Source organism: Xiphophorus hellerii, chromosome 23 (assembly GCF_003331165.1).
Source record: "Xiphophorus hellerii strain 12219 chromosome 23, Xiphophorus_hellerii-4.1, whole genome shotgun sequence".
Taxonomy (NCBI): domain Eukaryota; kingdom Metazoa; phylum Chordata; class Actinopteri; order Cyprinodontiformes; family Poeciliidae; genus Xiphophorus; species Xiphophorus hellerii.
In genome coordinates this window covers 29659437-29793105 of record NC_045694.1, presented here as the reverse complement: position 1 = coordinate 29793105, position 133669 = coordinate 29659437, and the positions used below count along the sequence as shown (strand labels likewise).

General features: G+C 39.5%; 118 non-coding genes across 118 annotated transcripts; 98 read left to right on the top strand and 20 right to left on the bottom strand.

Annotated features, from left to right (window-relative positions):
* Positions 1-37081: 37081 nt before the first annotated feature.
* On the top strand, positions 37082-37153 carry trnap-ugg (transfer RNA proline (anticodon UGG)). The gene has a single exon. It is a non-coding gene; the product is annotated as a tRNA-Pro (tRNA).
* A 737-nt stretch (positions 37154-37890) lies between these two features.
* trnap-agg (transfer RNA proline (anticodon AGG)) lies at positions 37891-37962 on the bottom strand. The gene has a single exon. It is a non-coding gene; the product is annotated as a tRNA-Pro (tRNA).
* A 102-nt stretch (positions 37963-38064) lies between these two features.
* Positions 38065-38136, top strand: trnap-ugg (transfer RNA proline (anticodon UGG)). The gene has a single exon. It is a non-coding gene; the product is annotated as a tRNA-Pro (tRNA).
* A 381-nt stretch (positions 38137-38517) lies between these two features.
* On the top strand, positions 38518-38589 carry trnap-ugg (transfer RNA proline (anticodon UGG)). The gene has a single exon. It is a non-coding gene; the product is annotated as a tRNA-Pro (tRNA).
* Positions 38590-38874: 285 nt separating this feature from the next.
* Positions 38875-38946, bottom strand: trnap-agg (transfer RNA proline (anticodon AGG)). The gene has a single exon. It is a non-coding gene; the product is annotated as a tRNA-Pro (tRNA).
* A 102-nt stretch (positions 38947-39048) lies between these two features.
* trnap-ugg (transfer RNA proline (anticodon UGG)) lies at positions 39049-39120 on the top strand. Its single transcript has one exon. It is a non-coding gene; the product is annotated as a tRNA-Pro (tRNA).
* An 865-nt stretch (positions 39121-39985) lies between these two features.
* On the top strand, positions 39986-40057 carry trnap-cgg (transfer RNA proline (anticodon CGG)). Its single transcript has one exon. It is a non-coding gene; the product is annotated as a tRNA-Pro (tRNA).
* A 406-nt stretch (positions 40058-40463) lies between these two features.
* trnap-cgg (transfer RNA proline (anticodon CGG)) lies at positions 40464-40535 on the top strand. The gene has a single exon. It is a non-coding gene; the product is annotated as a tRNA-Pro (tRNA).
* Positions 40536-40820: 285 nt separating this feature from the next.
* On the bottom strand, positions 40821-40892 carry trnap-agg (transfer RNA proline (anticodon AGG)). The gene has a single exon. It is a non-coding gene; the product is annotated as a tRNA-Pro (tRNA).
* A 102-nt stretch (positions 40893-40994) lies between these two features.
* Positions 40995-41066, top strand: trnap-ugg (transfer RNA proline (anticodon UGG)). Its single transcript has one exon. It is a non-coding gene; the product is annotated as a tRNA-Pro (tRNA).
* Positions 41067-41472: 406 nt separating this feature from the next.
* On the top strand, positions 41473-41544 carry trnap-cgg (transfer RNA proline (anticodon CGG)). Its single transcript has one exon. It is a non-coding gene; the product is annotated as a tRNA-Pro (tRNA).
* A 285-nt stretch (positions 41545-41829) lies between these two features.
* On the bottom strand, positions 41830-41901 carry trnap-agg (transfer RNA proline (anticodon AGG)). Its single transcript has one exon. It is a non-coding gene; the product is annotated as a tRNA-Pro (tRNA).
* A 102-nt stretch (positions 41902-42003) lies between these two features.
* Positions 42004-42075, top strand: trnap-ugg (transfer RNA proline (anticodon UGG)). The gene has a single exon. It is a non-coding gene; the product is annotated as a tRNA-Pro (tRNA).
* Positions 42076-42481: 406 nt separating this feature from the next.
* Positions 42482-42553, top strand: trnap-cgg (transfer RNA proline (anticodon CGG)). Its single transcript has one exon. It is a non-coding gene; the product is annotated as a tRNA-Pro (tRNA).
* Positions 42554-42838: 285 nt separating this feature from the next.
* trnap-agg (transfer RNA proline (anticodon AGG)) lies at positions 42839-42910 on the bottom strand. Its single transcript has one exon. It is a non-coding gene; the product is annotated as a tRNA-Pro (tRNA).
* A 102-nt stretch (positions 42911-43012) lies between these two features.
* Positions 43013-43084, top strand: trnap-ugg (transfer RNA proline (anticodon UGG)). Its single transcript has one exon. It is a non-coding gene; the product is annotated as a tRNA-Pro (tRNA).
* Positions 43085-43490: 406 nt separating this feature from the next.
* On the top strand, positions 43491-43562 carry trnap-cgg (transfer RNA proline (anticodon CGG)). The gene has a single exon. It is a non-coding gene; the product is annotated as a tRNA-Pro (tRNA).
* Positions 43563-43846: 284 nt separating this feature from the next.
* On the bottom strand, positions 43847-43918 carry trnap-agg (transfer RNA proline (anticodon AGG)). The gene has a single exon. It is a non-coding gene; the product is annotated as a tRNA-Pro (tRNA).
* Positions 43919-44020: 102 nt separating this feature from the next.
* On the top strand, positions 44021-44092 carry trnap-ugg (transfer RNA proline (anticodon UGG)). The gene has a single exon. It is a non-coding gene; the product is annotated as a tRNA-Pro (tRNA).
* A 381-nt stretch (positions 44093-44473) lies between these two features.
* trnap-ugg (transfer RNA proline (anticodon UGG)) lies at positions 44474-44545 on the top strand. Its single transcript has one exon. It is a non-coding gene; the product is annotated as a tRNA-Pro (tRNA).
* A 284-nt stretch (positions 44546-44829) lies between these two features.
* trnap-agg (transfer RNA proline (anticodon AGG)) lies at positions 44830-44901 on the bottom strand. Its single transcript has one exon. It is a non-coding gene; the product is annotated as a tRNA-Pro (tRNA).
* Positions 44902-45003: 102 nt separating this feature from the next.
* trnap-ugg (transfer RNA proline (anticodon UGG)) lies at positions 45004-45075 on the top strand. The gene has a single exon. It is a non-coding gene; the product is annotated as a tRNA-Pro (tRNA).
* Positions 45076-45934: 859 nt separating this feature from the next.
* trnap-cgg (transfer RNA proline (anticodon CGG)) lies at positions 45935-46006 on the top strand. The gene has a single exon. It is a non-coding gene; the product is annotated as a tRNA-Pro (tRNA).
* Positions 46007-46412: 406 nt separating this feature from the next.
* Positions 46413-46484, top strand: trnap-cgg (transfer RNA proline (anticodon CGG)). The gene has a single exon. It is a non-coding gene; the product is annotated as a tRNA-Pro (tRNA).
* A 285-nt stretch (positions 46485-46769) lies between these two features.
* On the bottom strand, positions 46770-46841 carry trnap-agg (transfer RNA proline (anticodon AGG)). Its single transcript has one exon. It is a non-coding gene; the product is annotated as a tRNA-Pro (tRNA).
* A 102-nt stretch (positions 46842-46943) lies between these two features.
* Positions 46944-47015, top strand: trnap-ugg (transfer RNA proline (anticodon UGG)). Its single transcript has one exon. It is a non-coding gene; the product is annotated as a tRNA-Pro (tRNA).
* Positions 47016-47421: 406 nt separating this feature from the next.
* Positions 47422-47493, top strand: trnap-cgg (transfer RNA proline (anticodon CGG)). The gene has a single exon. It is a non-coding gene; the product is annotated as a tRNA-Pro (tRNA).
* Positions 47494-47778: 285 nt separating this feature from the next.
* On the bottom strand, positions 47779-47850 carry trnap-agg (transfer RNA proline (anticodon AGG)). The gene has a single exon. It is a non-coding gene; the product is annotated as a tRNA-Pro (tRNA).
* Positions 47851-47952: 102 nt separating this feature from the next.
* On the top strand, positions 47953-48024 carry trnap-ugg (transfer RNA proline (anticodon UGG)). Its single transcript has one exon. It is a non-coding gene; the product is annotated as a tRNA-Pro (tRNA).
* A 406-nt stretch (positions 48025-48430) lies between these two features.
* trnap-cgg (transfer RNA proline (anticodon CGG)) lies at positions 48431-48502 on the top strand. The gene has a single exon. It is a non-coding gene; the product is annotated as a tRNA-Pro (tRNA).
* A 285-nt stretch (positions 48503-48787) lies between these two features.
* On the bottom strand, positions 48788-48859 carry trnap-agg (transfer RNA proline (anticodon AGG)). Its single transcript has one exon. It is a non-coding gene; the product is annotated as a tRNA-Pro (tRNA).
* A 102-nt stretch (positions 48860-48961) lies between these two features.
* Positions 48962-49033, top strand: trnap-ugg (transfer RNA proline (anticodon UGG)). Its single transcript has one exon. It is a non-coding gene; the product is annotated as a tRNA-Pro (tRNA).
* Positions 49034-49439: 406 nt separating this feature from the next.
* On the top strand, positions 49440-49511 carry trnap-cgg (transfer RNA proline (anticodon CGG)). The gene has a single exon. It is a non-coding gene; the product is annotated as a tRNA-Pro (tRNA).
* Positions 49512-49796: 285 nt separating this feature from the next.
* Positions 49797-49868, bottom strand: trnap-agg (transfer RNA proline (anticodon AGG)). Its single transcript has one exon. It is a non-coding gene; the product is annotated as a tRNA-Pro (tRNA).
* Positions 49869-49970: 102 nt separating this feature from the next.
* trnap-ugg (transfer RNA proline (anticodon UGG)) lies at positions 49971-50042 on the top strand. The gene has a single exon. It is a non-coding gene; the product is annotated as a tRNA-Pro (tRNA).
* A 406-nt stretch (positions 50043-50448) lies between these two features.
* Positions 50449-50520, top strand: trnap-cgg (transfer RNA proline (anticodon CGG)). The gene has a single exon. It is a non-coding gene; the product is annotated as a tRNA-Pro (tRNA).
* Positions 50521-50926: 406 nt separating this feature from the next.
* Positions 50927-50998, top strand: trnap-cgg (transfer RNA proline (anticodon CGG)). The gene has a single exon. It is a non-coding gene; the product is annotated as a tRNA-Pro (tRNA).
* Positions 50999-51283: 285 nt separating this feature from the next.
* On the bottom strand, positions 51284-51355 carry trnap-agg (transfer RNA proline (anticodon AGG)). The gene has a single exon. It is a non-coding gene; the product is annotated as a tRNA-Pro (tRNA).
* A 102-nt stretch (positions 51356-51457) lies between these two features.
* Positions 51458-51529, top strand: trnap-ugg (transfer RNA proline (anticodon UGG)). The gene has a single exon. It is a non-coding gene; the product is annotated as a tRNA-Pro (tRNA).
* A 406-nt stretch (positions 51530-51935) lies between these two features.
* trnap-cgg (transfer RNA proline (anticodon CGG)) lies at positions 51936-52007 on the top strand. The gene has a single exon. It is a non-coding gene; the product is annotated as a tRNA-Pro (tRNA).
* Positions 52008-52285: 278 nt separating this feature from the next.
* Positions 52286-52357, bottom strand: trnap-agg (transfer RNA proline (anticodon AGG)). Its single transcript has one exon. It is a non-coding gene; the product is annotated as a tRNA-Pro (tRNA).
* Positions 52358-52459: 102 nt separating this feature from the next.
* On the top strand, positions 52460-52531 carry trnap-ugg (transfer RNA proline (anticodon UGG)). Its single transcript has one exon. It is a non-coding gene; the product is annotated as a tRNA-Pro (tRNA).
* Positions 52532-52937: 406 nt separating this feature from the next.
* Positions 52938-53009, top strand: trnap-cgg (transfer RNA proline (anticodon CGG)). Its single transcript has one exon. It is a non-coding gene; the product is annotated as a tRNA-Pro (tRNA).
* A 282-nt stretch (positions 53010-53291) lies between these two features.
* Positions 53292-53363, bottom strand: trnap-agg (transfer RNA proline (anticodon AGG)). The gene has a single exon. It is a non-coding gene; the product is annotated as a tRNA-Pro (tRNA).
* A 102-nt stretch (positions 53364-53465) lies between these two features.
* On the top strand, positions 53466-53537 carry trnap-ugg (transfer RNA proline (anticodon UGG)). Its single transcript has one exon. It is a non-coding gene; the product is annotated as a tRNA-Pro (tRNA).
* A 406-nt stretch (positions 53538-53943) lies between these two features.
* On the top strand, positions 53944-54015 carry trnap-cgg (transfer RNA proline (anticodon CGG)). Its single transcript has one exon. It is a non-coding gene; the product is annotated as a tRNA-Pro (tRNA).
* A 278-nt stretch (positions 54016-54293) lies between these two features.
* Positions 54294-54365, bottom strand: trnap-agg (transfer RNA proline (anticodon AGG)). Its single transcript has one exon. It is a non-coding gene; the product is annotated as a tRNA-Pro (tRNA).
* A 102-nt stretch (positions 54366-54467) lies between these two features.
* On the top strand, positions 54468-54539 carry trnap-ugg (transfer RNA proline (anticodon UGG)). Its single transcript has one exon. It is a non-coding gene; the product is annotated as a tRNA-Pro (tRNA).
* A 737-nt stretch (positions 54540-55276) lies between these two features.
* On the bottom strand, positions 55277-55348 carry trnap-agg (transfer RNA proline (anticodon AGG)). The gene has a single exon. It is a non-coding gene; the product is annotated as a tRNA-Pro (tRNA).
* A 102-nt stretch (positions 55349-55450) lies between these two features.
* Positions 55451-55522, top strand: trnap-ugg (transfer RNA proline (anticodon UGG)). Its single transcript has one exon. It is a non-coding gene; the product is annotated as a tRNA-Pro (tRNA).
* A 381-nt stretch (positions 55523-55903) lies between these two features.
* trnap-cgg (transfer RNA proline (anticodon CGG)) lies at positions 55904-55975 on the top strand. Its single transcript has one exon. It is a non-coding gene; the product is annotated as a tRNA-Pro (tRNA).
* Positions 55976-56259: 284 nt separating this feature from the next.
* On the bottom strand, positions 56260-56331 carry trnap-agg (transfer RNA proline (anticodon AGG)). Its single transcript has one exon. It is a non-coding gene; the product is annotated as a tRNA-Pro (tRNA).
* Positions 56332-56433: 102 nt separating this feature from the next.
* On the top strand, positions 56434-56505 carry trnap-ugg (transfer RNA proline (anticodon UGG)). The gene has a single exon. It is a non-coding gene; the product is annotated as a tRNA-Pro (tRNA).
* Positions 56506-56886: 381 nt separating this feature from the next.
* Positions 56887-56958, top strand: trnap-cgg (transfer RNA proline (anticodon CGG)). Its single transcript has one exon. It is a non-coding gene; the product is annotated as a tRNA-Pro (tRNA).
* Positions 56959-57242: 284 nt separating this feature from the next.
* Positions 57243-57314, bottom strand: trnap-agg (transfer RNA proline (anticodon AGG)). The gene has a single exon. It is a non-coding gene; the product is annotated as a tRNA-Pro (tRNA).
* A 102-nt stretch (positions 57315-57416) lies between these two features.
* Positions 57417-57488, top strand: trnap-ugg (transfer RNA proline (anticodon UGG)). Its single transcript has one exon. It is a non-coding gene; the product is annotated as a tRNA-Pro (tRNA).
* Positions 57489-57894: 406 nt separating this feature from the next.
* trnap-cgg (transfer RNA proline (anticodon CGG)) lies at positions 57895-57966 on the top strand. Its single transcript has one exon. It is a non-coding gene; the product is annotated as a tRNA-Pro (tRNA).
* A 286-nt stretch (positions 57967-58252) lies between these two features.
* On the bottom strand, positions 58253-58324 carry trnap-agg (transfer RNA proline (anticodon AGG)). Its single transcript has one exon. It is a non-coding gene; the product is annotated as a tRNA-Pro (tRNA).
* A 102-nt stretch (positions 58325-58426) lies between these two features.
* On the top strand, positions 58427-58498 carry trnap-ugg (transfer RNA proline (anticodon UGG)). Its single transcript has one exon. It is a non-coding gene; the product is annotated as a tRNA-Pro (tRNA).
* Positions 58499-58879: 381 nt separating this feature from the next.
* trnap-cgg (transfer RNA proline (anticodon CGG)) lies at positions 58880-58951 on the top strand. The gene has a single exon. It is a non-coding gene; the product is annotated as a tRNA-Pro (tRNA).
* A 286-nt stretch (positions 58952-59237) lies between these two features.
* trnap-agg (transfer RNA proline (anticodon AGG)) lies at positions 59238-59309 on the bottom strand. Its single transcript has one exon. It is a non-coding gene; the product is annotated as a tRNA-Pro (tRNA).
* Positions 59310-59411: 102 nt separating this feature from the next.
* On the top strand, positions 59412-59483 carry trnap-cgg (transfer RNA proline (anticodon CGG)). The gene has a single exon. It is a non-coding gene; the product is annotated as a tRNA-Pro (tRNA).
* A 452-nt stretch (positions 59484-59935) lies between these two features.
* On the top strand, positions 59936-60007 carry trnap-ugg (transfer RNA proline (anticodon UGG)). The gene has a single exon. It is a non-coding gene; the product is annotated as a tRNA-Pro (tRNA).
* A 32421-nt stretch (positions 60008-92428) lies between these two features.
* Positions 92429-92501, top strand: trnav-uac (transfer RNA valine (anticodon UAC)). Its single transcript has one exon. It is a non-coding gene; the product is annotated as a tRNA-Val (tRNA).
* A 264-nt stretch (positions 92502-92765) lies between these two features.
* On the top strand, positions 92766-92838 carry trnav-cac (transfer RNA valine (anticodon CAC)). The gene has a single exon. It is a non-coding gene; the product is annotated as a tRNA-Val (tRNA).
* Positions 92839-92968: 130 nt separating this feature from the next.
* trnav-uac (transfer RNA valine (anticodon UAC)) lies at positions 92969-93041 on the top strand. Its single transcript has one exon. It is a non-coding gene; the product is annotated as a tRNA-Val (tRNA).
* A 178-nt stretch (positions 93042-93219) lies between these two features.
* On the top strand, positions 93220-93292 carry trnav-aac (transfer RNA valine (anticodon AAC)). The gene has a single exon. It is a non-coding gene; the product is annotated as a tRNA-Val (tRNA).
* Positions 93293-93839: 547 nt separating this feature from the next.
* trnav-uac (transfer RNA valine (anticodon UAC)) lies at positions 93840-93912 on the top strand. The gene has a single exon. It is a non-coding gene; the product is annotated as a tRNA-Val (tRNA).
* A 185-nt stretch (positions 93913-94097) lies between these two features.
* On the top strand, positions 94098-94170 carry trnav-cac (transfer RNA valine (anticodon CAC)). The gene has a single exon. It is a non-coding gene; the product is annotated as a tRNA-Val (tRNA).
* Positions 94171-94304: 134 nt separating this feature from the next.
* trnaq-cug (transfer RNA glutamine (anticodon CUG)) lies at positions 94305-94376 on the top strand. Its single transcript has one exon. It is a non-coding gene; the product is annotated as a tRNA-Gln (tRNA).
* Positions 94377-94856: 480 nt separating this feature from the next.
* trnav-uac (transfer RNA valine (anticodon UAC)) lies at positions 94857-94929 on the top strand. Its single transcript has one exon. It is a non-coding gene; the product is annotated as a tRNA-Val (tRNA).
* A 185-nt stretch (positions 94930-95114) lies between these two features.
* Positions 95115-95187, top strand: trnav-aac (transfer RNA valine (anticodon AAC)). Its single transcript has one exon. It is a non-coding gene; the product is annotated as a tRNA-Val (tRNA).
* A 547-nt stretch (positions 95188-95734) lies between these two features.
* trnav-uac (transfer RNA valine (anticodon UAC)) lies at positions 95735-95807 on the top strand. The gene has a single exon. It is a non-coding gene; the product is annotated as a tRNA-Val (tRNA).
* Positions 95808-95992: 185 nt separating this feature from the next.
* On the top strand, positions 95993-96065 carry trnav-aac (transfer RNA valine (anticodon AAC)). Its single transcript has one exon. It is a non-coding gene; the product is annotated as a tRNA-Val (tRNA).
* Positions 96066-96612: 547 nt separating this feature from the next.
* Positions 96613-96685, top strand: trnav-cac (transfer RNA valine (anticodon CAC)). The gene has a single exon. It is a non-coding gene; the product is annotated as a tRNA-Val (tRNA).
* A 134-nt stretch (positions 96686-96819) lies between these two features.
* trnaq-cug (transfer RNA glutamine (anticodon CUG)) lies at positions 96820-96891 on the top strand. The gene has a single exon. It is a non-coding gene; the product is annotated as a tRNA-Gln (tRNA).
* Positions 96892-97371: 480 nt separating this feature from the next.
* trnav-uac (transfer RNA valine (anticodon UAC)) lies at positions 97372-97444 on the top strand. Its single transcript has one exon. It is a non-coding gene; the product is annotated as a tRNA-Val (tRNA).
* A 185-nt stretch (positions 97445-97629) lies between these two features.
* On the top strand, positions 97630-97702 carry trnav-aac (transfer RNA valine (anticodon AAC)). Its single transcript has one exon. It is a non-coding gene; the product is annotated as a tRNA-Val (tRNA).
* A 547-nt stretch (positions 97703-98249) lies between these two features.
* On the top strand, positions 98250-98322 carry trnav-cac (transfer RNA valine (anticodon CAC)). Its single transcript has one exon. It is a non-coding gene; the product is annotated as a tRNA-Val (tRNA).
* A 134-nt stretch (positions 98323-98456) lies between these two features.
* trnaq-cug (transfer RNA glutamine (anticodon CUG)) lies at positions 98457-98528 on the top strand. The gene has a single exon. It is a non-coding gene; the product is annotated as a tRNA-Gln (tRNA).
* Positions 98529-99008: 480 nt separating this feature from the next.
* Positions 99009-99081, top strand: trnav-uac (transfer RNA valine (anticodon UAC)). The gene has a single exon. It is a non-coding gene; the product is annotated as a tRNA-Val (tRNA).
* A 185-nt stretch (positions 99082-99266) lies between these two features.
* trnav-aac (transfer RNA valine (anticodon AAC)) lies at positions 99267-99339 on the top strand. The gene has a single exon. It is a non-coding gene; the product is annotated as a tRNA-Val (tRNA).
* Positions 99340-99886: 547 nt separating this feature from the next.
* Positions 99887-99959, top strand: trnav-cac (transfer RNA valine (anticodon CAC)). The gene has a single exon. It is a non-coding gene; the product is annotated as a tRNA-Val (tRNA).
* A 134-nt stretch (positions 99960-100093) lies between these two features.
* Positions 100094-100165, top strand: trnaq-cug (transfer RNA glutamine (anticodon CUG)). The gene has a single exon. It is a non-coding gene; the product is annotated as a tRNA-Gln (tRNA).
* A 480-nt stretch (positions 100166-100645) lies between these two features.
* trnav-uac (transfer RNA valine (anticodon UAC)) lies at positions 100646-100718 on the top strand. Its single transcript has one exon. It is a non-coding gene; the product is annotated as a tRNA-Val (tRNA).
* A 185-nt stretch (positions 100719-100903) lies between these two features.
* Positions 100904-100976, top strand: trnav-aac (transfer RNA valine (anticodon AAC)). Its single transcript has one exon. It is a non-coding gene; the product is annotated as a tRNA-Val (tRNA).
* Positions 100977-101113: 137 nt separating this feature from the next.
* Positions 101114-101185, top strand: trnaq-cug (transfer RNA glutamine (anticodon CUG)). Its single transcript has one exon. It is a non-coding gene; the product is annotated as a tRNA-Gln (tRNA).
* Positions 101186-101665: 480 nt separating this feature from the next.
* On the top strand, positions 101666-101738 carry trnav-uac (transfer RNA valine (anticodon UAC)). The gene has a single exon. It is a non-coding gene; the product is annotated as a tRNA-Val (tRNA).
* Positions 101739-101923: 185 nt separating this feature from the next.
* Positions 101924-101996, top strand: trnav-aac (transfer RNA valine (anticodon AAC)). The gene has a single exon. It is a non-coding gene; the product is annotated as a tRNA-Val (tRNA).
* Positions 101997-102543: 547 nt separating this feature from the next.
* trnav-cac (transfer RNA valine (anticodon CAC)) lies at positions 102544-102616 on the top strand. Its single transcript has one exon. It is a non-coding gene; the product is annotated as a tRNA-Val (tRNA).
* Positions 102617-102750: 134 nt separating this feature from the next.
* Positions 102751-102822, top strand: trnaq-cug (transfer RNA glutamine (anticodon CUG)). Its single transcript has one exon. It is a non-coding gene; the product is annotated as a tRNA-Gln (tRNA).
* Positions 102823-103302: 480 nt separating this feature from the next.
* On the top strand, positions 103303-103375 carry trnav-uac (transfer RNA valine (anticodon UAC)). Its single transcript has one exon. It is a non-coding gene; the product is annotated as a tRNA-Val (tRNA).
* Positions 103376-103560: 185 nt separating this feature from the next.
* Positions 103561-103633, top strand: trnav-aac (transfer RNA valine (anticodon AAC)). Its single transcript has one exon. It is a non-coding gene; the product is annotated as a tRNA-Val (tRNA).
* A 137-nt stretch (positions 103634-103770) lies between these two features.
* Positions 103771-103842, top strand: trnaq-cug (transfer RNA glutamine (anticodon CUG)). The gene has a single exon. It is a non-coding gene; the product is annotated as a tRNA-Gln (tRNA).
* A 480-nt stretch (positions 103843-104322) lies between these two features.
* trnav-uac (transfer RNA valine (anticodon UAC)) lies at positions 104323-104395 on the top strand. The gene has a single exon. It is a non-coding gene; the product is annotated as a tRNA-Val (tRNA).
* A 185-nt stretch (positions 104396-104580) lies between these two features.
* Positions 104581-104653, top strand: trnav-aac (transfer RNA valine (anticodon AAC)). The gene has a single exon. It is a non-coding gene; the product is annotated as a tRNA-Val (tRNA).
* A 547-nt stretch (positions 104654-105200) lies between these two features.
* Positions 105201-105273, top strand: trnav-cac (transfer RNA valine (anticodon CAC)). Its single transcript has one exon. It is a non-coding gene; the product is annotated as a tRNA-Val (tRNA).
* Positions 105274-105407: 134 nt separating this feature from the next.
* Positions 105408-105479, top strand: trnaq-cug (transfer RNA glutamine (anticodon CUG)). Its single transcript has one exon. It is a non-coding gene; the product is annotated as a tRNA-Gln (tRNA).
* Positions 105480-105959: 480 nt separating this feature from the next.
* On the top strand, positions 105960-106032 carry trnav-uac (transfer RNA valine (anticodon UAC)). Its single transcript has one exon. It is a non-coding gene; the product is annotated as a tRNA-Val (tRNA).
* Positions 106033-106217: 185 nt separating this feature from the next.
* trnav-aac (transfer RNA valine (anticodon AAC)) lies at positions 106218-106290 on the top strand. The gene has a single exon. It is a non-coding gene; the product is annotated as a tRNA-Val (tRNA).
* A 547-nt stretch (positions 106291-106837) lies between these two features.
* Positions 106838-106910, top strand: trnav-cac (transfer RNA valine (anticodon CAC)). The gene has a single exon. It is a non-coding gene; the product is annotated as a tRNA-Val (tRNA).
* A 134-nt stretch (positions 106911-107044) lies between these two features.
* trnaq-cug (transfer RNA glutamine (anticodon CUG)) lies at positions 107045-107116 on the top strand. Its single transcript has one exon. It is a non-coding gene; the product is annotated as a tRNA-Gln (tRNA).
* A 480-nt stretch (positions 107117-107596) lies between these two features.
* trnav-uac (transfer RNA valine (anticodon UAC)) lies at positions 107597-107669 on the top strand. The gene has a single exon. It is a non-coding gene; the product is annotated as a tRNA-Val (tRNA).
* A 185-nt stretch (positions 107670-107854) lies between these two features.
* trnav-aac (transfer RNA valine (anticodon AAC)) lies at positions 107855-107927 on the top strand. Its single transcript has one exon. It is a non-coding gene; the product is annotated as a tRNA-Val (tRNA).
* A 547-nt stretch (positions 107928-108474) lies between these two features.
* trnav-cac (transfer RNA valine (anticodon CAC)) lies at positions 108475-108547 on the top strand. Its single transcript has one exon. It is a non-coding gene; the product is annotated as a tRNA-Val (tRNA).
* A 134-nt stretch (positions 108548-108681) lies between these two features.
* On the top strand, positions 108682-108753 carry trnaq-cug (transfer RNA glutamine (anticodon CUG)). Its single transcript has one exon. It is a non-coding gene; the product is annotated as a tRNA-Gln (tRNA).
* A 480-nt stretch (positions 108754-109233) lies between these two features.
* On the top strand, positions 109234-109306 carry trnav-uac (transfer RNA valine (anticodon UAC)). Its single transcript has one exon. It is a non-coding gene; the product is annotated as a tRNA-Val (tRNA).
* Positions 109307-109491: 185 nt separating this feature from the next.
* trnav-aac (transfer RNA valine (anticodon AAC)) lies at positions 109492-109564 on the top strand. Its single transcript has one exon. It is a non-coding gene; the product is annotated as a tRNA-Val (tRNA).
* A 137-nt stretch (positions 109565-109701) lies between these two features.
* Positions 109702-109773, top strand: trnaq-cug (transfer RNA glutamine (anticodon CUG)). Its single transcript has one exon. It is a non-coding gene; the product is annotated as a tRNA-Gln (tRNA).
* Positions 109774-110253: 480 nt separating this feature from the next.
* trnav-uac (transfer RNA valine (anticodon UAC)) lies at positions 110254-110326 on the top strand. Its single transcript has one exon. It is a non-coding gene; the product is annotated as a tRNA-Val (tRNA).
* Positions 110327-110511: 185 nt separating this feature from the next.
* On the top strand, positions 110512-110584 carry trnav-aac (transfer RNA valine (anticodon AAC)). Its single transcript has one exon. It is a non-coding gene; the product is annotated as a tRNA-Val (tRNA).
* Positions 110585-111131: 547 nt separating this feature from the next.
* trnav-cac (transfer RNA valine (anticodon CAC)) lies at positions 111132-111204 on the top strand. Its single transcript has one exon. It is a non-coding gene; the product is annotated as a tRNA-Val (tRNA).
* A 134-nt stretch (positions 111205-111338) lies between these two features.
* Positions 111339-111410, top strand: trnaq-cug (transfer RNA glutamine (anticodon CUG)). Its single transcript has one exon. It is a non-coding gene; the product is annotated as a tRNA-Gln (tRNA).
* A 480-nt stretch (positions 111411-111890) lies between these two features.
* On the top strand, positions 111891-111963 carry trnav-uac (transfer RNA valine (anticodon UAC)). The gene has a single exon. It is a non-coding gene; the product is annotated as a tRNA-Val (tRNA).
* Positions 111964-112148: 185 nt separating this feature from the next.
* On the top strand, positions 112149-112221 carry trnav-aac (transfer RNA valine (anticodon AAC)). Its single transcript has one exon. It is a non-coding gene; the product is annotated as a tRNA-Val (tRNA).
* Positions 112222-112358: 137 nt separating this feature from the next.
* On the top strand, positions 112359-112430 carry trnaq-cug (transfer RNA glutamine (anticodon CUG)). The gene has a single exon. It is a non-coding gene; the product is annotated as a tRNA-Gln (tRNA).
* A 480-nt stretch (positions 112431-112910) lies between these two features.
* trnav-aac (transfer RNA valine (anticodon AAC)) lies at positions 112911-112983 on the top strand. Its single transcript has one exon. It is a non-coding gene; the product is annotated as a tRNA-Val (tRNA).
* A 134-nt stretch (positions 112984-113117) lies between these two features.
* On the top strand, positions 113118-113189 carry trnaq-cug (transfer RNA glutamine (anticodon CUG)). The gene has a single exon. It is a non-coding gene; the product is annotated as a tRNA-Gln (tRNA).
* Positions 113190-133669: the final 20480 nt, after the last annotated feature.

Here is a 133669-nt window from a genome sequence, read left to right as displayed (position 1 = left end):
ATGAGGAAATCTGAACGTACCACCATCAGAGTCTTCACAAGCTGGCCTGATGGTACCTCTCTGCAGCTGCAAGATTGTTTTGAAACAACAAGCTGGGACATTTCTGAACATACAGACCTGAAATTATTCACTGGTAGCGTTCTGTGTTACATCAAGACCCGTACTAAAACTGATCCCGATTCCCAAACAAAAAGGCATGGATGACCGGAGAAGTCCAGCAGCTGCTTAGAGAAAGGAATGCTGATTTCAAGTCTGGGGACAAGGATCACTACAGCTTGGCATGGAGCAACCTAAAGAGAGGGATCAGGCATCAGCACAGGCTCTCCACAGGGCTGCATGCTGAGCTTTCTGCTCTTCTTGCTGCACACACACTGTTGTGTTTCAGTCTATCAAATTTAACAATGGTAATCTGCCCAGAAGACCATCAGCTGCTCTCATCATGTCTAGATGATGTTTAAATTTGTGCTGAAATTCTTTTTTAGCAGCATTTATATTTGGTTACATCAACTTGGGGATCTTTCATTTAATCCTTCGCTTTTTATTCATTTGATTTTATTCCTCCTGGCTGATGTTTTATTAGTATGACTGGAAAAACTGTTATCTGCCAAAAAAGGTTAAAGGCTGCTGTTGCCAAAAAGGAACATGGCGATAACATCAAAAGCAGGAGCACTAATTGCTTGGTTAGTTATTTCAGAAATCATCAGAGCAGATAAATCTAATTATCACCATGTCACGAAGCAGGGATTTTTAATCTGTCTCTGAAGGACAACATAACATTCAAACTTATCAAAATAAATGATTTAAAGGCCATTTTATAAATTTACTGTAAATAAACTCCTGATTGAGTTTGTGTGCCTGTGCTGTGTTGTGTGATTGTTACGTCCACAAAGGACACAACATATTTGAGGACACGAAGGCAAAATGAGGATTCAAAAAGTCAGGTTTATTTCAAAACTCTCTTGACCTCTTTTCTGAGTTCAGCTTATTTTGATTTTCCTGTGGAGAAAAAGAGAGAATTAAATCCTCAGTTCCCCGTGTCCCAAAGAAAAAAGAAAACAAAAATCCCAAAGTATAAACAGAAAGTTGGACCTGGTGAGCCGATCCAAAAGAACAAAACGGTACAGCAGGGGGCCAACCTTATACAGGGCCGTCGAAGCCCCTGCTAGTACCGGACTACAGGAAAAAAAGAAACTACTGCAAAGGAAAAATCGAAAACAGGACAACCCGTCCCACCAGGTCAAAATCACAACGAAAAAACAGCAAACAAAAAAACGCATGCGTTCTGATGCTGGAGACGTGCGCACCGCATCAGAACGCATCCTCGGTGGTTGTTGGGAGTGGGCGTCGCCTTTACCTGGCGCAACCTATTTATATGCGGTCCAATAGTGCCACAAATTAACGGCACCAAATTACAAAAAGAGAGAATTATAAACTCCAAAGTATATTAAACAACAACAAAAAAATCATACAACTAAAGTCAATACAAAATGATCCAAGAGAAAAAATAGACAAAAATAAATACAATGTGCCGAAAGCACATAACAGTGATCTATTTAAAGTGCATCTGTGGGTTTGCTATCCACAGATATCTTTTGGTACACAGTACAGACCAAAAGTTTGGACACACCTTCTAATTCAATGGGTTTTCTTTATTTTCATGACTATTTATAAGGCAAGAAATCCCACTTATTAACCTGACAGGGCTCACCTATGAAGTGAAAACCATTTCAGGTGACGACCTCTTGAAGCTCATCAAGAAAATGCAGAGTGTGTGCAAAGCAGTAATCACAGCAAAAGGTTGCTACTTTGAAGAAACTAGAATATAAGGGGTATTTTCAGTTGTTTTACACTTTTTTGTTTAGTGCATATTTCCACATGTGTTATTCATAGTTTTGATGCCTTCAGTGTGAATCTACAATGTCAATAGTCATGAAAATAAAGGAAACTCATTGAATTAAAAGGTGTGTCCAAACCTTTGGTCTGTACTGTATATATACTGTAGGTGTTAGCAGTCTATATATGTATACATATATATATTTATATATACATTTTTCTAACATAATTTTTCACTTTATTTTCCAACGTTTGAGCAGTTTGTCGGATTCCAGTAAAACACATTGAATAAAAGATGCATTAACGTTACCGGCATTGAGATTCCGAAGAAGTTCCAGGTTTCTTAAAGCAGCACCAGATCACATTGTCTTCCAAAAACCCTTTTAACTCATGTTAGCTTTGATTCAGTTTACTTTCACATGACATTTGCTTCTTCAGCTTGCTTCTGAAGTTTGTTGGAAACAGCCAGAACGACCTGAGAAATTGTTGAATTGTTGCAATTTTTGCAAAGAAAATAAGAAGTGACCTGTGCCAAACTGAGCCTCTGTGTCTGTTTTTATTTTTAATTTCTGCAAAACCAGTCGACAGAGATGCAACTAAAACCTCTCCCCTGAAAATTAGTGACGTCGGACACATCCTAGTAAAAGTCGCCATATCATCAGTGGTCAATATGGCGAGTAATAAAAAGTCACATTTTACCATCTTACATTAACGCAAAATTCCTTGCAAATATTTCTGAAATCCTGGAGGGACTGATTAGCTGTGGTTCCACCGGAAACAGCTCAGATTTACTCTAAACAAGCTGAATTCCCACTTTCAAACCTCCAAACCTCTACTTAAGGAAACCAACATCTACTAACAAAGTGAAACAACTCAACTCGTCATACTGTTTTCCTGAACTGTTCAAGACACAAGATAAAATGTATTTATTCATTTCCAGAGTCACTTACAGTTGGAATCGTGTCATTTTTGTGTTGCTTTTCAAGTAATAGCTTCTTCCTCCCTGAGTGTCCTCTCAGTCTATTACTGAGCATGGCTTGCTTTGCTGTGCATAAAGACATTATTATCTGTTTTATTGAAAATGGCAATGACATTTGTGTTGCCTGAGCTAGCTTAGCTCAACTGATATTGGAAAAATGTGCATTCCCAATATCCACAGTCTGACTCCTTTTTTCAAATGGAGAAATTGTGCACTGTGGAAATTGTTTTGGGAAGGAACACATTTGACGGATAACTTAAAAAAAATGGCTGTCTTTCATATCACCTTGCTCAGTCTCTCTTACTCCATTACTGATCACCCTTCACACTTTCTTTTTTCAGCTTCTCCCAACACCTCCCTACTCATTAATTTAGAAAAAAAAAAAAGAATTTCTTCACAACAAAAATGTAAATAAAGCTAAGTGCCCCAGTTCTACCATTCTTCGTAGGAGAAATGAATCTTCCAACTATTCCTCAGATGACGTTCCCATTTGGAGTGCAGCCTTGAGTAAATGTATTCCATTGAGGGCAAGAGATGTTTTATTTATCTGAGACTGATTCCCTACAGTTTTTTTTATTTTATTTTTTCATTCCAATGCAATACATCATAATTCATTAAAGTGCCAGCGTGGAAACATGGTGCCACCAGACAGATGACAAAGCGAGTGGAAGAGGCAACTACTGTATATGTAGGGGACACCATGGAAACATGTTTCTGTTTCTATGCTTCTTTATGCCTTTTAACAAAAAGGCAGACGCTTCTGCAGCTTCAGAAGTAGGTATTCCAGCCATCCAAAAGTTGAAAACAGTCTCAAAATACCTGTATGTGTGAAATAGTGGATTTGTAATCAGTGTAATCCTCTTTGCGTAACTTTGGATTGTACTTAACACAAAGAATGTGTCTTTGCTTGAGTGTTAGAATATTTTTTATTGTGAATGGTGCCAGCCCAAGGCAGGAGCAAACCAAGCAGCTGCTTAAGCCCTCCAGAACACCAGAGGGCTCCACAAATACTTGAATTTCAGCACAGACCATAGATCTGGAAATTTCTCATTTGTTCATTCATTGAGTCTGGTTTCAGCATAAATCAATTGAAATATTTTACGCTGCGTAACATTTCAATTTAAGGTTTAAACAAATTGTCAGGGTTACTTTTAAAAAGTGTAAAAAAACACCAATATTTATAATTTGATTGCTGTATTGCCATGGCTATAATGTAATGAGTTTAATCTTTGTGTTTGAGCTCAGTTTGTTCAAAAGTACGTCTCATCAAATAACAACCAATTATCAGTCATTGCTTTTAAGTTCGGCCAGTTAAACCTGCCCCCCTGCCCCCAGATTCCAAGAAATTTGTATTGAAACACTGTTAGTGGTGGTGATGTTCTGATGGAGGGGTCCCTAAGTCATATTCCATACAATCTTGGTGAGTCTTTCACATTGATAATGTCTTTTTGTGGAAATGCAGAGCAGATTTATGTGCTATGCCATGCAGATTTTTAACCAAATATCCAGTCAGTTCTATACTGGCAACATTTTGAAATTCTAGAACATTCTGATGAAATCAAATTGTATTTTAATTTATTTTGTTCACAGCTGAATGAAGTAAAACAACAAAAACTTTATTCCTATAATTTGAACTATGGCTTTAAAACCTAACAAACCCTCGTTTTGTGCACCTTTACACTTCTGGCATGCATGCTTTTGCAAGGCAATGTATAGTTAAGATTCAAGACATAAAAGCAACTACTTCTGTAGCTTCTATGATCCTTTCTAAAAGCATCATAGAAGCAGTGGCCTGGAAATAATCGCCAGTCTTAAAGGACAAAAAATCATATGACTGAATAATATCTTAACATATTAAGGTGTTGAAGTTTGGTTCATTTCAGCTTAGTGAATCCGAACTTCTCTTTGATTGAATCCACTCTCAGTTAAGCGTGAACTCAGCTTCCTGCTGTCATAGTGCTGTGGTATATAAGGCACTCTATCTCCGCTGGCATCACTCTATAAATACAGTTTTTTTTCCCTGAACAGCTTTATCCTTCTGCACTACTCCGTCTGTTTATTGATGCTGGATATCATTTCAGCTGTCTGTCTGTGTCTTATCTAGTCAGCTGAGTCAAAGTGAAACCTTGAGAATGAAATGCTTTGTGCTCTGAAAGTAAATGTGACAAACTGTTCAAAGCACCACTTGTGATCGACATGTTTGTACCTGCTGAGATCCCTCTCAGTACTCAATAATGCTTTTTACCAAAGGAATGATGACCTGATTGAAGTGCTTGTGAGAACATGTGGTGAGCATGGTGGTGGCAGAACGATGCTATGGGACACTTTTTAACTTATAGCTTGCAGTGTTGAGTTTTCTTTTTCAGCGTGGTTTCGGCACAAAAATTTGAAATATGTGCATAGTTTCATGTTGTGATATACATGCTAATTCCTGACAAGGAACTTATGCTGACTTTTGTATGTCGGTGCATACAGACACAGACACGGGTTTTGAGCCGTCTGCATCAGCTTCAGCTTATTATGCTGAAACATAATGTATTTGTTTAAAATACACATGCTTTGAGCGGTTACTGGCTTTTCATTTTCATTTCTATAGCAACCTCAAATTATAGCAGGCTGTATACTGTCCAAGCAGGTACTATATATAAACAAGAGGGAGACATATAGAAAAGACAAAGAAAAACAAAAGCAAAATGTTACAAGAAAGAAATCTCTAGATTCCATTAGCTCAAATAGGTTGTTAATAATAACTACATATAGATCAGGCTCTAAAGTTGTTGTGGGTGGCACTTAAAAGAGCCATTGTGGGTCAATCCTGTGGAGGACATGACTATGATGTGGGCTGCCATGGCACTGCTCCCTCTTCACAGAAGTAGGCCATGAATGCTTCTCTGGCATTTGTTGCTTCACTGGTCGCACAGTTTGCTCCCATCCGCTCCACACCTGGAAGTGGTTCTTTGTGTATTCTAGCTCCTTCATGTAGGTGCCTGCCCATCTGCCCTCATGAAATTTCTGAGAACACAAGATGCCTTCAAACATTTCTCCACAACTTCTAGGTAGATTTGTAGCTCGCGGCGAAACATCCTCCACCAGCAAGACCAGATGCCAAACGCGTCTTCCACCACCAGTCGAGCCCAGGACAGTCGATAATTAAAGACACGCTGTTCCTGTGTTGGCCGCTGCGTCCAGAAAAGGGCTGCATCAAATTTCTGCGGAGTGGAAACGCCACAATGACATGTGGCAGGAGTCTTCTATGGAAAGCTCCAGGAAGCTGATAGTCGGGCAGATGAAGTGTGCAGAGCCGGACCAAAGGTGGAGGTGGCCAAGATCCCACCATCACTCGTTCTGCCATATCCACCAACATCGATCACCCAGAACTTGTAATGGGAATCAACAAGGGATAGAAGAACCAATGAGTAGTCTCCCTTGTAATTAAAGAAAAGGGAGTTAATGTTGGAGGGTGCTTTTGTAGAGGAATATAATTATATTAATAGTTAAAAAGTATGTTGTTTGGTTGGTTCACACTAAGATATATTTTAACCCAAAAGAAATGTACTGTGTCAAATGGACTGGGTCAAACTGACCTGACACACTCCCTTCCCTTGCTTGCGAAGAACAAAGTTGGACCAAAATATGACTTGGGAAACAAGCTGTTTGGACAGATAAGGAACAAACAATTTGACTAATAGTTCGTCTGAAATGGAGCAGATGTTGAGGTCAAGACGTCTCTAATTATTCCAGGAGGTCAACCCCTAATTGTTGGAACTTCCAATACACATCCAGTGTAAAATGGAGCCAGAATTGCTAAGCAAATGGAGGAGAGCAACACCATTGGTCAAGGCTTCCCAATACACACCAGTAGAGCTGGGACTCTATAAAAAACTGATGTCAGAAGTAGAAGTCAAGAGATTTTGGATTTCTGGGACAATGTGAATGTGATGTTTTGGTTCCGCAGATGTGCATTAAAATCTCTTCCTGTTCGACTATGAGCAGAAGGAGTTCCAAGTCTCCTGTATTTCTTTATTTACACATTCCATGAGTTTAGGCACCTTTAGATTCCTCCATACTTTCAGCTTGACATGTTTCCCATCCAGAGCTCAACAACAGAGAGGGAAGTCCTCAAACTCCTCTGCAATAGACTTCCACTCATCTGATCCAGCCACACTCATGAATTCCTCCAGTAAGCAGTCTGAGATAGCTGTAGGTACAGTACAGACCAAAGGTTTGGACACACAGTTGTGTCCAAACTTTTGGTCTGTACTGTACATCTGGTACAATGGTGGACACAGTGGAAATACCCACTGGAAGCTGCTTGAAATAATCCTGTTGGAGTCACCGGTTGCAAAAAAACCTGCATTAAAGAAAGGGTAAATATTCGACTGTAATGTAATGGGAATCAACAAGGGATTCCGTTTATAAAAGTTTAGTTACAACAAAAAGAGATAACAAATAATGAATTAAAAGTGTTTAGATTTATGGTTCAAACACACCTAATTCATACCAGATTTGGATTTACGTTATTCTTCTTTGAGCCCTGGAATAAACATTTCTAGCTCGTTAAGTAGAAAAGTTTCTACTGAGATTAAGTAGACGTCTACTTTCTCATTAGTAGACATTTGTTGTGATAATTTTATATTAATACTTCTTCCACTGATAAATGATAAAGTCAATTGCTGAATGATACCTACTAACCTCAGACAGTTGGACAGGCATGAAACTGAGCACCTGTAATTGGTGTCTTGGTAGGAAATACAGGAACCGATATGGGTCAGCAGATTGTCAAACTGCAGTGGGGAGAGATAAAAATGGCACTTAAAGTGACCTTCTTCTGCGTGCAGTTCCTGAAGCAGGTGGTAAAACTCACCAAATTCAGAACTTCTCTGAATAATCTGATGAATCCACTCAGTGTTGACGACGTTCTCTTATTTTATGAAGTAAATAAACACATTCTCAATTGTATCTGCCATTATACAAATAGGCCGGCAACAAAAAACAACAGCTAGAGCGATTTCATACTTAATTATCTCAGTAAGATATGACAGCTTAATATTGTGAAAATATTACTTATTATGAGGAACCATAATTTTTTTCTTATTTGAGCTTGAAATGAACATTTTTTTACTTTGAAAAATAAGTTCTAGACTTGAAATCTGCTTTGTAACTATTGATATTCTAGTTGCTAGCATATATTTCCACATAATAAGTAAAGTAATTAAAGTCGGAGCAAGAAAAATGCTTAAGATATTTTATTACTGGCAAAGATGTTGTTTGGCTAAACTCTTCTCTCTTCGCAGTGAGGGATGGCTGTTCACAGTGCAATCAATTTCCGGTAAGTGTCACAGAGTAGCTTCCTTCACGGTCAAGCGAGCGCAATGCATCAACATTAACGATTGGATAAAATCAAATCCAATAGTTTAAAACTTTAACCGAGTCCACACCTCCAGCAAGCAAGGCAAGAAACAAGATTGTATGGGAGGGAATTTTGGTCTAGTTGTGAGGTTAAGCTGAAAAACCTAAGATGGGAGTAGGTGCTTACAGGTGAAGCAGCTGCCAAATCCACAGAAGCTGTAGGTTCACCAGGCACCAGTACACGGTTCAATTCCCAACTCTGGCACCTTTGCTGCATTTCTTCCTCCCTTCTCCTTACCCCATTTCCTGACTGATCAGTTGCACATAAAGGCGACTTGTGCCAGAAAAACCTTTAAAGAAATAAATAAATCTAAGCTACAATGGGATTTAATTGAGGTTAAACAATAAAGCAGAAGAACATCAAAGTGGTGCCCCTGAGTACAGAGAAGTCGCAGCCTACAACAACAAAGGCTATCAGCAGCAGGGGGCAGCCTCAACAGAGCCAGGTTCTGCAATACACCCCCAGCTGGGCCTTATTACTCAGCCAGTCTGAACTCCTTCTGAGTCACACATCACACTAACAATCACATCCCAAAAATAAACCTGCATCACACTGATTTAATGAAATACTCCACTGCAGATTTACTGCTGGTTTAATGACAGGCAGTGACTTTGACTAAGTTATTATTCATTAACACCGTGGGCAGCATTTTTAGTACATTTTCTTTATGTCTGTGTGTCCAACAGACAGGAAGGCAGAATTTGGTATGTTTCTAATTCATCATTTGCTTTGTGTCAGATTATTTTGTTTTTGTTCTTTGTTCCCATTTTTATGATTTATGCCTTTTAAATAAGGACGTAAAACTTTATTTATGTAGCACATTTTAAGGTAGCAATGTATAAAAACGGAAGACATTAAGAATATGAGTGTCTATAACTGGCTTTGAAACAGGGGCGGAGGCATGACCTATGTCACGGCTTAACGTTAATAATTGGGTAAAATCAGATCCAATCATAATGAAAACTTCAAAAGAATCCACGCCTCCAGTTTCTCAAAATCCAAGTATCCAGACCCTCCAGCACACAGTCATTCCAAAGCAAAGCATAGAACAAGGGGCTGTTTCAAAGGGAGATTAGGGTTAGGAGGTCTGTACTAATAAGTAGCCACAAAAAACTGTTGCCATATAGGTATAAAAAAACCCCACTCCAAGGCAGATCCTAGTACAGCAACCCAGAATGTGGTGGTCCACTGAAAATCAGAAAGTAGAGGTAAAGTCCAACATAAGCAGAATAAGCATTCTGCATTAAAGTCTTTACTCTCAGAAGATCTGCTTCAGTGAAATGGGATCTTGGAAAACCTGACTGAAAGTGGTCAAAACTGCAGCACCGTTACCTAAACATATTCAAAGCCAGAAAAAAACATCCCTGGTCTGCTAAATTTCAACTGTTTCTCTGAATAACATTGGTAAGTAAAAATTATTTTTTTTGTATATAAAAAGTTAGTTTTGAACATTTTAACTTTAAAAATTAAGAGACATGGGATAACGGAAGTATAGTCATTTTTTTACAGTCATTGTGTACAAAAGAAAACACAATAAAATGTAAAAGATAAATAAATAAACTCTTGAAGGCAAGCCAGATAACTGAATGATTTTTGCAAATAGTTATCTCATGAAAAAGTTTTATCTCTGGAAACAAGGTGAGGTGGACCATCCTGTTCTTGGAGAAACCGGTTTCAGCTAATTCAGAGAGACCCCTCTACCCCTTATCTTTCAGTTTCTGTTTTATGACTGACCCCCAGCCCGCTTTCAATAAAACCAGACTGCTGCAGGGGGACGAGTTGGTGTTGTCCTGAGGCACCACTGAGACTCTCCCTCTTTGCAAAGGCTGAAGTGATACTACTCTCTGTGTGGTTCTTTATATGTACAGGTTAAAATACCCAACAATAAGTATATCTCAATTAATATAAAAATATAGTAGAAACACAACTAGGATGCTAAGGATAAATAAATAAATAAATAAATAAATAAATAAATAAATAAATAAATAAATGATGATCAGAGTATTCTAATTTTTTGAATTCCTGTTTTTGTGGGTTTTATGAGCTGGAAGCCCAAATTATGTAACAATAAACAAATACTTGAAATTGCTCAAACTGTGGGCCCTGGATCTATAACCTATGAAAGTTAAACTTTTTGAATGGAATTATGGGAATTAAACAACTTTTCCATGATATTCTACTTCTTTGGAAAGGGTCTGTACATACCCTGTGACCATAATCCTCAGCACACAGCCAGCTCCTCCACACACATCTACCAATTACATTCAAACTCATGTTAAATTGGAGTCAAAACCTTTGGCGCCTTTGGAATTGTCACTTGTGACCAATTAAAGAGCCTCTGTTCAAACCAAAATAAAGTTCAGCTGTTCTAGGAGGCTTTTCCCTACATTTTTTCAGCCACATCTTCCAGCACAAGCCATGATCCTCAGAGAGCTTCCAAAACATCAGACGGATGTCATAATTCAAAGATATCAGTCAAGTGAAGGCTGCAAAAGAATTTCCAAGAAATTAAATATACCATGGAACACAGTGAAGACTGTCATCATCAAGTGGAGAAAATATGGCCCAACAGTGACATTACCAAGAACAGGACACCCGTCCAAAATTGTTGATAAGGTGAGAAAGAAATTGGTCAGGGAAGCTGGCAAGAGGCCGACATTAACACTGAAGAAGCTGCAGGAATTTCTGGCAAGTACTGGCTGTGTAAATGTTCATATAAATAAAAATGTGTTTTAAACCTGTTTTAACTATTATAACAGGCCATGGCAGTTGGCTGTTCTTCCACTGTTTTATGTCGTTTGCTCTATTTTGAATGTTTTATGGGGAAAGAAAATATTTTTGCTCTGTAAATTGTTTCATAAAAAGAAGAAAAAAATATGTATACAATCACGTAAAGAAAAAAAAAACTATGATGGAGACTGACATGCAACTGACACACACACACTAGTGGAATGACTGTGTGCTGTAAATATATTTTAAATGAGGAAATATGCAAGGAATATCACATGACTATGAAATCACATTTAGATAATAAATATGACATGAAAAGCAACTCAAAAGGCCGACTCCAGCAGGTTTGTGTAGGAAAAGAGACAAAAGAAAACACGTAGAATGAAACATGTTTTTGGTTTTCATAGGTATTAGACAACTAGTCACTGAAACTATTTAGATCTCTTATGGTGAGAGCAATATCCTAAGTCTGGACCTGCTTTGCTTTTTAAAAAGTTCCAGGTTGTTTTAACCAGATCAGTGGAATGGAGATCAAAGAAACCCTTTCCAATCACTTTCATAAGTCAATGTAAAATTTCAGTGTAAGCAGTTTGAAGAAGGTGTTCACCGGTCTGCAGCTTTTGTTGTTGTTGCCATGGCTTTGGGCACAGCAGGACAGCTAATATCCATTCATTTGCTGCTTCAGTATAATCTGCTGAAGCACTTTCAGATGCCAAAGCACCTTTTAAATTTGCCGTAACACAAATTTGAGTCAATACTGCGAATCAATTCATGATGTTTTCAAAGCTTGCCGTCGTTTCTAGTCTGTTGTGCATATTTTGACATTTGGACACAACTAAAAAATGGCTACTTCAAAAGACCGCATACCAGAGTGGGGTCCTAGGAAGTCAGCAAAAGTTATTTAGCAGATTATGGATCAAACAGACTTCTACAAACCACAAAAAGATGCTTTACTCTGCAAATGAAAGCAGCAGCAGGTTTTTTTTTAAATCAAGGGAAAATGAAGTCTGCTATTCTTGCAGAGAACAGTCAGTGTGAGGAGAATGGGAGGATTACATGGACCAATAATCACTTTAGTGATCAAAGAACAATTTGTGAGCTTCTTCTATATGTTATGGTGTGATTATGAGAGTTTTGCTGAGAAAACTGTGCTGATGGGAACGACTTAATATTTCAGAAAGTGCAAATGGAACATTTTACAACTAAACAACACAAACTGAAGAGGAGACCAACCTCTGAGTAAACAAAATCTGGTGGGTTAATGCAATGACATTCACAACCGTATTCAATATATTTTCGTTTGTGCCATTATCATTTTAAAGATAATGTCCAACAGTATTTAAAACAGATATGTCAGGAAAAAATGCTCTGTGCAGGGATAGTTTGTCACAGTTACAGCTTGAGAGACACAGACCTTGGAAAAAGCTGTACCACAACTCTGAAGCAATCCAATCCAAAACAGTTTTCTCTGAGTGAATTCCCATCTACTCTGCAACTTCAAGGAGAGAAATTCACACCAAAAGCCGTCATTGCATTTCAGGAGGATCCAACGTCTGACACACTTGGGTATTTCGTGATGTTTTGTAAGAGGTCCTCATGCATGTGGGGAATGTATGATGACCTCAGAAAGGAAGTAACCACACCTTCAGAAAACATCAGCCCTCACGCTGTGCTATACACAAAGGAATAATGAACAGATTTTCAGAAAAAAGTAGTTTTTTATTTTGTGAGTCAGGTGATAAAGCTGTTATTTGAGTTATTGTATTAAACTTGAGAGGATAAGATAGTGTAAACTTCAGACCTGTTACTATACAAAGGCTTCAACATGTGTTTAAAGTGGAGGAAGGACTTTAAACACAAATGGCCCATATTTCAAAATAAAAGATACTAGCAGTGCTTCCACCTAATGCTATTTTACCGCTCTGCCTAAAAATAGTGCCCCAGCTACAACCATCAAGACAGACAGACAGAGAGAACATTCTGGGCTGTGCAGCTAAAAACATGGTGGAGGAGGTGACCAATCCTGAGTATTAAATTGCCTACATGATTAAGATAGATAAATAATAAGCATACATACAATTAGGCACAAACATTTTTATACCTCTGGAAAATTTAATACCTCCATCAGCATACTCTACACTACAAAAAAAGTTTTACTCACAAAGTAAGCCAGAGGAAACTTGATATTGTATATATATACAGTATATACAGTACAGACCAAAAGTTTGGACACAACTGTGTGTCCAAACTCAGTGTCTGTACTGTGTGTCTGTACTCAGTTCAGACCAAAAGTTTGGACACACCTTCTCATTGAATTCAATGAGAAAGTGTGTCCAAACTTTTGGTCTGTACTGTATATATATATAAAGTCAAATGTCAACTCAAGATAAGTCACAAGTTTGCCAACCACTACTGATAAACTTATGACTCTTTGCATCAAGTTAAAATACAATGCAAGCTTTCCCTGTAGCCCACATTACATAGCATTAGGTTTTGAGAGTATTGCAGAGTAACTCTTTCCCAACAGACCTATTGTTACCAATTGGTATATTTCACAATCCACAGATCACTTAACATATCCATGACCTTTAGATATATTCTTCTTCATAGATAATCAGTATTTCCTTTCAGAAGACTTGGAAATAAAAGCCACATGAAACCCATAAAAAGGTATTACTACGAGCTTTATTGCAGTCATTTTGCTTTGATCTCATTTTACTTATTGTGTTCCTCTGTGTGTGTGCAGTAAACAGCTTCAAAGCATTTGTGTTGTGTGTTGTCTGATGATAAAAGGGCCAGAAAGATATGCTCAAAAATATGCAGAAAAAGATGACTGAAAATATCTGATCTGATGCATCCAATATTTATATTGTTCTGTCACCGAGGGGGGAAAATATTCACTTAAACTTCACATTACAGTTTAGTGAAATAATTAACTCGGACCTCAATTTATATAATGTTGGCCACCTAAGATCTAGTAGTAACAGCCAAGACTGGTCTGAATGTGAGCTCAAGCAATAAAGATTTAATTATCAGGAGAAAAAGTTGCCATGGAGGAGTAGCTTAGAGATTATAGGCTTGACATACACAAAGTGCCAGCAAAAGGCAAAAGTTTTCTTGGGGTGACTCCAAAACTTGGAACACGGGAGTGACGGCAGCGACAAATGTGGACCATTTTTAAATTTTCTTTTGCTGGACCGCCGGCCTGCATGTCACTGCATTGTGCAAGTTCCACTGGAAATTAATTGAGTGGGAGCAACGTTGCCCAGGGGTGCCATACTGACCCTTTGCAAGTGACATCACGCTCTCCAGAACTCCACCCACTCCGCTATGACAAACGTCAAAAGAACCAATGCGCTCCTTTAAAGCTAGGCTAAAAGCAGACATGTGTAACCTACCTAATGTCGCTTCTATTTAGTTGATTTCACTTTAAAAATGACCACAGGGTGCTGTGTAGCCAACTGCACAAACAGACGAGGATGCAAACCAAACTTGTCATTTTTTTGTGTAATTTTTAATGAAGAAAGATACGGTGGGGATGGACAGCAGCTGTCAATCATAAGGACTGTCAGCCCTCGGTGTAATCGCAGATTTGCAGCGAACATTTTTTACAAGGAAAAGATAAAGAAAAAAGAAAAAGAGAGCACACTGCCCTCTACTGAGTGTGTCATGCAACTGAAAACATAGATCCAAACCAAACACTGGTTCCACTCTGGAAACACCCTACATTACTTCAACTTATTTACTGTAACTCAAAACCACCAAATCAACTCAAACTGCACAACTGCCACCGATGGCAGCCGCAGTTCTATTATGCTTACTTGAGTATAATTTTCAGGTACTCTAACCAATCTTTGTGTATGAAAGCTTAATTGATAAGATGACTGCTTTACATAAAACATCAGCATAAAATGAGGCATACCACACCACTGCTCCATGAGAGTCAGGCGACACAGAGTCATGTTGGTCATGTCCCTGAGGAGCGGTGGTGGGCATAACATATTTTTTATTGCTGGAAGGTGGCATCCCTACCTAGAAACCAAAAATTAGTCTCCAGGCGAGCGTTCACAGTGTCCAGTCACGGCAGTCATTATGGCAAGTTTCTATCACCAACTTACCTTTCAGAATAGTGTTACTGAGTTACTTCTCAATTTTACAAAACTTCGTGAAAGAGGATGAAAATAAACAATGAAATAGATGTTTTGTTCTGATACAAGAAAAAAAAAAATCAGAGAGGATAACTGGTAAAAGTCAGGAGTGTAAAAGAACACAAAGGAATGAATGAAGAGAGTAACAAAGACAAAGAAGGTTGTCTCTTAGAATAAATACTTTGGAGCAGAGAAGAGGAGAATGACAACGAGGTTGAGACGAGGCAACACTGACAAATCTCCCAGAATATGATAGCGAGCACAAGTCTAATATTCTATCAACCAGGGACACGTCTCTAACAAATCACTTAATATGCAAATAGTGCTGCATTTACTCCAATGACAAATCACAGTGTCACACACAGGCGCTAACACACACACACACACGCGCGCATGAGAGAGACTCTATAGGCACCCTTCTGTCAAATTTTAATCGGAGTTTGATGGATGAGTGATTAATGACCCGTGACTAATTGATATTAATTTCCGGTCACATGATGCCCCTCCCCCCATCCGGTCACATGATGCCCCTCCCCCCATCCGGTCACATGATGCCCCTCCCCCCAACCCGTCACATGATGCCCCTCCCCCCATCCGGTCACATGACCCCCCGGATGTCTCATGACCTCAGCGTGCTTAGCACGTGTTACAATATATTCCCGCTAATTTCAATTCAACCAATAGAAACCGAGACAGGGGGGTTTGACCTTTACTGTTTCTGCTATAAGTAATGCTGGAAAAATCAAGCACTCTACTTGTAAGAGTTGTTCAAGAACTTTACAATGAATGGAACTAAACGAGTTCATCCTGCTGCTGAGAAAAATGGACCTACCTCCTCTGCATCAGCTGATACGGATTCGAAGTTACCTAGCCCTAAGACATTCGCTAAGATGATGAAGTCAACACCGTTAATGAACAAATACTTGCTTGCTGAAGAAGAACGTGCTGTTGTATATGAGATCCCAATAGCAGTGAAACCGGATTTGGGCCCAGTGTTGGATAAACCTGTAAGCTCACCTTCGTCACCTGATGCATCTGCCTCAAATACTGTGGATAAAAGAGAAATAGTGACAGGCGGAACGTCTCTTCTATGCGAGACCCCGATATCCATCTATGACAACTCCGGGTCTAGAGCGGATGCCCCAAAGAAATCGAAATTTTATCTGTGCCGCGTGCAGAGCCCGGTACTTGGATCCCTCAAGGCAGACTGGTCTTTAAAACCTCATGGTCTATGGGGGTCATGGGGTTATGTTTTCCGTTATGAGACCGGAGAGCTTTACCTGTACCAGCTGGACAAGGATGAGGAGCTTTCACCGATATCGGATACATGCAGCCTCACCTATAATGACTGGGCAGTGCTAAGGCTCGCAATTCCTCGTGCCAATGAAGATATGGAATTGGTCTTAGAGCGAAATACAAGAGAAGATGAGGCTGAACCTCGATCTGCAAAGAAAACCAGAAGACAGTGTTTCCCGACTGATACTGAAATTGGAAAGGGACAAATTCTCTTCAGCGCAGTGTGGGAATCGAAAACTACAGAATCTGGGCGCTGGTCCTTAAGGGCGAGCAGACGGAGGGGCGAGAGCCTGAATTCCCCAGACCTGTTTGTGTTGGAGGCTTTCAATGTGGACTGTGGTGTATTCAGAACCATGCTGGCTCTCCCATTTGAGGCCTGGTCTGAGAAAATGACGGAAGTCGGGGATCGGATTTCAGAACTGTTCCGAAAATCTCGCTGCTGGCTCGATATTTTGTCAGTGAAGAAAACTCTGACATTTCCTGTCCTGCCATCCTCTTCTGGCCCGACCCTCTTCTGAGGACCCGCCCCCCCTCTACCCTATATAATGAGAGCGCTGCGGGGACTTCTGACACCAGACCTTTAGAATGGAAGAAGTAAGGAGCTATGGACTATGGGGATCAAACTGGGGTGAGCCCAGTTATTCTACAGAGAGCCTCTTCACTCCTCCGTCTCCTGGAAGCTACAACATGGGTCCATATTACCCGCCTTCTCCTGTTTTATACTCTTCCTCATCAGCATCATCTCCGGCACTCTCTCCTACAAAATTTCTGATACCGAGTACTCTAGCTGAAGAGGGTATCCCTCCGACAGCAGCAGCAGCAGAGTACTCTGGGGAACCTGCTACCAGCTACTCCCAACCCCCAGCACCGGCAGCAGAGAATTCTGGAGAGCATGCAACCGGCTACTCTGAACCTCCACCTTCTCCAATTCAACAAGAAGATGAAATTGATGGATGGATACCGAGCACGCTGATTGGTGGTGTAAAAACAGCCTTACTACATCTATTCAGTTTAATTTGTGCCAAATATGTCAAGGAAACCTGCTACGGGTGCAAAACAGATCACCCAAGCCAGCGACAACATCAGTGCCTGGAAATACCGGAGGAAGAATATTACCAACTCCACTTTCAACGCATCACACAGCGACTCCTGACTCCACGATTCATACCGGCTGTCCAGAAACTGCTGAAACAGCGCCACATACAGGTTGAGGATGCAAAAGTGAAGATGATTGCAGAAACAGTTTTACACGAACTGAAATCGGCATTCGGAATCCAGACTGCAATTAACGACATGTATCAAAGCATGTCCACTGATGAAAAACTCAACCAGCTTCGTTCTGTTTCAGAGTGTTACACTCTGAATGAAAAGTAATCTCTCTTCTGTTCTGACTTGTATTTTTCTAGTTCTATAGATTTAGTTTAAGTATTATCCTTTTCTTCATCTTATCTAGCATGTTTAAGTATTTAATTCGTACATCTATTATCCTTTTTTTTTTTCATCTTATTTAGCATGTTTAAGTATTTTATTCATTATCCTTTACCTGTGTTTTATGACTGATTGACTAGCATTAAATATATCTTTATACACGTATTATCGTTAAAACATTTAATTGTAATTTCTAGTAAATAATTGTACTGTTTGTGATTTCTTACTATTAAAGGAAGAATAAATCCTTTGTACCATGATCTTGTTTTCTCATTATTTAACATCCGCTCACCAAAGCAGTTGACATAAGGATGGCGGAGAAAAGGTTAATGAAGACGGTATATTACACTCCATCACATCCCGGTAGTTTAGGAGGAATAGAGAGACTGAAAAGAGGTCTGGAGGATGAAACGGGAAAGAAGGTTAAGGTGGAAAAAGTACAAGGTTTTTTATCGGAACAAGACACTTATACTTTGCATAAACCTGCACGCATAAATTTCCCAAGAAACAGAGTTTTTGTCACGAGGCCTTTAAAACAGTTTCAAGCAGACCTTTGTGACATGCAAGCTTTGACTGAGGAAAATGATGGTTATAATTACTTATTAACAGTCATTGACATATTTTCTAAAAGAGCATACGTACGAATTTTAAAGAGGAAGACTGCGGATGAAGTGGTAAAAGCCTTTGCATCCATTTTCAAAGATAGTCAGACTCCTAAAAAATTGCAAACAGATGCGGGTAAAGAATTTTTTAACCAAAAATTTAAAGCTTTAATGAAAAAGCACGGCATTGAGCATTTTGCCACAGCAAGCGAAACAAAAGCCTCAGTGATTGAAAGGTTTAATCGTACGTTAAAAACAAGAATGTGGAGATATTTCACAGCTAATAATACCCGTCGTTACGTCGATGTTGTGCAAGACTTGGTGAAAAGCTACAACCACAGCTACCATGCAAGTATTAAAACTACCCCTATGGAAGTGAATTCAAAAAATGCCTTTCAAATCTTTCAGAACCTGTATGGTACGTCCTCGAGCACACGTCGCAAGAATGCCAAACCTAAGCTTAAACCCGGGGATCTGGTTCGATTATCTAAATTACGCGGCGTTTTTGATAAAAAATATGAGCAGAGTTTTACGGATGAAGTATTTACAGTGACTGATACCATACTTCGATCTCCTCCTGTGTATAAACTCAAAGATCTTGATAACGAACCTATTCAAGGTTCTTTTTACGAGGAGGAGCTTCAGAAAGTGAAACTGTGTAAAGATAAAATGTACCAAGTGGAAAAGATATTAAGCCGACGCACCGTAAGGGGGGTTAAACAGGTTTTTGTGCGGTGGAAAAATTGGCCTCAGAAATTTAACAGTTGGATCAGACTGGCTGACCTTCAAGATGTATAAAAGACACCTGCAGTAAATCTTACACCTGACACAACACCATGGAGCGCTCGGTAGAGGATGAAGGGTTCTACGTTACTTTACCCTCAAACGCGGGTTTAAATGTTTTTAAGGATAATACCATTTCAAGTTTTCGTGTGAATTTAGCGCAGCATATTAATTTAGAAGGTTCCTGGCAAGTTGCCTTGACAGAGATTTCTTATCCTCACACCTGGTATAATGTCCCGGAAGAATCAGCTTACTTTGAATGGAGGGAAAGAAAAGTGAAAAAGGTGTTTCGGCAAAGTATTACTCCCGGACACTACAAAAACACGACACATCTGGTTGGAGAAATCGAACCTATCCTTAGAGAAATAAAATCCGACATTTACTTTGAACCGATTTACGCGTTCGTAAATAAATTATTCTTTCAAGCAGGAGGACAATATCAAATACGTTTCCATGCTCCGATTGCTTACATGCTCGGCATGGAACCTGGAAAATGGTTAACTTTTGATAGAAAAGCTTCTCAACCAACGGACATGCAAGCAGGATTTTACATGATTTATTGTTACAGCGACGTGGTCGAACAGCAAATAGTGGGGGATAGTTATGCTCCTTTGCTGCGTACGGTTAAAGTGGATGGTAAATTCGGTGATATAATCACTCAAACCTTTAACCCCCCCGATTATCTTCCTGTGGCGCGGAAACATATCGAATCTATTCAAATAGAACTGAAATCAGACCAGAACGTTCCGATAAATTTTACCTATGGAAAGGCAATCGTGAAATTACATTTTCGACCTGTGAGGTCACGAGGAAGCCTGAGATAATAACTGTATGAACTTCGATGAGAAACATTCGTATAAAATACGGCTGATGATAAGGTCATCATTCATACGGGCTCACCCTCGCAGCGTGAAAGAGAGTATTTACCTTAACAGAAGAACTGTATAAATCTTAGGTAACATGAGTCAGATAAATCTGAGAGATGATCCTCACCGGTTTGTACATTATTACCATAATCAGGTAGGGGGCACGTTACCTGGTTTCTATGGGGCGCCGGTGATGTACGGCAGAGGTATAGGGGCGGTATTCTCAAGATTATTCAGATTTGTGTCACCCCTAGTCAAATCAGGTTTCGCCCTGGCTAAACCTCACTTAAAAAGAGCAGCCGCCAATATTGCCACTGATGTTCTAGGCAAAGCTATGAATAAAATATCTGGTTCTAAAGAGGGTCAAGAAGGGTCAGGAATTATGGTTCTGTCAAGAAGAGCAAGGACGCGCCCACCGGGAGAGCGTGCGCGAAACTTACAAATACGTAGAGCACTGAAGCGAAAGAAATCAAACGGGAGAAGGAAGGCTAAAGCGAGGAACTCTGTTCCTAGCAAAGATATATTTCAATAAAACATGGCTCTTTTGCATCACAAATCACCGGAATGCACTTTAGCCGAATTAGACTTATTTTCAGCCCCTATGACTCAGCTATCTATAGAGGACAAGGTCTACACTGAAATTTTACCGCTGTCAGCTCTTACGGACAACGGTCCTATCGAATTTATGATCCCGGGAGGAGAGAAATATCTGGACTTAAACGACACCCTGCTTCATCTACGCATCAAGATCACCAACGCCGATGGTAGCAACCTGGCTAATGACGCTGCTGTGGGATTAATTAATTATCCTCTTAACACAATATTTTCCCAATGCGACGTCACGTTGGGAGACCGGCTGATATCTCAGTCGAGTTCCACCCACCCTTACAGGGCAGTGATTGAAACTTTACTTAATTTCTCTCAAGATACGCTGAGAAGCCAATTTAGCGCAGGTCTTTTTTACAAAGATACAGCGGGAGCCATAGACTCTATAGTTGTAAATAATGGTCCAAACCAGGGTTTAAATAAAAGGGCCTCCTTCACCGCTGAGTCCAGAGAAGTGCACCTGTTGGGGGCACTGCATGCTGATATATTTTTCTGTGAGAGGGTGCTGCTTAATTCTGTGGATTTAAGGATTAAATTAACAAGAGCCAGCGATGCATTTTGTCTGATGGGAGCCCGTGACTCAACTTTTCGATTGAAAATTTTGGGGGCTTCTCTTTTTGTGAAAAAAGTATCGGTTTCTCCCGCGGTCCGTTTAGGACACGCTTCTGCTTTAATGCGGGGAAATGCGTTGTACCCACTTTCCAGAGTTAATGTTAAAACATATTCTATCCCTGAAAACTCAAGAATATGTACTCAGGAGAACCTATTTTTGGGGGCTATACCAAAGTATATAGTTCTGGGAATGGTTCATCACGAGGCCTTCACAGGAAGAAGGGACTTGTCACCTTTTCATTTTAAACATATGGACGTTGAGTACTTGGCTCTGTGCCAGGAGGGCAAACAGATCCCGGGCAAAGCTTTCCAGCCCCAATTCAACCAAGGAATATCGGTCAGAGAATTTTACAACATATTCTCTGCATCAGGCCGTCATCTTAAAGACCTTCCGCTGAGCATAGACCGAACTGATTTTAACCAGGGATACTCACTGTTTGTCTTTAATCTCAACCCTGGAGAGGACACAGAAGCTCTATCACCGGTTTCTAACGGAAACTTGAGGTTAGAGATCCGGTTCAGAGTCCCATTACCACACACGACCACGCTAATCGTATATACGTGTTACGATTCTATTCTGGAGATCAATTCTAAAAGAGAGGTTTTGGTGGATTATTATTAATCATGAATAATCATCAACTTGAGAGTCTGCTACACCAGCTGTTGGGGAAAGTATTTTGCGGAGTTTGGGCATGCGATGAACTGTCTTTGCTCTCACACGAGTATGCAGGACCCGCATATTTTATTGTGAACACACATCCTGCTCACATGCCCGGAGAACACTGGCTAGCTCTTACTTTGGAAGGGAACGGGATTGCCACGTTTTTTGACTCCTACGGCTTTCGGCCAGACTTTGATTTCTATCCAACGAGCATCGTAAAATTTTTGAAAGACAGGTCTTCAAAAATAATATATCATAATAATCAACTTCAAGATACTCTGTCTGTTGTCTGCGGTCATCATTGTGTTTATTACTTATGTAATAGAGCATGTGGTTTATCAATGCAACAAGTGCTTGATTCATACCCCGGGGATGTGAAAAAAAACGATGTCATGGTTTCAGATTTTGTGAGAAAATATCAACGCTGTGTAAAAAACCAAAGGTTTTGTTCTTTTCACCACGGAACATGTTCTATGCAAATGTTTAAAGATTGTCACAAATTGTTAACGTGATTTTCTAATATTATTGTATTAAAACAAGAGACTGTACACCTGAAAAATTCTTTAATAAAATATTTTATTGGAAAAAAAAGAATTGTTGTCAGAGAGTTTATGGAGTAAAAGCAATCCAACGTGATGGTTTTGTTCTTTTACGCGTACTTTGTCTGTTTCTGATCTTATTCTGTAGATCAAATTTAGGGGATAAGATAAATTTCTTTTTACGCGTACTTTTTACACCCGTCACCTCATCCCCAAAATCAAATTTAGGGGATAGGATGATCTTCTTTTTTTCTCTTCTGGAAGGGATTTTGACACCGTCTGTCTTGACACGCAAATATTGTTCACGAGCTTGTGGATTATTAACAGACGATACCGGGAAATTTAATTCATCCAGTGTGGAAAGGAAATCGGTCCATCCTGCAGGCAGGAGGCTTTGGGATTTTCTTTTAAACGGAAGCAGAAGGTTTTTGAGCAAATCAACCAAATGAGAACCTTTCGTGACATTTCCTTTATAAACAAATTCTGCTTTAGATGTCCAACCGCTGTTACTTTTGGACAGCTTTTTCAAAATGTATTCAGCATTTTTACGATCTCTTTCAGGAAGCGCTTTCACAACTTCATTAGCAGTTTCATCCAATTCGGTAGTTTTATGAATAGAATCATCTTCACGGTTTCTAAGTTCAGGATCATCCTTGGTACGCTGCACAGTCACAGATAACTGTGGCTCTTCTAGTTGACCTTGCTTGATTAAAGATAGAGATCTTTGTAGCAAAGCATCATATTTCTTAATTTTCTCGTATGCAGTGAGCCCTGATTCATTCAAAATGGCTCTCATTTGAGAATCCAGATCCTCCTCCGCCGCATCTCTGATTGAAGTCTTTGAGGAGTTCAAATGTTTAAACTGATGAGGTGAGATGAGAAACATCTTTTGAGATGTTTTAAGAGCCATTGCTTTTGTTCTATCTGCTGAGGATTCCGCCCACTAAGTTTCCTATTAACGGAGTCAGAGCAGCTAGCAGGGGGAGAATAAATCCTCCTCCTTGACTTTTAAGAGCCAGCTGTTTACGCTTTAATCCGGTTCTTTTATCGGCCAACAGTCTGATAATTTTTCGCTGCTTTTTCAATTTCCGGTGTTGAGAAGGTGTTAGTTTAATATTTCCTTTTAGAATGTTCAGAGCAATCTCACATAAAGTTTTAAGAAAATCCGGTGAGCAATGAGCTAAAATATCTTTACGCTTCTGAGGGGTGGCCTGGTAAAGAGCCCTGAGCATCGGAGCATTCCTTTTTATGCGTGCAGACATTCTGACTTACTTTGATTTAGGTACATACACCACTGGCCATTCACCGGGTAATATCCCCGTCCTTAACCTGTAACGTTCTGGGCAGCTAGGAGTAAGATCTACGATTAAATATCCATGAGCTTCTTTGGTTGCATCTTCAAAACTCTCCAGGAAACTTGCTTTAGCTGATGGGAAGACTTGACGCGCTAGTATATCCACCTGTAATTTATCTCGAGGGTTCTTAAAGAGCACCATATAATTACTGTTGAGACTAATGGTGCGGCTGTATTTTCCCTGCTGAAATACATTCTGGGTGAGATATAGAACAGACATATTTCTATGATGTCGATATTGGGTGAACAATTTGGCTACTTCAGGGTGGTTAGAAGCCTGGAAAATGACATCATCCAAAATGACCAAGTGACTTTGATTCACAGGGAATAAATCTTCGTCATCGAAAAAAGCAGGCAGTCCTTCCACAAATTTAATATTTTTATTCAGTTTTTGCAATTCAGCATATAATGGTTGAAAAGAAGTAAAAATCCAAACAATATTGTCCGGTACAACATTCATCACATGCTCAAGATTTTGCAACATTTTCCCTACAAAGTATGATTTTCCACAACCACTAGCCCCAACGATCATACATGAGAAAGGTGATTTGAATCTAGGGTCAAAGTATACCTCTTGAACATCGTTGGAATAAGACATTTTTATTTTTTTATTTTTTCCTTGTCTCTTAAACTCTAATAACCAAAAGGTAGAGTTGAACCATCAGGAAAAAGCCTGCGTTTGTCATACACAACCTGAAACCTTTTAAGAAATGTCGCGTTTCTTAAAACGAACCCTTTTTTATCGCGTTTTATGGTGTGTTGCGGTGTTTTGATAACACCGTGTCGGGACCCCTCTAAGTACCCTCCCACCAGCTCTCTGATGCTGTCAAAATTGACTCTCTCGCTGCACTCATACGTTTGAGTGATGCCTTTCACCCGGATCACCACGTTCTTTTGATTTTTGGTTTGGTAAGCATAACTTTTAGGCCCCGCTGCTACAAATTCCTGAATGGTGTCACCTCCTAATTCGTCGGTTAAATCACCGAGATAATTTCCCAGTTCTAGAGGACTCTCACCATCTTTTACCACATAGATCAGGCTGTCTGTGTCTATGTAGAGAATCTTATCCTGCACACGCTCCAGACAGCTGAAAAGTTTTAAACGAGCATAAGCTGTGGTAAATGCTGCGATGAAAATATTATTTGATTTGTTAGGACGAACGATGCAACGTTTGCTGTAATTCCACTGGATCAGACAGGTTTCAGGGTTGATAAAGTGAAAGTACTTCACCACGTATTTACCTGAGAAAAAAAAATTGAAATATTCATCAGGATCACTTACAAAGCTGGTCTGAGAGAGATCATTTCTTTGCGCAAACTTTCCCCAGAAGCTATTGAGACACAGTTTAGCTACTTGTCTTTTAGCAGGGTTCACCTCAATTTTCCCAGCATCTAGTTGAATACCTTGATTAATTTGATAATCTCTCACATATTTCAACCTGCTCTCCTGATCCATCGCTTCAGGGGGATAACCGCTGGCTTCCTGTTTCCCCTTCAAAAAGGTGTGAATGTAGCCTTTAAAGATCGAGCTACTGCTTCTCTCAAAATGCCAGACCTCAGTGATTTTTCCAAGACGATAACCACATTGCAATGCTTTTTGAAACTCCGCACTCACCCAAACACCTGTCAGAGATCGAGCCTCGTCCTCATGGGTGCAGATCCCTGATTGATTGTTAATATCTGCACATGTGCGGCAAAGAGTGAAAACTAGCTTACCCCTAGATGTCTTGTAGGGTAGAACTGGAAAAAACAGGCCTCGTGGAGGATAAACGGTAGCTCTGATAAAACCAAAATAGTTGACGGGATCATCGAAATCTTTGTAAATGAGGGTGGGGTGACCTAACGGATATTCACACGTAGCATTTACATAAGGGTAGAGAGATGTGAAGTCCACATAATGCACAGACTCACCCGGTCCAGCTGTGTACCTGAGCTTTAGAGCACAAGTTCGACCTCCGTACAGAGCGTTCCGTGGGACCAAAGGTTCTGGCGCATCAAATTTTTCCAGGAATCTGATTACCCCTGGATCAGACTTTTTCATTTCATCCCACTCATGTTCCCACACAGTCTCGACTCGAACACCATAAACGGCTTGCAGAATCTTAGATCTTTCAACCGTAGCTGCATAAATTTGTTCAAACGGTACTTTTCTCAAAGGACACATTTCAGTCTGCTTGAAACACCGAGGGCAGGCATGGTAAAGACACCCGTTGAAAGAGAATACGGTGGCTAAACCTGAGATTACTGCGAATCCGTCGACAAAATAGGGTCCGATTTTGCGTTCGCCCGAGTTTAGCGCGTGCTCAATATGTAAGTTCTCACTGTCCATCTTCCACTCTAGCCACTGAATTGAAGCATTGGAGAAAGTTTTGGACCCACGCCTGTAATCTACAGCGGATGGGATCGCCAAGGATTTCTCTGGAAGAAAATTGGTCACAAAAACCTGCATGCACGCAGAAGCAATTGTGATGCTCTTAAAGGGATCCACATTTGTCTCCTTAAAAAACTCCTCTCTGAATTTAACACAACCTTGAAAAAGAATGTCCACATCATTTTTGCAATAATGCAGGGATTCTTTCTCAAAGTCAAAAATGCCTTTGGATGCTTCACCGTACCAATCAGTAATTTTCTGCCTCTCATCAGGATTCATAAGTTTGACGCCGTACGAATCTAAAGGAGGAAACACACCCACATACTTGAGATGCTCTTCAGCGGAAAATTTGTGGGGAAAATATCCTTTCGAGCGGTCATGGAAGCCCAGTGCTTTCGGCATGGCACTCAGTTTCATAGTCAGAAATGACAGGCTATCAATGAATTTCAATTTGTAATCGGGGTCTGTAAAACAAAGAACTTTTCCTCCTTGCATGATTAGAAAAGGCTTGATACCTAACTGCACCATAGAGTTAAGTATTAAATAACTATCAAACCCACGTGCATTATGTGCGATGAAAGTGTGTCCCTTAAACATTGGTCTTCGAAAATGAAGAAGGAATTGCTGTGCACAATCCAGGCCATAAGCGTGCCATTCAACACCTTTCACAGATTTTGAACAGACTAGAAAGGGTTTATGTACGCCGCTCTGATCGACAAATGTTTCAAAATCGTAAAACACTAGTTTGTCATGAAGTTTGTCATCAATAGTACTGGTTTGAATGTAGCATTGATGATCGTTAAGAGTTACATCTGTACCAGGAGGTAGATTTTTTTCACCGCAGATGACACATTTTGATTCGCATATGTGTAAAGTTTTCTCTTTGTTCATAGGAACGCGATACAACCTTTTACACGTAGAACAAAATTTGATCGTCTCGCAATCACTTACAAGCATTTCAGCATGAGGTCTGTTGCGAGGTTCTTTGTGCCTATCGAAGCATGTAGAGTTTCGACATATTCTGTTACAGTCATCGCAGTGTACTGGATTGTACTGCAATTGCGTGCAACTGTAACAACTGCAGACACCACAGTAACCTTGGCAATGATGGGTGTTAGAATTATTATAACCGCCGTAACAAAATCTGCAAATATATCTCGACCCGGTAAAACCTGCAAGATTCCTAATGCCATAGAAGTGATTATTATGGAGGAGGAGAAAGCAGGGATTTGAACGATTTTGGAAATCTGTTTCAAATTTAGATAAAGCCCTATCTTTTGAGGTTCGATGAAACACTACAATTTTTCTTTGTAGAATGTTTTCAAACTTTGCGACGTCGCTGAATGTAACCGCTGTCTGATCAGTTAGACCTGCCTGATGCTGCCACTTTCTTCCCTGTTCAAGAGCTTGTTTATCTGTAAATTCAGGGTGAGCTACATGTGCCAGGCTGGTAGCAAAACACAATTTATTTCCTGTATTTTCTACAATATACAGGTGACGCCTCTTCTTATTAATCAATTCACATTCCAATGTTCTTTCAGCCTTGCGTTTTACGCCTCCTGTAGGATTCTTGACTATCTGAAGAATCAGCTCCAAATTACTTTCTGAGGGCAGCTCTGCATTAGATTGAACGAGCTCATCTAAAAATTCTTCAAATGCAGGCAGGATTGCGTCGTTATCAGTAACAGAGATATTTATGTGATGAGAAATATCACCCCACACTAATTCTAACTGTACAAAGTCATTACGTTCAGCTATTGATCTTGCATCAATTACCAGATCAGTTAAAACATTCATAACTGTGGTGTAGAATTCAGCAATGTCAGGTACAGCTTGGGTTGGAGGCGCGATTGATAACGATCTCCTTATTTCAATGTTATTGAAACGCTGACGTTCAATTCTCTGATTTTGATCTAGATTACCTCCTCGCTGCTGTTGCTGCTGTGCTTGATCATTTGCTGCAGAAACTGTTTCAGATGGTAACACAGATTCTGTATTTTGAAAACCTTCATCTAATGAAATGCTAGACGAAGTAGCCGGTGAACCAACGGGTGAGTTTTGCGGAGATATACAGTTATTTAAACCGCGGACTGCATCGTCAATTTGTCTGAAATAGTCTGAGACTTCAGATGTGTTTAAAATATCAGAGATTGGTGATCTAGCAGGGCTAAGAGCAGGGCTCTGTGTAAAGTCATTTCCCCCGGTATTAAAAGCTGAAGCGATTGTTTGTAGAATCTGGATGGAATTAATAATTTGTTGGGAATAATCTGATTGAGGTTCTGTATTTTGAAAAGTTTCATCCAACGCCGATGAGGCAGCCGGTGAGTTTTGCGGAGATATGTAGTCATTTAAACCGTGAACGGCGTCATTAATTTGTCTGAAATAGTCTGAGAGTTCAGATGCGTTTAAAATATCAGAGATTGATGATCTAGCAGGGCTAAGAGCAGGGCTCTGTGAAAAGTCATTTCCCCCAGTATTCAATGCTAATGCAAGTGTTTGCAGAGTTTGGATATTGTCAGCTATTTGTTGAGAATAATCTGATTGAGATGATTCAACTCTAGCTTGTTGGTCTTCCATTCTTTACTGAGTTATAAGAGACAAATCATACATGGATCATTTCACAATCACCTTTGCATCGGAGGAAACATTTTGCAGCACTGTTCTGATCGCTTGTAGCAGGATTTTAACTTTTTCTTGGTTGCGAGCCAGAGCTTGTCGTCTTTTTCGAGCTGGAGGTCGGTCCAGAAGTAGAAAAGATTCTGTAATAAATAATTAGGAATAAAAAATTAGGAATAAACTTCTATCAGTTATGAGATGTGATTTTACTAGATAGATTCAAATAATGTACCTGTAATCAACCCGTCCAGCAAAACAACTCTCGCTTGTAGATTTTCTGAAGCGAGCCTCTTTCGTATGTCACGAGCGTTGAAAGCTGTGGAATATATTTAATGTGATTACAATCATTTAGGTAAGGCTGCTTTAATTCTAAACAATACTTTACTGAAAAAGCATTTATGTATTTATTTATTTATTTTTTAAATTATGGTGTGTGGGGAAATAAATACACACAAACTAATTTTTATTACATCATGGCACAATCATTAGACATACACACGCACAGAGAGAGCAAGGGATCTTCTGCAGGGGAGGGGGTCACTCACCCCTGACCATCGGCTGTTATGTCCTGGAGACAAAAAAGCGCATGCACACCGACACACCCACACACACACACACACACACACACAGCCCTACACACCCCTGGACACACACACACACACACAGCCCTGGACACACACATACACACACACAGCCCTGGACACACACATACACACACACACACACACACACACACAGCCCTACACACCCCTGGACACACATACACACACCCCTCCCCTCTGCTGTCTCTGTCTCTGTGTGTCGGGGTGGCTTGAGTAACATGTTCCCAGTGTAGAAAAATATTCACACCCCTCCCCATATTTCGCATTTTGAGGTGTTATAAAGACAAACTTTATTAGCGTTTCTGTTACGGATATATATCTTTCTTTCCATTTAAAATAAGAGTTTGAAAATAGGGACTTGCATTGGAATCAGACATGAGAAGCATTTAAGGTATATATCTTTATTATCTAAAACAAATAATTAAACTTACATAGGCGGAGAGAATTAGTAGACCTCTCAGGTAGCTGATCTGGTTCCGGTTCAGGTAACGATTCTGGCTCCGCTTCAGGTTCTGGCCTTGCTTCGGCAGCTTCCCGTGGCGTGGGAGGAGGCGTGACGGGGCTGAAATCAAATCTCTGCCCTGAAGGCAAGTCTGCCACAAGTTCGTCTTCTGATTCAGATGAAATAATGATTACATCATCTTCATCAGGGGGTAAGCCTGTAAAATGAAAAAAAAATCAGTTTCCTGATTGGTTCAAATAGGTTATTATTTAGAAGAAAAAAAACTTACTCTGTATTCCTGTAATAGCAGAACCGGATTGTGTCACAGCTGCATTCACTGTGTGAGGCGATGTTCTGATAGGTTCAGAGTGATTTCTTTTCTTATTCAGCGACAAGCGGTACTTTCTGTGGTTGTCCTGGACATCTGTAAGAAGATAGATACATAGTAAATGGATATTAGTTTTTATTTTCCCGCTTTTTAGAATTCTGGTTACAGAGGTACTAAATTACCGATTGTCTTGTTTAATCCTGTAAGATCCTGGTGTGTCTCCTGAGTATTTGCAAGATCTGTAAGCAAATAATATTTTAAATTATGTTACAACTCTGACTAAAAAGAAAAAAGGAAAATAAATTACCGATTGTCTTGTTTAAGCCTGTAAGATCCTGGTGTGTCTCCTGAGTATTTGCAAGATCTGTAAGCAAATAATATTTTAAATTATGTTACAACTCTGACTAAAAAGAAAAAAGGAAAAGCTATGCTGAAAACATACTTACCGCTTATAAATTCCGATTCTAAGATGATGTTTGGATCTTCTGAGGCTGCATCTAAAAATAAGAAAATCATTATTAAGCATGATGCATTTCTATATATATATAAATGTACAGTATATGATTAGAGAAAGATAATTTAAGAATTGAATTTACTTACGATTAAACAACCCTGAAAGAACCTGGGAACTTAAAAATGCAGATCTTCCTGAAAAGTCAGACATAATTCAAAATAATACTTCTTTAAAGAAAATTAATAAGTTTACAAGTCTAAAAAAAAATTCTGTTGTACCAGAAGTCACTTGACGTCGTGCAGAGCTGTGGTTCTTCTCCGTAGAGATGCTAGCTCCTTTTAAAGAGGCCTAAGAGGTTTCTGTCCATTCATCTGCTTGGACAAGCACACCCACCCCATCAAGAGGGGACTTTTGTTTCTATATGTCTTTATACACACACACACACACACCCACACACACACACACACACATAAATGGCCTGGTGAGCAATATTGTCGTGGGGCCTCCTCGCTAAAGTCACGAGAATGAATCCTGTGCTGGCGTTAACATCATATCAATCAACCCCCGATAGAGACCCTATTGAGATGATCGGAAATATACAGAGCCACACGTGTCACGCGGTGTTCCCCTTAAACACTGTATGGCGTTGAGACATCCTCAGGAACATATGTGCCCAGTATTCTCCCCGGACACACGCTCACACACACACACACACGCACACACAAATGGCCTGGTGAACAGCACTGTCATGGGGCCTCCCACCCCCACCCTCCCTAAAGTCACGAGAATGAATCCTGTGCTGGCGTTAACATCATATCAATCAACCCCCGATAGAGACCCTATTGAGATGATCGGAATATACATAGCCACACGTGTCACGCGGAGTTCCCCTTAAACACTGTATGGCGTTGAGACATCCTCAGGGACATGTATGCCCAGTATTCTCCCCGGATACACGCACAAACATGAACGGCTTGGTGAGCAAAACCGGAGTTAATTACAACATTCTATTTCAATATAATATATTGTATGTTACTAATGATTTTCTAACACCGAACCCCTTGTCTCTGCTTCTATCGGCTAATTCAAACTCATAGAGGTCAGAAGGAGTTCCCCTTAAACACTGTATGGCATTGAGACATCCTGAGGGACATCTCTGTACAGTATTCTGCCTGGACACAAACACGAACGGCTTGGTGAGCAAAACCGGAGTTAATTACAACATTCTATTTAAATATATTATATCGTATATTATTCTTGATTATTTATCACTTATTGTTTTTTATACTTTAATTGTATTACTCATAAAACTCGGAGCCTGTCTCTGTTTCTATTGGTTGAATTGAAATTAGCGGGAATATATTGTAACACGTGCTAAGCACGCTGAGGTCATGAGACATCCGGGGGGTCATGTGACCGGATGGGGGGAGGGGCATCATGTGACCGGATGGGGGGAGGGGCATCATGTGACCGGATGGGGGGAGGGGCATCATGTGACCGGAAATTAATATCAATTAGTCACGGGTCATTAATCACTCATCCATCAAACTCCGATTAAAATTTGACAGAAGGGTGCCTATAGAGTCTCTCTCGCATGCCCACACACACACACCCGGCACAAGTGGGTTATTCATCTGTCTCACATATTAAATCCTACAGTGCATAAATATGTTCTGTGTGAAGGAATGATGATGTAGTTCCACCTGCAGTGCTGCTGTTTGTTCAAATTCATATATTTATTGATACACTCATTGAAGAAACAATGGAGAAAATATTAAAAACTAGAACATTTCTGAAGAAATTTAAACGGGGCCTGCAAAAGTGTGCCTGTCAGTTGGCACACTTTGTGGGCGTTCTAAAGCTACAAATTAGCATCAATGCTAAAGTAAGCTACAATGTACTCAATAGCATGTGGAGAGTCACAAACATGTTGAGTAACATGGACTTATGCCATTCAGTATGTTGAAATTAGTGTACAAGTTAAAATGAGCCAAACTGCTAACATTAGCCAAAATGCTGTCAGTAGCATGTGGAGCATCACTCCATCCATCTGTCGCAGATAAATAAGAATATTTTTCTTATTTATTAGCCTATCCAATAAATAAGAAAAATAGTTAAAAGCTTTTTTTAGGGAAAAGGCTAATGCTAATGGAGGGCAGTGAAATGCTAAGGTTTGTGCTAATGTTAATTCACTGTCTTGCACAGCAGGGCAGTGCAAAAACCTGAGAGAAAAATATAGTACAGGCTAATATTAGTTAGTACTACCCTGAGAGGAATATTTAGGCTTTTATTTTGAAATTCCGTTACAAAACTTAACGCTGTGTTCCTGTCGCTCCCCGTGATTAAACTCATAATTACAATCCTCTGTACTGAATAGCTCTCTGATAGCAGACGGTGTGTCCATAAACAAGTTTACTAAATATTGTACAATAACTGAAAAGAGAGATGTAACGTCTATCATGAATATAGATTAGCTAAAAACCCTCCAAATTACAATGAAATACTGCTACTTCCGGGTCTTACTTCTTTGTAAGATTGAGCCCTCACCTTGTCAAATAATGTTGTTAAAAATAAACAGCAGTAATGCATTATGCTGTATAAGAACATATTCTACCTATATACACTTTTTATATGTTCAATCAGCAATGGTAACAGGTGGAAGGTGGCAATTGTTCACCTTTGATTAGATCCAACAGAATTTATTGGGACGCTGCTCTAATTTCCACTGTAGTTTTACCAAAGCAGTTTCACTAAAAGTTGAAGTTCAGTTTCTGAACTATAAAAAAAAAACCTTAAAGAATAATTCAACATCAAACTACTCTTAAAAAATATACACTTACTATCAACAAATTTAGATTCAACAAGATTTTACAGCCATGTCTCAAATTATGGCAACTAAATAACTCTGACTAAATAATATCGGTGTTTAACTTCCACTGAGTGGGGAAAGCTAGCAGTTCTTAGTGTGCCTGGAGTCAGGCGTTCTCTCCCAGTATACCGAACCTGGAGCGTTCGGTACATCCACATTCAGTTTTCAACATCCAGTGAGATCTAAAATAGATAACTGTTTTGCACCTATAAATTAATACTTGTTATAAAGAAACAGGAGACTTTACTCCCAGTTGTCGTGAAAAGGCCTCCTCTATGAAGAAGACGTTCTACCTGTGTTTGGATAGGTAAGTATGGATCCCTTGCAGCGTGACGTCAGGTGTGCGGTAGTCGAGCGGGAAAAGAGAGGTGGTCTGCGCTGGTGAGGAGTTGTAAATTGTTTCATCTGCCTAATTGTGAATTGTTAAAGTAGTTAGAAAAATGTTTTGCCTGTCTCGACATGCAGAGTGGCTGGTGACCAACGTGACGTCGACTAATAATCCCTGGCGTTGTTGTTTGTTGCTATGGCAACAAGTCTGCATGTAGCTCCATTTTTATATATATTATATTATATTATTTTTATTTTTTATTTTATTCCCTCAATAACAGATATGAATAGTTCATGTAACAAAATAATAAATATAAAACGAAGATTACTGCAGACTTATTTCGAATACACAAAAAATACACAGCAAAACATCAGCTATTCAGTGACATATCACTTTATCATACTAATTTTCAAAATTCTTTTAAATTCAGTAAGTGATTTAAATAGTTTTATCTCAGTGTCATGATTGTTCCATAAACTCACCTTTACTTGAAATGCATCATTTTTATTGTTATAATTTTGAATCTTTAAAAAAAAAATTAGTTTCTTTTAAATTGTATTTGCTTATTGGCTTTTTCATAGGCATTGTACAAACATTTTTAAGTACTGTACAATTTGTGAAGTTTCAATAAGTTTAACTGTATACATTTTGGGTTTGTCTTATACACCAGACATACAGTATGTTTCCTCTTTGACAAACCGCATCAGGTCAGACTTTGACTATTTTCTTACTATCTGAATTTAACATGCTACCCTGGCACTAAGCTAAGGAGTGAAAAAAAATCATTACAGTTGTCATATTTTAAGTTACATATTTTTATTTGTCACTATTTTGTACCAATCAGCTTTCACTTTGACATTACAGAGTTCCTTTTCTACTATATTTGTCAAAAAAGTTTAATTTCACTGATGATTGATTTGTAAAAGAAGCAAAGAGAGTAAAACATCCACGGGGTGAATATCTTTTCTAGCCTCGGAATCTCAGTTTCCTGCTACTATCTTTCTACTTTTTGTGTTTGTTGATGAGGTTTAGTTACTAAAACTTCCATTCGTTTTTCTTTTCATTTCCTCACTTTGTCACATTGTTAGAGGTAATGTATTCACTACAATAGTGTAGGAATACAGTAGATAAATCACTTTAATCTGGCTGCATTTGGCTGTTGTCTTTATTCTGAGTGGTGCTGAACCTTTTCTTACATTTATCCCTGAATGAGGTAAAATAAAATATGTACAAGAGAATCACATTCTGAAGAAGTTGTGCACCTCTGTAGGGGAACTTATTTATTCAACATCATCACTGAACAATGCATTATTGAGCCAGGGCTGCTGTCTGGCTGCTCTGACTGTCTAATGCTCGGCCACATTAGGCATAGCAGTGACATAGTCTTTCAGCACGCATCATTCTAAGATAATATAGAATTTCTATCACATTACTCTAAGAAAGAACGTGTGTTTTCCCACACAGAAGTTTATATAGTTGGTCTCACACTCATTGATGGTGTTAATCCATCCTCTCCATGTGACTGGAAAAGAGAAACCCAAACTATTATCTCAACAACCCTGCAAATTTGGACATATGTATATTTAGTATCAATTTTAGCATAACTGAAAAATTCTATCTGTTTTAAACCAACATTTAAAACAGACGAAGCCTTGAAATATGTTCTTTTTGGTCAACAGTAGGTTTGACCTTGGAACTTTGGCATGACGGATACCATTTTTGCCCTTTTTCTTTTTCATTGTTGAATCTCAAACTCTGAGCTGAGTAAAGAAGTAGAATTACTGAAACTAATGTGTCAACTATATTCTTATTTTTCAAGATGCACCTGTACTGTTCATCTGCTGTAGGAAGCTTCTTTTGTTTCTTTTTTTTTCCCTGGAACTTCTCATTTTTGCTTCCATATGTCCATATTCCTCATTTTCTCCACATGCACCACAATAATCTGTCTTTGTCAGATATGAAGACTGGAGAGACAATGAGTGCAGCCAAAGCCAGAAAAGAAACTGTCAGAAATTCAGGAGCTATTTATCAAGATCACTTTAAAGCATTATAAGAAAGCCTGGTTCCCTGGAAGCAGAATTCTGCAGTATTATTTATCCTTTAAAAGTTTTTTCTAAGTGTTGTTTAGTCCTGGAAAAAAAAAACTGTCATATTTTATTATGATTCAAAAAAGACCTGTTGACTTTGTTTGATCTAAAAATTAAATACCCACTAGCAAGGAATGACTCAATTACCAATTTTAACCATTAGCATAATAACATTTACTACAGTGACACTGAAACTATTTGGAGAAGTTTGCAGTGAGAAACAGCTCTCAAAGTCTATAGTAAGGCCATCATTTTACATTCCCTGAAGACCACCAGGTATGTAGCTGCATTCGTAATTAGCTTATAGTCCACTAGTCACTTGCAGAATTAAAATTGCAAATCATTTGAAAGATTTCCTAAATTAGTCCACACTGTTGCGGATAAAGACTTAATAATACAATCGTAGACAACAGTGTGTTGTCTACAAGTGTTCAAAGGGGCTCGTCCGAGATATGAAACCGGGACCTCTCGCAAGAATCATACCCCTACCAGGGGTGGGCAATCCAGGTCCTCGAGGGCCGGTGTCCTGCAACTCTTCGATGTTTCTCAGGTTCAACACACTTAATCAAATAGTTGAATCACCTCCTACGTGCAGTTAGGTTCTCCAGAGTCCTGCTTATGAACTCATTATTTGATTCAGGTGTGTTGCAGGAACACATGGAAAGGTAACAGGACAACAAACCTCGAGGCCTGGAGTTGCCACACCCTGGCCTAGACAAATGAGCCGCTTAGGCACATAACTTACCACTAGAATGGGGGTGCCAAAAGTCTGTCATCATATGTCAGCATCCTGCATGTTTTAGTTCTCTAACTGGTTTAACACACATGAATCCAATGATGGCTCATTAGAAGGCCGAAAACGAACACTGACTTGCTGAAAAGGTCGTTACTACAAGCAGAGAGACAACTAAAACATGCAGGATGTTGGCCCTTGAGAACTGACTTTGGGCAAATGAAGACAGGATTACCTACAAATGGTCCAAGGGGCTTGTCCGGGATCTCTCGCACCCTAAGAGAGAATCATACTCCTAGACCAATGAGCCGCTTGTGTATATAACATTCTACTCAAATGCTGTTTTGTATTATTTGGATTGATGAAAAAGCTAGTCCTACTGTCTCTTCCTAACAAGTCTTTTTAAGCATGTTGGTCTAGGGGTATGATTCTCGCTTTGGGTGCGAGAGGTCCCGGGTTCAAATCCCGGACGAGCCCAATTAATCACTTTAAAACAACAATAATGATTTACAAAACATACTCACAATTTGAGATGTTGATGCAGTGATTCTGACTTGTACAGTAGACAACGACAGAAACCTCTGGCGCCGCATGTAATTCATAGAAAGAAAATCATTTGATACTTATCAACAAAGAAATGACATTATCATGAGCGCTTTCACACACTTGCAATTGCCCCTTCAAAACAGCCCTTTTGTGATACTTCCCACACAGCCACACTTCTCAGGATAAAGGCTAGTATGTACTCTTCGCAATTGGGTGCACTGCCTACAAGTGTTCGAAGGGGCTCTTGGACTAGGTGGCTTCATGATAAAACTGGTTCTACCCTCACAAAGTTACAAGTTGTTCTTTGTGGGTGGCTCGTTGGTCTAGGGATATGATTCTGGCTTTGGGTGTGAGAGGTCCCGGGTTCAAATCCCGAACTAGCCCAGCAAACTAATAGAAGGAACTGAAATGAAGAAAAGGACGTTTTCCGAAAGAACTCACAATCTGATTTTTTGGTAAATTTTCCTAGAGGTACTGTCGAGAACAACACAGTACTCTTTCCCAATCTGTACTGCATGGTAATAAAATGATTTAACATTCAACAACAAAGAAATGAACAAACAAAATGGCTTCCCTCAAACATAAAACTGGATCTCTTGTAATATATTTGCAAGTCTTCCCATACATTTACAGATAGGCACTGCAGGGTTACCTACAAATGGTCCAAGGGGCTCGTCCGGGATTTGAACCCGGGACCTCTCGCACCCTAAGCGAGAATCATACTCCTAGACCAACGAGCCGCTTGTGTATATAATATTCTACTCAAACGCTGTCTTGTACTATTTGGATTGATGAAAAAGCTAGTCCTACTGTCTCTTCCTAACAAGTAATTTTAAGCATGTGGCTCGTTGGTCTAGGGGTATGATTCTTGCTTTGGGTGCGAGAGGTCCCGGGTTCAAATCCCGGACGAGCCCAATTGGTCACTTTAAGACAACAATGATGATTTACAAAACATACTCACAATTTCAGATGTTGATGCAGTGATTCTGACTTTTACAGTGGACAATGACATAGACCTCTGGCGCCGCATGTAATTCATAGAAAGAAAATCATTTGATACTTATCAACAAAGAAATGACATTATCATGAGCGCTTTCACACACTTGCAATTGCCCCTTCAAAACAGCCCTTTTGTGATACTTCCCACACAGCCACACTTCTCAGGATAAAGGCTAGTATGTACTCTTCACAATTGGGTGCACTGCCTACAAGTGTTCGAAGGGGCTCTTGGACTAGGTGGCTTCATGATAAAACTGGTTCTACCCTCACAAAGTTACAAGTTGTTCTTTGTGGGTGGCTCGTTGGTCTAGGGGTATGATTCTCGCTTTGGGTGTGAGAGGTCCCGGGTTCAAATCCCTGACGAGCCCAGCAAACTAATAGAAGGAACTGAAATGAAGAAAAGGACGTTTTCCGAAAGAACTCACAATCTGATTTTTTGGTTAAATTTTCCTAGAGGTACTGTCGAGAACAACACAGTACTCTTTCCCAATCTGTACTGCATGGTAATAAAATGATTTAACGTTCAACAACAACGAAATGAACAAACAAAATGGCTTCCTTCAAACATAAAACCAGATCTCTTGTAATATATTTGCAAGTGTTCCCATACAATTACTGATAGGCACTGCAGGGTTACCTACAAATGGTCCAAGGGGCTCGTCCGGGATTTGAACCCGGGACCTCTCGCACCCTAAGCGAGAATCATACTCCTAGACCAACGAGCCGCTTGTGTATATAATATTCTACTCAAACGCTGTCTTGTACTATTTGGATTGATGAAAAAGCTAGTCCTACTGTCTCTTCCTAACAAGTAATTTTAAGCATGTGGCTCGTTGGTCTAGGGGTATGATTCTCGCTTTGGGTGCGAGAGGTCCCGGGTTCAAATCCCGGACGAGCCCAATTAGTCACTTTAAGACAACAATGATGATTTACAAAACATACTCACAATTTGAGATGTTGATGCAGTGATTCTGACTTTTACAGTGGACAATGACATTGACAATGACCTCGGGCGCCGCATGTAATTCATAGAAAGAAAATCATTTGATACTTATCCACAAAGAAATGACATTATCATGAGCGCTTTCACACACTTGCAATTGCCCCTTCAAAACAGCCCTTTTGTGATACTTCCCACACAGCCACACTTCTCAGGATAAAGGCTAGTATGTACTCTTCGCAATTGGGTGCACTGCCTACAAGTGTTCGAAGCGGCTCTTGGTCTAGATGGCTTGATGATAAAACTGGTTCTACCCTCACAAAGTTACAAGTTGTTCTTTGTGGGTGGCTCGTTGGTCTAGGGGTATGGTTCTCTCTTCGGGTGTGACAGGTCCCGGGATCAAATCCCGGACGAGCCCAATTAATCACTTTAAGACAACAATGATGAATTACAAAACATACTCACAATTTGAGATGTTGATGCAGTGATTCTGACTTTTACAGTGGACAACGACAGAAATCTCTGGCGCCGCATGTAATTCATAGAAAGAAAATCATTTGATACTTATCAACAAAGAAATGATATTATCATGAGTGCTATCACAAACTTGCAATTGCCCCTTCAAAACAGCCCTTTTGTGATACTTCCCAAAAGGGGATAATGAATAATGAATCACTTTAAGACACTTCTCGGGATAAAGGCTAGTATGTACTCTTCGCAATTGGGTGCACTGCCTACAAGTGTTCGAAGGGGCTCTTGGACTAGGTGGCTTGATGATAAAACTGGTTCTACCCTCACAAAGTTACAAGTTGTTCTTTGTGGGTGGCTCGTTGGTCTAGGGGTATGATTCTCGCTTCGGGTGTGAGAGGTCCCGGGTTCAAATCCCGGACGAGCCCAATTAATCCCTTTAAGACAACAATGATGATTTAAAAAACATACTCACAATTTGAGATGTTGATGCAGTGATTCTGCATTTTACAGTGGACAATGACATAGACCTTGGGCGCCGCATGTAATTCATAGAAAGAAAATCATTTGATACTTATCAACAAAGAAATGATATTATAATGAGTGCTATCACAAACTTGCAATTGCCCCTTCAAAACAGCCCATTTGTGATGCTTCCCAATAGGGGATAATGAATAATAAATCACTTTAAGACACTTCTCGGGATAAAGGCTAGTATGTACTCTTCGCAATTGGGTGCACTGCCTACAAGTGTTCGAAGCGGCTCTTGGACTAGATGGCTTGATGATAAAACTGGTTCTACACTCACAAAGTTACAAGTTGTCCTTTGTGGGTGGCTCGTTGGTCTAGGGGTATGATTCTCGCTTCGGGTGTGAGAGGTCCCGGGTGCAAATCCCTGACGAGCCCAGCAAACTAATAGAAGGAACTGAAATGAAGAAAAGGACGTTTTCCGAAAGAACTCACAATCTGATTTTTTGGTTAAATTTTCCTAGAGGTACTGTCGAGAACAACACAGTACTCTTTCCCAATCTGTACTGCATGGTATTAAAATGATTTAACGTTCAACAACAACGAAATGAACAAACAAAATGGCTTCCTTCAAACATAAAACCAGATCTCTTGTAATATATTTGCAAGTGTTCCCATACAATTACTGATAGGCAATGCAGGGTTACCTACAAATGGTCCAAGGGGCTCGTCCGGGATTTGAACCCGGGACCTCTCGCACCCTAAGCGAGAATCATACTCCTAGACCAACGAGCCGCTTGTGTATATAATATTCTACTCAAATGCTGTCTTGTACTATTTGGATTGATGAAAAAGCTAGTCCTACTGTCTCTTCCTAACAAGAAATTTTAGGCATGTGGCTCGTTGGTCTAGGGGTATGATTCTCGCTTTGGGTGCGAGAGGTCCCGGGTTCAAATCCCGGACGAGCCCAATTAATCACTTTAAGACAACAATGATGAATTACAAAACATACTCACAATTTGAGATGTTGATGCAGTGATTCTGACTTTTACAGTGGACAACGACAGAAATCTCTGGCGCCGCATGTAATTCATAGAAAGAAAATCATTTGATACTTATCAACAAAGAAATGATATTATCATGAGTGCTATCACAAACTTGCAATTGCCCCTTCAAAACAGCCCTTTTGTGATACTTCCCAAAAGGGGATAATGAATAATGAATCACTTTAAGACACTTCTCGGGATAAAGGCTAGTATGTACTCTTCGCAATTGGGTGCACTGCCTACAAGTGTTCGAAGGGGCTCTTGGACTAGGTGGCTTGATGATAAAACTGGTTCTACCCTCACAAAGTTACAAGTTGTTCTTTGTGGGTGGCTCGTTGGTCTAGGGGTATGATTCTCGCTTCGGGTGTGAGAGGTCCCGGGTTCAAATCCCGGACGAGCCCACCAAACTAATAGAAGGAACTGAAATGAAGAAAAGGACGTTTTCCGAAAGAACTCACAATCTGATTTTTTGTTTATATTTTCCTAGAGGTACTGTCGAGAACAATACAGTACTCTTTCCCAATCTGTACTGCATGGTATTAAAATGATGTAACGTTCAAACACAACGAAATGAACAAACAAAATGGCTTCCTTCAAACATAAAACCAGATCTCTTGTAATATATTTGCAAGTGTTCCCATACAATTACTGATAGGCAATGCAGGGTTACCTACAAATGGTCCAAGGGGCTCGTCCGGGATTTGAACCCGGGACCTCTCGCACCCTAAGCGAGAATCATACTCCTAGACCAACGAGCCGCTTGTGTATTTAATATTCTACTCAAACGCTGTCTTGTACTATTTGGATTGATGAAAAAGCTAGACCTACTGTCTCTTCCTAAGAAGTAATTTTAAGCATGTGGCTCGTTGGTCTAGGGGTATGATTCTCGCTTTGGGTGCGAGAGGTCCCGGGTTCAAATCCCGGACGAGCCCAATTAATCCCTTTAAGACAACAATGATGATTTAAAAAACATACTCACAATTTGAGATGTTGATGCAGTGATTCTGCATTTTACAGTGGACAATGACATAGACCTTGGGCGCCGCATGTAATTCATAGAAAGAAAATCATTTGATACTTATCAACAAAGAAATGATATTATAATGAGTGCTATCACAAACTTGCAATTGCCCCTTCAAAACAGCCCATTTGTGATGCTTCCCAATAGGGGATAATGAATAATAAATCACTTTAAGACACTTCTCGGGATAAAGGCTAGTATGTACTCTTCGCAATTGGGTGCACTGCCTACAAGTGTTCGAAGCGGCTCTTGGACTAGATGGCTTGATGATAAAACTGGTTCTACACTCACAAAGTTACAAGTTGTCCTTTGTGGGTGGCTCGTTGGTCTAGGGGTATGATTCTCGCTTCGGGTGTGAGAGGTCCCGGGTGCAAATCCCTGACGAGCCCAGCAAACTAATAGAAGGAACTGAAATGAAGAAAAGGACGTTTTCCGAAAGAACTCACAATCTGATTTTTTGGTTAAATTTTCCTAGAGGTACTGTCGAGAACAACACAGTACTCTTTCCCAATCTGTACTGCATGGTATTAAAATGATTTAACGTTCAACAACAACGAAATGAACAAACAAAATGGCTTCCTTCAAACATAAAACCAGATCTCTTGTAATATATTTGCAAGTGTTCCCATACAATTACTGATAGGCAATGCAGGGTTACCTACAAATGGTCCAAGGGGCTCGTCCGGGATTTGAACCCGGGACCTCTCGCACCCTAAGCGAGAATCATACTCCTAGACCAACGAGCCGCTTGTGTATATAATATTCTACTCAAACGCTGTCTTGTACTATTTGGATTGATGAAAAAGCTAGTCCTACTGTCTCTTCCTAACAAGAAATTTTAGGCATGTGGCTCGTTGGTCTAGGGGTATGATTCTCGCTTTGGGTGCGAGAGGTCCCGGGTTCAAATCCCGGACGAGCCCAATTAATCACTTTAAGACAACAATGATGAATTACAAAACATACTCACAATTTGAGATGTTGATGCAGTGATTCTGACTTTTACAGTGGACAACGACAGAAATCTCTGGCGCCGCATGTAATTCATAGAAAGAAAATCATTTGATACTTATCAACAAAGAAATGATATTATCATGAGTGCTATCACAAACTTGCAATTGCCCCTTCAAAACAGCCCTTTTGTGATACTTCCCAAAAGGGGATAATGAATAATGAATCACTTTAAGACACTTCTCGGGATAAAGGCTAGTATGTACTCTTCGCAATTGGGTGCACTGCCTACAAGTGTTCGAAGGGGCTCTTGGACTAGGTGGCTTGATGATAAAACTGGTTCTACCCTCACAAAGTTACAAGTTGTTCTTTGTGGGTGGCTCGTTGGTCTAGGGGTATGATTCTCGCTTCGGGTGTGAGAGGTCCCGGGTTCAAATCCCGGACGAGCCCACCAAACTAATAGAATTAACTGAAATGAAGAAAAGGACGTTTTCCGAAAGAACTCACAATCTGATTTTTTGGTAAATTTTCCTAGAGGTACTGTCGAGAACAACACAGTACTCTTTCCCAATCTGTACTGCATGGTAATAAAATGATTTAACATTCAACAACAAAGAAATGAACAAACAAAATGGCTTCCTTCAAACATAAAACCGGATCTCTTGTAATATATTTGCAAGTCTTCCCATACAATTACAGATAGGCACTGCAGGGTTACCTACAAACGGTCCAAGGGGCTCGTCCGGGATTTGAACCCGGGACCTCTCGCACCCTAAGCGAGAATCATACTCCTAGACCAACGAGCCGCTTGTGTATATAATATTCTACTCAAACGCTGTCTTGTACTATTTGGATTGATGAAAAAGCTAGTCCTACTGTCTCTTCCTAACAAGTAATTTTAAGCATGTGGCTCGTTGGTCTAGGGGTATGATTCTTGCTTTGGGTGCGAGAGGTCCCGGGTTCAAATCCCGGACGAGCCCAATTGGTCACTTTAAGACAACAATGATGATTTACAAAACATACTCACAATTTCAGATGTTGATGCAGTGATTCTGACTTTTACAGTGGACAATGACATAGACCTCTGGCGCCGCATGTAATTCATAGAAAGAAAATCATTTGATACTTATCAACAAAGAAATGACATTATCATGAGCGCTTTCACACACTTGCAATTGCCCCTTCAAAACAGCCCTTTTGTGATACTTCCCACACAGCCACACTTCTCAGGATAAAGGCTAGTATGTACTCTTCACAATTGGGTGCACTGCCTACAAGTGTTCGAAGGGGCTCTTGGACTAGGTGGCTTCATGATAAAACTGGTTCTACCCTCACAAAGTTACAAGTTGTTCTTTGTGGGTGGCTCGTTGGTCTAGGGGTATGATTCTCGCTTTGGGTGTGAGAGGTCCCGGGTTCAAATCCCTGACGAGCCCAGCAAACTAATAGAAGGAACTGAAATGAAGAAAAGGACGTTTTCCGAAAGAACTCACAATCTGATTTTTTGGTAAATTTTCCTAGAGGTACTGTCGAGAACAACACAGTACTCTTTCCCAATCTGTACTGCATGGTAATAAAATGATTTAACATTCAACAACAAAGAAATGAACAAACAAAATGGCTTCCCTCAAACATAAAACTGGATCTCTTGTAATATATTTGCAAGTCTTCCCATACATTTACAGATAGGCACTGCAGGGTTACCTACAAATGGTCCAAGGGGCTCGTCCGGGATTTGAACCCGGGACCTCTCGCACCCTAAGCGAGAATCATACTCCTAGACCAACGAGCCGCTTGTGTATTTAATATTCTACTCAAACGCTGTCTTGTACTATTTGGATTGATGAAAAAGCTAGTCCTACTGTCTCTTCCTAACAAGTAATTTTAAGCATGTGGCTCGTTGGTCTAGGGGTATGATTCTTGCTTTGGGTGCGAGAGGTCCCGGGTTCAAATCCCGGACGAGCCCAATTGGTCACTTTAAGACAACAATGATGATTTACAAAACATACTCACAATTTCAGATGTTGATGCAGTGATTCTGACTTTTACAGTGGACAATGACATAGACCTCTGGCGCCGCATGTAATTCATAGAAAGAAAATCATTTGATACTTATCAACAAAGAAATGACATTATCATGAGCGCTTTCACACACTTGCAATTGCCCCTTCAAAACAGCCCTTTTGTGATACTTCCCACACAGCCACACTTCTCAGGATAAAGGCTAGTATGTACTCTTCGCAATTGGGTGCACTGCCTACAAGTGTTCGAAGCGGCTCTTGGTCTAGATGGCTTGATGATAAAACTGGTTCTACCCTCACAAAGTTACAAGTTGTTCTTTGTGGGTGGCTCGTTGGTCTAGGGGTATGGTTCTCTCTTCGGGTGTGACAGGTCCCGGGATCAAATCCCGGACGAGCCCAATTAATCACTTTAAGACAACAATGATGAATTACAAAACATACTCACAATTTGAGATGTTGATGCAGTGATTCTGACTTTTACAGTGGACAACGACAGAAATCTCTGGCGCCGCATGTAATTCATAGAAAGAAAATCATTTGATACTTATCAACAAAGAAATGATATTATCATGAGTGCTATCACAAACTTGCAATTGCCCCTTCAAAACAGCCCTTTTGTGATACTTCCCAAAAGGGGATAATGAATAATGAATCACTTTAAGACACTTCTCGGGATAAAGGCTAGTATGTACTCTTCGCAATTGGGTGCACTGCCTACAAGTGTTCGAAGGGGCTCTTGGACTAGGTGGCTTGATGATAAAACTGGTTCTACCCTCACAAAGTTACAAGTTGTTCTTTGTGGGTGGCTCGTTGGTCTAGGGGTATGATTCTCGCTTCGGGTGTGAGAGGTCCCGGGTTCAAATCCCGGACGAGCCCAATTAATCCCTTTAAGACAACAATGATGATTTAAAAAACATACTCACAATTTGAGATGTTGATGCAGTGATTCTGCATTTTACAGTGGACAATGACATAGACCTTGGGCGCCGCATGTAATTCATAGAAAGAAAATCATTTGATACTTATCAACAAAGAAATGATATTATAATGAGTGCTATCACAAACTTGCAATTGCCCCTTCAAAACAGCCCATTTGTGATGCTTCCCAATAGGGGATAATGAATAATAAATCACTTTAAGACACTTCTCGGGATAAAGGCTAGTATGTACTCTTCGCAATTGGGTGCACTGCCTACAAGTGTTCGAAGCGGCTCTTGGACTAGATGGCTTGATGATAAAACTGGTTCTACACTCACAAAGTTACAAGTTGTCCTTTGTGGGTGGCTCGTTGGTCTAGGGGTATGATTCTCGCTTCGGGTGTGAGAGGTCCCGGGTGCAAATCCCTGACGAGCCCAGCAAACTAATAGAAGGAACTGAAATGAAGAAAAGGACGTTTTCCGAAAGAACTCACAATCTGATTTTTTGGTTAAATTTTCCTAGAGGTACTGTCGAGAACAACACAGTACTCTTTCCCAATCTGTACTGCATGGTATTAAAATGATTTAACGTTCAACAACAACGAAATGAACAAACAAAATGGCTTCCTTCAAACATAAAACCAGATCTCTTGTAATATATTTGCAAGTGTTCCCATACAATTACTGATAGGCAATGCAGGGTTACCTACAAATGGTCCAAGGGGCTCGTCCGGGATTTGAACCCGGGACCTCTCGCACCCTAAGCGAGAATCATACTCCTAGACCAACGAGCCGCTTGTGTATATAATATTCTACTCAAATGCTGTCTTGTACTATTTGGATTGATGAAAAAGCTAGTCCTACTGTCTCTTCCTAACAAGAAATTTTAGGCATGTGGCTCGTTGGTCTAGGGGTATGATTCTCGCTTTGGGTGCGAGAGGTCCCGGGTTCAAATCCCGGACGAGCCCAATTAATCACTTTAAGACAACAATGATGAATTACAAAACATACTCACAATTTGAGATGTTGATGCAGTGATTCTGACTTTTACAGTGGACAACGACAGAAATCTCTGGCGCCGCATGTAATTCATAGAAAGAAAATCATTTGATACTTATCAACAAAGAAATGATATTATCATGAGTGCTATCACAAACTTGCAATTGCCCCTTCAAAACAGCCCTTTTGTGATACTTCCCAAAAGGGGATAATGAATAATGAATCACTTTAAGACACTTCTCGGGATAAAGGCTAGTATGTACTCTTCGCAATTGGGTGCACTGCCTACAAGTGTTCGAAGGGGCTCTTGGACTAGGTGGCTTGATGATAAAACTGGTTCTACCCTCACAAAGTTACAAGTTGTTCTTTGTGGGTGGCTCGTTGGTCTAGGGGTATGATTCTCGCTTCGGGTGTGAGAGGTCCCGGGTTCAAATCCCGGACGAGCCCACCAAACTAATAGAAGGAACTGAAATGAAGAAAAGGACGTTTTCCGAAAGAACTCACAATCTGATTTTTTGTTTATATTTTCCTAGAGGTACTGTCGAGAACAATACAGTACTCTTTCCCAATCTGTACTGCATGGTATTAAAATGATGTAACGTTCAAACACAACGAAATGAACAAACAAAATGGCTTCCTTCAAACATAAAACCAGATCTCTTGTAATATATTTGCAAGTGTTCCCATACAATTACTGATAGGCAATGCAGGGTTACCTACAAATGGTCCAAGGGGCTCGTCCGGGATTTGAACCCGGGACCTCTCGCACCCTAAGCGAGAATCATACTCCTAGACCAACGAGCCGCTTGTGTATTTAATATTCTACTCAAACGCTGTCTTGTACTATTTGGATTGATGAAAAAGCTAGACCTACTGTCTCTTCCTAAGAAGTAATTTTAAGCATGTGGCTCGTTGGTCTAGGGGTATGATTCTCGCTTTGGGTGCGAGAGGTCCCGGGTTCAAATCCCGGACGAGCCCAATTAATCCCTTTAAGACAACAATGATGATTTAAAAAACATACTCACAATTTGAGATGTTGATGCAGTGATTCTGCATTTTACAGTGGACAATGACATAGACCTTGGGCGCCGCATGTAATTCATAGAAAGAAAATCATTTGATACTTATCAACAAAGAAATGATATTATAATGAGTGCTATCACAAACTTGCAATTGCCCCTTCAAAACAGCCCATTTGTGATGCTTCCCAATAGGGGATAATGAATAATAAATCACTTTAAGACACTTCTCGGGATAAAGGCTAGTATGTACTCTTCGCAATTGGGTGCACTGCCTACAAGTGTTCGAAGCGGCTCTTGGACTAGATGGCTTGATGATAAAACTGGTTCTACACTCACAAAGTTACAAGTTGTCCTTTGTGGGTGGCTCGTTGGTCTAGGGGTATGATTCTCGCTTCGGGTGTGAGAGGTCCCGGGTGCAAATCCCTGACGAGCCCAGCAAACTAATAGAAGGAACTGAAATGAAGAAAAGGACGTTTTCCGAAAGAACTCACAATCTGATTTTTTGGTTAAATTTTCCTAGAGGTACTGTCGAGAACAACACAGTACTCTTTCCCAATCTGTACTGCATGGTATTAAAATGATTTAACGTTCAACAACAACGAAATGAACAAACAAAATGGCTTCCTTCAAACATAAAACCAGATCTCTTGTAATATATTTGCAAGTGTTCCCATACAATTACTGATAGGCAATGCAGGGTTACCTACAAATGGTCCAAGGGGCTCGTCCGGGATTTGAACCCGGGACCTCTCGCACCCTAAGCGAGAATCATACTCCTAGACCAACGAGCCGCTTGTGTATATAATATTCTACTCAAACGCTGTCTTGTACTATTTGGATTGATGAAAAAGCTAGTCCTACTGTCTCTTCCTAACAAGAAATTTTAGGCATGTGGCTCGTTGGTCTAGGGGTATGATTCTCGCTTTGGGTGCGAGAGGTCCCGGGTTCAAATCCCGGACGAGCCCAATTAATCACTTTAAGACAACAATGATGAATTACAAAACATACTCACAATTTGAGATGTTGATGCAGTGATTCTGACTTTTACAGTGGACAACGACAGAAATCTCTGGCGCCGCATGTAATTCATAGAAAGAAAATCATTTGATACTTATCAACAAAGAAATGATATTATCATGAGTGCTATCACAAACTTGCAATTGCCCCTTCAAAACAGCCCTTTTGTGATACTTCCCAAAAGGGGATAATGAATAATGAATCACTTTAAGACACTTCTCGGGATAAAGGCTAGTATGTACTCTTCGCAATTGGGTGCACTGCCTACAAGTGTTCGAAGGGGCTCTTGGACTAGGTGGCTTGATGATAAAACTGGTTCTACCCTCACAAAGTTACAAGTTGTTCTTTGTGGGTGGCTCGTTGGTCTAGGGGTATGATTCTCGCTTCGGGTGTGAGAGGTCCCGGGTTCAAATCCCGGACGAGCCCACCAAACTAATAGAAGGAACTGAAATGAAGAAAAGGACGTTTTCCGAAAGAACTCACAATCTGATTTTTTGTTTATATTTTCCTAGAGGTACTGTCGAGAACAATACAGTACTCTTTCCCAATCTGTACTGCATGGTATTAAAATGATGTAACGTTCAAACACAACGAAATGAACAAACAAAATGGCTTCCTTCAAACATAAAACCAGATCTCTTGTAATATATTTGCAAGTGTTCCCATACAATTACTGATAGGCAATGCAGGGTTACCTACAAATGGTCCAAGGGGCTCGTCCGGGATTTGAACCCGGGACCTCTCGCACCCTAAGCGAGAATCATACTCCTAGACCAACGAGCCGCTTGTGTATTTAATATTCTACTCAAACGCTGTCTTGTACTATTTGGATTGATGAAAAAGCTAGTCCTACTGTCTCTTCCTAACAAGAAATTTTAGGCATGTGGCTCGTTGGTCTAGGGGTATGATTCTCGCTTTGGGTGCGAGAGGTCCCGGGTTCAAATCCCGGACGAGCCCAATTAATCACTTTAAGACAACAATGATGAATTACAAAACATACTCACAATTTGAGATGTTGATGCAGTGATTCTGACTTTTACAGTGGACAACGACAGAAATCTCTGGCGCCGCATGTAATTCATAGAAAGAAAATCATTTGATACTTATCAACAAAGAAATGATATTATCATGAGTGCTATCACAAACTTGCAATTGCCCCTTCAAAACAGCCCTTTTGTGATACTTCCCAAAAGGGGATAATGAATAATGAATCACTTTAAGACACTTCTCGGGATAAAGGCTAGTATGTACTCTTCGCAATTGGGTGCACTGCCTACAAGTGTTCGAAGGGGCTCTTGGACTAGGTGGCTTGATGATAAAACTGGTTCTACCCTCACAAAGTTACAAGTTGTTCTTTGTGGGTGGCTCGTTGGTCTAGGGGTATGATTCTCGCTTCGGGTGTGAGAGGTCCCGGGTTCAAATCCCGGACGAGCCCAATTAATCCCTTTAAGACAACAATGATGATTTAAAAAACATACTCACAATTTGAGATGTTGATGCAGTGATTCTGCATTTTACAGTGGACAATGACATAGACCTTGGGCGCCGCATGTAATTCATAGAAAGAAAATCATTTGATACTTATCAACAAAGAAATGATATTATAATGAGTGCTATCACAAACTTGCAATTGCCCCTTCAAAACAGCCCATTTGTGATGCTTCCCAATAGGGGATAATGAATAATAAATCACTTTAAGACACTTCTCGGGATAAAGGCTAGTATGTACTCTTCGCAATTGGGTGCACTGCCTACAAGTGTTCGAAGCGGCTCTTGGACTAGATGGCTTGATGATAAAACTGGTTCTACACTCACAAAGTTACAAGTTGTCCTTTGTGGGTGGCTCGTTGGTCTAGGGGTATGATTCTCGCTTCGGGTGTGAGAGGTCCCGGGTGCAAATCCCTGACGAGCCCAGCAAACTAATAGAAGGAACTGAAATGAAGAAAAGGACGTTTTCCGAAAGAACTCACAATCTGATTTTTTGGTTAAATTTTCCTAGAGGTACTGTCGAGAACAACACAGTACTCTTTCCCAATCTGTACTGCATGGTATTAAAATGATTTAACGTTCAACAACAACGAAATGAACAAACAAAATGGCTTCCTTCAAACATAAAACCAGATCTCTTGTAATATATTTGCAAGTGTTCCCATACAATTACTGATAGGCAATGCAGGGTTACCTACAAATGGTCCAAGGGGCTCGTCCGGGATTTGAACCCGGGACCTCTCGCACCCTAAGCGAGAATCATACTCCTAGACCAACGAGCCGCTTGTGTATATAATATTCTACTCAAACGCTGTCTTGTACTATTTGGATTGATGAAAAAGCTAGTCCTACTGTCTCTTCCTAACAAGAAATTTTAGGCATGTGGCTCGTTGGTCTAGGGGTATGATTCTCGCTTTGGGTGCGAGAGGTCCCGGGTTCAAATCCCGGACGAGCCCAATTAATCACTTTAAGACAACAATGATGAATTACAAAACATACTCACAATTTGAGATGTTGATGCAGTGATTCTGACTTTTACAGTGGACAACGACAGAAATCTCTGGCGCCGCATGTAATTCATAGAAAGAAAATCATTTGATACTTATCAACAAAGAAATGATATTATCATGAGTGCTATCACAAACTTGCAATTGCCCCTTCAAAACAGCCCTTTTGTGATACTTCCCAAAAGGGGATAATGAATAATGAATCACTTTAAGACACTTCTCGGGATAAAGGCTAGTATGTACTCTTCGCAATTGGGTGCACTGCCTACAAGTGTTCGAAGGGGCTCTTGGACTAGGTGGCTTGATGATAAAACTGGTTCTACCCTCACAAAGTTACAAGTTGTTCTTTGTGGGTGGCTCGTTGGTCTAGGGGTATGATTCTCGCTTCGGGTGTGAGAGGTCCCGGGTTCAAATCCCGGACGAGCCCACCAAACTAATAGAAGGAACTGAAATGAAGAAAAGGACGTTTTCCGAAAGAACTCACAATCTGATTTTTTGTTTATATTTTCCTAGAGGTACTGTCGAGAACAATACAGTACTCTTTCCCAATCTGTACTGCATGGTATTAAAATGATGTAACGTTCAAACACAACGAAATGAACAAACAAAATGGCTTCCTTCAAACCGGATCTCTTGTAATATATTTGCAAGACTTCCCATACAATTACAGATAGGCACTGCAGGGTTACCTACAAACGGTCCAAGGGGCTCGTCCGGGATTTGAACCCGGGACCTCTCGCACCCTAAGCGAGAATCATACTCCTAGACCAACGAGCCGCTTGTGTATTTAATATTCTACTCAAACGCTGTCTTGTACTATTTGGATTGATGAAAAAGCTAGACCTACTGTCTCTTCCTAAGAAGTAATTTTAAGCATGTGGCTCGTTGGTCTAGGGGTATGATTCTCGCTTTGGGTGCGAGAGGTCCCGGGTTCAAATCCCGGACGAGCCCAATTAATCTCTTTAAGACAACAATGATGATTTAAAAAACATACTCACAATTTGAGATGTTGATGCAGTGATTCTGCATTTTACAGTGGACAATGACATAGACCTTGGGCGCCGCATGTAATTCATAGAAAGAAAATCATTTGATACTTATCAACAAAGAAATGATATTATAATGAGTGCTATCACAAACTTGCAATTGCCCCTTCAAAACAGCCCATTTGTGATACTTCCCAATAGGGGATAATGAATAATAAATCACTTTAAGACACTTCTCGGGATAAAGGCTAGTATGTACTCTTCGCAATTGGGTGCACTGCCTACAAGTGTTCGAAGCGGCTCTTGGACTAGATGGCTTGATGATAAAACTGGTTCTACACTCACAAAGTTACAAGTTGTCCTTTGTGGGTGGCTCGTTGGTCTAGGGGTATGATTCTCGCTTCGGGTGTGAGAGGTCCCGGGTGCAAATCCCTGACGAGCCCAGCAAACTAATAGAAGGAACTGAAATGAAGAAAAGGACGTTTTCCGAAAGAACTCACAATCTGATTTTTTGGTTAAATTTTCCTAGAGGTACTGTCGAGAACAACACAGTACTCTTTCCCAATCTGTACTGCATGGTATTAAGATGATTTAACGTTCAACAATGAAATGAACAAACAAAATGGCTTCCTTCAAACATAAAACCAGATCTCTTGTAATATATTTGCAAGTGTTCCCATACAATTACTGATAGGCAATGCAGGGTTACCTACAAATGGTCCAAGGGGCTCGTCCGGGATTTGAACCCGGGACCTCTCGCACCCTAAGCGAGAATCATACTCCTAGACCAACGAGCCGCTTGTGTATAAAATATTCTACTCAAACGCTGTCTTGTACTATTTGGATTGATGAAAAAGCTAGTCCTACTGTCTCTTCCTAACAAGAAATTTTAGGCATGTGGCTCGTTGGTCTAGGGGTATGATTCTCGCTTTGGGTGCGAGAGGTCCCGGGTTCAAATCCCGGACGAGCCCAATTAATCACTTTAAGACAACAATGATGAATTACAAAACATACTCACAATTTGAGATGTTGATGCAGTGATTCTGACTTTTACAGTGGACAACGACAGAAATCTCTGGCGCCGCATGTAATTCATAGAAAGAAAATCATTTGATACTTATCAACAAAGAAATGATATTATCATGAGTGCTATCACAAACTTGCAATTGCCCCTTCAAAACAGCCCTTTTGTGATACTTCCCAAAAGGGGATAATGAATAATGAATCACTTTAAGACACTTCTCGGGATAAAGGCTAGTATGTACTCTTCGCAATTGGGTGCACTGCCTACAAGTGTTCGAAGGGGCTCTTGGACTAGGTGGCTTGATGATAAAACTGGTTCTACCCTCACAAAGTTACAAGTTGTTCTTTGTGGGTGGCTCGTTGGTCTAGGGGTATGATTCTCGCTTCGGGTGTGAGAGGTCCCGGGTTCAAATCCCGGACGAGCCCAGCAAACTAATAGAAGGAACTGAAATGAAGAAAAGGACATTTTCCGAAAGAACTCACAATCTGATTTTTTGTTTATATTTTCCTAGAGGTACTGTCGAGAACAATACAGTACTCTTTCCCAATCTGTACTGCATGGTATTAAAATGATGTAACGTTCAAACACAACGAAATGAACAAACAAAATGGCTTCCTTCAAACCGGATCTCTTGTAATATATTTGCAAGTGTTCCCATACAATTACTGATAGGCAATGCAGGGTTACCTACAAATGGTCCAAGGGGCTCGTCCGGGATTTGAACCCGGGACCTCTCGCACCCTAAGCGAGAATCATACTCCTAGACCAACGAGCCGCTTGTGTATATAATATTCTACTCAAACGCTGTCTTGTACTATTTGGATTGATGAAAAAGCTAGTCCTACTGTCTCTTCCTAACAAGTAATTTTAAGCATGTGGCTCGTTGGTCTAGGGGTATGATTCTCGCTTTGGGTGCGAGAGGTCCCGGGTTCAAATCCCGGACGAGCCCAATTAGTCACTTTAAGACAACAATGATGATTTACAAAACATACTCACAATTTGAGATGTTGATGCAGTGATTCCGGCTTTTACAGTGGACAATGACATAGACCTTGGGCGCCGCATGTAATTCATAGAAAGAAAATCATTTGATACTTATTCTCAAAGAAATGACATTATCATGAGCGCTTTCACACACTTGCAATTGCCCCTTCAAAACAGCCCTTTTGTGATACTTCCCACACAGCCACACTTCTCAGGATAAAGGCTAGTATGTACTCTTCACAATTGGGTGCACTGCCTACAAGGGTTCGAAGGGGCTCTTGGACTAAGTGGCTTCATGATAAAACTGGTTCTACCCTCACAAAGTTACAAGTTGTTCTTTGTGGGTGGCTCGTTGGTCTCGGGATATGATTCTCGCTTCGGGTGTGAGAGGTCCCGGGTTCAAATCCCGAACTAGCCCAGCAAACTAATAGAAGGAACTGAAATGAAGAAAAGGACATTTTCCGAAAGAACTCACAATCTGATTTTTTGGTAAATTTTCCTAGAGGTACTGTCGAGAACAACACAGTACTCTTTCCCAATCTGTACTGCATGGTAATAAAATGATTTAACGTTCAACAACAAAGAAATGGACAAGCAAAATGGCTTCCTTCAAACATAAAACCAGATCTCTTGTAATATATTTGCAAGTGTTCCCCTACAATTACAGAAAGGCACTGCAGGGTTACCTACCAATTGTCCAAGGGGCTCGTCCGGGATTTGAACCCGGGACCTCTCGCACCCTAAGCGAGAATCATACTCCTAGACCAACGAGCCGCTTGTGTATATAATATTCTACTCAAACGCTGTCTTGTACTATTTGGATTGATGAAAAAGCTAGTCCTACTGTCTCTTCCTAAGAAGTAATTTTAAGCATGTGGCTCGTTGGTCTAGGGGTATGATTCTCGCTTTGGGTGCGAGAGGTCCCGGGTTCAAATCCCGGACTAGCCCAATTGGTGACTTTAAGACAACAATGATGATTTACAAAACATACTCACAATTTGAGATGTTGATGCAGTGATTCTGACTTTTACAGTGGACAATGACATAGACCTTGGGCGCCGCATGTAATTCATAGAAAGAAAATCATTTGATACTTATTCTCAAAGAAATGACATTATCATGAGCGCTTTCACACACTTGCAATTGCCCCTTCAAAACAGCCCTTTTGTGATACTTCCCACACAGCCACACTTCTCAGGATAAAGGCTAGTATGTACTCTTCACAATTGGGTGCACTGCCTACAAGTGTTCGAAGGGGCTCTTGGACTAGGTGGCTTGATGATAAAACTGGTTCTACCCTCACAAAGTTACAAGTTGTTCTTTGTGGGTGGCTCGTTGGTCTAGGGGTATGATTCTCGCTTCGGGTGTGAGAGGTCCCGGGTTCAAATCCCGAACTAGCCCAGCAAACTAATAGAAGGAACTGAAATGAAGAAAAGGACGTTTTCCGAAAGAACTCACAATCTGATTTTTTGGTAAATTTTCCTAGAGGTACTGTCGAGAACAACACAGTACTCTTTCCCAATCTGTACTGCATGGTAATAAAATGATTTAACGTTCAACAACAACGAAATGGACAAGCAAAATGGCTTCCTTCAAACATAAAACAAGATCTCTTGTAATATATTTGCAAGTGTTCCCCTACAATTACAGATAGGCACTGCAGGGTTACCAACAAATTGTCCAAGGGGCTCGTCCGGGATTTGAACCCGGGACCTCTCGCACCCTAAGCGAGAATCATACTCCTAGACCAACGAGCCGCTTGTGTATATAATATTCTACTCAAACGCTGTCTTGTACTATTTGGATTGATGAAAAAGCTAGTCCTACTGTCTCTTCCTAAGAAGTAATTTTAAGCATGTGGCTCGTTGGTCTAGAGGTATGATTCTCGCTTTGGGTGCGAGAGGTCCTGGGTTCAAATCCCGGACGAGCCCAATTAGTTACTTTAAGACAACAATGATGATTTACAAAACATACTCACAATTTGAGATGTTGATGCAGTGATTCTGACTTTTACAGTGGACAATGACATAGACCTCGGGCGCCGCATGTAATTCATAGAAAGAAAATCATTTGATACTTATCCACAAAGAAATGACATTATCATGAGCGCTTTCACACACTTGCAATTGCCCCTTCAAAACAGCCCTTTTGTGATACTTCCCACACAGCCACACTTCTCAGGATAAAGGCTAGTATGTACTCTTCGCAATTGGGTGCACTGCCTACAAGTGTTCGAAGCGGCTCTTGGACTAGATGGCTTGATGATAAAACTGGTTCTACCCTCACAAAGTTACAAGTTGTTCTTTGCGGGTGGCTCGTTGGTCTAGGGGTATGATTCTCGCTTCGGGTGTGAGAGGTCCCGGGTTCAAATCCTGGACGAGCCCAGTAAACTAATAGAAGGAACTGAAATGAAGAAAAGGACATTTTCCGAAAGAACTCACAATCTGATTTTTTGGTAAATTTTCCTAGAGGTACTGTCGAGAACAACACAGTACTCTTTCCCAATCTGTACTGCATGGTAATAAAATGATTTAACGTTCAACAACAAAGAAATGGACAAGCAAAATGGCTTCCTTCAAACATAAAACCAGATCTCTTGTAATATATTTGCAAGTGTTCCCCTACAATTACAGAAAGGCACTGCAGGGTTACCTACCAATTGCCCAAGGGGCTCGTCCGGGATTTGAACCCGGGACCTCTCGCACCCTAAGCGAGAATCATACTCCTAGACCAACGAGCCGCTTGTGTATATAATATTCTACTCAAACGCTGTCTTGTACTATTTGGATTGATGAAAAAGCTAGTCCTACTGTCTCTTCCTAACAAGAAACTTTAGGCATGTGGCTCGTTGGTCTAGAGGTATGATTCTCGCTTTGGGTGCGAGAGGTCCCGGGTTCAAATCCCGGACGAGCCCAATTAATCACATTAAGACAACAATGATGAATTACAAGACATACTCACAATTTGAGATGTTGATGCAGTGATTCTGACTCTTACAGTGGACAACGACAGAAATCTCTGGCGCCGCATGTAATTCATAGAAAGAAAATCATTTGATACTTATCAACAAAGAAATGATATTATCATGAGTGCTATCACAAACTTGCAATTGCCCCTTCAAAACAGCCCTTTTGTGATACTTCCCAAAAGGGGATAATGAATAATGAATCACTTTAAGACACTTCTCGGGATAAAGGCTAGTATGTACTCTTCGCAATTGGGTGCACTGCCTACAAGTGTTCGAAGCGGCTCTTGGACTAGATGGCTTGATGATAAAACTGGTTCTACCCTCACAAAGTTACAAGTTGTTCTTTGCGGGTGGCTCGTTGGTCTAGGGGTATGATTCTCGCTTCGGGTGTGAGAGGTCCCGGGTTCAAATCCCGGACGAGCCCACCAAACTAATAGAAGGAACTGAAATGAAGAAAAGGACGTTTTCCGAAAGAACTCACAATCTGATTTTTTATTTATATTTTCCTAGAGGTACTGTCGAGAACAATACAGTACTCTTTCCCAATCTGTACTGCATGGTATTAAAATGATGTAACGTTCAACAACAACGAAATGAACAAACCAAAATGGCTTCTTTCAAACATAAAACCGGATCTCTTGTAATATATTTGCAAGTCTTCCCATACAATTACAGATAGGCACTGCAGGGTTACCTACAAACGGTCCAAGGGGCTCGTCCGGGATTTGAACCCGGGACCTCTCGCACCCTAAGCGAGAATCATACTCCTAGACCAACGAGCCGCTTGTGTATTTAATATTCTACTCAAACGCTGTCTTGTACTATTTGGATTGATGAAAAAGCTAGACCTACTGTCTCTTCCTAAGAAGTAATTTTAAGCATGTGGCTCGTTGGTCTAGGGGTATGATTCTCGCTTTGGGTGCGAGAGGTCCCGGGTTCAAATCCCGGACGAGCCCAATTAGTCACTTTAGGACAACAATGATGATTTACAAAACATACTCACAATTTGAGATGTTGATGCAGTGATTCTGACTTTTACAGTGGACAATGACATAGACCTTGGGCGCCGCATGTAATTCATAGAAAGAAAATCATTTGATACTTATTCTCAAAGAAATGACATTATCATGAGCGCTTTCACACACTTGCAATTGCCCCTTCAAAACAGCCCTTTTGTGATACTTCCTACACAGCCACACTTCTCGGGATAAAGGCTAGTATGTACTCTTCGCAATTGGGTGCACTGCCTACAAGTGTTCGAAGCGGCTCTTGGACTAGATGGCTTGCTGATAAAACTGGTTCTACCCTCACAAAGTTACAAGTTGTTCTTTGTGGGTGGCTCGCTGGTCTAGGGGTATGATTCTCGCTTCGGGTGTGAGAGGTCCCGGGTTCAAATCCCGGACGAGCCCAGCAAACTAAGAGAAGGAACTGAAATGAAGAAAAGGATGTTTTCCGAAAGAACTCACAATCTGATTTTTTTGGTTAAATTTTCCTAGAGGTACTGTCGAGAACAACACAGTACTCTTTCCCAATCTGTACTGCATGGTATTAAAATGATGTAACGTTCAACAACAACGAAATGAACAAACAAAATGGCTTCCTTCAAACATAAAACCGGATCTCTTGTAATATATTTGCAAGTCTCCCCATACAATTACAGATAGGCACTGCAGGGTTACCTACAAACGGTCCAAGGGGCTCGTCCGGGATTTGAACCCGGGACCTCTCGCACCCTAAGCGAGAATCATACTCCTAGACCAACGAGCCGCTTGTGCGTATAACATTCTACTCGAACGCTGTCTTGTACTATTTGGTTTGATGAAAAAGCTAGTCCTACTGTCTCTTCCTAACAAGTAATTTTAAGCATGTGGCTCGTTGGTCTAGGGGTATGATTCTCGCTTCGGGTGTGAGAGGTCCCGGGTTCAAATCCCGGACGAGCCCAGCAAACTAATAGAAGGAACTGAAATGAAGAAAAGGACGTTTTCCGAAAGAACTCACAATCTGATTTTTTGGTTAAATTTTCCTAGAGGTACTGTCGAGAACAACACAGTACTCTTTCCCAATCTGTACTGCATGGTATTAAAATGATGTAACGTTCAACAACAACGAAATGAACAAACAAAATGGCTTCCTTCAAACATATATCCAGATCTCTTGTAATATATTTGCAAGTCTTCCCATACAATTATGGATGCAGGTAGGCTCTGCAGAGTTACCTACAAATGGTCCAAGGGGCTCGTCCGGGATCTCTCGCACCCTAAGCGAGAATCATACTCCTAGACCAACGAGCCGCTTGTGCATATTGCATTCTTCTCAAACGCTGTCTTGTACTATTTGGATTGATGAAAAAGCTAGTCCTACTGTCTCTTCCTAACAAGTAATTTTAAGCATGTGGCTCGCTGGTCTAGGGGTATGACTCTCGCTTTGGGTGCGAGAGGTCCTCGGTTCAAATCCCGGACGAGCCTCTGTAATTCATACAAAGAAAATCATTTGATACTTATCAACAAAGAAATGACATTATCATGAGTGCTTTCACACACTTGCAATTGCCCCTTCAAAACAGCCCTTTTGTGATACTTCCCACACAGCCACACTTCTCAGGATAAAGGCTAGTATGTACTCTTCACAATTGGGTGCACTGCCTACAAGTGTTCGAAGGGGCTCTTGGACTAGGTGGCTTCATGATAAAACTGGTTCTACCCTCACAAAGTTACAAGTTGTTCTTTGTGGGTGGCTCGTTGGTCTAGGGTTATGATTCTCGCTTCGGGTGTGAAAGGTTCTGGGTACAAATCTCGGACGAGCCCAATTAACTACTTGAAGACAACAAAAATGATTTACAAACATACTCACAATTTGAGTTGTTGATGCCGTGATTTTGCCTTTTACTGTAGACAACAACAGAAACCTCCTGTTATCACAGTCTGACTCATTTTTGAACAGTATAGAATCATGGATGTAGAGCAGAGAGAGAAAGAGGAGTGTCAAATTATCTCTTCCATTCTGGCTTTCTAACCGTACAGCCAGTCTGTGATTTAGAAAGGAGTGGCAAAAGCAGATGAAGTGGATTAGCAGATTATATACAGTATATATATATATATATATATATATATATATATATATATATATATATATATATATATATATATATATATATATATATATATATTTCTGCTGCCATGATAGTATTCAAACATTAGCTATGTTTCCATCTTGAGGAAACTCTTAAATTGTCTCATAGAAGAAAATCTGAACCAGGCGTGTTTCCATTTACTGGTTTGGAATAAATCAACCATTCGAATCAAAGCAGGATTTTGTCATATGTTGACGCTGCATTTGGTTGTTATAAAGAGGAAGTAGAGGATCACACATCTCAGAAAAATGGAGACCTCCTCGTCCATGATGGAGGTTTTGATTTTTGGGGGGGGTTTCATTTCTCTAACAAGGCACCAGCTGACTGGAGGGCGGGAAGGTTTGCTACATCAGAACTTATTCAGTAAACATGTTTCCATCTCCTCTTTTTCCGAAATGCCAAAACTAGCTCAAGCGAGAGTAAAAAGTTTGTTGAAACATTTTAGGGATTTATATGGAGTTTTTCCATTTTCGTTGACCGTTTCTAATGCTATGCTTCAAAGTCTGCATTAAAAAAATGCTGATGGAAACCCGTCATGTCATACAGGAACAGTTTTCAGTCAGAGGCTCCTTCAGATTTGTTGGAAGGCTGACTGCTACTGCATATGCTTCCTGCCCACAGCATCACCATCTACAACATCTCAGGATTCTTGGAAGATATGTGCTATGTTATTTATTTTCACTTTTGGATGAGGTATTCAAAAACACCTCATCCAAAAGTTTTTGGAATTATTACTTACTTAATTCCAAATGATTACGTTCTGACTTCTGGATTAACTGTTAGTTAAATAACTTAAGCAATTTGTTAAAACTGCCACAAATGTGCAGACAATAAAAATCATAAAAATGTTTCATAGAACTGCAAGCCAAACCCATGCGAGACGCTGAGAGCACCCCACAAATTGCTACATAATGCATCTTTTTCAGAACTAATGAATATATCTGCCAGTGGTTGGGAGCGTGCTAGGATTCTCTCTGCGCCTGTTCACACTCACCCATGAGCGCCTCCTTTCTGGCGCAGCCACTTAATCGGTGTTCATGTTGTGATACGCTTTTTAAAAATCACCTGTAGTGATTTGCTGCCTAATTTAGTGCTTTCCACGCCCCGTAAAAACTCAGTGCCATTATCGGCCCCGCAGAGGTGAGGAGCTGCTTAATTTAGCATCGCAGAGTGTGATTGGTACCAACTGTACGCTCTCAGGAACCGTTATATAAAGAACATGAAGACCCTCTTTATTCACCGCATTATTGCTGCCAGAGGACGTTGATATACTGAGAGCAGCTTGCCACAGGCCTGATCTATAGCTCCAGCTGTCGCCGCTCCTTCCCCAACCTCTGATTCATTTCAGAAACAAGCTAAGTATACGATGTTCATAAAAAAAGCAGCTTTTTTTTTCAAAATGCTGCAGCCGATCTGTATGTTTTCCAGCTTATTAAGAGCCAAGTCTGTCAGCTGTGAAGAGAGTGAACTGGGGTGAATGATCAACTGTTAACCACCACTGCTACTTCACTGATTACACTGGCAGACCCTCCATCTGTCTCGCCCCGTTCCAAGCCCTCCCCCAGGATACACAAACAATTCCCTCTCTAGATATTTGTCTCTCAGTCTGCCCAACCCTCTCCTCCGTCTCTCTCTGACCTACAAATCCCTTCACACATGCTGTCTATCCCCGAGAATTAGTCTCAATCTCCACTTCTCTCCTCGTCCGCTTCATTTCCATGAGAGCTCATGGAGAGGCACTTCCACACTGAGAGCGGAGGAAGGAGGGAGCGGGCACCGAAGGCTTTGGCAGTGTGTGTACTATCAGAGTCAAGGAGATGGGGGGTGGAGGGGCTTTAAGAGGCCTCTGTACATCCATTCGTCTGCTCCGCAAGACAGCTCTTGTGGAGAAGGAGGACTTTTCCTGTAGAAATCGACCCGCGCTCATTGATTTGTCTGCCGTTGTTGCTTGGAGGGAAGGGGGCCGGTTGTTCCCTCAGACAGTGTGACGTGGCCCCGCCGTGTCATGGGGAGGGCGGGCTCTTGGTAATTGGCTTGTTTCTGTTTAGGCTCTGAATGAGCTGTGCTGTTCGGTTGATGGGACTGGTGGTGGGAGTAAGAGGAGGTTAGTTCAACGTTTTCGATTTTCAATCGATTTTATGATGCATATTTTTGAGAAGTTCAATGATGCAGTGAAATTCATGCATAGGAAATGTGTGTCAGCATCCCTACGCTTACTTGGATCAATATCGCTCATGTGTGTTTTCAGCAAAACATAATACACACAGAAATATGATAATAACTTATCATGATACCAGGAGTAAAATACAATCAGATCCAATAAATGAAAATATGCACTCTGATGAAGCTCATTTATAAAATTTAAAACATTTAAGATGGTATTAAATATACTTTTACAACATGTCCACATTTTTGCATTAAAAGTATATAGTTTTTTTATTGGTCTGATTTTGTATTTTTATGTTAAAAGCCATGTTTTTTTAATTGTAAGCAGAAAATCACCATAATTACCACAAAAAAAGACCTAAAACATTCCTCCGTGTTTCACTTTGTGATAAAGTTCCTGAAATAAATGAACTTCTCAATAATGTTCTAATTCATTGAATAGGCCTGTATAATAAGCACCATCCTGTTTTTTATCATAAGACTAAATAATAGTACATTTTAATTCAATTGCCTTTGTCATTTTGAGATCTCAAAGGGAAGAAGATTTTATTGATGCAACCTCACTGATGACAAATCTTTTGTTTGATGGCTTTTAGTGGAGAGTTGATTGGGCAGTCTTAGCTATGTTAGAGATTCAAGAGTTTCTCAAGCATGCATGATAGGATCAAAGTAACTCTGAATTTGTGTTTATTGAAGCAACTAGATTTTAACGTAACATAAAGCTCAAACAAGTCAATTTTGCATAATGCCTCTCTTGATACTATAATCCTAATACCATAGATCACCAATCAATTACTGAAAAACAGCTCAAAACATTGTTACCAGGAAGTACCCAACAACATGTCGATGAAATCTGTGATGCTGATGAATTTCTGATAGTTACTCATCGTTGCTGTCAAAACAGAACAGTTAATGTTCTACCTTTAGTTTCGAACAGCTTCAAACTGTTTTAGTTCAGCGCTGCTCACCTCACTTCTCAATAAAACAAGTACACAGCAGCTTCCCCTCATTTCACTTCCTCCTTTTCTCACCTTTTTTCAGTACCCTGATTTTCCTTTCTTTCTTATGGAATCATGTGACTTTTCTGCCTCCTGCTCCTCAGTTGGATCGCTCTATAAGTAGCTCAGTTTAATGGACCAGGTGCAGCTGAGGAGTATTTGCACCATTTTAAAAGGTGAGTGAATCCTTACAGAACAACCATCACTATTGATGTAATTTTGGTCTCTTAACCGCTTCACACAATTTTTTGAAAAGATGCAACGTGAAAAGCCATTTTGATTTGAAACTATTCCTTCCCTCCTTGTTGTGGGTCCTGTGTGAACAGTAGGTTTAGCAATATAAACCGAAATTTTACAGTCTGGATGCAAAAAGAACATGCTCATATTTACACTGTGGTTTATTTCAATATCAACTGGCACTAAGTGCCAGTGAATAGTTCATACCAACAACTTTCACGACAGACCATCTTTGCTTGACGATCTTCAACTTTCCCAGTTGGAATTCAAATTCTAGCTAAAATAGGTCATGCTGTCAGTTGCACTTTCACTTTTAAACGTCTTGCATCCCGAGGTTCAAGAGTCTTAATCTGTACAAAAAGGCAGTTTGAATAGTGTGGAATGAATTACTTTACTAATAAATAGTTTAACAAATGAATTAAAGGCCCATTACATGCAATAAAATGACAAAGAAAATAATATAAATTTAAATGTTCCAGTTGTACTTTGAAATATAGAATACTGATTCTTTGTTTTCCCAATAACTCTCTCTACATATACATGTGGCGCATGGACTTCACCTTCACAGCGGCCAGATCTGGATTATTACAATAACATTATTCATAAAACCCTGCTGAGGTGTTAACTTTAAAGTTCCAAATGAAATATGAATCAAAGTTATTTAATGGCATTTTCATAAGCTAAACTCTTAATCAGGACAGCAACCATCCTTAAATGTAATTTTACTTTAAAAAGACTAGAATGCTATGCTATATATATTGGCAATAATTATCTGGCTTTTTTCTTGAAAAATGTAAATTAATATCTTCAGGAAGAATTACTAGAAAGATCTAAAGATGCTAAATTAATGTTGAAGTTCTTAAAGTAAGAAAATAAGAATGTCATACCATTTTTGACATTGTCCCTTCAGTACGCCATCACAATCAGGTGGCTGTTTACAGCAGATTAGCAGTTTGTCCAGGTGTTTGCTAATTGCTGCTGCTAGTCTGGAGGAGCTGGAAAACCGAGGCACGGTGGAGGGTTGCTCAATTGAGGACTTCAGCTCCGAGGTGGAGCTTTGGATAAATCAGCAGGGCATTGAACAAGCGTTTTGGCTTTCCTGAGTGGTTGCCACGGGAGATTGGAGGATTTCTCAAACATGCATGAAAGACTCAAAGCAACACTTCAGGTATGTTTTAATGAGAGAATAACATCATGGCATGATATAAAGCTCAAAAAAGTTTGATTTTACATGATAACCCTCTTTCAAGTACTGGCTGTGGCTTTTCCATCTCATCTACTTTTCCTCCATAGCTGAGCTAAACTCATAAAGGTTAAACCCATAAAGTTTTGCAATTAAAACAGCAATCGGAAATTTTATTAAAACTTGTGGCTGACTAACAAGTTAAAGTTGTGTTGTTTGTACATGTGTGCCAAGCTTGTGAGGCTATTGGTGCATTTCAGTGTACTGTAGTGGTGCGGAATTATCACATTTGTAATTCAGTACAAAAAATTGGTGTCAGTTCAGCACTGTTTTCCTGTATCGGTATTGGAAGTGAAGAAGGTGGATCGGTGCATCCCCTGGTTTCAGTGGGTTGGCTTGAGCCAAAGTTTATAAAAAAAGACCCTTGAAGTTTATTTTCCAAGCTTCTACAATGAATCCAGGCTGGACAAATCCTTCTCGACTCTGGTGCAAGCAGATTCCCTGTAGGTCCGGTTCCACAGGCCCGGCAGTCCGGACCCCTTAAACCAGGGGTGCCCAAAGTGGGTCCTGGAGGGCCGGCATCCTGCATGTTTTAGTTCTCTCCCTGGTTTAACGCACCTGGATCAAATGATGGCTCGTTAGAAGCCCTAAGGAGAAATTTGACCTTCTGAAAAGGTCGTTACTACCGCTGGGGAGGGAACTAAAACATGCAGGATGCTGGCCCTCCAGGACCCACTTTGATCACCCCTGCCTTAAACAGAGAGCTGGACGTACATTTGTATTAAGACACAATTTATAAAGATCTCAACAGGAAGTTCCAATTTCATAACAGGACTCATTGCACATTTATATTGACTCTTATTGCACAAGTCTGAGTATACTGAATTCCTGAGACAGAACTATTCTTTCAGAAATGTTTGCAGAAGCACTGTGCATGCCTTGATTTTTGATTTAATACAACCCATACCATGGAAGTGATTGGAACACATAAAGTCAAAGAAGTGGAAGTGTTTCTCTGTAGTTTTAGCAATATAGTGGACACCTCAGTGAAAACCCAAGGCTTATTGGAATCATTATACTGAAAGGCTGGTTTGGGCCAAAAATGGAGAACTCAGTGTAAATTGTTGTCTTTGTTCCAAGGATGGATTGATGGATTTTGTTTGTATATGTTCCAGAACCTAACTGTACTGAGTGTACCACTTCAAAAAACTGTAACTATTTTATATCCAACATTTTGTTAAGAATGAAAGCACAATTGTCCAAGTGCAGCTATCTTCAAAAGATTTTTCTTTTTATAGACGAATAAAGTGTTTAAGGAGAGAGAAAAAAAGATTCTCCTTAAAGGCGAAAGAACATAAAAGAAACAGGTCTCAGAGAACAAATAGGTTTTCTTGTGTCACCGAGCCCTGGACACACTGGGTTTATTTCCCCAGAGACTTTAGAAAAGGGCTCCGGTGGCAGGTAGAAGCAATTCTTAAGTTTGGTCTCAGAGAGTGTGTATCTGACAATGGAGGCACAAACACACCAAGTCACGCTCAACACCTCTGTTGACTGCAAGGAGGCATGCTGAGCCGCATTTAGAACGTCGTCAGACAGGAAGGAAGCTCCGCGTGCAGCACTGACCAAAGCGTTGGCAGGAGGGTTCCTGCTGTCAGCAGAGAGAGAGAGCTGCCGTAACATGACAAGGACCAATAAACATCGTTTGACTTCGAGATTGTATGCTTTCTTCCCCAGAGATTGAGAATGAATATTTGTTATTGTTGAATTTTCACTCACTTCTGCTGATGGACAGGAAAAACGTATGATCCTTGGCAGAAAAATAAAATCACTGTTCGTGGAGAATATTCAGCCAAATCTGGCTGAATGCTTCTTTTTTTTTTTATATCAATGCTTCTGATACAAAACCCCAAAACATGTAACTATGAGGATTCCAATAATGATCCTGATTCCAACTGATACAGAGTCAGTCAGATACTCAAAGCTATTAAATCAGTGCTTGAAAACTAGCTAGTTCTACAGTACAATATAATAATCACAAGTAGTCTGTATTGCTATTCCGTGTATGATTTGGTCATTGCTTTTTCTATTTCAAATATTATAGTTTTTAGTTTTAAAACTAAAGTAGGAAAAGCAACAGTCAGAACACTAAAGGAAAGCTCTGTTTTTTCATATTGTGATTTTAATTGTAAAAGCAAAGACAAGCTTTACATTTTGCTACTGCAACATTTGTGACCTTCTGGCGGAACCTGAAATCCCGACCTGAACTCTTAGCGCATTATGTTTTAACTTAGCACTTTGGAAACAGCCCCAGTCTCTTCCTGTTTGTCCTGTTTGACTCGTCTCATTGAGAGCTGATGACCTTACCATGAACAAACTTCTTCTTTGGCCACTTCCGTCATGTTCGGTATCTCCACAACAACCGTGTATTTTATTTTGGATTGAGAGCCAAAATCAAACACTTGAGTTTTAATTAGCTTGATTTTACATTTTTACATTTAACTTTTGAAAGTCGAAAAACAAGAAACCACGTGTTTTTTGGTTGGTTTCTTTATGATTTTGCTTTGAAACAGAAAAGCCAAAGAACGAGTCACACATGAATTATTTTTTACAGTTCTTTCTTTCCTTTTTTTATTGACAATTTGTTTAGTTTGTGAAACAGAAAAACAGGAAACATTATCCTCTAGTTATTGATACATTCTCTTTCATTTTTAAGTCACATCATAATTGCACACTTTTTGGGTTAATAAATGTATTTGAAAAGGAAAAAGTGCAATTAAAAAAAATTAAAAGTGGAAAAATTGGAATCTGGTCAAAATAAATGAATAAATAAGATGGAATTTGGGAAATAATAAAGTCCTATGTAGGCAGTTATCAGGCCATAGCTCTGGCTACAGAAATCCAGCAGAGCTAATTAAAGATGAAACAACAGCAGCAATTTGTTTTTCGTATGTGGTCAGATTGGTTTGGATAAGTTATTTTTCCCTTAATAAAAGAAATCATCAATTGAGCTTCTCCGTAGCCATCCGGGCAGAGGTGTGTGTGTCACAGGTCTTTCTGTCTCTTTGGGGTTGATGAACTGAGGGGCAGATGGATGGATCATCCCGGAGTGTACGCTGCAATCCACCCAGTCAGGGTTAGAGCGTGATTCAGCCTCCTGCGAATCCCTGAAGGATTTAACGAGCACAGAGATGTACAGCGTAAGACTGATGGATGGTTTCTGAAAGCTTCAGAAAAAACCTGTCTTTGTACAATACTGTATTTCTTTTCAGGTCCTTCCTTACTCTGATGTTCTATCTTTGTTACATTGTGTCCTCCTGGGTTTGTCTACTGTCTGCCTTGTACTTTTTTTTTTTTTTTTTTTTACTGTGTCCTGTTATTGTTAAATTCCCACAGAGTTGTATGAAGAATAGTATTAAACTATATTCTGGACTTTGAAAAGTTACAGGGAAGAAGGTAAAATATGACCCCATCCTAGAACATTTCTGCTCTCGCCGCCACATTTCACATCAAACCCAGCTTTTTTTTCAGCCTGTTATTTAGAAGAGTTTGACATTTTCGGATTTCTATTCTGTGTGATCCCAACAGCGTCCAGGAGGATATCAGATGTTCCCCGACCTGGAGCGTCTCATTAGGGCTGACACATGCAGACATCTGCTCATGCACTCTGAAAATCAACTTCATTACAGCTTGTGCACATCTGCATATGCGCGCAACCCGTGGAAAATGCATGCATGAATGCATGTTAATACTGGGACGTCTGCACACTTATCTTGCAGGAGGAAACTTGTTGTGCACACATATCCTAGGCCTTTTAATGTTTCATTTTAACTGTCCTTTTTCCAGACAGAAATTAAATGGTATGTATTGCATGAATTTCAAAAGCAATAATTTGAGGACAAGTTTGTATTTATACAAAAATTCTTTACTTAATAAAACATTATTTCCACTGGCAGATTTTTTCTACTTATAGAGATATTTTCCCCATGATTTACGTAAAAAAATCTGCCAGTGGAACTAGTTCTTTTTAACCTACATGCAAGAATTATTGACTTAAAACAAGCTCCTATATCTTGCTATAAAGTTACTTGTGAGTTAGTTTTGTCTCATCTTAGGTGTGAAATAGAAACTAGACTAAACATTGCCCATTTACTTTAAGGTGCGAACTGTGTTTCGACCTCATGCTTTGTGTGCCGTCATTAAGCTTCTGGCATGATTTTACTCCAACATTTAGCCTCCCTTTTTGACAAAATATGTACAATTGATTTAAATTAGAATTAGTCGTAATCCATGCACAGACTCAGCTTTCAAGTATGGTCCACTAATTTTAAAAAGGTATCAGACAGGCTATGGGGTAAGTCACCCCAGAACCCGAGCGAAGACCAAAATCACAACCAAGACCAATTGTGATGTTTGTTAGGGATCCTTGTCTTGTATGGATGTAACAATTTCTCGAATGATTCAAGAATCTCGATTTTTAAAATTTCTGGAGGAAAGAGTACTTGTCTCGAAGTTTTGTTAAATTCTGTTATTTTATTTACCACGCTGTGTTCTGGCCGGATGATTATTTGTGTTACGCAACACTCTCACGTCCACCGATGAGCTGTTGACGAACGCCAAGTGCTGTTAGTGGAGGATGATGATGATACACACGTTTTGTCTCTTTCTCACCAAGAAAGAGACAAAAAGTGTGGATTGCTTTAAACTAAATAGAAGAGATAAAAGCGCAGTGTGTGTATTGCAAAACAATGGTACATCCTCAAACCCCTCAGCAGGAAACATCCACTACATGCATCAAACTTGTTCGTGGAGCCTATATAGGATTATGTTTTTGTTTCCTTTCAACAGTTTTATCTGTGAGTGTTACTGCAGATTCTGGCATGTTATACATGTGCAAAGAAATGCATTTTGGTTAACATTAAAAGTACTTGTTGATCAAGAAAAGTAACAAGAAAAAGAAAAAGCTCTTCCAGAGAAAACAGAGTGAAAGGTAAATGATAACAGTAATGTCCTTCAAATGCTCTGCAACCAATAGTAATTTTAAATGTCTATTTATCAAAATGTTTTGGCCTAATATAACTGCTCGAATGGCTTCCAACAGACCCCCTTCCAATCCTAGTGATGCCTCTGCCTAATCCCCAACCTTTCGTTTCAAACCTAGGATAAAATATGGCATTTTCTAAGACCTAAAAACTCAATGGCTGCCTCACATACACATAAATATGAACACATCCATATTAGTCTAGTGAGTCCACAGTCCCACACATGTTTAAAAAGATATTGATTCGCTTGTTTATTCAAGGTATTAGCCCTAAGTCCTACCAGACCCTCAGAATGTTTTTTCCATAGCTGTTTAGACCTAATTAGATTCCCAAAAAGGAGAAAACATACAGCAGACGAGGCGAGTGAACGAAGAGGCATACATGAAAGGGGAACACTAGGAGTACCGGAGAAAGGCAACTCACTGGAGTTTACAACACAACAAACTAGTTTTCTGGCACGCAGAGACGAGGCACGCAGAGAGACAATGGGATGTCACAGAGTCCCCGTGTCTGAGGAAGTTTTCTGCAAAGCATCAGGAATCCCCTACATCAGACTGACTGATGAGTCACAAAGCAGGCTGCAGTTGACTTCATTTGGATTGGAGCTGCTTTCAATTACTGCAAGTGTCACACTGGCTCATGGCCTGTTGCGGGCCTTTGAGGAAGACAAGACTTCCTATTGTTGAAGAGCCAAGACTGCAGACTGTAGAGGAACTCAAGTTTGATCTATTTCGGTTCTGTGTCAATGTCATTAAGAACTGTGTTGGTTTAGGTTGGCCTTAGGTGCAGGCTGAATAATGAAGCTTAGGGCAAGGATTCTTTGACTCAAGAGTTGCACTATGACCGTTGTGTGGTTCCATAAATCTTTGAGTTTTGAATTTCAGAAGTGAATGTTAATTTTGCAAGTTAGTGAGCAGATTCAAAATGAAAATTTAATGAGTTCCAAACTTTTGGCATGCAAGAGTATTTTGAGGTAAAAACTAAAGAAATTAAGAATTTAAACATAAAAATATGTGAGAAACTTAAAATGCATGCTCAAAAGAAGTTTGAGCATGCAAACTATTTCTCAACTATTATTGAGAAACGATTGCTTACTGGAGGGGTGGACTCTGTTGAAGTTTGAAAGATTTTAACCCAATAGATTCACCTTCATAAGTGGAGCATTACAGTTTTTGGTATGATGCTCAAGGAGATGGAAAAAAACGAGAAAGAAATTGAGAAAGGTCAGAAGAAGGTTTTTGAGGAGATAAGACTAGAGGATAGGAAAGAAGGATAGAGAGAACACAAGACAACACCCTAGAAGTCTGCTTTTACACCTGCAGAAAACGAGAAAAAAAACTGGCCCAAGAAACCACACAGACAAACAACATATGCATATATAATAATAGCAAATAAAACATCACTGAAAAGTACACAGTACAAGTTAATACAAGATGTATTTAGCGTCAACCAACATAGACAATATGAACATTATAATAAATATGAATATTGAGTTTTTTGCATGAAAGGAGAGAAATATGTGGAGATGCACTTCAAGTTGTCTGTTATGTATATGGTAGAGGACCAGTGATGCTGTGGGCCTGTTTCTGTTCCAAAAGCAAAGGAAACCCCATTAGAGTTAATGGTATCAGGAACTATTAGTTGTCCCAAAGGATCTGAGAGAAGATCTTGCAGTTCGTACTTGAAAACTGAGAGTAGATCATTACAGGGTTCTTCAAGCTAGTAATAGGTCTAGAAAATACAGCTGGAAAAACACAAATTGCAAAAATCAACCTTCTTCCATGGCCGACTCAGTCCTCAGACTTAACACTGAATAAACGGCCTAAGGTTATCTGGAGAACTAATGATCTACACAAAGAATAATTTGATTCAGGATTTTACAATCTCCTAAAACTACACATGAAGTTCTCTTTTTGTGAACTTCTCAACATTTTGTGCTTAATTGAAACTCTCGACGCCGCCTGAACTAAACTATTTTCTTTTGCCTTTTGTGACTCTGAGGAGAGCAGCAGCAACCAGATGGTTAGAATAATCAGGACTGCTGGAGTAGTTTTTAAAGTTATTAACATAAAGACCTCTGAGCTCTCTAAGAAACTAGCTGATTTCTCTATTGGGCTGTTAAAAACTGAGGTTAATGGCAACTGAATATTTGAACAGAATGCTGAATAATAGCAGCTATGGAACATAAAAGTGTGGAAGTTGAGTGTGGCCAAAGAATAAGAACGAAGACTTTATTATTATTATTATTATTTCCAAACCACGCTAGTATACTGTTAGTATTGACAGTCACAAACTGTCAATACTAACAGGGCATACATACAGGAAGGGTAAGACACAATACATAACTTCCTATTCAGACAATGTAAAGTCAAGGATGTTTAAAATCCCAATTTCTTTGGAGATTAAACATAAATGTTCGCTGTCAATAAAATCAAAGGGAAAATATTGAAGCCTAAAGCAACAGAATGAAATTTAATTAATGAACTTTACCTGTTGGTGTTTTTTTTGTGGAATGTGACTCCAAATCATGCATGGAAAATCTGCTTATGTGAGTATTGCACATAAGCCTTTTTATGACCTTTTTATGGTTTACACAATCTTAGGGAAAATTTGGCAGTTTTCCAACTGACAGTGATCGACATCCTCCACAAGGAGGGTAAGACATAAAAAGAAGCTGACTATTCACAGAGTGCTGCATCCAAGTATATTTACAGAAGGTTGAGTTTTAGAAAAAATGTTTGGTACAACAAGGTACACAAGCAGAAGCGACAACCAGAGCCTTCAGAGGATTGTGAACCAATCCTTGATTCTGCACTTTCAAGGATTTAAGGGAGATGCACAAGGGGGAGGACTGCAGCTGGAGTCAGCCCTTCTACAGCTATTATGAACAGGAATTGCAAGAAGGTGGTCAACAAAAATGGAACCTTACAAAAATGGAGGGAAATGCTCAGGAAGCAAAAGGTACCTTGGAGTGCTGTGGCGCTAGGGTAAAGAACAACCCACAAATGGAGGCCTTGATCCATCACAGGTTTGAGTCCCGGTCAGATGACCTTTACCGCATGTCTTCCCACTCTCTCATTACCTACTTTCCTCAAATAAAGACTGCTAGAGCCAACATAACCTTTCAGCAAAAGGAACCTTAAGTATACAAGCACACTTTTGGGGGGATCTTCAAGCAAAATTCTTTCCAGAATTTGGAGGATCACAAGAATGGAGGATGGAGTCAACACATCAAGAGCCTCTACGCACAGGCATGGGATGCAAATGTCTTTCCTAGGCTAAGGAGAAAAAAAACATACGTGGACTGTTATTCAGTGGTCCACGGTGGTTATTCCATGGTTATTCAGTGGCCCTTTATTGGGATTCAAATGAAAGATTATATCTCATGTGGAAATCAAGTTTCCAGAGTCTGAAGGAAGAGTAGAGCGGAATGGAATCCACATTTCTTTAAGTCCAGTGTGTAGTGTCCACAATCAGTTGGGTTTTCTTAAGTGCACAGTCAATGCAGCTGTCTAGCAGGAAATATTAATGCTTCCTTCATACAAGCTGCAGCATACATGAATGGAGATGCTGATTTCATTTTCCAGCATGGACTTGGTGCCGGCCCACACTGCTAAAAAAACCCAAATGATTTTCTACTTTATTGTGCTGCTCATTTATTTACGGAAGAACACCAGCTTTTCTTTAGAGAAAAAAATCTTTCATCAGGGCTGTAATGAACTTGTAGCAGAGATTACTCTTTCACTGCTGGTGGTCTGTCTTCCTGACCTTGTTGTCAAACCTGCGGGAGACATAGTCTTTGCCAGGCAAACTGCCAGTATGGCAGGCTGTTTCAACATTGGCTCAACTTCACCACCAACCTCATTCCGGCTGTGGATAGAATTTCATCTTCAGCACTGCTCTCCCAGAAACAGTGGCAATGCCAAGCACACGTCAAGATGATGGCAAACAGTCCTGAAGTCTACCACTGGACTCAGTGGCTAGATTCACCTGACTTCTCCTTGAGAGTCTATCAAATCTAAGCCAGTAGCTAGAGGGATGGCAGCAGGGTTTCTTCAACCAATGCCACCAAAACAGTTGGTGTGTCCAACCCTGGCATCCTTCCTCTCCTTATGTCTGTTCTTCTTCTTGCATTTAGGTGGCATCAAGGTTCCACCCATGCTTGAGGTCTAACTGGCTAATAATTCGATCATTTTTCTTGAGCTTCACAAATATGCACTTGATTGTCTTGTCTTTTCTATAATGTTCTGTCAGTAATACTGAGTAGAGTTGGATCTCTAGTGGTCATATTTTGTATATTTAGTGTTCCTGTAGGTAGTTTTAAACTTTAAGTGGAAACTGAACAGCAACAGTTTTCTTCCTTTGCATTGTATGGTCAGGCCAGGAAAATACTCAAGCCAGAAAAGCACTCTGTCAATTTTGAGAAGGCTGGAATTGATGGTAAAATGATGATTTATTAAAGCCATCCATGCAAATCATCAACCACCGTAAGAACTAGACAAAAACAAGTAAAAATGACAATAGTTTTCATCACTCTTTAAGCATATCTTGTTATAGCGGTACTAATGCATTTTATTAATGTTTGAAAATGCTGACCGTTAGCATCTACATGGGTTTTTCATTTACATCGTTTGTTCTTAAAGTTTTACAGTGTGCCTTAAGTAAAGCTTCAGAAACAATCCCAATCTGCTGCTTTTCTTTTGAAGAAAACTGCTGAGCTCACCTGTACAAACAAGCAGAATACATTTCACATAATAATCCCAAGAAAATACACAGAAGACAATTGTCACAAAATTACAGCATGTGGAAAAGTTCCAGGGGTTAGAGCTCATAAAGCAAATATATATGCATATTTCTAGCTGTTTTCATGCAAACACCTTCAGTCATAAAGGATTCTTGCAGCCAAACTGCTGCAATGCTGTGGTTAGTAACTTTAAACAGGCCAGACAGATCTTTGGAACTCTTTGCACATATTGCCATTAACTTGAAATAGCTGCACATTCAAGCAAAGGACAAGTTCAGACTTTAGGACTATGTAAATACAGACTGGTAACGAGCAGCATTTGGGTTGTGTTTAGGAGGGGTTATTAAAGTGCCAGTAACCCTGGAAACTCCATCTAATATTTACTCGTTTATGAGCACTTTGGCTATGATTCAATTATCCATCAGTGACAGCAAGGTGGCTGCTGTAGATAGTGTGGAAATACATGAGATCAATGACATATCATAGGGTGTGAAGATTTAAGAGCTGCCATGGAGGTTCATTTGATTTTCATTTATTATTGTTATAATCAGCTTTTTCTAATGGGCTTGTTTGTACTGGTGACAAATGTGAGTCCCAGTGATTCAATTGTTTGTTTTCAGCTCCATTCATCTGCATTAACTCAAGCTAACATAATTAGGCAGGTTGATGAAAGATTAGCCAATGTGTGTGTGGGGGTGTGTGAGTGTGTGTACTGGTTTAGATATCCTATTTAGGACCATTTCTGGCATATTTATCAACCCTCTCAAGACCAATAAACCTTATAGGGGCCAAAGCCGGGTCCTACTACTGTTAACCCCCTTATGTAGGATTAACCTGGTTAAGGTTATATCTGGGAAATGACATTAGTCAATTCCCAACTAATGTTGGGATATTGTTTTCATGTTTATTTTCTCCACCATAAGTGATGATGCTCATTCTGGTCCAACAGTTTGGTTTTAATTTCATCAGACCAGAGGACATGTCTTCAAAAGTTTTTTTGCCTGTAATCTTGCTTTTTTTTTTCTAAGTTTAAACATGGGTACAGGTACAGGTTCCACTGTGGGAAGTGACTCTGCTACTAGTTTCCAGCAGGAATTTCACAAGATCTTTTGTTGTTGCTTTGGAGTTAATTCACACGCTGACACTGTCTTTTATGGACAGTGTGATGTCTGCACATTCTTCTGATGTTTATATTTCTGTATAATCGATTGAACAGATGAACCTTCAGGAATCTGAAATATGGTACCAGGGATGAAAGAGACTTGTGGGGGTCCACAGATCTCTTTTCACCATATTTTCCACCAACTTCTTTTAATTTGCCTTTGATGTCGCATAAATAAGCGGTTTGATGCGTTGCACTCAAACACATGAACAGCTGTGCCTCTATATAGCTCAAATATTCAGAAGTTCACAAAGGCATAAAATCATCATCTGGTCTTCCTGTCATTGCCTAAAGGCATAATAATGCCAGTGTGTGTCACTCATTATTCTGGCATTTAGCAAATCGAAATAATGATAGAAATCCTAAGTGACCTAAAACAGAAAAAAGCTCAATCTGAACTCAATCAGAAAGTAAGCAAAAAAAAAAAGCTTCTATTTCTACAGCTTCTGTAAATTTCTGGTTTTCGCTCATGTACGACAGAGACAACTGATTTGTCATTATTTTTTTAAAAAAAGAATATTTTCATGTTCTATTTAGATTTTGATGGCGATTCCTCCTTGTCAAATTAAAGTCTGCTTGCATGATTTTACATTTGTATGAGCTCTCAGTTCACCCACTCAAATGTCAGCAGTGCCACAGTTTTCCCACAGTACATCAAAGTGGGAAGATTAAAACGTCAGCTGCACCCTGCGCCTCGCTGTATATCTGTGTATGTGACCACAGCAAAGACAGCAGTGATGATCCAACCCTCACAACTGAGTGGCTGGTACATATTGAGCTGTAAAAAACAGCCAGCGGGTATGTCCTTGGATCAAAGCCCCACCTCATACAACTTAACGACACATATGCCCTCTTTGCGTTATGCGTTTGTGACCGTGTGCATCTCAATGGTACCTATTATGAAACGAGGACAAGAGAGATATGCAGAAGCACATAGAGGTTGTCTTTATTAGCTACAGAAATTGACAGAATATAACAGGTTAGTTATAATGAGGCATTGTTATGATTTGTTGAGAATCAGACAAGGACAAATATTTCGGACATTACATTCAGCCAAAGAAAGGTTGTCAGTAGCTGCGTTTTAATTGACCATGTAATTGTGCAAAGTAGAATTACGGAAATAAATTGACTTAATGGAAACATGCCAATTTCAAAGAAACTCTGGGGTTTTGATAAAAAGTTTTTTGTGGTATAATGAGGTGGATTTTTGGTTGTATCGAAATTAGTGTCACAAAGCTGCAGTGGGAATAATTTTTTCGCTTCCCAAACGTCATGGGATCATGACTGGCAAAAAAGACGAAGATGATGACAGGAAGCGGCAGGATGACTGACTTCTTCATGTGTGATTTTAATTGTGTTTCATATATATTGGAAACACCACAATTGAAAAATACTGTTTTTCTTTTTTTTTTTAAATCAGCAGATCATCAACATTTCCAATGGAAACGTGGCTAACATTGCAGTTCTTTCTCCAACACCGCTCCCCTCACGCCTGCAACCTGTTAGCCAATCAGCTCCGGTCTTTTGCTCCAGCATTCTCTCTCCCAGTATTTAACTTCTCCTCTTTCACTGACCCCTCGCTTATTTCTCCTGTTAATGTCCCTTTTCTTCATGTTCCTGGACTTTGTTCCCTGCGGACTCCAAACAGTTTTTGTATTCTCAATTAAAACGCTTTTTTCATTGTTATCGCCTGGTTGCCAGCTTGCATTTTGTTCCCCTTCCTGCACACCCATCATGACAACATCCTATTTTCTAATTTCATAATTTCTCACCCAACAGGCTTAAAAGCTTTTTTACGAAACATGTTTCTCAGTTTTTATAGGCATCAAGACAATGTGCACTGAGCTGTAGTAGATGCATTTGAACAATTCTTGTTAAGTTGTCAAACATCTAAATTATTCCTCAGAAATAATTTTAGTTCCACGCCAAACTCAGCCTGTCTGCTCTGTTAAAGATCTGCAGTGAGGACATGGGTTGCTACCATAAGTCAGAAAATACATTATTCACTTCTTCAAATGGATTCCTCCTGACTTCACCTTACTAAAATCAACTCTGATTTGGTCATCAGAGGACACCAAATCAAAACTGACCTGTCTTTGATTCCCAATGCATGCTGTCAGGAAATGTAGTTTTTCTGCAGTAAAAAAACAAAAATTTTTCACTAAATATTAAAAGGTTGGTGAACACTACATGTGCTAATGTCCGTCATGTTGAATGGAGTCTTACTGAAACTGTTGTGCAGTTGAAAGCAGCAGAAAAGCAAGTGTGGCAGAGAGTGGAAAGGAATTTGTTAAGGAATTCATTTATTTATTATAAAGAAATAAAGCAGCTACAGAGAGAAAAAATAAAAAAACAGAATCTCAATTAGCTTTTTAAGTGTTAAACTAGTACTGGATTTCCTCCTACTGTCATGTTGGGATCTAGTTTCTTCACCCACATGCAGAACAACCACAGGAGAACAGGAATCAGTTAAATGATGCTTATTTAAACAATATGAACAGATTAGTTGAGAGAATATGATCCCTGGGACAGGCTCATGGAGTCGTCTGCACACTAGGGGACAGCAGAAGGAGATGGTGAGTTTGCGGTATTAGGAAATGGGAACTGCAAGATGAATTGGAGTGATCTTACTTGTGATGATAATTTCCTTCAAGGAGAGGGGAGACTGCGGGTTCAGGGTCTTGGTCCCTTTGTGCGTGTCTTCGAGGTGATCCAGGTTCCAGAGGGTGGGCTTGGTTGAGCTGGTTCCGGATGAATATGTGGAGGCTGCGGTGGAGGGCGGGCAGGTAAGTTCAGGTGTGGAGGAAGACAGAGGAGCGGTCCGACTGCCAGCTGGAGAATCCAGGAACTGCTTATGATCAAACTAAGGGGAAGGTGGAACTCGGGCAACCAATGGGTAACGATTAGTGATGGATCCGGCAACACCGATGCGTCGACGCATGCGTCAATCCCATAGACAAAACCCCGTGTCGGTGCGCGTATTGCTTTCAGCAAGTCACGTGACCGATACAGGAATTGTTTCGAAATGACACTGGCGCCAAACTGTTTATAAGGAAACAAATCTGTCAACGGGATGCATTTGTCAAAAGAATTCTTGATCTTTTATGGTACAGCGTCGACTATGGAGCCTCAAGGCAAAGGAAAGGTTTCGTAGTTTGGGACCATTTTGATCTTACGTCAGAAAATAAGGCATTGGTTATCACTTCGTTGTTTCATCCAGTTCTTTTCAGTTTCTACTTGATCTATCTGAATCCAAATTCAGCTGAAATTGGCTCTTAGTTTACTTTCATATTATGTTCTGGTTAAGTGTTGCATATGTTTGACAGGACTGTCTTATTTAAATAAAGCCACCTCCTCAATGCTGAGGCATTATAGGGCCAGACTATCAGAATGAAGTCCCAGATACACCTAGGATGAACTCAGGTATACATTTGTAGCCATTCTACAAATTATTTCATATAAATGGATCGCTTACTTCATTTTTTTCTACAGCAGGAGAAGTTGTGTCAAAAAAAACAAACAAAATTTCCAAATGTTGGAACAATTTATGTTTTTCAATGAATATTTGTGGGGAAAAAAAACAACAACAAAAAAACAGTCTACAAGCACCCTCATTCCAAACATGTTCACTTAAATTTTCACTTTATGGGACGTTCACATTATTTATTGGCTGCATCTAATATCAAATATATTTTGAATTTAACTGAAGATATGATATAATACACTATATAATATACAATAAAATACAATGACTTAAATCTTATTGTATAGACTAGGTCATCAAATCAGTCTAACAATGTTGCCTGTAGGGATTTTTAATGTCCAGCAGGTGTCAGTATTCAGTGACACAGTATCGACACAGTATCAATACAGTTTCGCTGTGGGTCGAAACACTTCATGACGCCTCATTTACCCTTCACTAGTAACGATCCACGGAGTCACGAGGGGAGAGAATCCAGATAGTCAGAACAAGGTCTTCACAGGGAGTATCCACGGCATCACAAGGAAACACCTGAGAGAAGGGAGGCAACCAGAATAAATTACTAAGAGTCACTTCTTGGGAAAACACAGAGAGTTACCTCAGGGGGGGGCTCAGAGTACCATTAATGGCAAACACTCAGGCACCGAAGTGCTGGCAGTTTGCTCCTCTTAAGCTCCAGGATAATGAGATGATGAAACACAGGTGCGCTGAACAGCGGGCACGCCCCACCAGGAGAGCAGCCTCTGTCACCTCTGTCACCATCTAGTGGATAAAGGAAGAAGCAGCAGGCAAACAGGAAAAAACAAAACCCACAAAGAAGACCAAGAACCCCGGTTTCCAACATCTACAAATGTAAGTGGACGTGATGGTACTCTGTTTTTTTTTTCTTCAATTTTTCTCCCCTATTTTACAACATAATCAGGTTCTGATGCTCTAATTTCTGCTGCAGCACCAGCTACTTTCTCTGAAAATCATCAACAGTTGATGCTTTTACAGTGCAGCTAATAACACCATGATTCAAGCCAACACCAGGCAGATGAAGGCAGAAAACAGTTAAATCTCTTAGCAGTCAGAAAAAGAAGATCTTATAATATCTAAGGTATATAAGCTCAAGCTGCGCTCAGTTCTTTTCTGGCAAATTCTATAACTACTTATGTGGAAATCTGTATCCAGGGAGAACAATCAAACAGAAAAACACAAGCAGGAGAAATGACAGCTGTATCAGTTAAAACTCAGAAGACAGTCAGTAGCCATCATCTTTCTTGCGATATTTAGAAAAAGTTTGCTTAAAATTTGCTTGACAGTTTGATGGAAACAGAACCTTGCTCTGGTGTGTTTCTTTCCTTGCACCAATTTGAACAAACTGGTTATCCTCCATTGTGGGGATTGTATGGTAACATCTGGTGTCAAACTGGATGTTTTAACTATAGAATCACTTTAACCCGTTGCAGGTCAAATTGACCCATTGTAAAGTTTAATTTTTTTTTAAATGAACCATATTTCACCACACACACACACAAACACACCACACAACACGCCTACATGCGCATGTGCACCCCCACAAGCCCACTTTCTCACTATTTTCTTTACTTCACTAGGAAACTGCTAGAAAGCAGGTGTTCATACAACTTTTGACGGGAACCTTTTCTGTTCCCGTGGAGAAACTCCACCCACACTGAGTGACAGCAGAAGTGGAGGAAAACATAAGTACTCTCTACATGACTCATTTGTCTTGATTTTAATCAGCGGGTCTATTTGACCCAGAACAGTATGTGTGTCTCAAGTTCAATTATTAAGATCACCCATTAAAAAGAAAATCAAAATGTAATATAAACATTTTTTCAAAAGATCAATTTCAAGGAAATTATTGTTTTTTGTGTGTCTAGGTTTTTTCCAGTGGACATTAAAAAATGTAAATTCCATTTTTTATGTCCAAATGAGTAAATGAGTAGGTTGTCGTCATTTTTATTTCTCACTTTATGAGAAATAAAACAACATCATTGCACAAATATTGATTGAAATGGTTAGTATTGGAATTAATAATCAGATACAAAAATGTTTTGGAGGAACTTTTTGGTTTCTGACACTATTGCATGATTAAACACTCCCCGGGTCAAATTGACCCACAAACATTATTACTGTAGCTCAGAAACAAACATAACAGGAGGGTTAAGTTTCAATTTCCATACCTGAGGGGCCAGAGATGGCAACATAACCCGTTTACACTAAATTATCAATACTAGTCATTTTATTTGAAAATGTTCAGATGTTTACTGTACCGGGTTAGAAATTTAGTTTTAGCCTTGATCTCACTATCTATCTATCTTTCAACCGTCTTCACTGTTGCTTGATTTCCTCTTCTCTGTCATCTTCTCTGCCTCCCATTCCTCTCCCTTTAACTGCCTCTTGCATCATTGCCTTTCTTACTGCTTGTATTGCATTGGTAATTTTTCAGGCCTTTCTTGTCTCCCTCTTATCTCCTTTTTCATTTCTTTTCCAATAACTTCTCTGTGTTGTCTCGTGCCATTTGTCTTGAGTTGCATTGATGTAGATGAGCCTCCGCCCTCCAATGACATACACTTTTTTGTTGAAGGTGGCCTCTGCAGGAAACAATGGGGCAAGAGAATGTTTCACGTGGTTACATCACATTAAACCCAAATTTAAGAACGCTGTCTTGAACGAATCTTCTACAGAGGTCAGCATGCACTTTGTCAGACTAGATGAAAAAGTTGAGAGTGTTTTAAAGTGTGTCTAAGGCCGTTATTGGTTTAAGTAGAGAAACTCCCTGGAAGCATACAACAGTTTCTTTGTACTGTCAGTACACAGAAGTTTGCTATATAGGTTTTGTAGTGTGCAGTGCTGTTTGTAAAGTTGCACTGTAAAACAGTAACAGAAACGACTTGGGTTATTTTGCCTGTCATAACAGACAAATGTGGAGTTTTAAAAGTCATATACTCACCATTCTTTTATAAATGTCACTATTTACTGAATATTAAGTTAGCAAATTTACAAACATATTTAGTTGAGCTAAATATTTAGCTCCAATATCCTGTATACACACATACCCACCCACACCCATATAGTATATACGTATATACTGTATATATATATATATAGCAAGCTACATACTTAGCTCCAAACTAAATATATAAGTAGCATTGATCTTATATTTACCATGAATATTTAGCTTAAAGGCAAATTTTTAGTTTAGAGCCTAACTAAATATTTAAGGTGCATTGATATTTACCTTTAAATATTTAGATTTTAGCTGAATACTTGGCATGGAAACTAAATATTTAACTTGCTAACTAAATATTTAGTTAGGAGCAAAATATGTAATTACAAACTAAGTATTTATCTTGCTAAATAAATAGTAGGTCTGGAACTAAATATTTAGTTTGAAGCTATATATTTAGTTAGAAAAACAAATATTTAGGTTGCTACATAAATATTTAGTTTGAAACGGGGACATTTATACGTGAATGAATAACAAGCTGAAAATATGATTTTGAAAAATGAACGCACATTTTTTTTCTTATGACAAGTTCAATATCCCAAAATATTGCTGTTAATTGTGGACTGTGTAAGTATAGAAATGGCACCCCATCATTTTATGTTGCCCACTTATATATATATTTTTAAGATTTAATACATTTTAGTTATTTTTTACATTATTTAATAAAAATTTTTAAATGCACATACATGGTGGATTTGTATTATATGAATTTAGGTAATTTGTGTGTAATTTGTTTTTACTACTAACTAAACCACAAACAGTTGCAATGCAAAAAAAAGTGGTTGCTATTAATTATTAAAAAAACATAAAATATTTTTACGTGTTGCATGTTAAAAAAACGGGCAGGTAAATTATTTTTAAATGCAAATGAATGTCAGTATTCTAGCACATAGTATGTGCATATGTGTGTGTTTGCATGCATGTTTAAGTCAGTTGTCTTTCATATCAACTTATTAAACCATTTGTGTGTTTCTCTGTGTGGCCTGGCCAATACAAAATGATAGTTATAATATTGTTTAAATATTAATATTAATATTAGGAGAGATGATAAATTGCAGTAAGTAGGGAGATGTAACCCTGTAAACCAGAACAGATGAGATTCCTGTCACCATATCAGATCAGCCACGGTTAATCATTTTCTACTTATTCACTGATGACAGTGATGTTGGTCTGATCTCCATTGGATGCATATTAATCTTAATCTAATATAATTAAATGTCAACATTGACAATTTTTCACAGTTTATTTAATTAGTTTCATTTAGTGACCTAAAGTCTTGAGCATGCACCTCATTTTACCTGTAATGAGGTGGGAGTTGTTTTATTTTAAGCTTTATTCGAATCATAGATCTATTTTCACAGAAAAGAAGGACAATCACATCTACCCCCTGTGTTTTAAATATGGAAAAATATTTCTTTGTCCTCAGCTGATTGCAAATAAAGCTCTTTCTTTTTGTCTGCGTCCCGATCTCAATCCAGCTCTCCTTCATCCTGTAATTGGCTCTGACAGCATGGAGGGCCCCCGTGCCGCGCCGAGCGCTCGCATTACTGAACTGAAAATAATAATCATCATTTCTCTGCCTGAGAATTACCGTACATACTGTCTAAGGTGGTGTGTCAGGTTTGAAGCTGCATCTTTGGCCTATTCTTCTGTTGCTATGGAGATGGCGCAGTTGTAAAGCTCCACATTTCAGTCGGCCTCGGAGAAACGAACGCTGTGAATTTAGCTGAATTGCTGATCTCGCCCTGTGTTGTGTGAGTTTTCAAGGTTTCAGGACGTTTCAAAACTTTTTCACTGACAGGCCCTCGGATTCAGCCGAGTGTTACCGAGGTGCCTTCATGGCTCCACAGGCTGACAGAAGACTGAATTAGAATGCTTACTTTCACAGACAGGGGAACCACTGTCCTTTTCTCAGACTGCTGGGAACACTTGGTAAAACTGCAAAAGCACCAATTTATCTTTCTTAAATCCAACATATGGAAATATCTCAGACGTAAGCAAAATCATTTCATCTAAATGGATGGGTGTTTTTGTACAACCTCTATACTTTTTTATTCATTCCAGTTTTCTGTCTAATCCTATTTATGTCCCACCTCTGAATGACCCCGGTAATGATTGTGTTTCCTTCCTGATTGCAGTCATGGACATTAAAGCACCTTTGTCCTCAATTTCAGCAGCAACATAATCACATATGATGTGTGAATGCCTATGAAGGCTTTAAAGCACAAAAGCAATCCTTTTATCTAACCTCATCACAGAAAAAAGGAGGAGAAATTAAGTAGCGTGAGAACACTGCCAAGTTTACTGAATAAAAATGTTAAATTGAAATTACAGTCACTGATAAAACAGGTGAGGACATTTGAATGACATCTAGTTCATTTGTAATTTTAACCAATTCAATTTCTCTTTAGGTGGCATTTTTAGGACGCGCACTAGGGGGCAGTATCAATCACATCTGAACTGACACTGGTAAAACAGCGAGTGAAGATCATGAAAGAATATCTCATGTATATGAGTTATTCATATACATGAGATATTCACCTTTTTTCACTCCAGAAGGTGATAGAGGACGTCTTTCACCTTCTGGAGCAAATAATCATATCACAAAAGGCAAAAAACAAAATGTGTTTGTTCGACTGGTGTTAGTTTTAATAATGCTTCTTGGTAATAAATAGAAAGTGTTTAAAAGCTTGTCTGGTTCAGGACTTGTTACATATTTTTCAGGCACAAAATTGCCATATTATAGCTCAATAAAGTAACGATGTTACCTTCAGTTATTTGTAATTTAACACCTTGAAATTAGGCTTCTGTCTCTTTAAGAAGCTCCTGCTCTTTCTGAAACTCCGCCTTCAGGAAGTCATCACAACATGGCTCTATTAACCCTTTAACGACAGTTTTACCAGTGTTTCACTGAGAAGTAGCTCCTATAATGAGCTCAGCAGATGTGCAGTTCCACCAAACGTTTGCTAACTGCAGCTGGCTAGTCTGACTTATCGAGTGGACAAAATTACTTCTGTGATTTTAATTGCGTTTGTTATTTAATGGAAACACCGCAAATGGGAAATTGTTTTTGTTTTTCAGCATTAGCAGAATACCAATGTTTTGCACACATTTGCAATGGAATCACAGCCTAAATGTATCACATACATCTGCTGCTCTTGCTACAGCCCATTTTTGTGTGTCTAAGCAGATAAGTTGTTACAATTTATGTTTAAATTGTAACAACTTGTATTTTATTTGAAACGTAATCAATTACAAATTTAACCTGACTTAATGCTGTGTTTTGATTATTGATTCTATGTTGCTTTGTGTTTCTGTGTTTGTAATGATGTAAAGCACTTTGAAATGCCTTGCTGCTGAAATGTGCTATACAAATAAAATTTGATTGATTTGATTGATTAAAATTCAAAAAGCAGAGAGTGACAGAGAGTGTTGTAGTAAGTGGATGAGTGAACATTTTCATTTTTGGAATCTTATTTTGAATCTAGAATCTTGGCCCTGTAGGTGTGCTGCGTTAAAACTGAGGAAACTGAGGACAAGCAGGGTGGTGAAAATGGCTCCTGCGGTCGAAGCACATCTTATGTAACTGCTTTTCAGAGGGTTTAGTGCAGCTGAGGACTTTACGGTGGTTTTAAATCACAGTCCAGTAATGCATTTATGTATAACTGAACTCATAAGCACTGAGCCTTTTCTCTTCATTGCTGCCTGTGACCAGCTTTTGTCCAAAAAAAGCCCTAAACAGCACTCTCCTTCCTTCCCATTCTTCTCCACAGGGACAGTCTCTATGGGTGGGAAGCAATCCCTTTGCACTTTTACAACATTTCCTTCAATGATAAATCAATTTCTCAGAAACCGAAAACATGGTAACCCCCTCCACCCCCCCAAATTGGGTATCTTTATCATTCTGAGAGTCAGATAAAAATAATTTCAAAAAATAATAAGTACCGAGGGATTGGAGGCCATTAGCTGGTGAAATCAGGCTGAGCACATTCGATCAGGCTGCTTATCTGCTGTTAATTACCATTGTAATGGAGCAGAGCGCTAGATCCGCTCTCGTCCCCGTTTCTTCTCTCCCTGCATGCGCCCGCCTCTTTATCGGCCTCTTTGCGTGTTGAGAAATGCTAATAAGCTCCGAGTTCCTTCAAATCTTGTTCGTCCTTTCCCAGTCACACTCAGATATACATCAGCTTGTTACCCTTTTCAGATGAGTCACCGTCTGTCTTCTCTGTGCATCATAATAAGGAGCTTAGTCACTTCTGGAGTCCCAGATCTGCAGGAGCATCATTTAGGGAACATTAGAAAACAACACTTACTCAGCTTTGTTTCTGCTTGATGTTTTCAGGGTTAAATAGAATCCCGGCCTACTGTCAACTGCATCATGAGTTGACAGTAGGCCGGGACCACTGAGAGTCCAGTGCTGCCGTCTGTTTCCAATTCCTTTCAGCTCAGAGGACTTTACGGCACTTGCTTGGGGTGCTATTGCATCATGCTCCTCTGCCTTTCTCTATCAGATCATTCCTTTGTGTTGATTTTCTTAGTTCTTTTTGGTGTTGTGCTGTTTGTGTTTTTGATTTGTACCAACGATTTAAAACTGAAAGATGCCATTTAGCATCTCAAGGCTTCTAACAGTAACTGAACTACAATCCCAAATCGCAAAGCTGTTGATAAGGAGGCTTCATAGATGCAAAGCACAAAGAAAAAGGAAAAACCGTACGACTTTAAAGGGGCATTATCATGTATTTTTCAGGCACTTTGCACTGTTATCACTACATGTTGGATACACTGTGTATGTTAATGCAGATCAACAGCAAGCCAAACTCAATTTTCATGAGCCAGGAAACAGAGCGTCTTGCTCCTTTATTACAGTCTTCTTGACAGCTTGCAATTCTTTGCAATTGTTGCTTGAATAGCTCAATGAAAGGGTTGAGTGAAACTATAAAACAAACAGAAAAAATATGCATCAGTTTTCTTATGTGAAATAAATGCACCAAATAACACTGCTAGTGCCAGAACCATACATTAGAATTAACCTTAGCTGTTACTAGTAATAAACAGTCATTTTAGAGATCTTTTCATATGTTAATTAGATCATTAGCATCATTGCTATGCAACAAAGCTCTTGGGCAATTTCTGGAATAAACACATCCACAAAACAATCTCTAAATAAGCTTGTTATAAAACACATTTCAAACAGAACAAAGATTGGACTTACAGCCGTTGCTTTCGAAGGTGTAAATAAAGATTTAGGACACAGGAGGCGAAGTTTGCACATAGATATACAGGCTCTCTGTAAAAGTGTCGTAACTGACTACTGCTTCTGTTAACCATAATGCAATGCGACCTCAGAATTCATCTTCATAATAAAATGCATACAATAGGTGTATAGAAGGTTTTTTTTTTAAATTTAATTACCATCTTTTAAACATAAATTGTTACAAATAAATTATAAAAAATTTGATCACTAAATCTTTATGAACTATTTCTAACTTTTAACCTTGGGCAGACCGCACATATAGCACAATCAAGGGGCTATGTTATCTTTAGTGCATAAAATATGCTTTACATATCAAACAGTATTTAAGAGACATATGACCTTGTAATATAATGCCTTGAAATTGTGCTTTTGTCTCTTTAAGAATTCCTACTCGTTCTGAAAGTTTATCTTCAGGACAGCAAAAAGCCCAGTGTTGATTCAACTCCCACAGAGTTGATTTTAACACTTTTCAGGGTTTATATTTGCCCACACTGTTCAGAGTTAAATTAACACTTTCAAAATAGTCACATTTTTAACAGTGGATCAGAGTGGAATGCAATGGTTAACACTGATAAAAGAACCAAAATTAACTACTTTGTTAGTGTTAATTTAACACTTTCGGGGGTTTGGTATTTACTCCAAAACATGTTACTTTACAATTCTGGTTAAAATTAGTTATAATTTAAAAAAAAAACTAGAACAAGTAAATCAATTTTAAACACTTGTTTTATTTTTGCAGCTGTGTTTTCAACATTTTTAGCTGTTGTACAATGAAAAAACATTCATTAGCAATCCATATAGGTTTTGAATATCAAAAGACATTTAGATCTGGCAATTTTACAAGATCTTTCACTATAAATAGTCTTTAAAGCATTAAAATGAACAAAGGTCTCTGAATAGCTGAAAGAAATAATTGTCAACTAAAAATAAATAACTTACTGTATCTTGCTCTCAAGTCCCTAACTCTGGGTGATTCCTTCATTTTGCAAACATCAATGTCATACACTGCAAAACATTTATAAAAATTCATTAATGCAGCATCATAAAAGACATAAAACACAAAATGTATTTTAAATAACTCAAATTAGTGAAAAATGTTTGACTTAACATAAATTTAAAAATGTAAAAACACACCCATCTATGTTTATTAATCTTGTGAGCCACCAGTATGTTCATTTCTCTTCTTGTGGCATCACTGAGGGTTTCTGTTGTTCCACACTCTTGCAGAACTAATTCAACACCAGACATCTTTTATATTACACTTTCAACAGGCTATGAAATGACGAATAATTACAGAAAAGAAAATAGATGGAGACATTTCGATTACCCAAACATGGCACAAGAGGTTTAAAGAGTTTAGGGACACATTGAAATCATGTTACCTTTTTAGCAGACACTCCATTATCAGCATTGTCACCTTTTTGCTTCTTGCACAATATCTCACCTGTGATATTATTGACGTTGACATATTTAAGATGAAGTTTGAGAAAGGCTGAGAAGCAGATGCACATTCTGAGAACTCTGAAGGAGAAGCCAAAACATCCTTTTGTAAAATCTTTTTGACGCTTGTTTTAATTTGCTTTTATATCTCGCCATCATGGCAGAAAACTTTCAGCATAACATTGACTTGTCTACTGAGGTCACTGAATATTTCTCCATCAACTTCAACATCTGTTGAATCCTTGGATGCAACTTTGGCATCAGGTGGCAGGCCAAATCTTTCAATGACTGGAAAAGCAAGGCGGCAAAATTTTAGAGTGTAATTATATAATCAGCCAGATTTTGCAATTAGCTTTCTTTGAATTACTAGTATTTTGAGTTTATATGATTGGCATGGTGAACATACTAGAAAATTGAAAATACTGTCATGAGTTGGGGTTTGAAGTGGTGAGGATGGATGCAGCAGGACGCAGGTATGGAGGAAAATGATGGTTTAATGGCAAATCAACAGAACACAAGAAATCTACGTAGCACAGGTTAGCAAAAGCAAAGCTCCAACACTGGTAGCACCTAGTGAGGAGTCACAAAAGCACGACACAACAGTAAGACAAGGACCTGACAGAGGACAAGAGACACAGGTGGGTATAAATACACAGGGAACGTAATCAGGGAAACGAGGGACAGCTGGGGACAATCAAGGAGTAGACTGGACAACATGGAGACTCAATTAACTGAAAACAACACAGAAACCTAAATTAACAGAAAAAAAAATCAAAACCTTACTCACCACAAATTTGTAAAAGCAGTGTTGAAAACTAAGTAAATTTTTAAAAAGAATGCCTATCATTCCATCCCACTGACCCCACAGAGGTTAAATTAAAAACCACAAACCTTCTTCATGGAGCTGATGAAAGACAAACTGCCCTCTAACCTCATTCAATTTCCATGTCCAGGTCACGATGATGCTGGATCAGCACTTTACTGATGTATGGAATAAATCTAACAAAGCAAAAATAACTCAAATCAAATGTTCCCCTCAGTACGAAATATTGTCTGCCGGTTGGAGAACATGACATTTCAGCGTCGTCTGTCTATTAGCGAAGGCTATTAGCTTTTACATTCCCATGGTCAAAATTATTTTAAATGGTATAAAAATAGAACTTTATTCAACTATGCAACTATGCAGTGCATAGAATGAAAAATATTTGATATTTATCAGCAAAGAAATGACATTATCATGGGTACTTTCACACACTTGTGTTTGCCCCTTTAAAACAAACCTTTTTATGTACACTTTTGGAGATACATTTGAAAGATTTCCCAAATTAGTGCATCTTCATCCACACTATTGCTGATAAAGACTTAATAATACAATCAGGAATTAGGTGCGTTGTCTACAAGTGTTCAAAGGGGCCTGTCCGGGACATGAAACCGAGACATCTTACAAAAATCATACCCCTACCAGGGGTGGGCAATCCAGGTCCTCGAGGGCCGGTGTCCTGCGACTCTTAGATGTCTCTCAGGTTCAACACACTTCAATCAAATAGTTGATTCACCTCCTAAGTTCTCCAGAGTCCTGCTAATGACCTCATTATTTGACTCAGGTGTGTTGAAGCAGGCAGGGACACATGGAAAGGTAGCAGGACAACAGCCCTCGAGACCTGGAATTGCCACACCCTGGCCTAGACCAATGAGCCGCTTATGCACATAACTTACCACTAGAACCGGGGATCCCAAAGCATCCTGATGTTTTAGTTCTCTCCCTGGTTTAATGCACCTGGATCCAATGATGGCTCGTTAGAAGGCCTAAGAAGAACATTGACATGCTGAAAAGGTTGTTACTACCACCAGGTAGATGTGGATCTTGTAATTTTGGAATTTACTGTAGAGCACAGGTGTCAAAGTCTAGTCCTCAAGGGCTGGTGTCCTGCAGTGTTAAGATGTGCCACAGGAACAAAACACTGGGAATAAATGGCTTAATTACCTCCTCCTGATAAGTTCTCCAGAGCATTAATGACCTAATTATTCTATCCAGGTGTGGTGCAGCAGAGGCCCATCTGAAAGTTGGAGGACACCGGCCCTTGAGGACTAGAGCTTGACACCCCTGGTGTAGAGAATGACAGAAGCCTCTGTCGCCACATGTAATTCATAGAAAGAAAAACATTTGATACTTATCAACAAAGAAATTACATTATCATAAGTGCTATCGCACACTTGCATTTGCCCCTTCAAAACAGCCCTTTTGTGATACTTCCCACAAAGCCACAATTTTCAGGATAAAGGTCAGCGTGTACTCTTGGGTTCGATTCCCGGTCAGGAAAAGTACTGTTCCTTTTCAACTAGGACTTTGTTTTGATCATGTCTTTAAAGCCCTCTAGGTATTGATGGTAAAAGACCGCTTGCTAGCTTCACAGAGACACAAAGGGCCCTCATTGTCTAATGGTGAGGATTTGGCGCTTGGACCGGGTTTCTATTCCCTGACAGGCAAAGTCCCCTTCTTTTTCACCTGCCCAGTTGTTTTGATCATGTCTCTAATGCACTCTAGGTATTGATCGTCAAAGACGTCTTGGTAGCTTCACAGAAACACAAAGGTTCCAGATGGACCAGTGGTCAGGATTTGGAGCTTTTACCACTGTTGCCCGCGTTCGATTCCCAGTCAGGGAACATCCCGTTCCTTCTCATCTACGACGTTGTTTTGTTCATGTCTTTAAAGCCCTCTGGGTATTGATGGTAAAAGACCTCTTGATAGATTCACATAGACACAAAGTTCCCTGATGGTCTAGTGGTCAGGATTAAGTGCTTTCACCATCGTGGCCTGGGTTTGATTTCTGGTGAATTAAAGTCCAGTTCATTTTCACCTAGGCCGTTGTTTTTGATCACGCCTTTGATGCACTCAATGTATTGATTGCCAAAGACCTCTTGCTAGCTTCACAGAGAAAGGGTGGTCCCTGATGGACTGGTGGTAAGGATTTTCATATTTTAATCTCACATCTTCAATTTTTATCACCTGAAAGGGAAACATTGCACAGCAGTTCAGTTTCTGTAGTGTAGTGGTTATCACGTTTGCTTTACACGCAAAAGGTCTCTGGTTCGACACCAGACAGAGACAACCTCTGAATGTTATGCTTTTCAGAGGGTGTAGTGAGACAACAAGAGTCTTCCGCTTTGGTCATAGTTCATATGTCAATCCATTTAAATGTAGGATTCTTTGAAATCAAGGCTACTTCACTTACATTTAAGCATGTTGGTTCCATGGTGTAATGGTGGCACTCTGGATCCAGCCATCTCAGTGCAAGCCTAAGGAGAAGCTTCATACTTTAATGTTAGATCTTCAATTTTGGAAAATGAAAATAAAACATTGCATATGAGTTCAGTTTCTGTAGTGTAGTGGTTATCACGTTTGCCTCACACGCAAAACGTCTCTGGTTCGACACCAGACAGAAACAGTTTTGTTATGTACTGTTCATCACAGGTGCTTGAAGGTCAACTAGAGTTCCATGGTGTAATGTTTTGCTCCCTAAATCCAGCAATTAGAGTCCAAAATATACTCAGATGAGAACCCTTCAAAGAGAATGAGTTTCTGTAATGCAGTGGTTATAATGTTTGCTTTACAAGCAAAAGGTCTCTGGTTCGACACCAGACAGAAATAGCTTTTGTATGTTATGCTTCACTTCACCTACTTTGTTTCGTGTAGGTTCTATTGTGTAATGCTGGCACTCTGGACTCAGTTTCCAGCCATCTCATGGCAAGCCTCAAGACAACCTTCATACTTTATTCTGACATCTTCAATTTTGGAACCTCAAACTGAAACATCACCTAACAGATCAGTTTCTGTAGTGTAGTGGTTATCACGTTTGCTTAACACGCAAAAGGTCTCTGGTTCGAAACCAGACAGAAACAACTTTTGTATCTTATGCTTTTCAGAGGGTGTAGTGAGACAACAAGTATCTTCCCCTTTGGTAATGGTTCTTATGCGCATCGACTTCAATGCAGGGATCTTTGAAATCAAGGCTACTTCGATAGCATTTAATGTGAAAATAGGAAGCAGTATAAGTCTATCCGCTTGTTCACCAAGTTACTGTGTGTCCTCCGAGAGGATCTGTGATTCAACTATATGACATTGTTCCATGCCCATAGATGACATTCGTCTTTAACAAATCTTGTACCCTCTACTGGGAATTCATCAAACAGAATGAGTTTCTGTAGTGTAGTGGTTCTCACGTTTGCTTCACAAACGTAAAGCAAAAGGTCTCTGGTTGAAACCAGACAGAAAAAATCTTTGTATGTACGCTTCATCACAGGTTGTTGAAGGTCAACAAGGGTCCCATGGTGTAATGGTGGCACTCTGGATCCAGCCATCTCAGTGCAAGCCTAAGGAGAAGCTTCATACTTTAATCTTACATCTTCAATTTTGGAACATGAAAATAAAACATTGCATATCAATTCAGTTTCTGTAGTGTAGTGGTTATCACATTTGCTTTACACGCAAAAGGTCTCTGGTTCGACACCAGACAGAAACAGATTTTGTAAGTTATGTTTCACTTCACTTACTTTGTTTCGTGTAGGTTCTCTTGTGTAATGGTGGCACTCTGGACTCTGGTTCCAGCCATCTCATGGCAAGACTGAACCCTCAAGAGAACCTTCATACTTTATTCTGACATCTTCAATTTTGGAACCTCAAACTGAAACATCACCTAACAGATCAGTTTCTGTAGTGTAGTGGTTATCACGTTTGCTTCACACGCAAAAGGTCTCTGGTTCGAAACCAGACAGAAACAACTTTTGTATGTCATTCTTTTCAGAGGGTGTAGTGAGACAAGTATCATCCCCTTTGCTAATGTTTCTTATGCACATCGACTTCAATGCAGTGATCTTTGAAATCAAGGCTACTTCGATAGCATTTGAACCTGTTGGTTCTATGGTGTAATGGTTAGCACTCTGGACTCTGAATCCAGCAATCTGAGTTCAAGTCTCAGTAGAACCTTTTGTCACTGCACCTGAATTCTTCAATATATTTTTGATTTCAGTGTTAGTTTTTGGACTACAATGTGAAAATAGGAAGAAGTATACGTCTGTCCGTTTGTTCACCAAGTTACTGTGTGTCCTCCGAGAGGATCTGTGGTATAACTATTTGACATTGTTCCATGCCCATAGATGACATTCGTCTTAAACAAATCTTGTACCCTCTACTGGGAACTCATCAAACAGAATGAGTTTCTGTAGTGTAGTGGTTCTCACGTTTGCTTCACAAACGTAAAGCAAAAGGTCTCTGGTTGAAACCAGACAGAAAAAATCTTTGTATGTACACTTCATCACAGGTTGTTGAAGGTCAACAAAGGTCCCATGGTGTAATGGTGGCACTCTGGATCCAGCCATCTCAGTGCAAGCCTAAGGAGAAGCTTCATACTTTAATGTTACATCTTCAATTTTGGAACATGAAAATAAAACATTGCATATGAGTTCAGTTTCTGTAGTGTAGTGGTTATCACGTTTGCTTTACACGCAAAAGGTCTCTGGTTCGACACCAGACAGAAACAGATTTTGTAAGTTATGTTTCACTTCACTTACTTTGTTTCGTGTAGGTTCTCTTGTGTAATGGTGGCACTCAGGACTCTGGTTCCAGCCATCTCATGGCAAGACTGAACCCTCAAGAGAACCTTCATACTTTATTCTGACATCTTCAATTTTGGAACCTCAAACTGAAACATCACCTAACAGATCAGTTTCTGTAGTGTAGTGGTTATCACGTTTGCTTAACACGCAAAAGGTCTCTGGTTCAAAACCAGACAGAAACAACTTTTGTATCTTATGCTTTTCAGAGGGTGTAGTGAGACAACAAGTATCTTCCCCTTTGGTAATGGTTCTTATGCGCATCGACTTCAATGCAGGGATCTTTGAAATCAAGGCTACTTCGATAGCATTTAATGTGAAAATAGGAAGCAGTATAAGTCTATCCGCTTGTTCACCAAGTTACTGTGTGTCCTCCGAGAGGATCTGTGATTCAACTATATGACATTGTTCCATGCCCATAGATGACATTCGTCTTTAACAAATCTTGTACCCTCTACTGGGAATTCATCAAACAGAATGAGTTTCTGTAGTGTAGTGGTTCTCACGTTTGCTTCACAAACGTAAAGCAAAAGGTCTCTGGTTGAAACCAGACAGAAAAAATCTTTGTATGTACGCTTCATCACAGGTTGTTGAAGGTCAACAAGGGTCCCATGGTGTAATGGTGGCACTCTGGATCCAGCCATCTCAGTGCAAGCCTAAGGAGAAGCTTCATACTTTAATCTTACATCTTCAATTTTGGAACATGAAAATAAAACATTGCATATCAATTCAGTTTCTGTAGTGTAGTGGTTATCACATTTGCTTTACACGCAAAAGGTCTCTGGTTCGACACCAGACAGAAACAGATTTTGTAAGTTATGTTTCACTTCACTTACTTTGTTTCGTGTAGGTTCTCTTGTGTAATGGTGGCACTCTGGACTCTGGTTCCAGCCATCTCATGGCAAGACTGAACCCTCAAGAGAACCTTCATACTTTATTCTGACATCTTCAATTTTGGAACCTCAAACTGAAACATCACCTAACAGATCAGTTTCTGTAGTGTAGTGGTTATCACGTTTGCTTAACACGCAAAAGGTCTCTGGTTCGAAACCAGACAGAAACAACTTTTGTATCTTATGCTTTTCAGAGGGTGTAGTGAGACAACAAGTATCTTCCCCTTTGGTAATGGTTCTTATGCGCATCGACTTCAATGCAGGGATCTTTGAAATCAAGGCTACTTCGATAGCATTTAATGTGAAAATAGGAAGCAGTATAAGTCTATCCGTTTGTTCACCAAGTTACTGTGTGTCCTCCGAGAGGATCTGTGATTCAACTATATGACATTGTTCCATGCCCATAGATGACATTCGTCTTTAACAAATCTTGTACCCCCTACTGGGAATTCATCAAACAGAATGAGTTTCTGTAGTGTAGTGGTTCTCACGTTTGCTTCACAAACGTAAAGCAAAAGGTCTCTGGTTGAAACCAGACAGAAAAAATCTTTGTATGTACGCTTCATCACAGGTTGTTGAAGGTCAACAAGGGTCCCATGGTGTAATGGTGGCACTCTGGATCCAGCCATCTCAGTGCAAGCCTAAGGAGAAGCTTCATACTTTAATGTTACATCTTCAATTTTGGAACATGAAAATAAAACATCGCATATGAGTTCAGTTTCTGTAGTGTAGTGGTTATCACGTTTGCTTCACACGCAAAAGGTCTCTGGTTCGAAACCAGACAGAAACAGCTTTTGTATGTCATTCTTTTCAGAGGGTGTAGTGAGACAAGTATCATCCCCTTTGCTAATGTTTCTTATGCACATCGACTTCAATGCAGTGATCTTTGAAATCAAGGCTACTTCGATAGCATTTGAACCTGTTGGTTCTATGGTGTAATGGTTAGCACTCTGGACTCTGAATCCAGCAATCTGAGTTCAAGTCTCAGTAGAACCTTTTGTCACTGCACCTGAATTCTTCAATATATTTTTGATTTCAGTGTTAGTTTTTGGACTACAATGTGAAAATAGGAAGAAGTATACGTCTGTCCGTTTGTTCACCAAGTTACTGTGTGTCCTCCGAGAGGATCTGTGGTATAACTATTTGACATTGTTCCATGCCCATAGATGACATTCGTCTTAAACAAATCTTGTACCCTCTACTGGGAACTCATCAAACAGAATGAGTTTCTGTAGTGTAGTGGTAATCACGTTTGCTTCACAAACGTAAAGCAAAAGGTCTCTGGTTGAAACCAGACAGAAAAAATCTTTGTATGTACACTTCATCACAGGTTGTTGAAGGTCAACAAAGGTCCCATGGTGTAATGGTGGCACTCTGGATCCAGCCATCTCAGTGCAAGCCTAAGGAGAAGCTTCATACTTTAATGTTACATCTTCAATTTTGGAACATGAAAATAAAACATTGCATATGAGTTCAGTTTCTGTAGTGTAGTGGTTATCACGTTTGCTTTACACGCAAAAGGTCTCTGGTTCGACACCAGACAGAAACAGATTTTGTAAGTTATGTTTCACTTCACTTACTTTGTTTCGTGTAGGTTCTCTTGTGTAATGGTGGCACTCAGGACTCTGGTTCCAGCCATCTCATGGCAAGACTGAACCCTCAAGAGAACCTTCATACTTTATTCTGACATCTTCAATTTTGGAACCTCAAACTGAAACATCACCTAACAGATCAGTTTCTGTAGTGTAGTGGTTATCACGTTTGCTTAACACGCAAAAGGTCTCTGGTTCAAAACCAGACAGAAACAACTTTTGTATCTTATGCTTTTCAGAGGGTGTAGTGAGACAACAAGTATCTTCCCCTTTGGTAATGGTTCTTATGCGCATCGACTTCAATGCAGGGATCTTTGAAATCAAGGCTACTTCGATAGCATTTAATGTGAAAATAGGAAGCAGTATAAGTCTATCCGTTTGTTCACCAAGTTACTGTGTGTCCTCCGAGAGGATCTGTGATTCAACTATATGACATTGTTCCATGCCCATAGATGACATTCGTCTTTAACAAATCTTGTACCCTCTACTGGGAATTCATCAAACAGAATGAGTTTCTGTAGTGTAGTGGTTCTCACGTTTGCTTCACAAACGTAAAGCAAAAGGTCTCTGGTTGAAACCAGACAGAAAAAATCTTTGTATGTACGCTTCATCACAGGTTGTTGAAGGTCAACAAGGGTCCCATGGTGTAATGGTGGCACTCTGGATCCAGCCATCTCAGTGCAAGCCTAAGGAGAAGCTTCATACTTTAATGTTACATCTTCAATTTTGGAACATGAAAATAAAACATCGCATATGAGTTCAGTTTCTGTAGTGTAGTGGTTATCACGTTTGCTTCACACGCAAAAGGTCTCTGGTTCGAAACCAGACAGAAACAGCTTTTGTATGTCATTCTTTTCAGAGGGTGTAGTGAGACAAGTATCATCCCCTTTGCTAATGTTTCTTATGCACATCGACTTCAATGCAGTGATCTTTGAAATCAAGGCTACTTCGATAGCATTTGAACCTGTTGGTTCTATGGTGTAATGGTTAGCACTCTGGACTCTGAATCCAGCAATCTGAGTTCAAGTCTCAGTAGAACCTTTTGTCACTGCACCTGAATTCTTCAATATATTTTTGATTTCAGTGTTAGTTTTTGGACTACAATGTGAAAATAGGAAGAAGTATACGTCTGTCCGTTTGTTCACCAAGTTACTGTGTGTCCTCCGAGAGGATCTGTGGTATAACTATTTGACATTGTTCCATGCCCATAGATGACATTCGTCTTAAACAAATCTTGTACCCTCTACTGGGAACTCATCAAACAGAATGAGTTTCTGTAGTGTAGTGGTAATCACGTTTGCTTCACAAACGTAAAGCAAAAGGTCTCTGGTTGAAACCAGACAGAAAAAATCTTTGTATGTACGCTTCATCACAGGTTGTTGAAGGTCAACAAAGGTCCCATGGTGTAATGGTGGCACTCTGGATCCAGCCATCTCAGTGCAAGCCTAAGGAGAAGCTTCATACTTTAATGTTACATCTTCAATTTTGGAACATGAAAATAAAACATTGCATATGAGTTCAGTTTCTGTAGTGTAGTGGTTATCACGTTTGCTTTACACGCAAAAGGTCTCTGGTTCGACACCAGACAGAAACAGATTTTGTAAGTTATGTTTCACTTCACTTACTTTGTTTCGTGTAGGTTCTCTTGTGTTATGGTGGCACTCAGGACTCTGGTTCCAGCCATCTCATGGCAAGACTGAACCCTCAAGAGAACCTTCATACTTTATTCTGACATCTTCAATTTTGGAACCTCAAACTGAAACATCACCTAACAGATCAGTTTCTGTAGTGTAGTGGTTATCACGTTTGCTTAACACGCAAAAGGTCTCTGGTTCGAAACCAGACAGAAACAACTTTTGTATGTTATGCTTTTCAGAGGGTGTAGTGAGACAACAAGTATCTTCCCCTTTGGTAATGGTTCTTATGCGCATCGACTTCAATGCAGAGATCTTTGAAATCAAGGCTACTTCGATAGCATTTAATGTGAAAATAGGAAGCAGTATAAGTCTATCCGTTTGTTCACCAAGTTACTGTGTGTCCTCCGAGAGGATCTGTGATTCAACTATATGACATTGTTCCATGCCGATAGATGACATTCGTCTTTAACAAATCTTGTACCCTCTACTGGGAACTCATCAAACAGAATGAGTTTCTGTAGTGTAGTGGTTCTCACGTTTGCTTCACAAACGTAAAGCAAAAGGTCTCTGGTTGAAACCAGACAGAAAAAATCTTTGTATGTACGCTTCATCACAGGTTGTTGAAGGTCAACAAGGGTCCCATGGTGTAATGGTGGCACTCTGGATCCAGCCATCTCAGTGCAAGCCTAAGGAGAAGCTTCATACTTTAATCTTACATCTTCAATTTTGGAACATGAAAATAAAACATCGCATATGAGTTCAGTTTCTGTAGTGTAGTGGTTATCACGTTTGCTTCACACGCAAAAGGTCTCTGGTTTGAAACCAGACAGAAACAGATTTTGTATGTCATTCTTTTCAGAGGGTGTAGTGAGACAAGTATCATCCCCTTTGCTAATGTTTCTTATGCGCATCGACTTCAATGCAGTGATCTTTGAAATCAAGGCTACTTCGATAGCGTTTGAACCTGTTGGTTCTATGGTGTAATGGTTAGCACTCTGGACTCTGAATCCAGCAATCTGAGTTCAAGTCTCAGTAGAACCTTTTGTCACTGCACCTGAATTCTTCAATATATTTTTGATTTCAGTGTTAGTTTTTGGACTACAATGTGAAAATAGGAAGAAGTATACGTCTGTCCGTTTGATCACCAAGTTACTGTGTGTCCTCCGAGAGGATCTGTGGTATAACTATTTGACATTGTTCCATGCCCACAGATGACATTCGTCTTAAACCAATCTTGTACCCTCTACTGGGAACTCATCAAACAGAATGAGTTTCTGTAGTGTAGTGGTAATCACGTTTGCTTCACAAACGTAAAGCAAAAGGTCTCTGGTTGAAACCAGACAGAAAAAATCTTTGTATGTACGCTTCATCACAGGTTGTTGAAGGTCAACAAAGGTCCCATGGTGTAATGGTGGCACTCTGGATCCAGCCATCTCAGTGCAAGCCTAAGGAGAAGCTTCATACTTTAATGTTACATCTTCAATTTTGGAACATGAAAATAAAACATTGCATATGAGTTCAGTTTCTGTAGTGTAGTGGTTATCACGTTTGCTTTACACGCAAAAGGTCTCTGGTTCGACACCAGACAGAAACAGATTTTGTAAGTTATGTTTCACTTCACTTACTTTGTTTCGTGTAGGTTCTCTTGTGTTATGGTGGCACTCAGGACTCTGGTTCCAGCCATCTCATGGCAAGACTGAACCCTCAAGAGAACCTTCATACTTTATTCTGACATCTTCAATTTTGGAACCTCAAACTGAAACATCACCTAACAGATCAGTTTCTGTAGTGTAGTGGTTATCACGTTTGCTTAACACGCAAAAGGTCTCTGGTTCGAAACCAGACAGAAACAACTTTTGTATCTTATGCTTTTCAGAGGGTGTAGTGAGACAACAAGTATCTTCCCCTTTGGTAATGGTTCTTATGCGCATCGACTTCAATGCAGTGATCTTTGAAATCAAGGCTACTTCGATAGCGTTTGAACCTGTTGGTTCTATGGTGTAATGGTTAGCACTCTGGACTCTGAATCCAGCAATCTGAGTTCAAGTCTCAGTAGAACCTTTTGTCACTGCACCTGAATTCTTCAATATATTTTTGATTTCAGTGTTAGTTTTTGGACTACAATGTGAAAATAGGAAGAAGTATACGTCTGTCCGTTTGTTCACCAAGTTACTGTGTGTCCTCCGAGAGGATCTGTGGTATAACTATTTGACATTGTTCCATGCCCATAGATGACATTCGTCTTAAACAAATCTTGTACCCTCTACTGGGAACTCATCAAACAGAATGAGTTTCTGTAGTGTAGTGGTAATCACGTTTGCTTCACAAACGTAAAGCAAAAGGTCTCTGGTTGAAACCAGACAGAAAAAATCTTTGTATGTACGCTTCATCACAGGTTGTTGAAGGTCAACAAAGGTCCCATGGTGTAATGGTGGCACTCTGGATCCAGCCATCTCAGTGCAAGCCTAAGGAGAAGCTTCATACTTTAATGTTACATCTTCAATTTTGGAACATGAAAATAAAACATTGCATATGAGTTCAGTTTCTGTAGTGTAGTGGTTATCACGTTTGCTTTACACGCAAAAGGTCTCTGGTTCGACACCAGACAGAAACAGATTTTGTAAGTTATGTTTCACTTCACTTACTTTGTTTCGTGTAGGTTCTCTTGTGTTATGGTGGCACTCAGGACTCTGGTTCCAGCCATCTCATGGCAAGACTGAACCCTCAAGAGAACCTTCATACTTTATTCTGACATCTTCAATTTTGGAACCTCAAACTGAAACATCACCTAACAGATCAGTTTCTGTAGTGTAGTGGTTATCACGTTTGCTTAACACGCAAAAGGTCTCTGGTTCGAAACCAGACAGAAACAACTTTTGTATGTTATGCTTTTCAGAGGGTGTAGTGAGACAACAAGTATCTTCCCCTTTGGTAATGGTTCTTATGCGCATCGACTTCAATGCAGAGATCTTTGAAATCAAGGCTACTTCGATAGCATTTAATGTGAAAATAGGAAGCAGTATAAGTCTATCCGTTTGTTCACCAAGTTACTGTGTGTCCTCCGAGAGGATCTGTGATTCAACTATATGACATTGTTCCATGCCGATAGATGACATTCGTCTTTAACAAATCTTGTACCCTCTACTGGGAACTCATCAAACAGAATGAGTTTCTGTAGTGTAGTGGTTCTCACGTTTGCTTCACAAACGTAAAGCAAAAGGTCTCTGGTTGAAACCAGACAGAAAAAATCTTTGTATGTACGCTTCATCACAGGTTGTTGAAGGTCAACAAGGGTCCCATGGTGTAATGGTGGCACTCTGGATCCAGCCATCTCAGTGCAAGCCTAAGGAGAAGCTTCATACTTTAATCTTACATCTTCAATTTTGGAACATGAAAATAAAACATCGCATATGAGTTCAGTTTCTGTAGTGTAGTGGTTATCACGTTTGCTTCACACGCAAAAGGTCTCTGGTTTGAAACCAGACAGAAACAGATTTTGTATGTCATTCTTTTCAGAGGGTGTAGTGAGACAAGTATCATCCCCTTTGCTAATGTTTCTTATGCGCATCGACTTCAATGCAGTGATCTTTGAAATCAAGGCTACTTCGATAGCGTTTGAACCTGTTGGTTCTATGGTGTAATGGTTAGCACTCTGGACTCTGAATCCAGCAATCTGAGTTCAAGTCTCAGTAGAACCTTTTGTCACTGCACCTGAATTCTTCAATATATTTTTGATTTCAGTGTTAGTTTTTGGACTACAATGTGAAAATAGGAAGAAGTATACGTCTGTCCGTTTGATCACCAAGTTACTGTGTGTCCTCCGAGAGGATCTGTGGTATAACTATTTGACATTGTTCCATGCCCACAGATGACATTCGTCTTAAACCAATCTTGTACCCTCTACTGGGAACTCATCAAACAGAATGAGTTTCTGTAGTGTAGTGGTAATCACGTTTGCTTCACAAACGTAAAGCAAAAGGTCTCTGGTTGAAACCAGACAGAAAAAATCTTTGTATGTACGCTTCATCACAGGTTGTTGAAGGTCAACAAAGGTCCCATGGTGTAATGGTGGCACTCTGGATCCAGCCATCTCAGTGCAAGCCTAAGGAGAAGCTTCATACTTTAATGTTACATCTTCAATTTTGGAACATGAAAATAAAACATTGCATATGAGTTCAGTTTCTGTAGTGTAGTGGTTATCACGTTTGCTTTACACGCAAAAGGTCTCTGGTTCGACACCAGACAGAAACAGATTTTGTAAGTTATGTTTCACTTCACTTACTTTGTTTCGTGTAGGTTCTCTTGTGTTATGGTGGCACTCAGGACTCTGGTTCCAGCCATCTCATGGCAAGACTGAACCCTCAAGAGAACCTTCATACTTTATTCTGACATCTTCAATTTTGGAACCTCAAACTGAAACATCACCTAACAGATCAGTTTCTGTAGTGTAGTGGTTATCACGTTTGCTTAACACGCAAAAGGTCTCTGGTTCGAAACCAGACAGAAACAACTTTTGTATCTTATGCTTTTCAGAGGGTGTAGTGAGACAACAAGTATCTTCCCCTTTGGTAATGGTTCTTATGCGCATCGACTTCAATGCAGTGATCTTTGAAATCAAGGCTACTTCGATAGCGTTTGAACCTGTTGGTTCTATGGTGTAATGGTTAGCACTCTGGACTCTGAATCCAGCAATCTGAGTTTAAGTCTCAGTAGAACCTTTTGTCACTGCACCTGAATTCTTCAATATATTTTTGATTTCAGTGTTAGTTTTTGGACTACAATGTGAAAATAGGAAGAAGTATACGTCTGTCCGTTTGATCACCAAGTTACTGTGTGTCCTCCGAGAGGATCTGTGGTATAACTATTTGACATTGTTCCATGCCCATAGATGATATTCGTCTTAAACAAATCTTGTACCCTCTACTGGGAACTCATCAAACAGAATGAGTTTCTGTAGTGTAGTGGTAATCACGTTTGCTTCACAAACGTAAAGCAAAAGGTCTCTGGTTGAAACCAGACAGAAAAAATCTTTGTATGTACACTTCATCACAGGTTGTTGAAGGTCAACAAAGGTCCCATGGTGTAATGGTGGCACTCTGGATCCAGCCATCTCAGTGCAAGCCTAAGGAGAAGCTTCATACTTTAATCTTACATCTTCAATTTTGGAACATGAAAATAAAACATTGCATATCAATTCAGTTTCTGTAGTGTAGTGGTTATCACATTTGCTTTACACGCAAAAGGTCTCTGGTTCGACACCAGACAGAAACAGATTTTGTAAGTTATGTTTCACTTCACTTACTTTGTTTCGTGTAGGTTCTCTTGTGTAATGGTGGCACTCTGGACTCTGGTTCCAGCCATCTCATGGCAAGACTGAACCCTCAAGAGAACCTTCATACTTTATTCTGACATCTTCAATTTTGGAACCTCAAACTGAAACATCACCTAACAGATCAGTTTCTGTAGTGTAGTGGTTATCACGTTTGCTTAACACGCAAAAGGTCTCTGGTTCGAAACCAGACAGAAACAACTTTTGTATCTTATGCTTTTCAGAGGGTGTAGTGAGACAACAAGTATCTTCCCCTTTGGTAATGGTTCTTATGCGCATCGACTTCAATGCAGGGATCTTTGAAATCAAGGCTACTTCGATAGCATTTAATGTGAAAATAGGAAGCAGTATAAGTCTATCCGTTTGTTCACCAAGTTACTGTGTGTCCTCCGAGAGGATCTGTGATTCAACTATATGACATTGTTCCATGCCCATAGATGACATTCGTCTTTAACAAATCTTGTACCCCCTACTGGGAATTCATCAAACAGAATGAGTTTCTGTAGTGTAGTGGTTCTCACGTTTGCTTCACAAACGTAAAGCAAAAGGTCTCTGGTTGAAACCAGACAGAAAAAATCTTTGTATGTACGCTTCATCACAGGTTGTTGAAGGTCAACAAGGGTCCCATGGTGTAATGGTGGCACTCTGGATCCAGCCATCTCAGTGCAAGCCTAAGGAGAAGCTTCATACTTTAATGTTACATCTTCAATTTTGGAACATGAAAATAAAACATCGCATATGAGTTCAGTTTCTGTAGTGTAGTGGTTATCACGTTTGCTTCACACGCAAAAGGTCTCTGGTTCGAAACCAGACAGAAACAGCTTTTGTATGTCATTCTTTTCAGAGGGTGTAGTGAGACAAGTATCATCCCCTTTGCTAATGTTTCTTATGCACATCGACTTCAATGCAGTGATCTTTGAAATCAAGGCTACTTCGATAGCATTTGAACCTGTTGGTTCTATGGTGTAATGGTTAGCACTCTGGACTCTGAATCCAGCAATCTGAGTTCAAGTCTCAGTAGAACCTTTTGTCACTGCACCTGAATTCTTCAATATATTTTTGATTTCAGTGTTAGTTTTTGGACTACAATGTGAAAATAGGAAGAAGTATACGTCTGTCCGTTTGTTCACCAAGTTACTGTGTGTCCTCCGAGAGGATCTGTGGTATAACTATTTGACATTGTTCCATGCCCATAGATGACATTCGTCTTAAACAAATCTTGTACCCTCTACTGGGAACTCATCAAACAGAATGAGTTTCTGTAGTGTAGTGGTAATCACGTTTGCTTCACAAACGTAAAGCAAAAGGTCTCTGGTTGAAACCAGACAGAAAAAATCTTTGTATGTACACTTCATCACAGGTTGTTGAAGGTCAACAAAGGTCCCATGGTGTAATGGTGGCACTCTGGATCCAGCCATCTCAGTGCAAGCCTAAGGAGAAGCTTCATACTTTAATGTTACATCTTCAATTTTGGAACATGAAAATAAAACATTGCATATGAGTTCAGTTTCTGTAGTGTAGTGGTTATCACGTTTGCTTTACACGCAAAAGGTCTCTGGTTCGACACCAGACAGAAACAGATTTTGTAAGTTATGTTTCACTTCACTTACTTTGTTTCGTGTAGGTTCTCTTGTGTAATGGTGGCACTCAGGACTCTGGTTCCAGCCATCTCATGGCAAGACTGAACCCTCAAGAGAACCTTCATACTTTATTCTGACATCTTCAATTTTGGAACCTCAAACTGAAACATCACCTAACAGATCAGTTTCTGTAGTGTAGTGGTTATCACGTTTGCTTAACACGCAAAAGGTCTCTGGTTCAAAACCAGACAGAAACAACTTTTGTATCTTATGCTTTTCAGAGGGTGTAGTGAGACAACAAGTATCTTCCCCTTTGGTAATGGTTCTTATGCGCATCGACTTCAATGCAGGGATCTTTGAAATCAAGGCTACTTCGATAGCATTTAATGTGAAAATAGGAAGCAGTATAAGTCTATCCGTTTGTTCACCAAGTTACTGTGTGTCCTCCGAGAGGATCTGTGATTCAACTATATGACATTGTTCCATGCCCATAGATGACATTCGTCTTTAACAAATCTTGTACCCTCTACTGGGAATTCATCAAACAGAATGAGTTTCTGTAGTGTAGTGGTTCTCACGTTTGCTTCACAAACGTAAAGCAAAAGGTCTCTGGTTGAAACCAGACAGAAAAAATCTTTGTATGTACGCTTCATCACAGGTTGTTGAAGGTCAACAAGGGTCCCATGGTGTAATGGTGGCACTCTGGATCCAGCCATCTCAGTGCAAGCCTAAGGAGAAGCTTCATACTTTAATGTTACATCTTCAATTTTGGAACATGAAAATAAAACATCGCATATGAGTTCAGTTTCTGTAGTGTAGTGGTTATCACGTTTGCTTCACACGCAAAAGGTCTCTGGTTCGAAACCAGACAGAAACAGCTTTTGTATGTCATTCTTTTCAGAGGGTGTAGTGAGACAAGTATCATCCCCTTTGCTAATGTTTCTTATGCACATCGACTTCAATGCAGTGATCTTTGAAATCAAGGCTACTTCGATAGCATTTGAACCTGTTGGTTCTATGGTGTAATGGTTAGCACTCTGGACTCTGAATCCAGCAATCTGAGTTCAAGTCTCAGTAGAACCTTTTGTCACTGCACCTGAATTCTTCAATATATTTTTGATTTCAGTGTTAGTTTTTGGACTACAATGTGAAAATAGGAAGAAGTATACGTCTGTCCGTTTGTTCACCAAGTTACTGTGTGTCCTCCGAGAGGATCTGTGGTATAACTATTTGACATTGTTCCATGCCCATAGATGACATTCGTCTTAAACAAATCTTGTACCCTCTACTGGGAACTCATCAAACAGAATGAGTTTCTGTAGTGTAGTGGTAATCACGTTTGCTTCACAAACGTAAAGCAAAAGGTCTCTGGTTGAAACCAGACAGAAAAAATCTTTGTATGTACGCTTCATCACAGGTTGTTGAAGGTCAACAAAGGTCCCATGGTGTAATGGTGGCACTCTGGATCCAGCCATCTCAGTGCAAGCCTAAGGAGAAGCTTCATACTTTAATGTTACATCTTCAATTTTGGAACATGAAAATAAAACATTGCATATGAGTTCAGTTTCTGTAGTGTAGTGGTTATCACGTTTGCTTTACACGCAAAAGGTCTCTGGTTCGACACCAGACAGAAACAGATTTTGTAAGTTATGTTTCACTTCACTTACTTTGTTTCGTGTAGGTTCTCTTGTGTTATGGTGGCACTCAGGACTCTGGTTCCAGCCATCTCATGGCAAGACTGAACCCTCAAGAGAACCTTCATACTTTATTCTGACATCTTCAATTTTGGAACCTCAAACTGAAACATCACCTAACAGATCAGTTTCTGTAGTGTAGTGGTTATCACGTTTGCTTAACACGCAAAAGGTCTCTGGTTCGAAACCAGACAGAAACAACTTTTGTATGTTATGCTTTTCAGAGGGTGTAGTGAGACAACAAGTATCTTCCCCTTTGGTAATGGTTCTTATGCGCATCGACTTCAATGCAGAGATCTTTGAAATCAAGGCTACTTCGATAGCATTTAATGTGAAAATAGGAAGCAGTATAAGTCTATCCGTTTGTTCACCAAGTTACTGTGTGTCCTCCGAGAGGATCTGTGATTCAACTATATGACATTGTTCCATGCCGATAGATGACATTCGTCTTTAACAAATCTTGTACCCTCTACTGGGAACTCATCAAACAGAATGAGTTTCTGTAGTGTAGTGGTTCTCACGTTTGCTTCACAAACGTAAAGCAAAAGGTCTCTGGTTGAAACCAGACAGAAAAAATCTTTGTATGTACGCTTCATCACAGGTTGTTGAAGGTCAACAAGGGTCCCATGGTGTAATGGTGGCACTCTGGATCCAGCCATCTCAGTGCAAGCCTAAGGAGAAGCTTCATACTTTAATCTTACATCTTCAATTTTGGAACATGAAAATAAAACATCGCATATGAGTTCAGTTTCTGTAGTGTAGTGGTTATCACGTTTGCTTCACACGCAAAAGGTCTCTGGTTTGAAACCAGACAGAAACAGATTTTGTATGTCATTCTTTTCAGAGGGTGTAGTGAGACAAGTATCATCCCCTTTGCTAATGTTTCTTATGCGCATCGACTTCAATGCAGTGATCTTTGAAATCAAGGCTACTTCGATAGCGTTTGAACCTGTTGGTTCTATGGTGTAATGGTTAGCACTCTGGACTCTGAATCCAGCAATCTGAGTTCAAGTCTCAGTAGAACCTTTTGTCACTGCACCTGAATTCTTCAATATATTTTTGATTTCAGTGTTAGTTTTTGGACTACAATGTGAAAATAGGAAGAAGTATACGTCTGTCCGTTTGATCACCAAGTTACTGTGTGTCCTCCGAGAGGATCTGTGGTATAACTATTTGACATTGTTCCATGCCCACAGATGACATTCGTCTTAAACCAATCTTGTACCCTCTACTGGGAACTCATCAAACAGAATGAGTTTCTGTAGTGTAGTGGTAATCACGTTTGCTTCACAAACGTAAAGCAAAAGGTCTCTGGTTGAAACCAGACAGAAAAAATCTTTGTATGTACGCTTCATCACAGGTTGTTGAAGGTCAACAAAGGTCCCATGGTGTAATGGTGGCACTCTGGATCCAGCCATCTCAGTGCAAGCCTAAGGAGAAGCTTCATACTTTAATGTTACATCTTCAATTTTGGAACATGAAAATAAAACATTGCATATGAGTTCAGTTTCTGTAGTGTAGTGGTTATCACGTTTGCTTTACACGCAAAAGGTCTCTGGTTCGACACCAGACAGAAACAGATTTTGTAAGTTATGTTTCACTTCACTTACTTTGTTTCGTGTAGGTTCTCTTGTGTTATGGTGGCACTCAGGACTCTGGTTCCAGCCATCTCATGGCAAGACTGAACCCTCAAGAGAACCTTCATACTTTATTCTGACATCTTCAATTTTGGAACCTCAAACTGAAACATCACCTAACAGATCAGTTTCTGTAGTGTAGTGGTTATCACGTTTGCTTAACACGCAAAAGGTCTCTGGTTCGAAACCAGACAGAAACAACTTTTGTATCTTATGCTTTTCAGAGGGTGTAGTGAGACAACAAGTATCTTCCCCTTTGGTAATGGTTCTTATGCGCATCGACTTCAATGCAGTGATCTTTGAAATCAAGGCTACTTCGATAGCGTTTGAACCTGTTGGTTCTATGGTGTAATGGTTAGCACTCTGGACTCTGAATCCAGCAATCTGAGTTCAAGTCTCAGTAGAACCTTTTGTCACTGCACCTGAATTCTTCAATATATTTTTGATTTCAGTGTTAGTTTTTGGACTACAATGTGAAAATAGGAAGAAGTATACGTCTGTCCGTTTGTTCACCAAGTTACTGTGTGTCCTCCGAGAGGATCTGTGGTATAACTATTTGACATTGTTCCATGCCCATAGATGACATTCGTCTTAAACAAATCTTGTACCCTCTACTGGGAACTCATCAAACAGAATGAGTTTCTGTAGTGTAGTGGTAATCACGTTTGCTTCACAAACGTAAAGCAAAAGGTCTCTGGTTGAAACCAGACAGAAAAAATCTTTGTATGTACGCTTCATCACAGGTTGTTGAAGGTCAACAAAGGTCCCATGGTGTAATGGTGGCACTCTGGATCCAGCCATCTCAGTGCAAGCCTAAGGAGAAGCTTCATACTTTAATGTTACATCTTCAATTTTGGAACATGAAAATAAAACATTGCATATGAGTTCAGTTTCTGTAGTGTAGTGGTTATCACGTTTGCTTTACACGCAAAAGGTCTCTGGTTCGACACCAGACAGAAACAGATTTTGTAAGTTATGTTTCACTTCACTTACTTTGTTTCGTGTAGGTTCTCTTGTGTTATGGTGGCACTCAGGACTCTGGTTCCAGCCATCTCATGGCAAGACTGAACCCTCAAGAGAACCTTCATACTTTATTCTGACATCTTCAATTTTGGAACCTCAAACTGAAACATCACCTAACAGATCAGTTTCTGTAGTGTAGTGGTTATCACGTTTGCTTAACACGCAAAAGGTCTCTGGTTCGAAACCAGACAGAAACAACTTTTGTATGTTATGCTTTTCAGAGGGTGTAGTGAGACAACAAGTATCTTCCCCTTTGGTAATGGTTCTTATGCGCATCGACTTCAATGCAGAGATCTTTGAAATCAAGGCTACTTCGATAGCATTTAATGTGAAAATAGGAAGCAGTATAAGTCTATCCGTTTGTTCACCAAGTTACTGTGTGTCCTCCGAGAGGATCTGTGATTCAACTATATGACATTGTTCCATGCCGATAGATGACATTCGTCTTTAACAAATCTTGTACCCTCTACTGGGAACTCATCAAACAGAATGAGTTTCTGTAGTGTAGTGGTTCTCACGTTTGCTTCACAAACGTAAAGCAAAAGGTCTCTGGTTGAAACCAGACAGAAAAAATCTTTGTATGTACGCTTCATCACAGGTTGTTGAAGGTCAACAAGGGTCCCATGGTGTAATGGTGGCACTCTGGATCCAGCCATCTCAGTGCAAGCCTAAGGAGAAGCTTCATACTTTAATCTTACATCTTCAATTTTGGAACATGAAAATAAAACATCGCATATGAGTTCAGTTTCTGTAGTGTAGTGGTTATCACGTTTGCTTCACACGCAAAAGGTCTCTGGTTTGAAACCAGACAGAAACAGATTTTGTATGTCATTCTTTTCAGAGGGTGTAGTGAGACAAGTATCATCCCCTTTGCTAATGTTTCTTATGCGCATCGACTTCAATGCAGTGATCTTTGAAATCAAGGCTACTTCGATAGCGTTTGAACCTGTTGGTTCTATGGTGTAATGGTTAGCACTCTGGACTCTGAATCCAGCAATCTGAGTTCAAGTCTCAGTAGAACCTTTTGTCACTGCACCTGAATTCTTCAATATATTTTTGATTTCAGTGTTAGTTTTTGGACTACAATGTGAAAATAGGAAGAAGTATACGTCTGTCCGTTTGATCACCAAGTTACTGTGTGTCCTCCGAGAGGATCTGTGGTATAACTATTTGACATTGTTCCATGCCCACAGATGACATTCGTCTTAAACCAATCTTGTACCCTCTACTGGGAACTCATCAAACAGAATGAGTTTCTGTAGTGTAGTGGTAATCACGTTTGCTTCACAAACGTAAAGCAAAAGGTCTCTGGTTGAAACCAGACAGAAAAAATCTTTGTATGTACGCTTCATCACAGGTTGTTGAAGGTCAACAAAGGTCCCATGGTGTAATGGTGGCACTCTGGATCCAGCCATCTCAGTGCAAGCCTAAGGAGAAGCTTCATACTTTAATGTTACATCTTCAATTTTGGAACATGAAAATAAAACATTGCATATGAGTTCAGTTTCTGTAGTGTAGTGGTTATCACGTTTGCTTTACACGCAAAAGGTCTCTGGTTCGACACCAGACAGAAACAGATTTTGTAAGTTATGTTTCACTTCACTTACTTTGTTTCGTGTAGGTTCTCTTGTGTTATGGTGGCACTCAGGACTCTGGTTCCAGCCATCTCATGGCAAGACTGAACCCTCAAGAGAACCTTCATACTTTATTCTGACATCTTCAATTTTGGAACCTCAAACTGAAACATCACCTAACAGATCAGTTTCTGTAGTGTAGTGGTTATCACGTTTGCTTAACACGCAAAAGGTCTCTGGTTCGAAACCAGACAGAAACAACTTTTGTATCTTATGCTTTTCAGAGGGTGTAGTGAGACAACAAGTATCTTCCCCTTTGGTAATGGTTCTTATGCGCATCGACTTCAATGCAGTGATCTTTGAAATCAAGGCTACTTCGATAGCGTTTGAACCTGTTGGTTCTATGGTGTAATGGTTAGCACTCTGGACTCTGAATCCAGCAATCTGAGTTTAAGTCTCAGTAGAACCTTTTGTCACTGCACCTGAATTCTTCAATATATTTTTGATTTCAGTGTTAGTTTTTGGACTACAATGTGAAAATAGGAAGAAGTATACGTCTGTCCGTTTGATCACCAAGTTACTGTGTGTCCTCCGAGAGGATCTGTGGTATAACTATTTGACATTGTTCCATGCCCATAGATGATATTCGTCTTAAACAAATCTTGTACCCTCTACTGGGAACTCATCAAACAGAATGAGTTTCTGTAGTGTAGTGGTTCTCACGTTTGCTTCACAAACGTAAAGCAAAAGGTCTCTGGTTGAAACCAGACAGAAAAAATCTTTGTATGTACGCTTCATCACAGGTTGTTGAAGGTCAACAAGGGTCCCATGGTGTAATGGTGGCACTCTGGATCCAGCCATCTCAGTGCAAGCCTAAGGAGAAGCTTCATACTTTAATGTTACATCTTCAATTTTGGAACATGAAAATAAAACATCGCATATGAGTTCAGTTTCTGTAGTGTAGTGGTTATCACGTTTGCTTAACACGCAAAAGTTCTCTGTTTCGAAACCAGACAGAAACAGCTTTTGTATGTCATGCTTTTCAGAGGGTGTAGTGAGACAAGTATCATCCCCTTTGGTAATGTTTCTTATGCACATCGACTTCAATGCAGTGATCTTTGAAATCAAGGCTACTTCGATAGCGTTTGAACCTGTTGGTTCTATGGTGTAATGGTTAGCACTCTGGACTCTGAATCCAGCAATCTGAGTTCAAGTCTCAGTAGAACCTTTTGTCACTGCACCTGAATTCTTCAATATATTTTTGATTTCAGTGTTAGTTTTTGGACTATAATGTGAAAATAGGAAGAAGTATATGTCTGTCCGTTTGTTCACCAAGTTACTGTGTGTCCTCCGAGAGGATCTGTGGTATAACTATTTGACATTGTTCCATGCCCATAGATGACATTCGTCTTTAACAAATCTTGTACCCTCTACTGGGAACTCATCAAACAGAATGAGTTTCTGTAGTGTAGTGGTTCTCACGTTTGCTTCACAAACGTAAAGCAAAAGGTCTCTGGTTGAAGAGCTAGTATGTACAGTTCGCAATTGGGTGCACTGCCTACAAGTGTTCGATGGGGCTCTTGGGCTAGTTGTCTTGATGAAAAAGCTGGTACTACAATCACACACTAACAAGTTGGCGTTAGTGGGTGGCTCGTTGGTCTAGGGGTATGATTCTTGCTTCGGGTGTGAGAGGTCCCGGATTCAAGTCCTGGGTGAGTCCAGGCAATTCATTATGGGCAACAGAAATGTTAAAAAAGATGTTTTCAGAAGGAAAGCTCTCAATTTGATTTGTTGTTAAAATATTCCCAGATCTGCTGTCGAGAGAAACACAGGACTTTATCACAATCTGTAGTGCATGGTATAAAAATTATTTAATGGTCATCAACAAAGAAATTAATTAACCAAATGTCTTCTTCTTCTTGCTTCAGGTGTGGAAGTCCCAGTTTCAAATCCTAGATGAGCCCAGTTAATGTTTCAAACCTGTGATTTTTATATTTACTGTAGAGAACAATAACAGAATTTGTCACGATATACAGTGCATTTTAGTAAGTAGCTTACCTGAATGCTGATAAAGTACTTAAACCGTTTGTTAACTCAAGTATCTAAACTGTATATTGAGTTTTTTTGTTATGATAATTTGTGTTTTCATTTAGTATATGTGTACTGTTTGCTAATAGAGAACTCCAGTGTTGTATAACACCACACATCAACAAACAAGTGTTCAGAAAATAAAAACTGACAGGGAACTGTTTGGCAATTACTCCCTGAAAATTTGTACAAAAGATCTACATTTGGAAGAATGATCCACAAAAAAGCAAGACTTTTGAAAATAGAGTGGGGGAAAAAAGCTGCAAAAAGCAGATAAAATGTTAACGTCAGAATTGTACCGTGGGTTTTGTGAGCTCTTTTGTACAATCTCATCAAACACCTTGTGTTTTGTGTTGCAAATAAGCTGGAGTGAGTTTTTTTTTAAGAATAACATTAAAAAGGAGTCTCCACACTCTCTGTTTGAAATGCTTCTGTTCACTCCTTTAGACTTTATTCAGCTCACACACAGAACATCACGAAACCATATGGGCATGATCACCTCTGTCTGTACCGACGCTTCTCTCACCGGTGCTGTAGTGGAGATCACTCGCAACATGTTACACCAAGGAAAGCTCACTGCAAATAAAACTGAAAGTAGAAGAACACCTTCAGTTTCCCTCTACATTAACAAATTCTAATTATTTGTTAATTAGAAATTTTCAGATGTGATTAAAAAGCCAGATTAATCTAAAAGAGTTAATATGACTAAGGAACTTAGGATTATCTAAGAATAAGAAGATAGCAAATTATTGCATTATTCATGATTCAGAACAATGCAAAATATTGATTTCTCACTGCTCTGTTCAGGTTTACATTAAATGTGAAAGTTCACAAACATCAAGTGTTTCTATGTCAAGTCAGTACTATAGGTGTGCGATCAGTGTGCATATTGGTATCGATTCAATGACAAATAAATATAAGCCCAGTATCAGTGATAACAATAAAAAGGAGTAACTACAATACAAAAATAAAATACATTTTCAAAGTTACATATCAATATTATCACGCTAGTATTGATACGATACTGATTTGGTATTGATATTACTAATATTATGGATCAGTCCATCCACTTCTCATAGCAATGGCCTTTAGTGACTACAGCATATGTAGAGACGTCTGTTTGGATGCGTTGTCAAAACCAAGAATGATGGGATTATGATGTGATGCGCCTCTCTGAGACTTCGTTCATAATTTCACTAGAATGTTTAGCCATTGTTTAAGTGTGGATTCACAGCATTTGGCTTTGGTGCACAATTATGAAGCATGAGTCAGATAAAATGCTACACGACCGTTTAGACCACAGATGCTTTAAAACTATTGGATGCATATCCAAATTAGAGTCACTTGTTGAAGAGGCCCAAATCTGATTTTTTGAAAGGTAAAAAGATTGGAATTGGGTCATTCAGACTGACCTGAAAAAGTCAGATATAGGTCACATATGGGAAAAAAATGATAGCTATAGTCTCACAAGATCCATTAATACCAAAGATAGGCATTTTCTCCTGAACATTTCAGAATTATTAGCATTTGAATTGCTAAGTGACAGCAGTTCTGATTGAATCTAAGTAAGTATGCAAGCAACTAGTGTTTGTCATTGCATATGAGTACATTGTTACATTTGCAGCCATAAAATAATAATTATCAGCATCTGTACCTTGGCGCCTGCTGACACTCACATCTCCATTAGATCCAGCCGGAGCTGTTAGTAGACCCAGGAAACAGATCATGGCAGCTGTTGGGGAAACACGCCTTGTTTTGCTGGCGACATAAAAAGCTGCTGCTGACATCACTCTGCAACCACACACCTACTCGGGAGTTTTAAGTATTTCCATTTGTACTTAATAACAGGATTCAATGGAACTCTTAAGGGACCAAGCAAAATCCGCGAGCAAAGACTATCTTCCGCAGATCAGCCTTTCTGAGCTGTCACAGCAGCCTCCCTCTGGCTCATAAATAACTGCAATTTACCTCTGTCTTCTTATTAAGAACAGCTTCAGCTCTGCAGTTTATTGTTAGAGTTTTTATCTGGTACATATCTCACACCTTCAGTTTACCAAAGCAGAGAGGAAGTGAGCCTTGACTGACAAAACACTAGAAAGGATACAGTCCACAGCACAGAGTGGGACTATCAAACCTTTGTGGATCTGGACATGTTTTTAAGAGTTGAATACAGGATATGCAACATTAGAAAATAACACGAAAAGCTCCATAATAGCTCTAATGAGTTGTCACATGAAGGATGGAGCAAGGTTTCAGATAATATCTGCTTTACTTTGTATGGGAAATAGATGAACTGATGGATATAAGAACAATTCCAGTGTAACAAAATGACTTAAAACTGTGCACATGAAAGGGGCAACCGTAATTTTATTCTTAAGGAGATATTTGAAAGCCAAGCTAAACTTAAAAGAGCAGTGTCATCTATTTGTCTTCTATTGTGCCAATTTACAGCACAACCAAGGAACTGTTGCTTTCAGTAACAAAGTTATAGTAACAAATATTTAAAAGAAATTTAACTTTGTAATTTAATGCCTTGAAATTGGGCCTCTATCACTTTAAAAATTCTTGCTCTTTCTGAAATGCCGCCTTCAGGAAGTCATCATAGCACCACTTCTCTAATAACACTTTATCAACGTTTTTACCAACGTTGCACAGACAGAGAAGTAGCTCCTATGATGAGCTCAGCAGATGTGCAGTTCCACCAGATGATTGTTAATTGCTGCTGGCTAGTCTGAAGGAAATGAGTGGGGAGTTGCGGGGAAGGGCAGCTCTGTGAGGCGAAAGCTTAGAGGGTTGAAAACTGCAGCTCTGAGGAGCGGCGCCTCAAAGGCTGTGCTTGGTCTCGCCAGACAAGCATCGCCTTTGCCATGGAGATTAAAGGATTTCTGAGACATGAATGAAATAATCAAGGCAACAATCCAGGTATATTTTGATGAGGAAATAATATTATGATATTGTGTAAAGCTCAAAAATGTAAACTTTAAATAAAACAGACCCTGTAAAGTGTTTTATAGGCAGCTAATAAACTTTAAATGCACTCATGATCATACTTCTACTAATCTGCTAAGAGTGGATTATTAGCAATAAAAGTTTTGACCCTGTTGAGTGTTGTAACACATTTCATTGACACTAGCAGGTATCAGTATGGTTGAATTTAGCTCTTAGCACTTCAGCATTAGCTTCTGTTAAATACCATGTATTATAGCGTGATAGTTAGCGAAATATTGTTTATGATTAGTGCTTTACGGTTAGCAGTTAGAGCAACAAACCAGTGTCCACCACTGATAAAATTAATTTTAACGCATTGTAATGAATGAAAACATTTAAAAATGTTTTCATTCTTTACACAGCTTAAAGGAGTGAATCCTGTAAGCTGCAGTTGTTTCCGCTATAAGTGATGACAACAGATCTAACACTCCTCAGGTCATTCCTTAGGATTACAGCCACAATACCATACCATGTTCATCTTCTGCTTGGAGGTAAAAATATGGATAAATCAAATAGCAGAACCATAACAAGGTCGTCTAGCAGTATAGAGGGGAACCATAGTACTACAGTTTGCTGTAAGCAGTGAACAATCAGAGTACAGATCCATTTCAAGAGGCAAAAGATTAGCCTCCAGTGGAGTCTGTCATTGTGTGATTGTCAGAGGCGGACTGATACAAGCTTCCACAATTATGCGATGTGACAGAACATTTGTCTGGAGCCCATCTGCAATAGACTGCCGTCACCACAGAGACTTGCATAATTTGCAATCATAGTAGAGGTCATATGCGATTTTCATCTGATGCATCCATATCTATAATTTCTACCACAAATTACCTATCACATTATTCCAAACAAAGAGACTCTACTGCAGTATAACCATCTGGCACCGCCGTGATTTGGGCTAAAGGTTGTTGTTCTCTTTTAGTTTTTCTTCTTTCATCCTCATAGGCTCATTGAGGATACAGGCAAAATGCTGAAAGAAAGTCAGGTCGCTATCAGAGCAGGAAGACTTGAGAATAAGCAGAGGTTTGGAGGCTGGGTGTCACAGACCTGTGCTAGGCATTTATGACAGAAGGAAAAGTCGCTATTCAAGAAATATTAATTTGATCAATTTTGTTATATTTTCATGAAAGGTAAAAGAAAAGGGAAAAAAAATGTTTTAGTATCTCTTTTCACAACAGCAGAACTGTACATATGTATGTTTGACTTCAGACTTTATTATCACACCTGGTCTCTAAGCTGCACATTCAAGAAACCCCTTCAAATGTCTAACAAACTAAAGTGAGGAGGGGAGTGAACCGTCTCAGACTGATGTCAGTGAGTGGTAAACGGCTCCAAGAAATTTATCACTACACTTATTTCAGCCTAAAAGGAGTAAAGTTAGCTGCTGGGAGGAAAGGTGTGCCAACATTTCCTCAGTTGTAGAGGTGCACCGATTGCAGTTTTCTGGTAGATCACGTCTTGCTGATTCTGATTTTGGCCTGTAATTTTTTGTCTGAAAAGTTGCTAAATGTAGCAATGAAGTTGCTAAATTTGCAACAGTGGGCGACTATTGTTAACAGGAGCTGGTGGGCGGGTCTGTTCTCAGTATGGTATCAGCAGCTGATTTTCAGACCTTTGTGGAGGTAGATAAGACTGGTGGATAAGATCGGTTCCTCATGTTAGTCTCAGCCAATCGTCGATCTACCTAAATCAAGGAAATTTGGCCGATTGTATGAGCCAGTCATATTAATCTCTAACTTTCTTTTCCAGATAGTATTTTCTATATGGTATCTGATAAGCTCTTTAGCTCATTTGCAGTTTTTCTGCCAGCTGATATCTTTCAGTCTAGACCCCTGCTTTAGAATTTCTGTAAACCTTCAATAGTACAAGAAAAAAACTTGATCAAATGCACCTTTACTCTAGCCTAGCTCGTATGATTCAAATAGGTGATGGTTTAAGTTGGTTTGACTCATCATCTATGTCTGAACTGAAAGGTTTCTGCTTAGCTTACTAAGTCTACTTTAAGTTAGTGATGCTGTGTCATGAACTTGTCTACGACACGATGCTAGAAAGTCACACTCTGCAGAGCCACAAAACCATCCGATTATGCCAAGAGGAAGATCAGGGGACGCATTCTGCCTAAATGTCACTTTGCACCAGCAGCTATAACGGACACGTTTTGCTTAAGGTTGCAGTTAACTGAGCGTGCATGACTCTCGTTGCTCACGCAAACACTGAAGTTTTAATGAGGCGATGACAGTGGACTCACACAGGGTCTGCTGCTCATGCTGAGCAAGCGTCCAGGTCTGGCGACTGAGTATACGAGCAATATGCTGAAGAGACGTCAGACCACGCAATTATGTAACAAGTAGTCTACTATGAATGATGAGCTCACTCAAGACATACTGAGAACTAAACCCAGTGCTGCTCCAGCACCAAACTTCATTAACATTTGAGTTGGTCATTCCAAAGTGTCGGATCCACAACCCTTCAGGAAAATTGCAGACTACAATTGGCCAAAAGCGCAGCATAGCAGTCGCTCCAGCGTCTCCTCTGATGGCTGATAATGAGCTCTACAGCCATGGCATGCTGTGTAACCACCGACTAATGGATGCCATGCTGGAAAGAAAAACAGTGTGATTCAAATGGATCACCTTTCAGTAGTCATAATTTTACGGCTGATTAATTTATGTCAATACAATGTCACGGGGCAGCGTAGCGCATTTCATATTGCATGAGCCTTTTCTTTAGAGAATGTCTGATAAATAGCTGTTGCCTTCCTAAATTCGTCTCTTATCCCCGAACCACTTAGTCATGGTCCAGTCTCTCTGCTCTCTGCCTCTATGTGCAAATGGAGAACATTTGTGGCTCCTGATCCATATTTATTCCCACTTATTGGCTAAAAAGTGAATATGGAAAAAGAAAGCAGCGTTTATTGTGTCAGCTAGAATCTTTAATTCAGGAGCTCCATTTGAAACTGAAAGGCTTTCTGTTTTCATGACATCGTCATAGTGACTGTACATCACTCCTGTGTTTTCACTCTCAGTCATATAAGAACTTCAGTCTCATGTGGATTTGATGTAAAATATATGGAATTACTTGTGTATGGATCCATAGTTCAAAGTACAAATGTGCATTAGCCATACTAGGCGTGTCAGTGTGAAACTAGTTTATGTTCATTATGTTCAGCCATGTTCAGCTGGTGAGTGATAAAATCCAAATAAATCAGACCATTTCTATGAAACAGAAAAATGCATGGCTGAAGAAACAGTTTTATTACACAAAGCATCTCAAAACATATTCAGGAGAATGTCTCACAGGCATTCAAGTTTTCTTCAAATATCTTAATGCAATTCAACTGCAACATGAAAGTAAAGAAAATAAAGTCTGATTTGCATGTTTGCCTCACAGTGGAAACTGCTACAAAATAGCCAATGTACTGTACATTTATCAAAACTGTTGTGAAGAACTTGAAGACATATTTCAAGAATTAATAAAGATTCAAAAGTTTCTCAAATTTGTTCCCCACACAAAAATGCACCAAATGCAGCGTCTATGAGAGAGGAATGATTAGATGTAGCCTAATCATGCACGTTTTTATGCCAGTTTTTCACTGGCATAAAAAGTGTGACGGTAAATGACATTCCGTCACATTTATTTTGAAGAAGAAGAAAAAAACCTGTTGGCTGTTAAAACGATTGATAAAAAAAAACCAATAACAATGAAATATAGAATCTTCCCTGTCCGTTCCAGCCAAAGTACAAAGACTGAGCAGTAACTGAACCAGAGGCAACTTGTCATGCTTTACAATGTGAATTGATGCTCTTTTGACTGCGTCCATATTGTTTCCACCGCCTGCTGTTATCACTGAAAGCAGGTGTTCTCAGCTTCCTCTGAGCGACGATAAGCTGCAAGCCATTGATTAAAGAGGACCACAGCATTTCCATCGGATTTCAGCCGACAGACTATTAGCATGACTTATACCTGTAATTACCATTTGTTAAACACACCGCACACAAAGATCTCAGCTTCGTAGTCCCTTACTGAAACATATCTACATTTTCCACTTTGTAATGGATACAGAATTATTTCTATTTATGTTCAGTACAGATTACTGACTCATCACTACAAGTTTTTTTTGTGTGGTAATATTCAGAACATATTGTTCCATTTCAATATGATGCTGTTAAACAGCAACAGCAAGATTGAATTCATACCAAGGAGAGTCGATTTACATCCTAATGAGTAATTTTCTTTTGAAGATTGAACACCACAGCTGTTCTGCTTCTTGAATGTTGCTTGGAGAGAAAATTATGTCATTTAATTTAGAGACCTCTGCAAATGCATAAGGCTTATGGAATTAAAAAAAGAAAATAATTACAATTCAAAAAAAAGAGGGCCAACTCTTGACTAGTTTATGATTATACAACCAACAAAAAGGAAATCATCTGTATGGGGGAATTTTTCTACCATAATCCAAGAGCATGCACTTTCACTCTGAAAAACAGGATTTCAAGTCTATTGTTCTTCAAACTTTTAATACTTTTGCTTACATTATGAAAGTAGGATTTCATGTCTTTCTTCTCAAGACTTGTAACGCTTGTACTCAAAACTTCTCGCACTCACAGTATCTGCTCGGACTCTCTGAAAGCGCCTTTTGGCACAGTTTTGTACTTTCATTCTGCAAGGTGGGCCATAAGTTTCCATACATAGAAAAAAATAAAGATTTTATATTGGACAACCCTTTTTATTGTTGTGGGACTCTGTGTAATCGCTCCACTGCTTGGACCACTTCATGGTTGATCTACAACATTTCCAGTTTTCTGAAACTTGCAAATAAGTTTTGCCACAGTATGGTGTGTGATGCTCGTTCCATGATTTCTGTTAAAGTTTCGTGCAACCATGCGACTGCTTCCCGATCCAGCCATCAGTATCATTTCAATTCTTTGCTCTTTAGTCAAACACATCTTATTGGGTATCTGAAATATAAAAGAAATATACATTTGACATTCTCCTATGTATGGAAACTTATGGACTTATGGCCCTCCCTGTATATAGTGTATATACAGTATATATATATACTGTATATATATATACTGTATAGATAGATAGATAGATAGATAGATAGATAGATAGATAGATAGATAGATAGATAGACAGACAGACAGACAGACAGACAGACAGACAGACAGACAGACAGACAGACAGACAGACAGATAGATAGATAGATAGATAGATAGATAGATAGATAGATAGATAGATAGATAGATAGATAGATAGATAGATAGATAGATAGATAGATAGATAGATAGATAGATAGATAGATAGATAGATAGATAGATAGATAGATAGATAGATAGATAGATAGATAGATATGAGTATAAGTGTTACAAGTTTTGAGAAGAAAGACATGAAGTCCTGCTTTCAAAATCTGGGAAATAGAGAAGATTCTGAGTATTTAACCCTTTCCAGTTCTGGAATAAATTTGTTAAAATGTTGATCCATTACATTCCAGGAGGTTTAAAATAGGAAGTATGTTGATAATGAAATGTAAAAATGGAAAATAATAAAACTTGAGAAAGTTGGTCGGATTGTTAGTTTAAATCTTATCTCTATGATGATGGAGAAGTTGGATTACCTAACTGTGTTTCCTGAACTTAAAAAAACAACCATCTTCTGAAATTAATATTTTACCTGGAGAGTTTCTCAAAATATGCAATATATATATACTGTATATCTCCCTGCATTTTTGACACCATGACAAGATGACCACACCACCTACATTGCTTCTCTGCTTCAGTTAAGCACATCAGAGTCTGCTACATCTCTATCACTGTCCCAAGACCTGACTGAACAAATACCACATAGCCAACAATCTTAACCCATGCTCCTTCTGACCCCATTGCAAAACAGCAACAGGATGAAAATAAATATTGTTTATATATTTCAGCCAGTTTTACTTATCGAACTGATACGATATGTTAACACATAACCATCATCAGCTGATGACGATGTTGATGGCGATATACAGTATAATGCATCCCTAGTGCAGAGTTATGCTGTATCAAAACGTCAGTGCTGAACGTAATTTCTCATCTACTGTTCTTTTAGTACCAAACATCAGGCAGGTATTTATAAGGCAACAACTGAGACTACAACAACTTGCCTTTTATTTTCTGACAGTCAGGTATTGTCCAATTTGGTAATTTTGACCAAAATGACTAATTTTGCTAACAGCTGCCGTTGGTACTTAAAACTTATCCATAACCAAACCTGTTGTTGCACAAACTGATGACAAGAATGAGAAGTTTTCCCAACAATAAACAGGTATACCAAACAAAGACTGCCAGTCCATCATCAGACAAAGACACACATTCATATCGAAGGTCAATTTAGACTTTTTTATGCAAAATCAAAAACACAACAAAATCCATAAGGAAAGTTAAGATTCAAACTTGTGACATTCTTGCTGTGAGATTAACTGTTTGTACTAGAGCTTGAGATCTGTGATCATATACTATATTTCCCCAATACTTTTGTAAAATGCATTTCATGTAGTATTACAAATGCCCTGATACATCTCCCATGCTACAGCACGCTGACTGAAACCATTTATTGTTATATTTGCACTAACATAATGCTCAACAAGGCTCACCTTTAGCAGATCTTCAGTGACTCAGAGCATACAACATCATTAATCACAGTGTCAAAGCTTATTCCCCTGACAAGGTCAGTCTCACTGGCTGGCTACAGAATACAGACAGATACTTCTTCATTTTACTCTGACTCAGAAAGCTCTTTGCTTAGATTTATGAAAGAATTGGCAAAGTCGGCTTCCACCATTTGGAGGATGTACTTACTTTACAGCAAGCTCAGTGATGCATCTTTCAGCTGCCGGTAAGTCACAAACAACATCTTCATAGAACCTCACTTAACCTTTTAAGAGCTCTTTGTTTTGAGAGATCTGTTTGAAAACGTCATACGCAATATGAATTTAATGTCTCAATATATATAAGAGATTTATTAGGCCTGAGCAGCAAAAGCGTTGCTAAGGCCTATTAGAATTCAAATGTTTATTACTTTTCTCTTCCAAAAAGAAGAGCCATTTTGGGAGGCAGCAAATCTCAGATTTGGGTTTTCCCATGCGAATGCAAATACATAAAAAGCCGATGTAGAGGAGTAATTTATTTATCACATTGTGTTACATTGTTGCCATGGAAAGCATTTGGAACTGCCTTGGTGAAATGTGCCATATAAAATAACTTGACTTCTCTTTTTGCTTTTCCATCACGTCACAAAGGTGTTACTCATTTTTTTTCATCAGATACCTTTTTTCAAGTGTATTACATTAAATCATTTGTATTTGCTTGGTTTTCTTTGATTGCTAATAAAATTCAAAATCTTTCAGTGTGCCAAATAGCAGAACAAATCTGTAATGTGACAAGGGACGGACTTTGGTTCCGCTTTGCTCTCAACGAAGACGTTTAAAAAAATAAATATAAACAATAAAGTATAAAAAAAATGTGGTTCTTTGTTATTTTACAAATGAGGACGACAAGGATGACTTAGTGTTAAAATGCACATCAGTCTCGGCACTCTGACTATTTAAGAGAGCCCTGGGGGAAAACACCAACTTCTAGTAGTTGATTTTAAACCATTAGTGAAGGAACTGAGTTGCCATGGCAATTGAAGAGGGGTTTACTCCCTCTTTTAGAGGTTAATATTTCTCCTAGAATAGGCGTACCATACAATAAGCAAACAGTTTGAAACACACAAAGAAATACATGCAATACTAACAGAATTTGTAAACACTCATTAGCATATGGTGTAGCATAGCCACCGTCGCTGGCTGGCCAACACATCCTGGAACCTTCATTCCACAGAGTGCATTGGAACCAGTCCGGCAGACAAACACAGTCTCCATGTTTGCTGGGCTCCTCAGCCAGGGAAAGATTCTTCCCTATAGAGGAAGATTAACAGAAACGATTCAGTGTCCAAACATATTTCAGTCCTCTGGAAAATGAATTGAAAACTGGAACCTTGATGATCTGAATGCCAGCAAAAGAAAGGACCAACATTCTTGTAAACATAGGCGTTCTTCTAGATGTTCTATTTTAAATGAATGTTACTTGCATTGTAGTTTTTTCCTCATTTTGAACCCCCACCCCTCCTCTTCCCCCACCCCACCCCCTAACATTTTGGCATGTAATCTCCGCAGTTTGCCCATCGTCTTTTAGTTTCAGCATTTAGAAATAGCCTTCATTGTCCAACAGAGGGGAAATTCAGGATATTTACTGTTGATGACATAATCACAGCGGTATGCAAACGTTAAAGCTTAAATTCAAAAGCAGCAGATTGTTCTCTCTTCCCTGAGTGTGGTGCAAACACTGAAGTGTACCTGAAGAGCACAACAGCAGAATACCCTGGGGAGCAGACAACAGCATTCCCAAGCATTTGTCATCTTAAATGGCAGCGTTGTGGAACAGCCATATGTTTTGGATGCGACTGATACGTGCTTTTTAAAAAAATTTTCCCTCCAATGTCTGCTAGCCAGAATGCCGTCAGAGCCACTCAGCTGAGCCTCAGCTCGCCTCTCAGACCGCTCAGAGCAAAGCACTTCATTCATGAAAAAACAAAAACAATCCTATTTTCTGTCCTCACACAAAGATGACATGTTTGTTACACTGAGAGATTTTTGTGTGGAAAAGCGAAGTTGTCACTCTAACTTGGCTATACAACAAACAACAAAGCTGGTTTATTGTTTTTCAGACATCACAGCAGATTTCAAAATGGCTGCCCTTCCTTCAGTCTCAGTCCACATGTACACACACCTCAAACCCAGCATTCTCAATTCAAATCGTCCAATCACCTCAGCCTGCCAGAGCTGGAAAAGAAAAAAAAAGACTTTTGCATAAATATTGTTAACATTAACAATTAGCAACAATTAACAATTAATACATTTTGTGTATATAGATGAACAATTTACAACTCAATTTGTTCTTTGAATTACTTTGACTTTGACTTGTCAACCAATCAAAGTCCTGCTCTGATCAGCTCACTTCCTATATCTGGAACACAAGATGGCTGCCACAGAAGACACACTACATGGTAGCAACAGACATTTCAATAGCGCTCTGGCACACAACAGGATTGTTTTTTACAATTAATCCCAAATGCTGAAATTAAAATAGAAAAGTTAGAGGACGTGGTGGTTCTTAACAGCGTTATGAGTTCAGTCGTCAACCAGAGCACATCAACACAAAGAGGCAACAAGTTGACGATGGTTTTCTGTTTCTGTAAATTCCTTCCTTAGAAAAGATCCTCACTCAGAGAGAAGCATGTTTTTTAACAGCTTTTAGAAATGCTGAGACATCTAGTTGTTTAAAAATCATTAAGTTCTGCATATTTTAGTTATCTAGCTTACTAAAACCAAGTTAACTCCATGTTAGAGTGATTAATGGTACAATCCTACCGGCCCTATTTAGTTCACTTTAATCAAACTCAAGTTTGTTTGCCTATAAAATTTGTTTGTGGAGTTTTGAAGACACAATCAAAACACTGATGTGGACCAAAAAAGCAAATTCGGGGTCTGACTAAAAACCTTGACATCGGTTCGGTTGAAGTGAACTCTGATACAGTTCAAATGCATATCTGAACGCCATGCGGACCGGAGACCGCTCCAAAAGCAGGAAGAAGACTACAGTGCAGGGTATTCTGGGTAAATACAACCAAATCAAATGTGTGTGTCACAGGCCATTGTGGGAGAAATGGGTTGTGATCTTTTGCCAAAGACGAAAGAGAAATTCTACAACTGCTAAAATCTGACGCCACTCCGTCTGTCTTTACATTCTGTAAAGAAGGAAGTTGAGCTCAGGGTCTTCTTCAGAGGTTTTGATGTCCTTTCCTTCAGGAGGCGTTGATGCCGGAGGGGAAGAGACTGTTCAAAGGGTTTGGATCATTTCACTCAGTGTAATTTGAAAGCGAATTACACTAGTTGAAAATAGAGCAAAAGTTGCAACTTCGTTCCCAAATCAAACCAAGTCTACTGGACTATCAGGTGAGAAAACACCCATAGAGTGACCAGCAACACTGTTAAATATTGATTTATATTGATAAATATTGATTCAAAGAAAAGAAAATGTTGAACTTAGTAACTCGTATGTTAGGTCGAAAACAGTCACCCAACAATTGCAGAGGGACAGTTTCCTAAGTTTCAAATGTTATGTTTTATTTCTAAACTGCTTATGGCTGAACTGAAAGATGGACTTTTAGCAGCTTTGCAGAAACAATTTGGCTTAAATTTTGGATAAGTTTTAAAATTGCAATATGGATTTTTATTGGGTTAAAGAATGTGTTTGTAAAACCTGTGTTTTTATTTACCTAACAGCAAAACCAAGGTACAATTCCTCCTTTGAGACAAAGCCTCATGGAGTAAGAAAACCGCTGCTGATTGTGATGCTTGTAGAAACTCTGCAGGGGTTTTTCTGTTAAATCATTCCTCTTAGTGGTGTAATTGTGATATATTGTCTTGTGTGCCAGAATTGGTGAATTATTCATTATGTGAAAGATTGGAACAATTCAAGTCAATGCATCCTAGAAGACTACCTAGAAGTTCTGGGCTTAAGTTCTTTTTAATCTCTTGGCCAGACGGAACTTTGTTTTTCTTCCTGAGTAAAAATAAAAGCAAGGTAAGGTACTTGTATTTATATAGCACAGTTTCAGCAACAAGGTAATTCAAAGTGCTTTACAGGAATTAAAAGGAAATACAAACAAAATAACAAACCAAAGGAAAGAGCAAAAGAAGAAAAAGTATCTAATAATGTTGAGCCAAAGTAAATAAACTAGATGCTCCTGTTCAGAGTTGGTAGATAAGTATAAGTAAATATCCTCTGGTCTAATTCCTTTTCTGGATTAGAAGGAGTCTAAAAAGTATTTGCTATGGTAGTTTTTCTGGATTCTAGGTTTGTTCTGATCCCTGTTCTGGGTTGCTAAATAAGTATAAGTAAGTAAGTATCCTCTGGACTTCTAAGTGTGCTCTAAATTTGTAAAAGTAATGAGTACGCTACAGTTTCTAAGTAATAATAAAAACTAAGTGTTCCTGTTTTGGAAGATTCTTTTTTTCTGGATTCTAAGTTCATTCTAATTCATTTTCTGAGTTGCGATAATAAGAGTCTCTCTGCATAATAATCTAAAAATGAATCTAAGAAGTTTAATATTGGTCTAAATAGTGAGTACTCTAGTTTCTAAGAAATAAGCTAAAGAGTGACTAATAAACTGGAGTCTCTGGATTCCAAGTTTGTTCTAATACATTTTCCGGGTTAATAGTGAGTATTCCACAGTTTCTAACAAGTAATAACAAATAAACAAGAGGGAAGGACACATTAGGAAAGTTTGCACACTCATCATTCAGGCAAAACAAAGACATGGGTGGAGGTTTTGACATCAAGAAGTGTATGTGCTTGCAGTTTATGTGCATAACATTTATATTGCCATGATAACCATGTAGCTCAGCATGGGTTCGGCATGAGTCCGATATGATGGTGTTATCAAGTAATATGTCCTTGGAAGTGCCCACCTTCACAGTCACATGGCTGATAGGAGGAAGGGGTGAGGTGGGAAAGAGTGTTTTGTTTACACATCTTCAAGGAGACTGGAAATAGGCAGCCCTTCCAAGACCACACAAGAAAGCCAATTTAGATACAGAATGTCTTAGGTCGGGTAGATATTAATTTTCAATCTCCCATAAAGTCTCACCGATACATCTCAGTTTCCAGTTATCCAAATGAGTGTGGCCGTTCCCCTGAACTGAAACCATCAACTTCTCCAAGATTGATTCCATCCCACCAGTCAGCCTTAGTGCCCTCAGCTGGGCTGCAGGTCTCAGCAAGACTCGCATCCAACTTGCGTTTCTGTCCCACAACATACATCTGAGTGTCTGCTATTTGTGACATATGTCTTTGGAGAGTTTGTGTTGGCCTCATGAATGAAGAATGTGCTTTCTGTGTGTTTTATACTCCTGCAGGTCCAGTTCTAACTAAGAGCACCAGATGTGGATAATTAAGGTTTTTCTCTCACCACGTTTTGCATGTCTATATCTATATTTTATATGAAATTGAGATAAAACTGTTACACCGAGGTAATAAAAATGCTGGACTATTTTCTCAGTGTGTAAAAATCACCACACACACTACCAGTAGGGTGAGATGTCTGTCACACATTTGTGAGATAGCAGCAAAATTATATCCGTTGATCCCAACAGAGCAGAGCAGCTTCCACTGGCTGTAAAAAGCTCATTCTGACACCAGATTCTCTGATTGGTCTGTTTCGATGTACTGTTGTATGGTGAGATATTTTTTTCTACTTCCAAAAAGGTCCTCCTCACCGACCTGTTGCATAATCAAGTGGCATTGCACACGAGTCACAACTAAAACCCACTCTAACTGAAAAGTGGTGCAGGGAATCACCTCATACACAAGATGAATAACACCAGATGCTAAAAGATTTAGAAGAAATATTAGTTCATTTAAGCCTAAAAGCAAAGAGGATAAACAGTAAGAAAATTATTTAAAATTTGTTATTCATGTTGCATTAATTATTGCATAATTTTATTTAAGAAAATTGCAATACATACATCAGTAATCAGCTAGTGAGCCTTGTGGGATTTATTGGTTGCTCCCACATCCACCACTAGGGGGCTTTCCCGCTCTCCTCTCATTGCATTAATAAACTGTTGGTGAAGCAACTGAAAATCCCTCCTGCTATTCTTTCTCCCCTATTTTCAGTTCATGTTAATCAAATGTTCATGTGTTTTTAGTGTGAACATAAAGACATTGTATTGGTGATTTTTGTGCTTCTGTGAACTTTATAGAGCATTTTATTATAGTTCTATGTGTAGTTTGACATGATGTTTCTGTGTCAGTTGTGTACAAGATAATGGCCGTTAAGATAACGCAGGAGATAGAAAACTATCATTACAGTGCGCAGAAACATGTCAAAATACATATAGTTGAGATATTTGGCAGCCTATTATTATAATGGCTTTCTTAATTAGCTCTGTCCTCCATTTTGTGATATGGAGCAGCACTTAATGTTATGTCATGATTCCTCAAGCCCTCACCCTTTCCTTAAGGCTAAGTTCAGCCACCCTCAAGTGGAAGCTCATTTATTCGACTTGTAGAGGTTATAACATTTCCATACTAATAACCAATATCTATTTATAACCGGTCATGAAGAAACTCATCAGATTTGAAAAGCCTTCCTTTCCTCCACTTGAAAAGTTCCACCTTGCAGTTCTGAACCTACATGTCCTACATTTGGTCAATCCTTAGATGTAGCTGGAACAATATGTCCACATTAACCATTTCCCTTCCAGCAGCGAGTTAAAAAGCTACACAGCTGTATTATGAGCAAGATGTTTACTTTATGTTGTTAATAGAGTATTTGTGCTGTGAGCAACAAATATATAAATATCTTTCCTGCATCTCCCCATAAATTTTTCTTTGCTATGAGCAAAGTCTATTTTAAGAAGCGTCTAATTATCACATCTAGCTGGCAGCTTGGCTATTAGTTAATTATTCTCGATGGCAACAAGTATTTACTGATGATTACTAACCTGTCGGCATAATGCTAAGATATTGTAGTCTTAATTATGTATGTTTGCATTCATTAATCCATTAGTTTTCCCTCTTTGTGTGAGAACAGTAATAAATGCTGCAAAGCTGAAAGCAAGCAAAGACACGTTGCATTAATTCTCTTTACTGAATGGAATTTTTAAGATAAAAATTAACATAATAATTTGAAAAGGTAGGAAGTATTTTTATAAACAGCAGCGCTTTTTAAACCATTTTTCCTTCATTTTAGTCAGTTGGGAAATATATAGATACATATCTTTGAACTTGATTTTTATGTTTATTTTATGATTCCTTCAAAGATCTTCTGGGCATATCCTACCAGATATACTGTATATACCCGATGGCTAGGGAATGCCCCTTTCTTTTTTTTTCTTTTTTTACCCCTCCAGGGGGTCTTTTGTGGGCTCTAGTGTCCCTTATATGATAGTAGGCTGACAGGAAACGGGGAAGGAGAGGGGGGAAGACATGTGGCAAATGTCGTCGGGTCCGGGAGTCGAACCCGCGACGGCCGCGTCGAGGACTCAAGGCCTCCAAATACGGGTCGCGCTAACCGCTATGCCTCCACCGCACGCCCTGGAATGCCCCTTTTAATCCAGATGAGCAGAAGGTCTACCCTTTGAAGAAGCTCATTTCCATGATCTTTTTTTTTTTCCAGCAATTGGCCCATCTCCCGCTCTGACCTGTCCTTACTTGTGAACTAAACACAAAAGTCTCCATTGTCAAAGTCTCACTCCAACTAGAGCCGGTTTGGTTCTAGTTGGGTGTGTCTCCATCTGCAGTGTGCTCCCCACTATGTGGATGTGAATATGGGCAGGAATGTGCCCAGGCCATGAGCTGTGGCACCGATTAGGTCATGTTGCTTGTGGCTGTCAGTTCTTCCAAAATCTCTTGGTATATTTGTTCATTGTGGGTTTTTCCGTCTATTTGACACTGTATGTGCTCTTCCACCACTTTTGAAGAAAATGTTGACCTCCAAAACTTGATGATGGAGATACTGATTTGCGGCTCACCATCTTGCCAGCTACTAGGGCAGGAGTGGGCAACTCCAGGTCTCTACTTCAATACACCTGAGTCAAATAATGAGGTCATTAGCAGGACTCTGGAAAACTTCACTGCTCTTAGAAGGTGATTCAGCTGTTGGATTCAAGTGTGTTGAACTAGGGAGTCATCTAAGCATTGCAGGACACTGGCCCTCGAGGACTAGGATTTCCCACCCCTGTACTAGGGTCAAGATGTTGTTGTTCAAGGAGTTTGCAACCACTATCCAGGGTCATCGAGTGACATAAATCCACAGGCCAGTCAACATGTGCAGTCTGCTGCCAATCAAATCACTTCTGCGCATTACCCGGCTGAGGTGGTTCCATGAAGCATAGAGGAACTGTGCGGGACCTACAAATGGAGATGAATCTGGCTGTGAAAGAATGGGTAAAGCAAGACCTGTGGAGAAAGGTCTAAGTTACCTGAACTATTCTGCTTGAGGCTCCAACAAGCCAAGACCAAGAGGAATGGATACATGATCTGTATGGGAAAAGTTAGCCTCACACATGCTGAAGACTGTTAACTAAATCCCTCTCTTCCTATCTCCATTTCCATTGATAATATGATTATGCAATTTGACATTTTGAAATAAATTTGCCTAATGGAAACATGGCAATTTCAAAAAGAAAAACTCTTGGTTTTTCAATAAAAAGGTTTTGACATTAGGATGAGGTGGTTTATTGACTGTATCAAAATATGTTTATTTCACAAAAGTGCAATGTAAACATCTTTTTTTGCAACAAACGAGTCACATGATGAACAACCAGATGTTTCCACTGGCTTAAACCATGAAGGCGAAGAAGACAAGAAGTAGTTGGAGGATAGTGGCGTGGCATGTTTTTAAATTATTCATTGCATGAACAAAGTTATGAAACGATTAAATGATTGCATTTCCTATTTAATAGAAAGAAAACACTTGCAAAATTGTATTTTTTCAACATTAATGAAATATAGACAAAGGTTTGTGCACATTTGTAATGGAAACGCAGCTCATCGCTACAAATACTGGTCCAAAAGACAGTCTTGCTGAAGTCTAACTTAGCCCAAAGAGCTCGACTCTACTAAGGCATAGCTTTAATTTTAATGATGCAAAGACTGGATAGCAATTAAAGGGGCCCCTAAGAACCTGGTCCCTGATTCAGCCCAATCGAGATGCCTGGGGAGAACAAGGTCAGGAAATGTGAACTGAACAGGGTTCACTGTTCCATGACCAGGTGAACAACACACAACTAAACCTGAGTCTGAGATTCATAGAATGGAATGTCACTATATGCTGCTGATCCTAAATGACTCTTCTTCATTTTGTTTCTGGGTTAAGCTGAAACTGTAAGCCTGTGTTTAAATTTAAAACATTGTTCACTTCCTTTATTTTCCTCTGCATACCTTGACCATGTGGGTCAAGAGTTTACTCCATTCAGCCAGACCTAGCCGTTTTTGCTACATGACCCCGTCTGAACCTGTAAATTGCATTTAGCTGCTTGCAGCCCTTCATGTCTCCACCTATAAGCTCCAGTTCTGATTATTGTGTTTCTGTTGTGCCCCAGGGTTTCTTTTCTTTCCACTTATCACTTCCTCTATGTGGAAATCTCTCTTGTGTTTCTTCAGCTTCCCTTCCACCCCAGCAAACAAGAAGCAGGAAGTGGTTGGTTCTCTCAACAGATTGTAATGTCACCAAAATATTTAAATTTATTATTTCTGTTAATTTTGATTATTGTGGATAATAGCATACTAACCATGCAAAATTACATTTCTCTGAAAATTAGAATACTTTATAAAATAAATAGAAATAATTTGTGTCAAACAGCTGCTGGTTATTGGAGTTCATTTTGCATTGATTACTGCATCAGTGGGCATGTTTCCATCAACGCTTTTTTTATGTATCACATAAGAAAAGCATTCAAAGCAGTGAGCAGCAGTTAAGTCAGTTTCCTCCATTCCAGGTAAGACGCCTCTGTTCTCTCAGGCTCAGGAATGGCTGAAC